The sequence below is a fragment of the Trichosurus vulpecula genome, chromosome 3, assembly GCF_011100635.1.
Source record: "Trichosurus vulpecula isolate mTriVul1 chromosome 3, mTriVul1.pri, whole genome shotgun sequence".
Classification (NCBI taxonomy): Eukaryota; Metazoa; Chordata; class Mammalia; order Diprotodontia; family Phalangeridae; genus Trichosurus; species Trichosurus vulpecula.
Window position 1 is genome coordinate 419,793,798 of NC_050575.1, and position 144,179 is coordinate 419,937,976.

The following is a 144,179-nucleotide window of genomic DNA, read 5'->3' on the forward strand; positions in this document are numbered from 1 at the left end:
CTATAAACAAATATAAGGAAATTTGGGCTGAATCTCAAGAAGCCAGCCCTGTCTAGACAGAGTGCTGAGGCTCCAAATGCAACCAGCACTTTCTCCATCATTTGGATCATTAAGTATTGTGGTCACGACCAACATTTTGAATCAACTGGGAAAAGACATTGTGAAGGGTGGCCTGGATTTGGCAGGGCAGAGGATGAGATGATCTCTATTAGGAAGCATTTTCCATCTCAAATATCTATGAATCCTGAATGTTCTTGGAATCATAGAGAGCTGTGGTTCTCTCTGCGGATTCCACCCTTTCCTGCATTCCTTGGAAAGGATGTGGAAAAAGGGAGAAAAGCAGCCAACCTGTTGCCTGGCTACTTTTCTTACCTACCCTAGGTCTCCTGTGTGGCTCTCCAAATCACAGACCTTCCTGGCTGTAAGGGACAGAAGAGTCCAGTCACTCTATCCTATCCTTTAGCCAGAATCCCTCCTCTATAACACCCACAACATGTGATTGGGTTTTGAAAAAGAAGAAGAGAAATCCATCAGTTTTCAAGGGAGTCTATTGTGCTTAAGTAAAACTCTAAACATAAGGTGTCAGCCAGAGAACCAGTCAGGAGTCAGAAAGACCCAGGTTCAAATTTCACCTCTGACACTTACTGTGCCACCCCTGGCAAGTCAACTACCTTCTCTGGGCCTGTTTCTTTATATGAAAATGAGGGGATTCTATCAGATAAGCAATTTCAAACTCAGATAGAAAGAGCCCCTCTTCTGATGGAGCTTCCATTCCAGGTTGTGGTTATTATATATTGTCTCCCCAATTAGAACATGACAGGACAGGAGCTATGCTTTTGCCCTTCTGTGTAGCCACGGTGTTTAGCTCAGTTCTTGGCACAGGGTAATTGATTAATAAATAATCATAGAGTGTTTCTTGATTGGCTAACTAGTAAGAAAATAAAATGAACTCAACCAGTCCCCCCTCATTTCTTAAGCATTTACTATGTGCCAGCTACTGGGCTAAGCCTGGGAGAATAAGGGGCGGGGGGAACAGACAGACTGACAAACAAACAAACAAAAACCCAATTCAATTCCTGTCCTCAAATGCTCTGCTGCTCAGTCTGGTTTCAGCTCCACAGAGTAAGAGTTCCCTCCCAGGTCAAGCTCATCAGTTCTACTCTCACCCACCAAGCTGCTAACTCCAGCCCTGATTGACAGCACCTCATCTTCCTCTCCCTCTGATTGGAGGACTGAAGGCAGAGCACCAAACTCCTCCCAATTCTTTCCTTTAGAGAAACAGAAACTGGACTTTGGGGCTCATTCTGATTAACTACTGTTGCTCTTCCTGGTTTCAATACCACCCCCACTCCTATCTCCCCTTCCCCTTCTCCCCTCCTCCACCCATTTTCCTGCCTCATTTTGTTTATTTTCTCCTGCATCAGATTTTAATCTCTGAGAGCAGGGACTGGCTTTCATTTTACTAATTGTATCCTCAATGCCTAGCTCATAGTAGGCACCTTAATAAATGTTCATTGGATTTTGCTGGAAATGCCTAAAACACATATTATTTCACAAAAATGCAATAGAGATACAAAGTACCCTGTCAGAAGTAGGGACAAGAACATTTGGCAAAGACGATTTTGAAAGGCAGCCTTGAGAAGGTGGCATTTGAGTCATACTTCTGTCCAAATATAATTTCCAAATCAGAGGCAAAGATCCTCCGGGAAAACTGTAGTCTTACTAGGTGCCCAAGAACATAGGTTAGCCTGCTCCTTTGACAATGACAATTAAAAATAATAGCAGTAATCTAGTACTTATATGTACCTTAAGGTTTGCCAGGTGTGTTCCATGTTATTGTATTTGGTCCTCGTAGTAAGCTTTTGAGGTATGTGCTATTATCCGCCATTTAGCAGACGAGGAAAATTCATTTAAGTGATTTGCCCATGGTTAAACGTTTGGTAAGTGTCTGAGGCAGGATTTGAACTCACATCTTGCAGACTTCAAATCTGACACTAGCCAGCTAGCTGCATTACCCAACCACCTCCTGAATGGACAGCAAAGGTGGTGGCGCGTCATTCATTTGACTCTTACGTGGGCCTAATTCAATCCTTTGCATTTGATGCCTTTCCTAGACAACACAACCTGGGAACGTGGCCTCAATTAATAAAGCCACAGTAGCTTCATTGTGCACTCTTTTTCCTCCTTCTTTCCCTAAGCAATCTCACATTCTACTTGGGACTGACTATTTTGGCCCAATCACAGTAACAGCAACATAGTGCAACGACCAGCTTTGATAGACTTAGCTCCTCTCAGCAATGCAATGATCTAAGACAATTCTAAAAAACCTGTAATGGAAAATGTCATCCACATCCACAGAGAGAACTATGGAGTCTGAATGCAGATGAAAGCATACTATTTTCTCTTATTTTTTTCTTTCATGTGGTTTTTCCCTTTTGTTTTGACTTTAACACTATGACTGATGCGGACTATGTTTAATATGATTGTAAATGTATAGCCTATATCAGATTGTGTGCCATCTTGGGGAGGAGGAAGGGAAGGAGGGGAAAATTTTGGAACTCAAAATCTTATAAAAATGAATGTTGAAAACTAAAAATTAATTAATTAGTTAACTAATAAAACATATATTTTAAAAAAAGAATATCAAACTTGAAATAGGCCTTACAACAAAGAACAGAGTTTGTCGAAGCTGGGGAGAACTGTAGAACCCGGAATGTCAGAGCAGGGAGCGGCTTCTGAACAGAGGAAAGAGAAAGAAAAGAGTAAGAAAGAACACAGAATATCAAATGTCAGAAATGAGAAGATAAAAAATAGAATGTCAAGGCTAGAAGGAATTTAAAATACAGATTCCTAGGTTGTCAGAGCTGGAAGGGATCTTAGAATATAGTTTTATAAATGTCAGACATCACTATTGGTGTCGTTACTGTTGTGGTTTTTATGGTTGCTGTTGTGGGGTTTGTTATTAGTGCTGGTGTTAGTGGTTATTATTTGTGGGGACTGTGGTTACGGTGGAGGTTGTTACTATTGGTGGTTGTTGAGGCTACGGTTGTGTTACAACTTGAAAACCTTAGAAAGCTTTATCTAGTCCAAGAACCTGTGTCAATCAGCCAATAAACATTTATTAAACACCTACTATGTTCCAGGAGCTGTGCTAAGGACTAAGGATACAAAAAGGCAAAAGACAATCCCTGCCTTCCAGGACCTCATAATCTAACAAGAGAGACAGCCATCAAACAAGTATGTGGAAACAAGCTACATGTAGGATAAATAGGAAATGAATAACAGATGGAAGACACCAGAATGAAGAGGGGTTGGGAAAGGTTTCCCATAGAAAGCAGGGTTTTAGTTGGGTCTTGAAGGGAACCAGGGAAGTCAGAAGGTAGAGATGAGGAGGGAGCGTATTCCAGGGATGAGATCCAGGTCCAGTGCTCAAAGAAAGAGCTTGAGATGTGTGATTATAGACTGCAAATAAGTGGTCTGCAAAGATGGGTGTGGGAATGGGGGCTAGGTTAGGAAGGGATTTGGATGTCAAACAGAAGATTTCGTATTTGGTTGGACCTATGATTTAGAAAAATCACTTTGGCCTTTTAAAAAGCTGATGACTCTCAGTCAACTACCAACTATTAAGTGACTACTACGTGACAGGCACTGTGGTGAGTACTGACAATTAAAAACAAAAGTCCCTCCTCTCAAGAAGCTCACGGTCTAATGAGAGAGGCAACACACAAATAACTAAGTACATAGATGTTGTTGTAATGGGACCTTGATGCACACCCAGCCCACCAAAAATGGAGGCAGAAGTTGAGACATGCTGGGGACCAGCTTCTGCAAGAAGACATTCTGCTTTGGCCTACCATATGGTTAGGAGAAGTGGATTTTCACTGGCTGCATAGCCAGAATGTGCTGTAACTTTAAATCCAAATGAGGCACAATCTCTCTCTTTCTGTCCAATTGACTCACATCTTGAGCATCATGCACTAATGCGGTGGAAGAAGGGCCACCTGTGGCCTGGGATCCTCAGATTTGTGAGCTTCCTAGTGCATCTTTAGCTCAGCTATGTCTTGCTCATCATTCACAGCCCAGAGTAGGCCAGGCACAAACTGTTAGGTGTTTACATCTTCTTTTAAAGCACCTAGCACCAGTCTCAGCTCCCCACCCCCTCCACCTCCCTCAGGAAGAAAAAAAAATCCCACAGAATGAGTGACCTTGGGCTTGTCAGTTCTTTTCTTGCATCTTTTACCTAGGGCGATTGGCTAGAATTATTTCCAAAGCCCTAAATCCTACCAGTCTATAATAGTACTTAAAGAATTCCAAACAACCCCTGCCCCAGATTTATTATAATCTGCTCTGAACTTGAAGAAAAGACTTGGAGCATCTCCATTTTATTCAAGTAAATTTATTTATTGAGGTATTGTGAGGGGGTGGGTGTGGCATGGGGCTGGACACAAAGACAAAAATGCCACTACTTATGTACAGATAAGTAAATTAGGAGATTATAAATCCAAGCCAAGAGAATCCCATAAAGGTAATCTAGTTCAACCACTGCTTTTACATATGAGTAAACTGAGGCACAGAGCAATTTGGTAACTTCTTTCCCAAGGTCACCCTGAAGCATCAGGTTGTGAACTCCGATCTTACATCTCTAATCTACAGTGCTTTTTTACTGAACCCCACCTTCAACCTTCCAGCAACAAGGGCTATAGACTTCAGGGACTGGTACAGAGAAGGCAGCACCTGAATGGAGGTTTGAAAGAAGATGGAGGTGGAGGGAGTGCACGGCAGACTTTGGGGAAAGGCTGGTACACAGGCTTGGAGGCAGAAGATAATGAATAAGCTAGAAAACGAGGTGAGCAGTATGATAGGAAGAGGTAGATAGGAGCCAGTCTTCCAAGGTTCCTCTATTGTCTGGTTGTGGACTAGGCCAGGATGGACCTGCTACTCCTTAACCTCTCTCATTCACACCAGGGCCAATATTTGTATTTAGATAAGATTTCTTAGAAGCAACTAACCCTCCTAAAGGAAACTCTCACCTGATTTGTTGTGTCCATTGATAACTGGCCAGAAGTAGGACTTTCTTTCACTCTCCACCACTTTTTCCGGAATTACAAGTAAGCCCAGATGCCTGGGGTATTTGAATTCTTCAAAGAGAACAAGGCATGCGAATCAGTCTGAGGCTGAGTAAACAATGAAGCCGAAAAGCTGTTTTCCTTCAGGCTGCCGGGAGAAGAGGTGTGTCTGTAGGTGTGGTCCTTTTTTTTCCTTCTGTTCAAGTCTGTGTTTCCTTAGGTGTAGGAAATTCCCTGCTTGGGTAAATCCATCCATTGACACAGATTTTCAGCTAGTCTATAAATTACAGTCTTAGACCATTCCCTTTGGCACCAAGAGGTGCCAAGAGAAAGGACTCGCCCAGGGTCATGTAGCTACTGTGTGGCAGTCTGGCCTCCGTCCCAAGACATCCTGATTTGGCCTCTTACACCAATAATTACCCCAATTAGACTGTGAGCTGGGACTGCTTTTGCTTATCTGCACTTAGTTGCTGGCACGTTTTTGTCGTTTTTCCTTTTCTTTTAATCATGTCTCATTCCTTTTGACCCCTTTTGGAGTTTTCTTGGCAAAGATACTGGAGGGGTTTGCCTTTTCTATCTCCAGTTCATTTTACAGATGAGGAAACTTAGGCAAACAGGGTGAAGTGATTTGTCCAGGATCACACAGCTAGGAAGTGTCTGAGGCTGGATTTGAACTCAGGAAGATGAGTCTTCTATCTGCTGTGCCACATATGCTGGCACATAGGAAGTCCTTAAATATTTTTGGACTTGATTCACAGATTTAGAGCTGAGGGAGACCTTAGAAACCATCTAGCTTATTTTGCTGATGAGAAACTTAGGCCAAGAGAATGAAATGGCTTGCCCAGGGTCACCCAGCTAGTCTGAGGCCAGATTCAAACCCAGGTCTACAAACACAGAACTCTTCCTGGCCTGGCCCTCAGCTGGTTCCTTACCCAACTGAATTTCACTGGAAGATTATTATAGGACTAAGAGCCAGAAGAAATCCCAGACACAATCTGGGCATAGAGGAAAGATGACTCAGGGTGTACAGGAGTCTTCACAGTTTGAAGGGTTGTAGTGTGGGAAGGAAATTAAGCTTTTGATGATGGACTTGAGAGGGCAGAAGCAGGGGGAGGTGGGGGAGAGGGGAGAAGGTAGATTTGGGCTTGATGTTGGGGGGGGAATCCCTAAGAACAAGAGCCCCCCCCAAAGTGGAATGGGCTTCCTTGGGGAAGGAGGGCAGCTAGTGGGGTCCCTTGATCACATGGCGAACAGCTAAGCACACTGGGAAAGGGAGCTCAAAGGGTCAAAGATTCTCTCTGAACTCCCATCCCAGGATGCATGGATTTAGGTGTGTGGCAGACTAGATTATCCCTTCCAACCCTGGGATGGCAGTCAACAAGCACTGATTAAGTGCTTAATGTATGCCAGGCATAGTACTAAGCCCTGGTGATGCAAAGAAAGGCAAAAAAGTCCCCTCCCTTCCTCAAGGTCCAATGGGGGAGAAAACTTGCAAGGACCTATGTGTATGCAAGATATAGAAGGGGCAGGTAACCTGGGAGGGATGGCACAAGTGAGAGGATGGTGGAGAAAGGGAAGCCTCTTATGGACAGTGAGGCTGGAGTTGGGGCATGAAGGAAGTCAGGAGGCAGACCCAATGAGGGGGAGCATTGTTGGGAGGGGGCACAGTCAGTCAAAATGCAGTTTGGAGATGGAGTGCCCTATTACAGGAACCGCAAGCAAGGAGTCCATTGTCACTGGATCTTAGAGTATGTGGAGGGGGACAGGCTGGGAAGGTCTTTAAAAGGGAGCCAGTGGAGTTTAGTGAATAGGGGAAGCCCATGATTAGATCCACTTTGGTAGAGGGTGATAGAGTGGAGAGACAAGAGGCTGGGAGGCCAATCAGCAGCCTATTGTAATGAGGTGATGAGAACCCTCCCTAGAGGGGTGGCCCTGTGAGGGAAGAGAAGGTGACACTGAGGTGTTCTAAAGGTAGCAACAACAAGACTTGGCAATAGATTGGATAGGAAGGGGTAAGCAGGTGTGAGGAGCCAAGTTGGACAGCAAGGTTTTGAAATAGATAGCTGGGAGCATGATGGTACCTTGTACAGTAAGAGGGGAAGCTGGGAAGAAGGGAGCATTTGGGGGGAAATATAATAAGTTCTATTTTGAACTTGTTGAATTATGATCTGAAGCCTCATTTTACAGATGGGAACACTAAGGCCCAGAGCGGTGAAATGATTGTATTATGTTCCACACTCGTGGATGTGGTGAATAGAAATAAGGTCAGTTCAGGATCCCACATCGAACTCCCAAACCAATCTGCTTTGTTGGCTTGTTTGCTTTTTCCGTTATGCCAGGAAAATGGGGAACTGGGGGTGGGGGAGCAGGAAGAAGCATTCTCCTTGTCTGAGCTCCTTAAGTCCAGTTGTGAGATCTTAAAGCCCAAATCCTACGTTCAGCCAAGTTATAGAACCCAGAAGGTGTTGCCCTATTCCATTTCATCTGTGTATTCATGTGCCTTCTGTGAGTGAACACACTCCCAGGGTCAGGATGCTGAACAACCCCGAGGATATTTCTTTCTTTTTAAAGAGAGTTCCCTCCAGCAACCTTCATATCCATATCCCCTGTTCATCCCCCTTCTCTGTGAGTCATCCATCTTCTCTTCCCCTATGACAGCCAGTTTCCTGCAATTCACCGACCCCAGGTTGCCTACAGCTAGGGCTATCTCTGGGTGGCTGGTCCTGCAGCCCTTTCACTGGGAAAAGCCCCAGAGCTGAAGCCCAGCGCTCCCAAATGAATTACATTCAGCTTCAAAGGAAAAAAAAACTGTGTACACCTATTGTGTGTGCATGATACTGTTCTCAGGGCTCCAGGATATTACAGAAATGAACAGAACACAGCTTCTAATCTAACAATGACTAAGAAAGGCCCCTGGAGGGGAGCTAATGGTCCTTAATTCCAACTACCTTATTTTACAGAGAAGGAAACTGTTGCCCAGAGAGTGATGTGGTCTCAAGTCTCAAGGTCACATGGGTAGTAAGCCCTAGAACCAAGACCTAGACATAGGTCATGGGATCCCAGAGCCATAGATTTAGAGCTGGAAACAACCTTTGTGGGAGTACAATCCAACTGCCTTGTTCAACCGATGACGTAAAGTGACCTCTCCAAAGCTGAATAGGGATTCAAACCCACATTGTCTATACCCAACCCTCTTCCCATCACACCAATAAGTGATTCAATGGTCTGAGATTGCCCTGATGTCATTTCTTTTCTCTAGGGAAAGAAATCACAAACCTGCTACATCTTAGTGGATAGTAGGCTTTTCTGTAGCCAAAAACTCTAAGAAAGTTTCCTTTGACCAACCTGGTGCGGTACAGAACATCTCTGCATTCATCTGGTGCTTGGGCACCAGAGGTCTTGTCAGCTTGGTTAGACTACCAGGGCTGGAGATCCTTTGGCAGAGCCCTTGAGAGCTGCCCCATACTCCTGTATTTCTCCCATAATGAGGCAGCAGTAGAGAGAGGGTTGGACTGAAGGTCAGGAAGACCAGGGCTCCAATCCCACCTCAGATACATATTAGCTGTTCGACACCAGGCAAAGTACTTAACCTCTCTGGACCCCAGTTGCCTCATCTGTAAGATGTAAGGATTGGACTCAACCTCCAAATTCCCTTTCAGCTCTAAGCACAGCAATCCTTTGAAGGCTTAAGGGGAAGGGGGCATAAAGTTTACAAAGCAATTTCCTTACAAAACTCTGTGAGATCAACAGGGTTCATAAAGCTTCCAGGCTAGTCTGGGGGTGACTTGGAGAAAAAGTGGAAAATGAGAGTTCAGCACCTTGGGGTCTCTAGGTAAAAAGGTAATATCCTCAACCTGGCATTTAAAGCCCTCCCCCAACTAGTGCCCTCCTGTTACTCTAACCTTATTGGCTGTTATAATATATTCTCCCACCTCCATGCCTTTGCATGAGACTAGTACCTCATGCCTCAAACGGACTCCTTAATTGGCCTAGCCTCCCAGAATTCCTAGCATCCTTCAAATCATACCTTGAGTGTTTGCTACTTCGTATTGTTACTTCCTTTCCTCACTGCCCCTTGCCCATTGCAGTTTTTCATGATTTCGTCCTCTTAGAATTACTTTAAATTGAACAAATGAATGGATCAAACATTAATTTGGTGATTTTTATGTGCTGAGCCCAGCATTTCTCTCAAGCGATACAAATATAAAAGGGAGGCAGTCCACCTCCCTCAACTCTTGTGCTTCTTAACCAGCTGGGTGACCTTTGGGGAGTATCTATCTCTTCCTCTGTCCAGGACTCAGTGCCCCCATCCTTAAGCACAGGGGAGGGGAATGACCTTAAAAAGGCCCCTTTCAGCTCTAAATCTTATGCTTACCCAATGGGCCAGGATTCTAGTAACGATGTCTTGTGCAGGAGCTACGTAGTAGGGATGAATTGGAGAATTATGTAACGATGTTATGGAAAGGAGGAAATCAGGAGCTCAGAGAGACAAAGTCAGTGAATCATGGAAGCTCTGAGGTTCAAACTCGATCTCCCAGATGTGCAATCAGGTGTCACTCCGACCATTTCTCTCCAGCCACTAATTGTGTTCTTTCTGCTCTTGTTAAGGGAAGAGGAGCCCGTGGAGATTGGCATGAAGTAACAGATTTGCCTGTTTTTAGAGTCAGTGACAGAGTCAATGAAAAATGTCACTGCCAGACTATTCTGACACCAATGGAGTACATTTCTGTGTGTCTTACAGAGAGAGAGAAAATACTCAACAATAAATCATGTTCTCCCATTGGATCACAGAATACAGATTGTAAAGGTGAACAGGGAAACTGGAGAGAGAAGTGGTGGGAAGGACACTGTAGACCAGGAATCCTCCTGAGTCCCCAGATCACATTGCTAAACTCATCCAGGCTTCTCATTATACAGATGAGGAAACTGAGGCTCAGAGATGTGACACTACTTGCCCAAGTTCTTATCGATGCTAAATGGATTTAAACCCAGTCATCCCAATGCAATTCCAGCCCTCGGTCTGCTTTGAGCCCCAATCGAGTTAGCATTCATTATGCATCTACTAAGTTCACAAACAAAGGCAAAAGATAATCCCTGCTCTCCAGGAGCACACAGTCTAATGAGGAAGACCACATGTAAATAACAGTGGATAAATTGGTAACCAGCAGGGTAAATTGGGGATAATGTCAGAGGGAAGGCACTGAGCTTAAGGAGGACAGGAAAAGGCTTCTTGTAGAAGGGGGGAAGGTGAGTTAGAGAGCCTAACCAAGTTTAAATATTCCTCCAGCAGAGGCGTGACTAGCAAATACACACAGAAAGCAAGTAGCCAGAGAGGTGCCCCCATAGCTAATTTTTAAGCCAAATTCTGTTGAATGGCGGGGAAGTGACCTAGCAAAAGCCCGCAGTCCTCCAGATGAAAGGCCCTAGGGGGAAAGAGATCTGTAGTCCCGTAGAAACTCTGCAATCCAGACACTAGCAAGTTACCACTGGTGAAGCCATTACCTGAGGACACAACAGGTGTCTAAGGAGGAAGAACTAAGGCTTTTGTCTCTAAAGAAGCTACCTTTGATCAACAAATTCAAAGGCTTGATGAGCTGCCTAATTCCACAAAAACACTATCTCTCAATTGAAACAAATACCAAATCCTGAAATTACCCAGTATCACATTAAAAAGTGTCTGGAAATTAAGCTGAGCAATTCTTATTCACACCTTATATGTGCATTTTTTAAAAAGCAGCATTTATTTCTTGGTTGCTTTTATTTTTCTTACTCAACTCCTCAAATTTATATAGACAGAGAGGCAGAGGCAAACAGACTTAGAAGAGGGCATTTTTCAAATGCCCTCTTCTAAGTCTGTCTTCCTCTCTGTGTGTCTGTACCTATCTTTGTCTTTTTCTCTGTCTCTAATTGTGTTTCCCTCTCTGTTTCTTTCTCTAACTGTTTTTCTGTCTGTTTCTCTCTTTGCCTGTCACCTTGTCTCTATCTCACTCTGCCTCTTTCTATCGCTCTGTCTCTCTATCTCTGTGTGTATACATCTCTCTCTCTCTCTCTCTCTCTCTCCCTCCCTCCCTCCCTCTCATTCTCTCATTTTCTCCCCCCTACATAGACTCCAGATGGAAGAAGGTTTCCCTATGGATTTTGGTGCTCTCCAGATGTTTTGGTTTGTGGATTATATTGTGTTAATTGCATCCAGCCTGAGGCTACTCATGACATCCTCCTAAATGACATCTGCGGATAAATATCCATAGAGCTTGACTGATCTCACTATCCTATCCATAAAGTGGGGTAGGGATAACTAAATAGATTAAACATTTGTATCATACATACCCCTTTATGAAGTCAGATGGGCAGCCCATTGATGGAGCCCATTAGAACTTAGTCAAGCTTTGTAGACAGGCAAGGGCTTAAGTAGAAAGATGAGAGAGTGTGATGTATTTAAGAAATTAGGTGGTGCCGTCAATGATTTCTAGCTCTTCTCTGACACAAAACCCCAACATATTAACAGCAACATTTAACATTTTCTCCTGCTGATGGTTTACATACTCAAACCATTTTTGTTGTTCAGTCATTTCAGTCTTGTCTGACTCTTTGTGACCCCATTTGGGGTTTTCTCATCAAAGATAATAGAGTGGTTTGCCATTTCCTTTCCCAGCTCATTTGACAGATGAGGCAACTGAAGCAAACAGGGTTAAGTGAGTTGCCCAGCATCATGTAGCTAGCAAATGTCTGAGGCTGGATTTGAACCCAGGTCTTGAACCTAGCTGCCCTCCCAAACCATAAGACAACAAAATCTCCACAGAATTGAAAGGTTTCCCAATGGGCAGTGGAGCCATGAAAAGTCTGCACCAGTGGCATGAAACTCCAATAGAAGTGGGGGACACTAAGAATGCATAATGAGCCTGTGAACCACGTACTGAATGTTTTTAAACGTAATGTTATCTATGTTACATTGTATTATTATTTATTTTGTTAACTATTTCCCAATTCTATTTTAATCTGATTTGGCTGCCCTTCAGACTGTAACCAGCTGCACTATGGACTGTGTTTGAAACCTCTAGTCTTCAACAAATGACCAAAGACAACCTTCTCACAAGAAGTGAGGTCAGAGCCACCATCTCAGAAATTTGTGACCAGAAGAAGAGGATGGTCATCCATCCATCACTCATGCCAAGAACCACAGGGTTAACACTGGATAGCTCTCGTGCTGCCCTGGTACTCATGAGACACTATAAGATGGAAGGTCTCCAGAGCATTGAATTGAGCCTCTATGAAGGAATCATGCAACAAGAGTGTCCCAGGATGAGAAGGGGTCAGTGGGTTGCTAGCTCTACATTCAGGGAAAACTGAGGCCCTGGAAGAAAACATGGTTTGTGCATGGTCACATGGAAATTATGTGGAAAATCTAGCATAGAAACAAGTCCTCTATCTCTATTCCATATGCCTTTCCCTTTTCCCTTCAGATATACCCTACGACTGGTAGGCTTTGTCATCCGCCCTGCTGATATGCCCTCCAGACTCTCTGGCCCTGCCACATGCCCTGATGTTATCCTGTAAGGATCTCTGAGTCTTGCTTTCAGCCTCCATCAGCTGCAACCTCTTCTGTGCATTGTCATCTCTATTAGAATATAACTCAGAGGATGGCGACTGTCATTTTTGTATTTGTATCTCCTAGACTTCTTCACAAATTGTGTGGCTCACAGTGAGTGCTTGGTAAATAACTTCATGAATCCATTCACTCAGCCCTTTATAAAATGGTCCTTCTCTTGTCTGCCCCTTCTCTGTACACAGGAAAAAGGGAGAGGAGAGGGGAAGAAAGGGGAGGAAGAGAAACTGCCCTGAACAGGACATTGGCTAAGAAGCCAATGAAAAGGGGCTCCCAACCATTCTACCAATGCAGGAGGTCCATCGCCACATATGTCATCCTGTCTCACAGAGGCAGGTCTCTGGCACCTCCTGCAGGGGGCGCCTCCATCTCAGTGACTCGGGTGTGCACCAAATCCTAGGTCCACATAGGAGGAAAGGATTGTACTAGATGGTTTCCAAGGTCTCTTCCAACTTTTGGTCTAAGATCCTTTGAGTAAGAATTAGATAAGAACTCTGACATTATACTCTCTAAACTCTTGACCCCTCTTCAGCAGCCCCAAATGTGGTCATCTAGCTTCCCGGTAGTAGTAACTAAAAATTGATGACGATGATGATGATGATGATGATGATGATGATTGTGTTGATTGATTTGAGGTTTCCTTGGCAAAGACACTAAAATGGTTTACCATTTCCCTCTCCAGCTCATTTTACAAATGAGGAAACTGAGGCTCGCACTTACATAGCCCTTTAAGGATTACAAAATGCTTTTAAAATATGATCTCGTTTGACTCTCACAATAACCCTGGGAAGTAGGTGCTATTACTATCTCCATTTTACAGTTGAGGAAACTGAGGGTGATAGAGGTTAAGTGACTTTCCTAAGGTCACCTAGCTAGTTAGTTTTGGAGGCTGGATTTGGACTCAGATCTTTTTGATTCCCAGTCCAAAGCTTTGTCCCCTATACTTGCCCCCTAGCTACTTCCATTAAACACCCCCAGAGGTGGGGAACTATTGAATATCGATTAATATGGGGTAAAAAATTTCTTTTAGGTCAAAATAATTCTATCCCCAATCAAGAGCTGGTAGCCACAGGAAGGCTATATTGTACATCTCTCTGACCTCTTAGCCCTGGATCATCATCATCACCATCACTCATATAAGAGGCATCACTAGTGGCACAAAGACCCCCATGCACAGCAGCAAGAGATGCAACCTCCAATTGTCATTGTAATTAAAATACTAGGCTCACAGATCTCAAGCTAGAAGGGTTAGGGAATCTCTGAGGTCATATAGCCCAGCTCCCTCTGGTCCTCAGAGGAGAAGAGTGACTCAGCCAAAGTTACCCAGTAAGCAAGTGGTTGAAATTTGAGCACAGGTCTTCTGATCTGAATCCAAGTTTAAAGTTCTTTCAACTATGCCATGCCCCCATTGATAATGTAAAAATCACTTAAGAATGAATTCAAATTTGTCTGAGTATGAGGGAGAATTCAATACTCTGATGACTCATAAATGAATACAGCTTCCTGCTTTAACTAATCAATCTTGCCAAACTAGGTGCTGAATGAGGTTATTTCTACCATTAAAAGTGTGGGTGTGTGTTAAACTTCTGAGGCCATTGAATGACAATGCACTGGGGCATATTCCCCATGACCAGCCCTTGATATGACTCATGGACATCGCACTCAATGGCAGCTCATAGAGTATTTCTATAGAATTATTATTTTTTTTTTGACAAAGAACCATTTTCCTCACAACAACAGTATGATGCAGAATAAAGAGTTTGTGGAGTCGGAGGTTCCAGGTTCAAACCCTATCTTTGCCACTTGTTGCCTGCATGACTCTGGACAAGTTACTTTCCCTCTGAAGAAAGAGGTGCTAGACTAGTTGAGCTCTAAGGTTTTATTTTTGTTTTTTTTCTTGTTGTGTTTTTCCAGTTCTAGATCAGGAGCCCAACAAAGTAGAAGGAGTATTTTATAGAGAGGGAAGCAGTAGGCAAACTTTCAATCTGCCTGACGTACATTGGCCAAGCACTCCTCCTACATGTCCTAGCCACACCTAGCTTCACTATGTCCAGATCTGAACTGCTCACCTTTTCCCCTAGCCCATCCCCCTCAACAATATATCTATTTCTTTTGGGAACCATCTTCCTCCCACTACCCAGGTTCATGATATCTCACATCCTCAACTCTTGCTCTCCTTCAACACCAATCAATACCAATCAGTTGCAAGTTTTCCTGATTCTATGTCTTTAATTTATCCCATACCTGTCCTCTTCTATTTGCTCCCCCAGCCACAACCCAAGTTTAGGTCCTTATTATTTCCTGCCTGAAGTATTGATATATTCTCCTATTTAGCTGGTGGTGCAGTGAAGAGAGTACCAGGCCTGGAGTCTGGAAAACCTAAATTCAAATTTGAACTCAGATATGTACTAGCTGTGTGAACCTAAGCAAGTCATGTAACTTCTATTTACTTCAGTTTCCTTAAGTATAAACTACAGATAATACCAGCACCTAACTTGCAAAGTTGATTTGAGGCTCAAAAAAGATAAGATTTGTGAAGTGCTTAGCACAGGGCTTGGCACACAGTGGGGGCTTAATAAATGCTTTTTTCTTTCTTTTACCACAGCCTTTAGAATAAAAGACAAACTCCTCTGTTTAGTCTTTAGAGAGGGTCCTCCACTTTCTGGCTCCAATCTACCTTCTCAGATTTTTTTTGTAGTTGAAGGAAATACTACATTTCAGTCAGAGGTGAATGAAAATAAGGGTGGAATCTTTCCCATTCACATTTCCAATCCCCCAACATCTATCTATGAACCCCCAAGGGTATTGCAGGTGATGATGTATCCGCTTCAATAGATGCATGCGAATCCGTGTAGTGCATGGAAAGCTTCCCATCTGCCTTTGACCCTCTAGTTCAGTGCTTGGCTTCTAGACAATGCTTAAAGGTTTGTTGATATTTTTTTGATCCTATAAACTCAGCAAGTCAGAGGAGATGATGTTGAAGGTTTCACCCAGCTCTAAATCCAATGATCCCTAGATTTGCCTGAGAAGAAGAGTCCCATGCTGCCAGTATCTTCACAATCCTTGGCTATTAGCAAGGGCATTTTTATAGATTTCAGATTTATGGTAGCAGCATCATAAACCCAGACCAAAGAACTATTGCTCCCATAAAAACTCACCCTAAATCATCCTCCTGGGTAATTCCCATGGCCACAGGTTATAATGATGAATTAGTGCTCTGGGGAGTGAATGGACTTTTCTTTTAACCCTTCCATAGCTGATTTCCAATTTCAGCAGTTGCCTGCTTCCCATTGTTCTGGAGGGAAGGACCCCAAGCAATATTAGGAGCTGCTTAGGACACAACTGTGATTATTATTTTTCATAAACCATCCTAGATCTCCACTGGTGATGGTACTCTCAGCAAATCTTCAGTACAAATAGACCCTGAAATAAATGGAAAAATGATAGTAGGCCAGATTGAATGTGGGGAAAATGGGCAACATTTCCCATTATCCCAAGATTGTCCTTTTACTACTCCTCCCCAAAAATCTTTTCAACCTAGATATTCTTCCTTTAATGTCCATGAGTCACAAAATAAAATCTCAGGAGAATCATAGGATTATCGATTTAGAGTTGGGATAGACCTCAGATGTCATCTAGTAAAACAAACAAACAAAAAACCACCTCATTTTAGATGTCAGAACACTAGGTGAAGAAATTCAGCAAAAGTTACTCAGCTAGTAAATAGCAGGGTTAGTCTTTGGACACTGGTATTGCAGTCTCAAATTCAGCAGGGTCTGCTCCATTTCAGGTGCCCCAAAAGGCAATGAATGGAGAAACCTATAGAAGGGAAGGAGAGTAGCAACATTCCCAACGATGAGGACTATGTCCAGGTTTTTGAGGGGCTTTCATTTGAAAGACAGATGGGACTGTTCAGTTGGTATCAAAAGGTAGAACCAGAAGCATTGGCAGAAAGTTGCAAAGGGCCTATATAAACAGGGATGGAGCTGAGTGAGTGATAGAATGAGAACAAGAGAAAATGGACAGGAAAGAAGGAGTGATAAACTGAAAGTCTAAAAGAAACAGCATTGTGGGCATATCTTCCACAAAGCATCTGATCCAATCCAATCTGAACCAACAAGGATTTATTAACTGTATGCTACAATTAGGACATTGTGCTGGAAATGGGGATACAAAGTCAAAACAATCAACAAACATCAAGTGTTTAGATGGTGCCAGACACTCTGCTGGCAAAAAATAAAGTAATTTTGGAAGAATATGTTGGTTTGGCCATAGATCCATGTTGGTTTGGTGACAGAACCATGATCTCATAGAGCTAACTAATCCCTCCCACTGTACCAAATGAGCCATTCCTTCTCATCTTGTGCCCCTCTTGCCCGTGTCCTCTCACAGAGCCTGCACAAGGATACCCAACATTCTGGAGGCCATCTTTTAATGTTTTGTTATAACATGAATATCTGCAGAGTGCCCAGATTTTTCACTGATTATCCTGCATACATAGGACAGACCTACTTCCTTTTCCTGGATAGTCATCTTTTTTTTACAACATCTTCGGTGCCACCACTGGTGAGAAATTATGTGCAGTTCTTCATCAGGAATATGTTGTCCCCCCAAAAAAGTCCTATTGATGCATTATTGTGGTATGGTCATCATAGAGACTGTGCTAACACAGAGGTGAATTTTACCAGCTGTAAGAATTGTCTTGGTAACACTGTCTGTTAGGTCTGATAGCACCAACCTAGCTATGATCAGACAGGTCCATCAATAAGAAGCTGGCCACTTAGGGAAGAATTCTTTTGTGACCATGGCATCTCATGAAAAAAAAGGAAAAATCATAAATGCCCTTCAGTCCTGAGTGGCTCCTTTCCCCTTCTGCAGTGATGGGCGCAGGCAAAAAGAAGTGAGCTGAAGGCCACAGTTGGTCTCTGTAGGATCCTCATCCAATGACCGTTATTAGGTCACTGAACTCATCCAATGAAAGAAGAGACATTGGCAGAGGAGCCAAATCATGCTAATCTTGACATCATTGGTGTATACAGGAAACAGGAAAAAGAAAGAAAGAAAAGGAATCCACTAAATGAAAGGATGGCTTACAGGGTTACTTGGAGAGTTAAAAAAAAGGAGCTGGTCAAGGCTGAAGTTTGTCATTAAGTCGAGAAGCAAAGATGAAAAGAAGAACAGAACTGGCGAGTTGGAAGGGACCCAAGAGGCCATTTAGTCCAATCCCTAAATGAAAGGAATCCTCCAGATAACACATTTGCCTCTGCCTGAAGATGCCCAAGGAAGGAACATTGGTTTATTCCATCTTGTGACACTGTTGGTCATCAAGTGTTTTTCTTAACCTTGAGCCTAAACTTGTCTCTTTGAAAACCATCAATGTTTCTTGATCCAGTACAGATGGTAATGAGCTAAGCCCAGTGTTCAAAGAAGGAGAGGAGGATATCTTACTTCAAGAAAATCACAATGCACTTTACCAACCACCAAGCTTCCCCTAAGAGAGAGGTCCTTCTTTCCTATACAAGCATTTTGCCACAACACCCCTGCCTATGAAAAATTATGTGTGAGTGTCACATAGAGGGCAATAAGAAGGCACATGGTGGGCATGACCAGGCCACATCATAGAGCCAATGGGAATGCTGAAGAATAGGAGTAAAGATCATCACCAAAGAATTGGATGCCAGAAAGAGAAGGTGAGCTGGTCACATGTGGAGAGCACGATATGACAGAAAGATGGCCACAGTTCTCCACTGTTATGCTATGAAGTCCAGGAGAAGTGAATGTGGCCTCTAGAATGCTGCACAGCCCCTGTAATGAACTTATGGGAGGCCATAGACAAGCATTACACAGCATGGGGAGGAAGGGGCAGGCTACCATCTGCATCTGCTGAGGAAATGGCTAAAGCCATGAGGTTCCAGGTCCATTAGAGTATTTTGAGTAATATGTGGCATTTCATCATGCATCTCTCCATCACCGTATGAATGACTCCCAATTCTTATTATACAGCACATCGCAAGCCAGACAGCATCACCCATGCAAATGTGTACTGAAGTTAAAAGATGGCTTTTTGGTCTGAGGAGTAGGTTGGCTCAATTAAAAGTACTGTAGTTTCCCAAAGTCGATCTAGGCCACTCTCCCCTCCATATTCAATTTTGATCTGAACTCACCATCCATCTGGATGCCTGGGTCTGTCTTGGATATATGTACTGATCCATCATCATCATCGTCATCATAATGATAATGATATAACAATAATAATGATCCTAGAACATACTGCTGTCTTTGCAAACGTCTGGAAGCCTCTGTAAAATTCTCTGAGAGCATTAATTTGATTAATGAAAAAATTAATATTAAGGAAAACCAGCCAAAGATGCGAAGAACATTATAATCATTAATAATAATAACAGGCAGCATTTGGTTTGCGAATGACTTTTCCGGGTCGTATTTTATTTGATCCTCGTCACAACACTGAGATAGATATTTTAACTTTCCCCATTTTATAGATGACTAAAATGAGGCTCACAGGCTAAGAGACTTGCTTGGAACCTCATCGCTGGCATCTGAGGCAAGATTTAAGTGCAGACTTTCTTGACTCCAAGTCCTGAACTTTCGCCCTGTTGCCATAAAGATGCTTATATTCAGAGAAATGGGAGATAAAGAGGATTTTTGGCATATGATGAGCAGAATCTTTTCTCCATCTTCACATTTTATTACAGCACTTTGCCTAGATCTCTCCTTTGCCCTTTTTATGCTTCATCTCACAATGATCATTCATGTACGTGATGTTCTCCATTAGGTAGTAAGTTATATGAAGCCAGGAAATTTGCAGCTTTTCCAAACCTGTAATTCCTGCACTGCAAACTCCCAGTTAATCATAAATTTAAGCATTGTGACATACCGTACTTCTCCATGTATAAGATACACCTTAATTTTGGGGCTCACAATTTGAAAAAAAAATGTATTACATAAAGTTATTGAACTCAAGTTTTAGTCATCATAAAATTCACACAATAATACGATGAAATTCAAGGACCTTCTGCTCATAGCTTTCAGGCATCTTTTGGTCAAGTCTGGTGTGTGTATGCATGCTTAGTCCATTCTGTTTCATGAACCTGAAGCATCAGTTGTGTCCTCCTTTGAAATCAGTAACTTCTTTTTCATCAGCAATTCTTCTTGCCTCACGCTGAACCATCTTTGTGGACACAGGAATTCTAATTGCCCTTTGCTCTTCAACCTATATCTTCAATTCCCTCTCTAAATCAGGCCATTTTGCTGACTTGGCTCTCATGGCCTTCTTCTGCTATGGCATTTTTCAGTAGGGTTTCTTCTTCCTGTAGCCAGTCTTGGATTGTTTTCTCAGGAGGAGGAGCCCCAAACTTACGTTGAGCAGCACAATTTCCATTCACTTTTGCAAACTGGATCACTTTTAGCTTGAATTCAGCACTGTGTGAAAATCTTTTCTGAGCCATTTCTGGGCAGAACGTGGCAAAAAGTGACCTAATATACCTGTAAAAAATACAAAACAATGAGTGCAAAGACAACAAGCGCGAAAAAGTGGGAAATGCTAGTAAAAAAATCTATGAGTGTAAAAACAAGCGTGAAAAAGTGGGAAATACAAGTAAAAAAACTACAACCACTGTATAAGACACACCCAGTTTTTAGACCCCAAATTTTTTGAAAAAGGGTGCGTCTTATGCATGGGGAAAAGGTAGTTACTAAACAGAAGAGACCAAAAGAAACTAGAAACCACCTCAGCCAAGACACACTGAAGTTTCCTGCTAGGCACAGAGATACAAACACATAAGCACAGCCATGGATAACCAGGATTAAAATATAGATGTGTTTGTAAAACCCTAGAGAGGATGCTTAAAGATTGGTGGAAACCAAAAGACCTCATAAAACTTTATGCAGCACTAGATAGAACAAATTGTAGAATTCTTTGCATGAGATCTCATTAAACAAAATGATCTAAAGAACTTGAAAGATGAATTGGAAGGAGAGCAATGATCACATTTTTAATAGGAAATATTGGCCAATATTTCTTCAGCAAACAAGCCACTTTTTAAATTACATCATAATTGAATTGGTCAATCGATTCACCACCTCATCAGTGTGTTCCTTCCAATGTTGTCAAGCTCCCACATTTTGACTCTGATTTTGAAGTTCTGGCAATGAACGCTTATGGGAGGAAGTAGAAATGATGCTCAAAAGAAAGATCTAAGTGATATAGGACTAGAATGAGTGTATACAAAGACCTCCATGCTACTCAGTGACAAAAGATTGAAGACATTGCAAGGTTTATTCTCAATGTATTTAAAGTAAAAGATATGAAGTGATTCAAAAAAAAATCACAGGTGGTGGTACTACCCCAAAAAGACAAGAGAGGGAAACTGATAATTATTAAACTATATTCCTACTTTTAAACCTCTTTGTTTTGTTGTTGTTCAGTTGTCAGACTTTCTGTGACTCCAAGAACCATAATACATCAGGCCCTTCTATCCTCCGCTATGTCCCAAAGTCTGTCTAAGATCACATTCATTGCTTCCATGACGCCATCCGTCCATCTCATTCTCTACCCTCCCTTTCTCCTTCTTCTTTCAGTCTTTCCCAACATCAAGGTCTTTCTCCATGAGTCCCATCTTCTCATTATGTGGCCAAAGTATTTAAGTGTCAGTGTGAAGATGACTCTTCCTGACTCCAGGCCCAGCACTCAATCCCCTGTGCCACCTGGCTGCCCCTTTTCAACCTCCACAAAACCTTTATGGAATGATCTACATACATTTCAAGACCTTCCTTGATGAAATTATAAGACAGAAGTGAGCAGCTTTCCCAATAATGATGATGATAATCTATAGGGATAAGGTATAGCCATTATCACACACAATACAGTGAGCTGCCTTGGTACCAGTATAATCCTGGGAGACCTAAAGGAAGGTAGCTAGCTGGTGCACTCAGTAGAGAGCTCATCATAGAGTCAGGAAGTTCTGACTTCAAGTCCTGCCTCCAACAGGTCACACTTAACCCCTGTGTGCCTCAGTTTCCTCATCTGTTAAGTAAGGAGTTTGGCCTGGTGAAGATTTTTCTTTCCCTAAGTCCCTGATGCCATGACAGCCCACAGCATATTGATAGCCTTCTGGGTGAAGGAATTAGGAAGTACATGGGCAAGGTCCCCTGTGGATAAGAAGGCATGAAAGACTTCTGATCTGAATCACTAGAAGGCCCACCCACATCAGTAGGGTCATAGATTCATTGACAAGTTGTGAGACTTCATTGTTCTCAGGGAGGGCCTTGGCAGACCGGGAAGGTACTTGCACACTTCAATCAATTGATCTGTGATTTCATCAGCATGGCTTTTCCTTCCAACACTGCAAATTAGAACTTCATACTGTGTGCCCCTTGTCTACACCCATAACCCATAGAGGGTCAGCCTGATGTCCTGGCATCTTCTTCCAGCCCTCTTGACATACCCCTTGTTCTCACCACATGTTTGGCCTACTTTCTTTTTCAGTCATTCATCTGTCTGATGACATCCATTATGTCCCTTTTTCATGCAATTCTTTGCTAGTCATGAGTTATAGCCTGCTCACACCCACCACGTGCCTCTCCATTGCCCTTTGGGTGACCCTCTTCAGAGACTGTGGTATTCCATGACTCACAGCCACACAGCTTAGCCAGAAGAGGATATTAATGAATGCTTATTGACTTCAATTGAATTACCTTCATTACTACCTCCAGCAGGAAAACAGCAAAAACAGAGAACAGACCAGAAGGGGCAAATCTGCCTACATGAGTTTCATTCACTGATGAGTCCATGAAGATCAGGTCAGATATGCTCTCTGGTACAGCATTGCCCAGCGGAGCTCCATATCATAATCCTGGAACCTAATGGACCACGTCCCTGCTTCATTACCCAACATTCAATGGGAAGAAGGCTCTTTCACAGCTCTAAATTTAATGATCCTGTGCTCCTTGGTCCTATAGTGATGAAACAACATGACAAACAAAAAGCCCAACAGCAGACTGGGCAGCGGGAGTTATGTCCTGACTTTAACTTTCTCTTTGAAGCAATGCTATGGCTAGCATGTCATGCAAGATGAGTACTTGTCAATTGAATGATTGATAGGAAAGGTAGACAATGGACAGACCATCTACCATACAGGCTGGATCCCACTGGACCACAAGCAGCTAGCTTTAAGCCTCCCAAACTTAATGAGATGAGTCAGTTGTCCAACCATTTGAACAGACAGAAAAGGAAAATCAAGTGTTCGTCATTTCTGAAGTATGCTCGATCTGGGACGGATCCAATGTAAGGGATGGATGGTGAGTAAGAATTCATATATCCAAGGACAGTGCTTCAAGGTTTAGAGCCCACCTTCATCTCCCTTCTGTCATGTGATCCTTATAGCAATCCCACGGGGCTTCTTATCTCCATTTTTCAGATCAAAAAACAAAGCAGTCAGTTGACTGTCATTTAAGCACATGTTGTGTAGAAGCATTCCACACCCAGAGGAAGGGACTGAGGTTCAGAGGGTGTTAACTTGCCTAAAGTCATAGAAGGACTAAATATCACAGCCAAATCTTCTGACTCCAGATACAAGACTTGCTCCGCCACATTAGATGCTACCATGTGATAACTATGATAAAGATACTAAAAAACGGGCAGCATTCTATCACCCTCCAAACAAACCAGCCAGAGTCTCAATTTTATAGATGAGGAAACTGAGCCTTCAAGAAGTGAAGTGCGAAAGGGCAATGGGTGTGGAGTCAGAGGGTACAGGTTCGAATTCTACCTGTGTCACCTACTTGCCCTTAGGCAAATCACTTGATCTTTAGGAACCTCCATTTATTTCCTTGTAAATGAGGGAACTCATCTCTATTGTCTTTGAAACCCGGTAGAATGATGGATCTGATCTGAACTCAGGAAGTCCCCCATCTGTATCTGATAGATCCTTCAGTCAGTTAATAAAGGCTAGTTAACTGACTTCAGAAATCAGCTCACAGTGCCTCCAAGAAGCTTTGGGCAACTGTTCAGATGCAAATTGAGCCTTCCTTCATAGACAGACAGACAGATATATAGATATATATAGAGAGTGATACACATATAGACACATATATGTATGTGTATAAACATATATACACATACATGTATATGTGTGTGTGGAGAGAGTGCTATACCTTGGAACTGCTATTTAATCATACTTTTCTTAGAAACGTCATGAATTCATTAGTTTTTAATGCTTGTATAGTTTTCAGCAAAGCCAAGCACCCACCACTACCAAAGTGAAGGGAAAGGGGGATCTGGTGAAATTCCTGAAGGTAGGAAGCTAGGTTCCCACTTATTTACATTCCATTGTACAGCACAGGGAGTGACACAGGACAATGGAAAGCCCACTTATTGGGAATCACAGAGTTGGAATGAACTTTTTCTAATCCAGCCTATAGATGGGAGAGTCATTCTCCCATCTGCAGTAGACTGGATGAGGGCTCATCTGGTTTTTGCTTGAAGACTTCCAACAAGGCAGCCCATCCCCCTCTGGAGAGACTCTAATCACTATGAAGTTTCACTGTTATGGTTCTGGTTGTTCTGTTTTGCCCTTTACGTCACACTGAAAAGGTCCTCTTTGTCTTGTCTGCCCATCGCCCCTAGTTCTGCTGAGCAGATGAGATCTACTCTCTTTTTCACATGACAGCCCTTAAAATACCAGAAGGCAACAGTCTGGTGCTTCTTGAGTCTCCTCCTCCCCCTGCCAAACATCTCCAGCCCCTTCATTGGATCTCTTTAAGGCAGGCTCCTAAGATCTTTACCCACCCTGGCTGCTCCTCTGAATGCTCTCCAGATTTATAATGTCCTTCTTAAACCAAGGCACATAAAGTGTAACACTCCAGAAGGTGTCTGAGAAGGGCAGAAGACATTGGGGCATCACCCCTTCCCCGTTCCTGGAAATGGGTCCACTTGGCAGAAGGCCAAGATGACATTAGCTTTCTTGGCTGCTGAAGCATCCTACAGATTCTCATTGATTCTGCAATAGCATAGATGGGGATCACAGGATGGCACAGGTGAATGGGACCTCAAAGGTCATCCAGACCAACTCACATCTGAAAAAGTATCCCTATTCCAACTGCCTCCCTCCACCCCCCATCATTTAGAAGGAAGGCATACATTTTAAGGTCAATAGGAGATTGTTGGACATAGATTATAAATATGTAGCTGGCAGAACCTTTTACTTGGATCCTTCCTTCCCAACACAATGCCAATGAGGTTCTCTGGTCCAACCAGATCATCTGATACATAAAGAAGTATAATGAGTAAGTTGGACTACATGAACTCCAAGCCCCTTTTAGCCTTTCAGTTATAATTCCATGATCCTAAGTGAGTTATCTAGGGTCACACAGGCAATTAGTGATAGAAGCAGGGTTTGCATTAATGGCCACTACTTTCCAAATCCAATTCTCTTTCTCAGTACCACACATTCTCTAGGTTAAAGAAAGATCTCCTAGACCAGGGTTCTTAACTTTTTATTTTTTTCATTTTTTGGGGGTGTGTGTGTGTGTGTGTGTGTGTGTGTGTGTGTGTGTGTAGCCTCGACCCTTTTGGCAGTGTGCTAAAACCTATAGACTCTTTGGAATCATATTTTTAATTGCGTAAAACAGAATACATAGAATCATAAAGAGAACCAATTTTATTGAAGAACAGGCAGTGACATATTAAAACACATATTCAAACATACACACAAATTCAGAGCCCCTGACCCAGACTGTGCCAAATGTCAGTGGATGATTTTTAATTGATGTCACAGGTCATAGAATAGAAAAAGGGATGGGAAAACTGAGAGCCACAGGGTAAGATTCCATAGTTTATTAATGGTAATGTCAGGCCACATACTCCCAGAATCCTCTTCACTGCAGGTCAGTGTTGGAAAGCACCCCAGGGGCCATCTCTTCTAGTCCAACCAATTCAAAGTTGGACAGAAATGCCCTCTGTGATGCCCCCTAACCCAGGGCTTGAACTCTTTATTCCAACACAGCTTTCTACTTATAACTGAATCAGTTCTAGGAAACTGGTATCATTGGGAGATACGGTTATGCTGATTATCTCTGGAAAGGGCACCATCCTGAAGTCTGATTGCGACCTCCTTCAGTGCCTTCCCATGAAAGACGTAATATAGCCTCTTTATAAGAAGCCTGAGTCTTCCCAGCTGACTCAATGCTGCCCTCCCCACAACTAGCATCATTTACAAGACCCTATCATAAATCACTTCGCCTCCTCAGGCTCAATGATCACATTCCACAGCTATATACACCGCTGCCTGAGTGGCCTCACCCATGTGTAGACAGGCATGATCACAGACTCTCCTCTTCACTAAGCCTAATCTTAAATCCCACGTGAGTTCTGTTCAAAGTTGGGAGGCCGGCGCCAGACTGCAGTATGTCTTCTCATCACCTGATTAGAGCTTTGTCACTGGCAAAGACGGATGAAAACCTCCTGAGACAGCCTAGCACATGTTTAGTTTTCAGGTGTAGATCAACTCCAGAAACTCTCTGATAGAGTGGAAGATGCTTGAGAGCAAGGACCATTTCCTATTTGCCTTTGAATTCACAGTGCCTGGCACAAAGTAGGCACTTAATAAATGTTTATTGACCTGAATTGACTGAGAGTAGACCTAAGAACCACGACATTAGACGTGAGATTTCCAGACTAGGTTAGAGCCTGTTCTCATAAGGAGGCCCAGTTAAGAGAGGCAACATGATTTGATATGGAGGAAATAAAGCTGAATTTGAAGTAAGATGACCCAGGTTCAAATCTCCGTTCTACTAACTTACTACCTATGTGAGGTTGGGAAAGATTCATAACTACTCTGACCATCAGTTTCCTCATCTGTCAAGAAAACAGAGGGCTGGACCAGATTGCCTCTAAGGCTATCTTCAGCATGAGATCTACAGTTCCGTGGTACTAAGCCCTGCCTCTGTCCTGCCACCCATGGACGCACACAGAGAACTGAAGAATAGCTTTAGGGTCTCCTCTGCTGGGAACAAGAAGAAGCTGTGTCTCTGAAGCACCCACCCAGATCTACACACATGCACAGAGTCGCATACCAGGACGTGTCAGCACCGCGCCGTGCACAGACTCTCAGACACTGGTGGTGGGGAGAGACTTCGGGAGGCTAGTTATCACATAGCACGATAAGGGGTGGACGATGCATGGGAAAACTCATTCATGCTCATGGGTGGGCCTGGTCACCAGAGGGACTGACAAAGCCACCAAGAGAAACAAACCAACAAACAAAGCAAAACGGCATCAGGGTTCATTGTATTGCCACTGTTGACCTCCAGAGGAGCCATTGGGAAGTTAGAGAGAGAGTCTCAGACACAGAAGGACCCGGGTTCAAGTTTTGCCTCTGATATACCACAAGTTTTATGACTCTCAGTGCTCTGGGCAAATATCTCAGGCTATGAGCTGCAGAGAAGATCCCAGTGTGCACAAGAAGAGCAAGGTTCCTCACCTCTCCTGGAAAAGAGAGTTCTCTATGACCAATGTAATCACAGGCCCAGCCTCTAACCCTTTCTACGAAGCCAACCTCAATGGGGGAACATTGCAAGGGAAGAGTGCACACTTGTCGCCTACGACTGAGAGGAGGTAGGAAGCCCAAGGAGCTAGCGTACTAGTAGACAGGTGTTAGACCAGCATGGCAGGGCGCTGAGCTTGGCCTGATAGGAGTGGGAGGAAAAGAACAGATTGGATTTGGAGCTAGGCACCATCTTAGAGGGCTCTTGCCCAATGTCCTCATTTAGAGATGAGGAAACCAGGAAGTCTGAGTTCAGTTGCCTGCTGGGAGTGGGATGAGGCAACAGTGGAGCTTATGGACTCTGTTAATATCCTGGGTGCATATGTATTTATTTGTGGGCTCCTGTGGGTCCTGAGGCAAGAAGGGCCTTGCCAGAGGCTTAATAAGGACTAATAATCATAACTCGAACCCAGGCTTCTGCGCTCCCTCCATGGCATTCTCCAAGGCTCCCACCAGTCCTGATATTCCTCAACCCTCCAGTGAACAAAGATGTTTATGATGAAGAAAAGTGAAAAAGCAGAAGGCACTAATGACCTCCCCCAATCCCTCTCACCAGCCACAGAACAGCTGGCCAGAGTTTCCAGGCACAAAGGTCTGAGTGATGTGAAAGAGGATATAAAAGGCCTTGAGAATATTGGACTAAGAGGGACAAAGAACAACAGATGTAGTGTGCCCAGCTCAAAACGGAGACTCCTGAGGTCTGGATGACGACCACACAAGAAATCAAAGCAACCGTCAGCAGGGAGAGAAGTATGGCCAAGACTGTGAACCAACCCAGAGCACTAAGGCACCAAGGGAATCATCAATTGTTGGAGCTGAGAGATGCCTAGAACAGAGAATTTCAGACATGGGAGAGAGCTTAGAACCTAGAACACAGAACAACAGATTCAGGAGGGAGCTTAGAACCTAGGTCAGACAATGTCAGACCTGGGGGGGTAGTGCTTAGGAGCTAGAATACAGAATGTCAGACCTGGGAGAGAGCTTAGAACCTAGAATATAGAACAACAGACCCAGGAGGGAGCTTAGAACCTAGGTCAGAGAATGTCTGACCTGGGGGGGGTGCTTAGGAGCTAGAATACAGAATGTCAGACCTGGGAGGGAGCTTAGAACCTAGAACACAGAACATCAGACCTGGAGAGGCCTTAAAACCAAGAACTGGGATATGGGAGGCAGCTTAGACCTCACTTCAAAGATGAGTGAAATGGCCCTGGAAAGAAAGCTACCTAGGCCTGATCTGAGGCAGAGATGGAACTAAAAACAAGATCTCCCAGGACCTGGCTCAGCGCTCTTCCCATGACAGCATTAGCTTTCAATGTGAGACAAAGAAAATCATCTCCCGTTTTGGATACTGCATCCTTCCAGATGTGGGAGAAAATTATATGGAGCCAGTTGTCTGGCTGATATTTCTCAGGACACCTGTGAAAGGGTGCGATAACAAGGGTCCTGCCAGTGCAGTCCTTGGAATAACGTAATATAAGATATGATACTATGTATGACATGAAGTAACATAATATGTGTGATATGATATGATGTATGATATGATATAACATAATATAATACAGTATAATACAATAAAATACAATATATTAATATAATATAATATAATATAATATAATATAATATAATATAATATAATATAATATAATATAATATAATATAATATAATATAATATAATATAATATAATATAATATAATATAATATAATATAATATAATATAATATAATACAATATAATATAATACAACATGATTTGATATGGGATATATGATGTTATTGCATAGCATAACATACACTTGTAGCTCGCATTCCCACGCTGCAGCAGGGTTTATAAGTCACACCGTATTGCATGCATAAGGACATTTAATCCCAAGAACCTGTGAGCTCAGTGCTATCACTATGATTCCCATTTCGTAGAAGAGAACACTGAGACCAAGAGCTTCTAAGTGACTTACGCTGACTCGTACAGAGTCGGTATCTGAACCAAGGAGCCAGGAAGCCTGGCACCGCTTCCTCTCTGCAGGTACAAAGGGAGCTTTCAGAACTCTCTGAGCCCTGCAGAGCAGCACGCACTGGTTTGGAAGGTGGAGAGGGCACATTTATCCTGACCCAGAAGGCCATCAGAACACAAGGGTAGCTGTCCTAAGAGACCACAGATTTGGGATCTCGGGAGGTGACTGTGTGCTCAAGGTCCCATCTGCTTCTCCAGTTCTTAAGTGATGAAGCAGATCCTCCCTCTGTTGATGCAGATTGGGGCCTGTCTAGGTCTTCTCATCATGGGCAGCTTTCATCCACAGACCCTCACTGATGTTCCACAGAAGACCCTCCTACCATGTCTGGGCCTTTCTCTAGGACTTTTTTTTTTAACACTTCAGAGAGGCCAGTGCAGGCCTTGGTCAATTCATCATTATGTCTCCTTCTTGCCATATGGCCGTGATAACTCCTTTAAAGATCAATCAATCAACAAGTGTTTATTGTGTTTATTATGTTTCAGGCAAGATGCTGAGTGATGGGTAGTTAAATACAAAGGATTAAACCTTACCTCCTCTCAAAGAGTTTCATTCTACCTGAGAAGCTATTATGTACATAAAAAGACGTAGCCAGGCCAGGCCACCTTCCACCATGGTGTTTCAACAATCTGGCTAGCAGGATGCTGCTGTGAGGGTGTAAAGCCAACAACAACCAGCTCATAGAACGTTGCAAGCCCAGGTCTGTTTCATCTGCTTTATTAAGGAAAGCGACGCTAAGGGGTTAACAATCTTACTTTAATCCAGCATAAAAATATCATTTACTTAGTTCGGGAGAAAAAGCCAGCACCCTGAATTACGGACCAAACACAATTTGTATTCATCAATATCTGGGTGTACAGCCGGGGAGCTCATCAGAATGGCTGGCCCAGAGTCACATGTCACTCCTGCTGTGGCTCAGAGCTCCCAGCCAGAACACTAACCTCTGAGCTTATATATCCTGTTCAGGGCCTGACCTCACCCAGGCTGGGTGTGGAGAAGTTCCCCACCCTCAATATCACATCAGATACAAATCAATGACTCCCAATTGTCTCCGTGCTGAGAAATACAAAAACATCCCACTTTACCTGCCCCATTCAAACAAAGGCCAGAATCATTAAAGGTCAACAGCAAAAAGTCCCATCTTAATTACTATTACAGGTGGGCCCAAGGGAACCTAAGGGTGATGGCCTTCGGACCTGGGAAGAGAGAAGAAGGCCATGGGCAGAAGGTGGGGTTTGAGCCAGCCTGGATAGCAGTCAGAGATCCTAGGAGGTAGCAGCAAGGCGGGGAGCGGGGTGATGGGGCATTGTTGGTGAGGAGCAACTGGTCGCCTAGTATATCTGCATTATGGAGTGTATGTATAGGTATGTGTGTGTATGTGTATATATGTGTGTATGTGTGTGAGTGTGTATGGGGGAGGTAATGTGTAAGAAAGGTAGGGAAAGGTTGAGGCTGCGTAAAGACGAAATGCCAAACATGAGAGTTTATATTTGGTCCCTGAGGTCATGGGGAGGGATGGAGGGCAAGGGCAGAGAATGAGCATTAATTAAATGTTTGCTCCATGTTAGGCACTGTGCTTGACAACAGTACTGGGGGAGGGGGTGCTAGTATGTTCCCCTTTTTGCATATGAGGAAACTGAGGCAGGCATGGGGGAGTGACTTAACCAATTCACACAGTTAGTAAGGATCTGAGGCTGGATTTGAACTCAGGGTTATCTATTGTTTTGTTGATAGCTTTTAAGGATGCACCATGGTGAAGGGAACTGAGTTAGCCTTGGAGTCAGGTGGTGCTAAGTTCATGCAAAGAGCTACATGACTGGACAAGATATTTAACTTCTCCTTGCCCCCAGAAAACTCTCCAAAATCGCAAATTCTAGAAAATATCCTGATCTACACTGGTAGAAGGAGCTTCCATACTGGGAATACCCACACACAGGTGAAATCTCAGGGCTTCCCATTTCTCCAACGCAGGTCATCATTCAAGGTCCACTCTAGGACCCCAGTGACCATCAGGAGCCTCTCTCTGTGGGCTTTGGGGTCACAGAGACTTCTGATTCCTCACAGATCATCCCCTAGCTGTCCTGAGCCTATTATCTCATCTGATCAGTGGTGACTATACAGGAGGGTTCTCACAAGATCTAAATGTGATTGTATGCACACACATACACGCACACACACACATATGTATATCTTTTAAATACACATATATTTATGTGTACATAGTTACCAATGTATGTATATATACACATATACATAAATATGCACATACACATACATACACAGATGTGCATAATTTTCTGAATTACTCCCTATCACCTCTAGGATAAAACTCAAACTGTTCTGGCCTTGAGGTCCTTAGGTCCTGAAGGCTCATTAACCATCCAGCTGAATGGCCTGCTGCCTGTTCTCCATAGACACAGGCTGATCCCCAAGTCGAGATGCCTTTTCTTCCCTCCTCTGTCTCTTGTCATTCCTGACTTCCTTCAAACTCAGTTCGTGCCACTGTCCTGCTGTCTGGAGTTACCCTGCCCTTAAAATGAGTTCATATTTTTTTATATTTAATTGTCTGCTCATTTGAGCAAGTCAACACACACACCCCTTTCTCCTAAAGTATAAGCTCCTTCAGAGCATGGGTTACTCCACTATTGTCTTTGTAACCCCTGGTGCCTAGCATGTTGTCCTGCACATAGCAGCTACTTTATAAATGTTTCAGGAGAAGGAAGGAAGGAAAGAAGGAAGGAAAGAAGGAAAGAAAGAAGGAAGGAAGGAAGGAAGGAAGGAAAGAAGGAAGGAAGGAAGGAAGGAAGGAAGGAAGGAAGAAGGAAGGAAGGAAGGAAGAAGGAAGGAAGGAAAGAAAGAAGGAAGGAAGGGAGAGAGATAGGGAGGGAGGGAAGGAAGGGAGGGAAGGAAGGAATGAAAGAGGGAGGGAGGGAGGGAGGGAAGGAAGGGAGGGAGGGAAGGAATGAAAGAGGGAGGCAAGGAGAGAGGAAAGGAAAGAAGGAAGGAAGGAAGGAAGGAAGGCAGGAAGGAAGGAAGGAAAGGAGGAAAGATGGAAAAAGGGAAGGAGGGAAGGAGAGAGGGAGGGAGGAAAAAAAAAGAATGGAGGAAAGAAGGGCCAGAGGAAAAAAGGAAGGAAGAAAAAAGGAAGGAACAGAGGAAACAAGGAAGGAGAGAAGGAAGGAGAGAAGGGAGGACGAGGAAGAAAGGGAATAATTGCTCAGCTGGAAAGCATCTTAGGGGTCTTTTAGTTCAACACCGCTCCTTTACCGATGGGGACAGTGTAGCCCAGAGAAATCCAGGGACTTTCCTCTTATGGTTGGTTGCAGAGCTCTTTAGTTTCTGAACGATGACAGCTGGAGTATAATGCTGTCATGGACTGGGTGGGATTGTCCAATCTTAAGAGATCAGGCTAGCTAACAAGTTTCTTCTTTGGAGGCAAAAGCAGTGAAGGTGCTCCTGGGCCCCTGCCCTGAGCGGTCTCTGCTGGGAGTTGAATCCCAGGCTTCCTGTCTCCACTAAGCCTCTCCTCCCATGAGGCAACACACGGGCAGCGGTTCTTCTGGGGCCTCCCACATTTCTCCAGAAGGCTTTTGCTGGAGAATCTGAAAGCTGGGCAATTCCCAGACACCTTCATCCAGCTGCATTAATCCCCAGGGTCAAATGAGACATGAAAGTCCTCCTTTGAGGTCAGGCCTCCTGAAGTATAAAGTATGGTCAGCTCTAGGAAGGCTTTTCCAAAACCAAGGAGATGCAGTTTGGGGCCCCAGAAGGAAAACTGGCCAGGAGATGTCCCCCAGTTGCTTCCCTCATCCCTCATAAATCACCTGGGCTTAAAACAAGGAGGGAAAGAGGATTCTTGTTGCACACCAGGGTGACCCTGCCTCCCACTTATTCCAGTAATGTAGCATCAATAAGTACAGGTTTTTGAAATTTGGATGGAGAACCAATGACCCTCAAAGTGATCCGAGCTGCCAGGGAGGAGGGGAGTCTGGCTGCATATCTCAGGCCTGAGCTCAGGCTCTCAGAGCAGAGTCCCGGTAGGGGGAAATTGTGCCTTGAACCTGACAGCTTTGTACTGTTTCTGTTCTCCCTGTGGCTTATAGGATCACAGGAGCACACAGAGCTAGAAGGAGCTTGAGAGGCCAGCCAGCTCAGACCAAGCCTTCTCATTTTTCTTGGCCTAGCAGAGATAGAATGACTAGGCCAAGATCACACAGAAGGTCCTTGGCAGAGCTGTGATTTGATGTAGATAACAGCATTCTTTTGTACCATATCACGCTGCCTTCCCAATCAAAGGACAAAGGCCTTGGATAATTTCTGGCAGAGAATCCTTCAGAATATATCCCTTTAACTCACACCCAGTACTGCCTGTTTCCTGGTCAATAAACATATTATCTTCTTTATTACTCTAATGCAAGGAGTCAGGCTCTCCATCTCTGCCCATGTAGATCACAGACCACCAGGCAGCTGCCAAGGCTGCTAACAAGACCTTGGGCTGCATTAAGCAAGGTTTCACATCAAGCACAAAAACGTGATGGTCCCGTTGACTCTGTCCTGACTGAGGGTTGTGTTCTTTTGTGGACCCTCTGGTCTGGGTGGGCATGGGTGAGCTGAAGGGTATCTGGAGGTGGGCAAGCAGGATGAGCAAAGTTCTGATTCACAGGGTAGGGTGTGAGGATTGGCTGGAGGTGTCACAGGAGAAGGCAGGGGCCTTCTCCTCTGAAATGATGAGCCATCCACTTGGTGTACATCTCCTAGGTCTCAAGCTCTTTATCGTGTCCTCCTCTGCCCCAGGCCAAAGGTTATTTTCTCCCTTCCTTTGTATCTCTGGCACTTAGCAAAGTATCAGGAACACAGTAAGCACTTAATAAATGCTTATTGATAGACTGACAGACTGATGAGACTCCAAGGGGCTGTGGTAAGTAATCAAGGCTGCCATGTGGAGGGACTGGACTTGTTCTGTTTGATTCCTAGAGTAAAACCAGGTATAGTGTAGCACAGGAAAGGTGCAAGGAGGCCAAACTGAGGTTCTGTCAGGGAAGGAAAACACACACACATACATTTACACTCACACTCACACACATATGCACAAAGAAGCATGTACACACACATATGTTCACACTCACTCACACATGCACATGCTCATACAGGCACACATGCACACATTCATACATACACAGATGTATGTGCACACACATTCACACTCACACACATGCACATGCACACACTCATATATGCACACACAATGCACACAGATGCATGCACACACACATACACACACACACACACACCCCTCACAGTAAGACTTGTCCCACTCTGTCCCTGTCACAAGAACCATTCCAATGAGCTTCCTCCTGGGTTCCTCTTCACCCGCTGAACACATCCTCCATGTCCCCACCTCCTTGACTTTGTTTTTCTCTGTACCTGCATTCAGGTATTCCCCCTTAATCTGTTGAATTCCTCCCTGTCCTTTAAAGCTCCTCCCAAATGTCACCTCTGCCAAGCAGCCTCCCTTGATTTCTCCAGGCCCTAACAGTCTCCCCACTCTGATTTCCTTGAGCTCTCCATCAGCACCTCCGTAACACATGAAGTGGAACATGACCTAACATGGGTCTTCTCCTCCAAATTAGCCTGAGCGCCAATGTGACTTTGGCTTTTTCCGGCCGCCTAGCATTCCAAACAAACCAGGCACTTAATGGTTAAAGTGAATTGCATTGCATGGTCCACAGTTCCCTGTTACACAGCTAAGTATAAAACTCCTTTGAGGTTTGCAAAAACCTTTCCTCAAAAGTAGGCGGTGCAAAGAAGTGTCCCCATTTTACAGCTGGAGAAACCAAGGCCCAAATAAATGTTGTTACTTGCCAAGTCCACAAGTTAATGAGAGAGAGACAGAGAGATAGAGACAGAGAAACAGAGACAGAGACAAAGAGAAACAGAGAGGGACACAGAGACAGAGACAGATAGAAACAGAGAGAAACACAGAGACAGAGGGACACAGAGACAGAGAGAGAGACATACAGAGAGAGAGAGGAGACAGAGAGAGACAGAGACAGAGACAGAGAGAGAGACAGCCAGCCAGACAAACAGAGACAAAGAGAGAGACAAAGACAGAGACAGAGAAAGAGAAACTGAGACAGACAGAGAGACAGAGACAGAGAGAGACAGAGACAGAGACAGACAGACATAGACAGAGGCAAAGACAGAGACAGAGAGACAGACAGAGACAGAGAGACAGAGAGAGAGACAGAGAGAGAGAGACAGAGAGAGAGAGGGGGGGAGAGAGAGAGAGAGAGAGAGAGAGAGAGAGAGAGAGAGAGAGAGAGAGAGAGAGAGAGAGAGAGAAAGCGAGAGAGAGAGAGAGAAACTCTAGGACATGAATCCACAAGTTATAGAGTCTCTTTTTCCTCCGCCCTTGCTGCAAATGATGCTCCATAAGTGTGTGTGTTGACAGCCTCATGGAAAGTTTGAAAGACACTGGCTCTGGCAAAGCCAATGACCTCCTTGGCTATGATGAAAAAAATCCCTCTACTTGTCTATGTCGAGGCTTCTGGCAAGACTACAAATTCCTTTCAGGAAAAACCCCTAAGTACAAACTGTGATGATTATGTAAGGAAACAAGTTCTAGGAGAGTCAGTGGAGTTACTCCATAGACACCTAATAGTGGGCAAGGGGAGAGAGTCCAAGTGTGAAGTGACCCAATAGCTAATCAGATTATGGGCAGGAAGCTTTCACACTCAGACAATAAGAGAGTCATAAGTCCAAGGAGACAGAAGAGGCAGTGTTACAGATAACACATTATCAACATCTATTTGCCAAGCCCTGAGAGTCCCTAGCCATTTATCACCTTCATCTGCTCAGTTCTTTCTGAACCTTAGTGTTGCCATCTAAAAATGAGAATTACAGTCATAGTTTCACCATCTTATCTGGTCCTGTGAAAATCAAAAGCAGCATTTTCAGTATCACAGATTTGGTCCGGAATATGACCTCTGGGGTTATATAGTTCAAGCTTCTCAAATTTTAGAGAAGAGGAAGCCGAGTCCTGGAATTGCTCCAGCGTCGGTGGTGGTAGGTGCCAAAGTGGGGGTTAGATACAAGTCCTCTGCCCTTAAATTCAGCAGTCTTTCTACTCTGCATTTCTATGTAGATACCAGCCTGGCAAAATGACAAGAGGTGGGCCAAGGATTCAGTGGATTGCACTTGGGCAATCGTGGAGTCTTTTCAAGGATGGCATGCTGTTGCCTGACATAAGAATCAAGTCCTATTTATCAAGAATGCTCTGAGGCTAAGGTTGTATGACTCTGAATCTTATAACGCCACCATCTCAGAAAGTTCAGCATTCTGGGTGACTCACATGGTGGGCTTAATTAAGTAGGTTTCAACAATTGCCACTAATGACTTTGTACAGAAAGGGTAAATGGCTATTCCAGTGGACCTGTGATGTCACAGTGAGAGTTTCCTTCAATGATATAGATAGCAACTCATCCGTGCCCTCCTATCTTCTAAAACTTCTATCTTGCCCTCAGTTTGCCATAGGGGTTGACCGAGTGTGTTCTCCATGCCCCCTGCCTCAGTTTCTCCTGACATTGAGGATGCTAGTCTAGCACTCAGGCTAGCTGCCTACCATCCTGACCTTTACCACACAAGACCAGCCTGTCTTCCGAATTTATCCGATTTCTCTGCTGGCATCTCATTTTATTCTCTGAAGTTGCTTCTCTCTTCTATGTTGCAGCTGGCTCACACATTCACCAGTTGCTTTGAGACGGACCTCTAAGTGATACCCAATTTAGATTCTTTGGAAACTGTCATCTTCTGTGACTTATAGCCATACTACAATTCTGGTAGAATATCACTATTAAAAAAATAGGTCCGATTTAGGTACAGATGTGGATTCATAAAAGGAACTTCAGCTTCACAATTTCCCATAGCACTCTGGACAGTTCTTTCTAGTTCCAGATACATAGACACACACAGACACACACAGACACACAGACACACACACAGACACACACACACACACACACACACACACACAATGTATGTAAATATTAATGGAGGGCCACTATAGTTGGTACATCTAAGTTATGTTGCAACCTGGGTAACATATATTCCTAATCTACCTAGAATTTCTCCCTCTGAGTAGTCAGGCCAAGCTGTTGAAGAGTGGTAACAGTTTTTAGGGATTCTGTGATGTTCCAGGGCCTGATGCAACCGGTAATGAGATCCACATCTGGAGCTTTGAATGTGGCTTCACCATTGGTAGAGCCATTTATGGCTTGAACTCTCCACTGGATCTCCTATATAGTGGTGGTGAACACTATTGGTGAGCCTACATCTCCCTGATTTGATGCCTAGCCTTAGGTTAATGGTCAGAGAGATGGTGAACTAGGTTCTCATAGTGGTTACGTACAGGAAACCATAAATTTTTGTGATACATGAATGGGAAGCATCTTGTCACAAGAGTCATTATGGTGGCATTTTGTTCCATGGAATCAGACACATATTTTTTTTTTAAATCAACAAACAAGTACAGTGGGGTTTGCATCTTCTACATCATTCTGTTAACTGTATGATGATAAAACATGACATCTACCATGGAATATAACTGGTTATCTCATTCAAGAAATTTATGATTAGAAAAAGAAGTGGGTTCATTATGTAGCCAGACCAAGGTTTAGATGGCCCATAGAGCTATGGGTCTTAGAAAGACTGAGAGGGTGGTTGAAGGAATTGAGTAGATCTTCATTGGAAGATTAATGAAAAAAACATGGACAGAGATCACCCAGGACATATAAGTTGGGTTAGGTGGTGATTTGTCCCCACAAAAAGAACATATACCTCTTCTAGCTACGATTCCAACAGTCCATTGCAATATCAACACAAGCTATTAGAAGCAGCATTTCTATCGGAAGCCTTTCTGAGCAGGTTGGCCGATGCTAGTGCCAACTCTAAGCCTTTAGTGGAAGAACTATTTTAGCTTGAGAAAAGGCCCAGTTTAATGTAGGGGATCTGAAGTTAGAAGAGGTGTGTCCTCATTCTGCTCGTCGCTCATTGGGTAGGTTACTCAGCTGCTTGGGGTCTCAGTCCACTCCTCTGCAAAACGTGAGGTATGATTGGATGGGCCACCAGTACTTAGCTGTGTCATTTCAGGCATATCCGTCACCTCTGTGAGCCTTAGCTCCTCACTTTTATGATAGGAGGATAATACCCGGACCTCTACCTCAAAGGCCTATAGTAAGGAAACCATTGTACCAACTGTCCAAAACTGCAATGATATGGACTGCTCATAACTGACTCGTTGTGCTTTTCCATACACACCAGAATGATTTGATTTCCCTCAATACAGCATCAAAGGAACTGGGGATGTTCCACCAAGGGAAGAAATGGCTGGAGGAATGACAGCCATTACGAAGGGTTATCACACAGAAGAAAGAAGTGTCTTGGACATGAACACACTGCTGTTTCTGCTGGACCAAGCTCATTTGTTCTGCTTGGCCTCGGAGGGCATAATTTAAAGGAATGAGCAGAAGCTGCCAAGGGGTAGATGTAGGCTTGACGTCAGACCCCGAAGCAGCAAGGCTACTTCAGGAGGTGGGGAGATACCCCTCACTGGACCCCTTCAGGTCAAAACTGGATGGTCATTTGTTGAGAGAGAGGGGTTTGCTTGTTCAAATCAGCTTCTGAGCTTCCCTCTATCTCTGGATGCCCATGAACCTGTCATTTCGACAAGTGTTTATTAAATGCCTGCTAGGACACTGTGTTAGGAGGCACCGGGGACACAGAAACAAGCCTCTAAAAGCTGCCAAAACTATAACATACCAGGGTAGGTACGTGAGCACGTGAGAATGGCAGGAAGAGAACGGAGCCGTTCAGCCTAGTCCATGGCTTTTAGTTAAATATGCACAATTTTATTTATTGAAGAGATTAGGACAAAAACATGAAATCGAAATCTGTGACAAAGCACCAGAGGGTGGAGAGCCCCGCCATGCACATCACCGATCTTTCTTCCTACAAGGGACTTTAAAAAAATAAGGCAGGGAGGGGAAGGGGGAGGGAGAAACCAGACAGACAAACAAACAGGGGGGAAAAAAAAAGGTCCTTCTTGACACAGCACCATCTTCAGAGTGTAAAAAATAAAATAAAATAAAATAAAATAAAATGAAATAAAATAAAACATTCCTCCTTTAGAGAGTCTCAGTGACCAAAATGAAACCGAGGGCAGGTTGGCGGCAGCTCTGTCTCCTGGGAACGGTTGTCTTGCGAGTGTGACCGTGTTATATCCTGCCGGGCAGGTTGGGAGCATCCAAGCATCTGCATGTACATGCCACATACTCTAACAAAACACAAATTCAAGTAACATTTACATCCTAGAGAGTCCACGTGTTACCTACCCAGAAAATGTGACCATTTCACAAAGCACACACACAAGCAATCAAGTCCCAACAATGAGGTACATACTAGAAACACAAAGACGGAGGCCAAGGGAGTTCCTTATCATACAGCAAGAGAAAAGCGGGGATCTGCCAGGCTAAATCAAAGAAAGCTAGCTACCGAGGAAAGCCAAAGAAACAGTCATTTCAGGGACAAATACCCAAACAGGGGAAGGAAAAAAATAAAAAGAAGGATCATTGTCAGCTACAGCATGTAACATGTCATCCCGGTGAACCCGTAATTGACATACTGGCATTCATCTATCACAACGGTGACTTTTTCCTTAATAAATAGAATGATTCCGGACCATACGATACAAAATGAAGGTGCATCTTTCCTCTCTGTTGAGTGTGAAGATGGCGGGCTGCTGTTCTAAATCAGAAGCCACAAGCTAGTTAACTCCCCATTCCAGTGGGGCAGAAGACCAGCTCAGTCAGGGCTGGGATCCTCTCTGAACTGACCCTGGATTTTACCCTGGGGCCAACCACTTGTAATGCTGTTGTATCAAAACCCAACGCTGGGAATCACAGAAGAGTCCAATGTGAGAGCCAGGAGGGAACCTGGAACCTAGGATGGCAGAGTTGGAAGGGATTTGAGCAATCACCCTCTCGTTTTACGGAGGAAGAAACTGAGGCCGAGAAAGGACCAGACCAAAGTCACACGGTGACTTACCAGTGCCCTGTTCTCTCTGGCCCATTTGCTAGTAACAAGCATGGCAAACAGGGAAGCCTGTGTTCCCAACTTATTCCATGAACAACAAGATGACTTCGCATTTCTCTAGCCTTGTTTCTCAACATCCCTCTCTTTTTCTATTAAAAAAACATTAATTAGCTCTTGTAGCAGTAACTCTGCTGGAATTTCAGAGTCCTAATGGCTTCCTGTGACAACCCACTCAACACAAAACAGAAGGGTTTGCTGAAGGAGAGACCCTTCCCCAGGAGAAGCACGAAGCACTCTATGTCAACTCCCGACGAGAATATTAACTAGTTGACTTAGAAGAAACAGCTCAGATGTGAATTGAACTCTTCCTGGGTTAGATTTTAGCACCCACTTTACACACGCCAGACCATTTTGTACCAGCTTTCATTTTGTGTTGGAGTGAGTCCTGTTTAGTTATCAGACAGGTTGGTTTGTTTTCTTGAAAAGTAAAAATCGTCGGCCAATTGTCCCTTCCCTGAATAAATGACAAGGAGTTAAATACTAACAGTGCGATGCCAAGATGTGTGTCTGAGGCAAAAAAGGAAAAAAGAAAGTTTTTATCCCACTGAGATCTGCAAATCAAAACAGAAATTGGAGTGGTCGAGAGCTGCCCCCGGAATTGAGAGTTGACATGTGCCGTCTCCTTGGAGCCAAGGTACGTCGAGGGGAGTCACGCCCTCTCCCTATTGCCTTTTCTCCCATCAATCTATCCTGATAGCAGAGTTCTGCCCTGGCCCACCCCAGCCCAGCCTTGGTTATCCCCCCATGCTACATGTGGTGGGGTAGGGCAGCTCTCATAGGGCGGATCTTCTTTCCTTGCACCCAGCAGCTCATGAGTGTGTCCCTCTTTTGCTACCAAGCTAGGCCGATATGAGGGGGTGGTAGAACTCAGTCAAGAAGGGATCCTTCATGTGACTCGCGTACCTTCTAAACACTGAGTCTTTAAGTATGCTCAATTAAAAAAAGGGTCCAAGTCTTCTTCCATGTTCACATCCGGCACCAGCTGGTCAGATACTTCCTTAGCACCATATCCTGAATTTGAGACGTTAAAATCTGTTGAAAACCAAGGATGGTCCAGAATTTCCTGTGAGGTCAGCCGCTCAGAGGGCTCCCGCCGCAGGATGCTACGAATAAGGCATTTAGCCTTGGGGGACAGAGTCTCTGGAATGTTGAACTGGCCACGCCGGATCTTGCTGAAGAGAGAGCTGGGCTCAATGTCATGAAAAGGGTAGCGTCCAACCAGCATGGTGTAGAGCATGACGCCCAGGCTCCAAACGTCCGCGGCTTTGCCAGAGTAGCTGCCGTTTGTGTTCAAGATCTCCGGGCTCACATAGGCTGGGCAGCCGTGCTTATCGGACAAGGAATCGTCGCCGCCTCGCAAAATGTATGCATCTTCCAGGCTCTCAAGCTTCACTCTGGTCCTGCAGAGAGAGGGGAAAGAAAAGAGGTGGAGATGTGAGTACAACGTCCTGAAGAAAGTAACAGGATGAAGAGGATGGGAAAAAAAGAAATCACAAGCATGAGCTACAGCTAGAAACATGTCATCCCCAGTGGACCCATAATTGATGGACTGGAACCATGACCTCTTCTTTAATACATAGAGTGGTTCTGGATAACAGAGTACAAGCCAAAGAGTTCACTCATCATTCTAGAACATCTGAGCATGGGGGGACCTGAGAGCAGGAAATGTTGTAGCATGGAGGAAGGCAGAGCTGGGGTGACCGTAAAACCTAGGACGGAGAAAGTCAGAAAGGAAGGGCATTTGGAACATAAAATATCAGAAGAAAATGTCCCTAGAAAATTTCAGACAAGTACCATGAGAGCTAAAAAATACCCTTAGAATAAAGAATGACCATAAAAAGAGAACCTTAGAACATATGATGTCTGAACTGGAATGAATCTAGAACAGAATGCCAGAGCTGGAAGGAGCTTTAGAACACAGGATACAAAACGTTAGAGATGGGAGGGACTTTAGAAAATGAGACAAGAGAATGCCAGAAAGGAAGGACCCTTTGAGCATAGAGGAGAGGAACTAAAAGGAGTCTTAGAACAGTCACTGCCCTCAAGGAACTGACAATCTAAGAGGTCACCCTAACTTTGGAAGGAAGAGTTTTAGGGGAAGGTTATGGAAGCAGACTTCGGGGATGTCCGAAAGGAGACACAACTAGCAATTATGATACAAAGCCCAGGGAGGAAACCCTGGTTGCCAACCCAAGCTTGATAAGTCAGTAAGCCTTTAAGTGCATATAAAACACATGCTTAAATATACTAGAGAGTGTAGGTGTGTATGTATGCATATATATATACATGCACATACATATATGTTATATACACACACATATAACATATACATAAAATAATATATATGTATACATTTCTATACATTCATTAATACACATGTATGCATACATCTTGCTTCCCTAATATATAGGCTTAAATATAGACTCTGTGTGCATACATATATCTATATATCCACATATGAAATTGTATGTGCATAAACATATCTGTATACATGTCTGCACACTCATACATACACATATACATGCACACATGCTGCCTTTCTAAGTGAAGGTAAATTAATTGAAAGTAAGGAGTATTTTTTCTTTGTGTCCCTGGCACCCAGTCCAATGTCTTGTACACAGCTGGTATTTAATACATGTGTGTTACTGGATTGATCTTAAAATGATCAACAGATTATTTGTAAATTTCCATTTAAACATAAAATGACTACCCAACCCCCATTCCTCATTGGCATCGAGAACTGGAAGGAGCATGGATTGGGGTGGGGAGATCTGGCTCCCAGGGCTGCCTCGGGACTGACGAGGCTCCAGGACTGGGGATAAGCCTGCTCAGTTCTCAGGTCTCAGTTTCCTCCCCTGAAAAAGAAGAAAGTCAACTGGATGACTCTTTAGGCTTTTAGGATTTACTGTGTGCAAACACACACACACATGCGTGTGTGTGTGTATGTACGTGCATGTGCATGTGTATTACATATAAAATTCTCTAATAGCTATCTGTCTTTCAGTCTATCAAATCTACCTACTAGGCCCAGAGAAGCTGTAGACCACTCCGAATAGCCATATCCCACCCCACCCCCGGCTAAATACGCCATAAAGATAGGTCTGAGCTGGATGTGTTACGCCAGAATGGGACAATCAAATCCAAATCCTTCCTAGTCTGTCCGTGGCTGCGCCGTTCTCTAGGGCATAAGGCATGCCCTCCCTCTCAAGTCACCCACCCTAGACTGGAGAATAGGAACTGCAGCTAACATTTACCCAGGCACCATGTTACACAATTGCTGTCTCCTTTGAGCCTCACCACAAGCTATTATAATCCCCATTTTGCAGATATGAAAACTGAGGCAAACAGAGGTTAAGAGATTTGCCAGGGTCGCACAACTAGTGGTATCTGAATCCAGACTTGAACTCAGGGATTTCTGACTCTGGGGTCTGGGGCCACTTACTGTCTCCATTTTTTTAGATGGAGAAATTGTGGCCCAGGGACAATGACTAGGATTTGTGGCCAGAAGAAAATGTGCTAGAATCCTGCCTCAGAAGCTTTCTAGGACCAAAGTCAACTAGTCAAACTGTCTCTTTTTATGGTTGAGGAAACTGAGGCCTGTACAGGGAAAGTGACTTAAACAAGGTCACATAAGCCCTGAGGGGCAAGCCAGGATTTGAATCCAGGTCCTCTGACTCCACACTTTCCACCGCTCCACACAATCTGGGTCAGGCACAGTGGGAGAGGAAGTGTCTCTGAGTCTCCTTTGTAAATGGGGACAGTATTTGTATTAGTGACCTCACCCGGTAGTTGTGAGGAGGAATGAGAAAGCACAGGGACCCAGAAAGAAAGACTGCATTCCAATGTTATTAGCTTAATACATGCTCATTGGCTGATTAACTGACTGAGGATGCAGCCTGGAGGCTGCTTACGGCAGACCTGCTGAAGGACCAGGGGCTATTTTGCCCTAGGAAGGACATAGTGGTCGCTGGCCTCAAGGCCTCCACATGCGGCCGGCCGTGTGGAAGAGAGAGTGGCCATGGCATGCTTGGACACAGAAGGCAGAACCCAGAGGAATGGGAGGAGAATGCCAGGAGCCCAGTTGGTCAGGAGAAACTTAGCAGGAAGTTGAGCTGTCCTGACCTAGAAGGGGCCTCCCCAGGAGGACCAGTATCTCCCACACTGGAGGATCTCTGGTGGAGGCCAGGCTCCTGTGGGGAATCCTTTAGGGAGGGCTGGTAGGGAGATTTCTTCCTTCTCTTACATCCTGAGATTCTGCCCATCTGTGTTTGGACGATCTAAGCCCCTCCCAGCTCTAAATGGATAATCCTGTCCCTTGTGCCTATTAATACATGGAAATAGCCAACTTGTGACTATTGGAAACTCTCCCTGAAATTGGTCACTCTCCCCTCCCCCCTTGCCTCCTTCTAAGCCCCCCAGGCACTGGGTCCTCCACCAGCTTCCCCTTTAAGACAAGGGAGCAAAGGGATCCTGGGGGCATCAGGATGCCCAGACCACCACAGCCAGGGATCCAGGGGCCTGGCTCATGTGAGTGCCCCCCAGGGCAGCCGCTGCTGGGCAGGAGGCCCATCTCCCATCTTGGGCCTGCTATTGCTCAAGATGAGAAGAAAAAGCCGGAACGAGGGAGAGGGAGAGGACTGAGGATGGAGGGAGGAGGGGGGAAGGCTTGCTTCTCACACTCGGAGGTCACTGATTCTGCCCCTTCTCTGCTTAGCAAACATCCTGTTCTTGTTTACATCAATCCATTAGGAATAGAACCAATGAGAAAGTTCAACCGTGTAGAAGAAAGGCCTCTACCTAGGTCCTGGGACCCATGTGGGAGGCCTGACTCGCCATTTAATTTGGGTCAGGCCTCTGCCCTCTGGGGGCCTCAAGCTGCCAACCCTCTAAGATGGAGGGGGGAGGGGGAGGGGCACTGGGCTGGATACTCCCAGCTCTGATGGTCCATGTTCTAAGGCCCCTTCCTGCTTTGACAGTCTATGTTCTATGTTCTTTGGTCTATCCTAGTTCTACCATTTCATGTTCTAGGTCCTAAGGTTCTGCGGTCCTAAGCTCCCTTGTAGCTCTAACATTTTACTTTCTATATTCTACGATTTTGCCTTCTAAGGTCTTACCACCTGGGCAGTCTATGTTCTGGGTCCCCTCCATGATGACGTTCTATGCTCTGTTTGAAGAGTCTGTGTTCTGGTGATGTTCTCTGTTCCCTGGTCAACTTTACATTCTGTGTTCAATGGTCCCTACCAGGCACAAGTAACATGCTCTGATCCAGGGTTCCCTTCAAGCTGTCACTAGTGTAAGATTCTGACCATAGCCGGACTGTCCAACTCTAACAGCACAGGATCATGCAAGTGTTGAGTCTGGGGAGCAGCCAGAAATGCTGTGCCCTCACCACCCAAGTCAAAGACAACCCTTCCCCCAGCCCCCAGCCTCCCTTGGGATGGGGCTAGCCCAGGGACCTGGTGATGCCACAAGGCCCCTGTTCCCAGCTTAATGCCAGCCCCTGGCCACTCTTTCAAGTTACAACATGGGAACAAGAAGGAGGCCAGAGGAGAAAATCCATGTGGCTGGTCATAAAAAAAAAATGCTTCCATTTTTCTAATGTGTGGAAGGGGACACACACACATACTCACACTCTCACATATACGCACTCATACACACCACTCATGTACCACATATAAACTCACATCACACACACACCACACACTCACACACACAAACGCTCACACATGCCACTCATATACCATATACATGCTCATATCACACACACACCACACACTCATATCACACACCACATACTCTCACACACATCACACTCATTCATACACATAACACACAGCACACACATGCACCACCCCCCACCCCTGACTCATAGCTCTGGAAGGGGGAGGAGGGGGCTTGGGTTCTGCCGGTGAATGTCTTCCCATGGCTGGTGAATGGAACCACAGAGGCTCAGTCAGAGGGTGGTGGAGGCCCTCCGACGGAAATGCGTGGCCGTCTCCATGGAAACAGACAGGGAAACCCAGGAAAAACAAAGCCACTCTGAGGGCTTATCAATATGCCATTCACTGACGCAGAGCATCCAAGCTGAACGGGGATCTCACAGGGACCCCAAAAACCCAGGGCTTCTTCGCAGGCCCCTCCTCCATTCCTGCACCCAAGTGGGGGTGGGGGGGGCTCCAAAGGTTCATCCTCTTCCCCCACCCCCTCCAAGAGATGCTCAGGGAGGGAGCAGGAACAACGCACCAAGCTCTAATGGCACAGCCCAGGAGCTGGCTCCGGCTGCCTTTCAGGCCTGGCATTCTGTGCCCTGAGGTCCCTCCAGGCCCTGCCTTCCTAGGTCTGACATCATTCCTAGGTCTCCTCTGGCTCAGACACCCTCTTTCCAATGTCCTCAGGTTCTGCTCAGGTCTGGTGGGCAAAGGTTTCTTCTTTAGATCAGGAAGGGGCCTTAGAAGTTGTGAAATTCAACCCCATCCCTTAACAGGAAGAATCCAGAGTTAAGTGGATTGCTCAAGGTTATACAGACCATGTTATCAACAGCACACAGTTATTATTAACAGTGCAGCTGGGATGTAAACCCAGATCCTCTCCTCATCTCCTTCCCTTCCTCCCTCCCTCCCTCCCTTTCTTCTACCCTTCCTTCCTTCCTCCCTCACTTCCTTCCTTCCTCCCATCCTTCCTTCCTCCCATCTTTCCTTCCTCCCATCCTTCCTTCCTCCCATCCTTCTTTCCTTCCTTCCTCCCTTCCTTCCTTCTTTCCTCCCATCCTTCCTTCCTCCCATCTTTCCTTCCTCCCATCCTTCCTTCCTCCCATCCTCCCATCCTTCCTCTCTTCCTTCCTTCCTTCCTAACTAAGTATAAGCAATCAAAAGAAATCCCCACCCTGGCCATGTCTCATTCCACATATTAAGGAAAGCATCTTCCCAACAGAGGGCTGGCCTTGGAGTCCAAAGACCTGGGTTCAAACCCTACCTGTGACACTTAACTAGATCAATGTGTTCACCTGTAAAACAGGGATAAAAGCCCCTCAAGCACCCAGCTTGCAGGGCTGGTGGGAGGCTCCATTAAGTCAGTGTTTAGTGTACAACATGCTGTGCCAATACTGAGTGCTATGAAAGCTTAAGGTTTTATTAGCATTTCTACCCCCAAGATATCAATGAGGGTTAGAACAGGAAGAGAAACTTTTTGGAGGAGATAGGACTAGGCTGGGCCATGAAGGATGGTAACAACTGAAGGAAGCCAGGAGGGCACTCTGAGGATGTGGGGAATGGTGGGGTGCACAGCATGAGCAAAAGCATGGAGAGTGGAGAATTCATTCATCAACAAACATATCTTAGGCATTTACAACAACAAGCACCATAATTGTCAGCATGGAAGCTTCCTGTGGGCAGGGGTTGATTTTGTCTTTCTTTTGTTTAGCAAACTGCCTACCCAGCTAGCAGAGGTTAAGAAATGCCTGCTGGCTGATAACAATACATGTATATTACTGTAAGTAAGGTGAATTTTAGTGTAAGTAAGGTAGATTTTAGTGTGTGTACAGTGGATTTTTGTTATTATTTCTTAGAGTTCAGTTTCCCAGGATCCGTGGCCATAACAATCTCTGTTTCTCAGGTATTAGACATGAGTTCCCAGGCTCATGGTTCAAAACATCTCCACCATGCTTGTGTAGTATTATATAAGGATAAATAATATAAACATGTGTGCTGAGACTGTAAACATCCACTACGACTGCACAGTGAGATACAGGGATGAGGCGATGTAAACTTGTGAGGCTGTTGCTGGCAATATGCCTTCTTTGTCTGATGCCCTATAAAACAGGTGGTAAGTGGTCAGTGAGCTGGGGAACCTTTATGGTTGAATGAACAAGCTGGGATGCTGTGCTCCTTGATTGGCCCCCATTAAGGATCAGGAGTGGGGAACCTGTGTTTGCCTCAACCGGCCCCCATTGAGGCTTGAGGGGATTTAGGGGAACCCTTCAGGGTTGAACGCACAAGTTGTGCCTGTCTTGATTGTCCCCACTGCGACATAGGGGTAGTTGCCTCCCCCCCCCCCCCCCGCCCCTGCTTCTCGCCAGCCTCTGCGAGAAGGGTGATTAGGGAATACTGTAGGAGTTTGAAGTGCTTCCATTATCGGAAATACTGTTAGAGAAAACTAGACTAGAATAAAGCTTATTACTAACCCCTTTGAAGCTGTCTTTCCTGTCTGACCAAATCAACAGCAAACTGGTTAGAGGCTGGAGTCCAAACCTCCAGTGCCTCCTGTGTATTATCTGTCTCATAGTTATATGTGTGTGTACGTATATGCATATATATGTGTGTGTGTAAGATAGACAGAGAGCTTTAAGGTTTGTAAAGCACTTTCCACATACCATCTCATTTGCTGAATGAGGCCCTGGGCTCACTGCCAAGAGAGATCCTGGCATACCCAAGAAATGCTGTCCTTCATGGCCATACAATCTCATGAATCTCTACATTGGTGTGGCCAAGACTTTCAATGGTTCTTCCCAGATCTCTCCTCAAGGGGACCAATGCCCACACCAGAACCATCTGGGCAGACTTTGGCTCATTCTAGGTTACATATGGAGACACAAAGTGCCCCATAATGCATAGTGGACTGCGAGAGGGAGTAGGTTTTTGGGGACTAGTTTTAGGGAAGTTAGGAATAGCCTTTAAGTTCAGGGCCTACAAGACTCCAGGTCACCAAATCACTGCTCCTTCTCAATACCGGGGACACAGGCCAGGAGGACCTAAAAGTGCAACATATTTATTCAGCCCTTCCCAGCTTTCAAAGCATTCCCTTCACAAGAGGGAGGGAATAAAGGCAAATGTCATTGATCACTCCCAATTCATAGATGAGAAAACTGAGGCATGAAGCAGCCAGGATCATGCAATTATGAAATGGCAAAGTCAGAATTCTAACCCAATGCCTTCTGGCTCCAAATCCACTGTTCTTTCGAACTTCACCACCCGCCTAGGTATGCAATGGGCCAACGCAGGGAGGGGCTTGTTGGTGAACTCCAGTCCTATGGAGGTCATTTAGTTCAGCAAAAAGGCTGGAGAAGCAAGAGGACAAGTGCAGGTGGGTCGGAAGATCCACTCAACAGGTCCTCAGAAGCACCTGCCCAAATTACTTTGCATTTTGTGAATTTTCACCCAGACCCATAATTCTTTCTTTCCTTCCTTCCTTCCTTCCTTCCTTCCTTCCTTCCTTCCTTCCTTCCTTCCTTCCTTCCTTCCTTCCTTCCTTCCTTCCTTCTTCCCTCCCTCCCTTCCTTCCTTCCTTCAGAGAGAAAGGAAACTTTCAGAGTTGTCGGGGACCACGAGAGGTTATGTGATATGCCCAGGGTCACAAAGCAAGAGGCAAGACTCAAACTCAGGTTCATCTTTTGACTTATTTTACATTAACTTTGTTGTGGATATCGCTACCCACCCCCCCCCCCCATGGAAGATCCATGAGGGCAGGGGCCATTTCTTGTTTTGTCTCTCTAACCCCAGCTTGGGCCAGAGAGGCAGGAGTCATGGGTTCAAATTCCACCTTTGTCACTTACTCCCTACGTGATCTTGGACAGGTCATCCATTTCCTCATCTGTAAAATGGAGACTTTGGAAAAGAAGTCCCCTGAAGGGTCCTTCACCTCTAAATCTGCTCTTTGGAACTACTCATCAAACCAGGAAAGTCTAAGCCTATAAAGGAGAAAGGGAAGGAAGCATGCATTTACACAGCACCCACTACATGCTAAGGGCTTTACAGTTACCAGTATCACCTCCCATCAGGTGCAGGGGAGGTGCTGCTCTGCATTGGTTGAGGGAATTTCTTCATTGGAAGATTGTTATCAGTGAAATCTCAGGCCCAGTCCAAGAAATAGTAATCCCCCATGCCTGGCACACAGTAGGTACTTAATAAATGCCTACCAAATGGTTTCAAGTCCCAGCTCTACCAAAGACTAGCTGTGTGTCCTTGGGAAAGTGGCTTCCTCTCTCTGGGCTCCCACCTCCGCCTCCCCTGCCAGCCTGTGTTCTTCAGATTGTTTACAGCACTCTTTAAGACAGAGCCCGGAACAAGATTCCCCCTCTTTAATTGTGATTACAAAAGCCTTTCACTAATGAAATTACACCCTGCCACCAACACTGCCAACATGCAGGAGCACGTGTCACTTTTCCATAAATCATTAAAACCCAGAAGGTGTAAAGGATTGGTTAATCCTTCCCTCCCTCCCTTCGCTGGGTCTTGTGACTGAAAATAGCTCTCTTCCGGGAGAATCAGCACAGGTGATTCATAATTTCATTCAAAATTAGCCAAAGCCCCATAGGCTTCCTTTGCCCTGAAGAAACCAGAGTGGGTGAGTCCCCAGATCTGAGAATTGCTGCCATGTGGTGGAAAAAGCTCAGGATGCAGGAGGCAGGAGACCTAAATTCCTTTTATTCCTGGCTTCCCGTAATCCTGAGAAAGTTACTGCCTTGCCCCAGGCCTCAATTTTCTCATCTATAAAATGGATGTGATAATCCTAAAGCATTTATCTCTCAAGAAAATATAGCCTGGGAGGATCTTGGAACTGGTAGCCAGGGGAACTGGGTTCAAACCTTGATGACTACACCTGTGTGACCTTGGAAAAATCAGTTCACCTCCCTGGGGGCCTCAATTGCCTTATGTATGAAATGAGAGGGCTGGACAGATGACTTCAATGCTACTTTCCAGCTTTAAAGCTCGGATCCTAATAGATTAAAAGTGCCATGAGATCATTAAAAGAAGGAACGCTAATTTAGAGGCACCTTAGAGGCTGTGGATCCCCGACTGTCCTCATTTCGCCAATAAGGAGACAGAGGACCAGGGAGGCGAAACTATCTGACAAATCTCCCCCAGGTAGCTGTAACAGAGCCACTGTCCCCCGACTCCAAGTCCAGCAGGGAATGACGAACAAGCATTTATCAGTCAGTTATTACCTGCCAAGCTCTGTTCTCAGCATGGGGGAACAAGGAAGCCAAGACAAGCCTTGTCTTCAAGGAGCTTGCACTCTCTTGGATGGCTTGCCAACTCTGGAGAACACGCTGTAAGCAAAGACCCTGTGGGTAACGCCCACAAAGGCAAGGCATGAGAGGTGAGTAATGCACATGGAAAGGAGACTGGAGGGACACAGTCACTGATTTAACTGGGAGAGGGCTTTGTCACCAAAGCCAAGGGAGGAGAGAGAAGCCACTATAAGGGAGAGGCCAAGAGCATTGAATGCCAAAGAAACATCTAAAAGGCTGGACCATGAAGGTTGGTTTAGGTAGGGGGCAGGTATGAAATAACGGATAAGGCAAGCTTGGAACGGATATGGGAGGGCAAGAGTGAGAAGGCTCACCTCCTTCTTAGCATCTGACACAGAGGAGGAGGGAGGGAAGGGTCAGTGCCAAGGGGCTGTAAGATAGAACAGAGTAGGGAAGAGGGGTGAGGTCGAGGCCTTGGTTTTCTCAGCAGCACAGGAGGAGACACAGGCCTCTGTGAGGAGAATTTTGAAGGAACGGGGCGTGCTGGCCTGGAGAAGACACAGGGTGACATGTTAGCAATCTTCAATTATTTTAAGGGTCATCACATGGCAGAAGGATTCAATTTCTTCTGCTAAGCCCCAATGGACAAAACTAGGAGAATGGGTACAAGCTGCAGAGATAACAATTTAGACTGATGTCCAGAAAAAACCTTTTCTGGAATTCCAAGCCACCCCAAACAAGGAGCTGTCCCAAGAGGTGGTGGGCTCCCCCTCACTCGAGGGGTCCAAGCAGAGGAGACAGAACTCCTTCTGGGGGTAGAAGGATCCTCTTTATATTTTATAGTGGAGATGCCTTTGGTTTGGGTTAGCTGGCTAATAGCCTCTATCTCCACAATTCTGTGATTCTGGGATGGCTGGGGGTCCGGCTGAGGATGCTGTTGGTAGCTGGCAGAGATTTGGCACAGCTGCTGGAAACTGGGTGACAGACAGCCAATCAGGACAGAATTAAAGGCCTGCCCTTCCTAGGTGAGGGCCCAGCTGAATCTGGATAACGGGAGTGGGTTGGAGACCCAACCATCATAGAGTAAAGGCTCAAGCAGAACTACCATTTGGACAGGATGAGAGCCAGACTCAAGTGTGAAGAAATGTCATTGAAATTCTGGCTATTTCACCTCGGCCTGGGCAGAGCAGTAATCCCTTGCTCTCTCTCAGAAGGGCCAAGGTCTATTACAAGAATGACAAGGATTCCATTATTTGATAAAATCAGTCTGAAGAGAAAAATAAAGTGTCTGTTCTCTCCCTCTCCATCATGCATGTGATCCCAGGAAGGCTCTATTTACAGGGCTAGGGGCAGAAGGTGACCTCAGACCATCAGGGTTCTTGTAATACAGGTAGAGAGTAAGCATCCCCAAGCTGGAATGGACCTCAGGAATATGATTACTACCTCTACTTTACGGATGGGGAAAAAGAGTCAAAGACATTAAATAGTTAAGACTTGGCCTAGGGTCAGAACTAGGCAGCCTTCCAACAGTGCTCAGTCCAAGGCAGAATATAGATGAACTAGCCTGGCCTGAATTTCAAAGTCTCTTCCAACTCATCATAAAACAATAATAGTAACAAACTTTCAGATTGCAATCTAAGGATTTCAAAGCGCTTTACAGATCTGTACATTTTTGATTCATGGGCTGGTTTCCTTCCCCACTCCCTGTAAGCTGAGGGAAGGAAAATCTCAGTCAGAGTGAAAACAGACCTCAGAAGCCACCTGGGCCACACCGTTGTCTGGACGTGAATCCCCTGGATGCCATTCCTGACACAGAGCCCTAGAGGCACGAGAAGTACCTGAAACCAGGAACACCAAGGCTTCTAACTGAACATCTGGCATGCACCTATGCATCAGGGCTCGGGAGGGAGTAGGGCAAGGCAGACCCTTCAGCATAAGCCCGAGTGCTGCTGGACTGTTCTGTCCCGCCCCGGGGCTGCTCTGGGAGAGGGAGCCCTCTCCAAATACAGATCAGCACTTTCTCCACCTCTTCTGCGCTTCAAGAATGCCTCGGGCACAAAAAGGGTACCCTGCATCGCACAACTGCTACATGTCGGAGGCAGTATTCGAACTCAGGTCTTCCTGCCCACTCTACTCCACCTCTCCCCATCAAAAACCTACTGCAGGAGCGATTCTTCTCCCAAGACCTCTGGGGCACCTGAGCTTCTCAGGAAGTGACTGGGTTTTTCCCTTTTTCTCAGCCACTTGGGAAAGGCCTTCCAATTTGCTCTTGGCTTCTTTAAGAGAAATCATTGCTGCCTCTTCCTTTGACTCCTTCTAACTCTAGTGTCCTGAGATTTTAAAATCATTCCATCTTGGAATAATGATGGAGTTCTCTACTGGTTAAAAAAAATGTGATATGGGGGCAGCTAGGTGGCACCGTGAATAGAGTATGGCCCTGGAGTCAGGAGCACCTGAGTTCAAATCTGGCCTTAGACACTTGACACTTACTAGTTGTGTGACCTTGAGCAAGTCACTTAACCCTGATTACCTTGCCTCCCCCCTCAAAAAAAAAAAAAAAGAACAAATAATGTGACATTGCTTATAGGGCAATGGGAAGCTCACTAGATATGGAATCAGGGCCAAGGCTCAAATCCTGACTTCGATAAACACCCATATTGCCTTGGCCAGCTCACTCAAACCTTTCTAGGCATCAGAGCCTCCTCTACACAGTGAAAGGACCAGACTAGGTGACCTCTGAGGCTCCTTCCAGACCTACCCCTCAGGAACCTATGAGCTGAAAAATGACCGGGTAGGTCTGGATGAGCTCGAGGGTTCCTTCCAGCACTAGACTGGTGATGGCTTAGAGGTGGCCAATCCCAGAAAGGGCCTGTCTGCTTGCTTTATAAACGGGGAAATCTGCTCCAAGATGCAGAGGGTCACCTTTGCTCAAGGTCACCATCCCATGCCAAATACATCGGGTGGCCACACTGGAAACCAAGGACATAATTTCCAGTCAGGCTCAGGCCTTAACACTCTCTTACTTAATGCAGTCCCTTTATGAACTCACACAATGGGCAAGCCTCTGAGGAGATCGAGGTCCATTGTTATAGAGCCTTGAGGCTCTCAGCAAGCCTGTGTGAGGCAGTTCATGCCAGGATGATTAACCCCATCCTGTGGAGAAAGAACCAGAGTGGTTGAGAGACTTCTTCACTATCACTCAGCTTGGAAGGTGCCGAGCCATGCTGGTCAGGGGCTGGGGGGCCAGTGGGATGTGGCAGAGGACAGTGGGCTTGGAGTCAGGAAGCCCTGAACTCGTTCCCTATGTCACCTTAATAAGTAAGCAGGGAGAAAAAAAGAGTTTGGGGTGGGGTTGGGAGGGGTATTTTTGAGTAAGCCTTGTTGTTTAGACTAATTAAGAAGACTTGGGGTAGGCGACGGTGGGGGGGGGGGCGGTGTCAATGTTTTTAAACATCTGAAGAAACCTCATGGAAAAGGAGAGATTATACCAGGTCTGTTTGGCCCCATGAGAAGAGCAAAAAGTAAGGTGCCCATTCTCTGCTATGTGGTAGCTGTGTGACTGTGAGACCTTAACTCTGCTGATCCTCAGGTCCCTCCTGTAAACAATCATTAGTGATCATAATAACAGCTAGCATTTAGATAGTGTTCACTATATGCCAGGAGCTCACAACCACCTGAGAGGTAGTGATTTTATTATCACCATTTCATAGTTCAGGAAACTTAAGTGACTTGCCCAGAATCATAACAGCAAGTATCTGAGGCCGAATTTGAACTCAGGTCTTCCTGACTCCAGGCCTGGCTTTCTACCCACTGTTCTATCTTTCTGTCTCTAGCCTACCTGTAAAATAAGGTTAATAAAGCTTTGGGGCCTACCTCAGAGGGGTGTCATGTAGATAAAATGAGGGAACACACGGAAAGTGTGTTGTAAACTTTCAGTGCCTTTAAACACACTGCTGATGACTAGCCACGTAATGCTGAGGTCTCTGGTGATGTGGAAAGAACTTGGGCTTGGGAGTCACAGGGCCTAGATTCGAGAGTGACTCAGCGACTTTGGATGTCACCTTCCATGGTCCATAGAAAGAGCCCTGGTTCTGGGGTTTGAAAGCCTGAGATCAAATGACCCCTCCAGGTTTACAAGCTTGGTGACTTGGTTCAATGAGATGGTATAAAAGTCCATTCAAGTGTGATATCTGTGATCCTAACAGTCTCTCCTTGACCTCACTTTCCTCACCTGTAATACGAGGATGATAAGAGGGACTGTTCCTTTCTTCTCCTCTCTGGGTCCCCAGTACCTAGCCCAATGTCTGACAAACAGCAGATAGTTAAGCATTCGTGGACTGCCTCCTGCCTGCCTGATGCTCTCTGCCTCTCTCACTATGGTGTGCTGAGGACCAAGTGACGTCTTTGTAGCCTGTAGCATGTTTCCCACACATAAGGGATCATTAAAGGCTCCTACCCAGGGGCTTGATCTCTGGCAAGCTTTATCTTCTGCCTTACTGTGGCCTTAGGACACAGCCTCATTTCTCCTGTTGTTTGCCTTCCAGCTGACTCACTTTGGAGAGTTAAAGGACTAGGGACAATCTGTGTCGATGACTGACTTCCCCACACAGATTCCAAAGGGAGCGGTCAAGAACTTCTAAACAAGGAGGAGGAAGCCCTCCCCTGACAAAAGCTTCATAGACTCATCCTGTTCCTCAGAGACCAAAGAAAGACACCAGGCTATCTGAAGGATCAGGGAGTCAAGTGCTCATCAGTGACAGTCCAGTGAGGGAGCCCTGAGATCACTGTTTCACAGAATCTCTGGGTCAAAAAAAAAAAAAAAAACAAACTCAAATGGTCTTACTATGTGAAACTGGAATCCTGCCCACAACAGCCCTGCCAAGTGCTCACCCAGATTCTGCTTGGATACCTGCAGTGATGAGGGACTCACTACCTTTAGAAACACTCCATTCCATCATTGGGCAGCTATAGATTGTTAATATTAATGATAGTTCACATTCACATTCATATAGTGATTTGATATCCAAGGCATTTTGCAAAGTCATCTTATTTGTTTCTCCCAACAACCCTGGAAGATATATTATCATCTCCATTTTAAAGTGAGCAAATTGAGCAGTTAAGTGACTTGCCCTGTGTCAGGGGCAGGATTTAAATGCACATCCTCCTGACTCTAAACCCAACATTCTTTCCCTTATGTAGAGCTGATCACCTTTCCAAGGTGCTTTATGGTTTACAAAGTACTCTTCTTTCAATGATGCCGAGAAAAAGATAGTGGGAGTTCTATCAGCTCCATCTAACAGATGAGGAAACCAAGGCCCAGTGAGGGGAAGTGATTTGGCTAAGGTCATGCTACTGGGGAATGGTCTAAATGGGACAAGAATTCATGGGGGTCTCCTGTCTCCTAGACTTATACTGTTATCCTTCCTTTTGTCACCATGTTGCTTCTAGGAAATTCTTTCTTAAATAAATCAAACAATTAATTAGCAAGCATTTCTTAAGCACCTGGTTTTTAGTAGGCACTGTTTTAGTAGCACTGTATTAAGCACCAAGGATACAATGACAAATATGAAACAGTCCCAGCCCTCAAGGAGCTTAGGGAAAGAGACAATATGTACACATGTAAATCTATACAAAGTAAATAAAATGTATCTCTTCTACCCTGGGGTGGGGGGAGAGAGGGCAGGATACTAGCAACTGGGAGGGATGAGGGAAGGTCTTGTGGAAAAGATGGTGATTGAGATGACCTTTGAAGAAAACTAATAATTTAGCTGGAAACCTGTTTGGCTGTAACCCTGCAGATACAAGCAATATCTGGGTGAGGGACCTTCCTCCAGAGAGAACAGCAGGATAAATTTATACCAAGCACTCCTACCAGGAGAACCTATTGCAGAGAGATTTTGCAAGGAATTAGGGATGCTTATTTAGCCTAGAGAACAGAAAAAAAAGCTGGGGGGGGGGGGTAGGGTGGGATGCAGGGGAAGCAAGATCATTGTCTTTCAGAAACATTAGAACTATCACAAAAGAAGGATCTGCCCGGTTCTGCTTGGTTCCACAGAGCAGAGCTAAGAATCATAAACAGAAGTACCAAAGAGGCAGATATTAAATCCTTAATAATTTGAGCTATCTAACCATTAAATGGGCTGCCTGGGTAGGTAGGGGGTTCCCCATCTCTCAAGGGGTTCAAGTATAAGTTGAATAACTCCCTAACAGGAATGCTGGAGAGGGGATTCCTGTTTGGGGTATGAGGTTGGGAAGCTCTTCCCCAAAGTGAGCTTCTGGGATTCTGGGAGCTAAGGGAAGAATCTGCAGACAAGGTAACCTCACTCCTTCTTGTCCCCCCATGTCTCAGGGCATACCTGTTAGAAGGTAAACTCACTGAGAGTAGAGATTGTATCAGTGTCTGGCACAAGTTGAGTGCCTAATAGATGCTTGTTGACTGACTGATTGACCCATGTGGCACCTCTTGTGTAACAATAGCCAAGGCCAGGATTTCATGGGGCATGAAGGACCTTCCGATCAATGATCTGATGAAGTACAGAACAAGCAACAATTTTCCTTTCCAGACTCAGAAACATCAGAACTTAAGAGGATACTGGTGCTTGTGCACAGTCCAGACCGCTCACTTTACACCCACTTCAGCTCTGATGATAAGAGTAGCCAAATGTAGAGAAGCATTTGATTCATGCAACACTATGAGCTGAGGTGCTACAAGTATTATTGGTCTGATCTGATGATGAGGAAACTGAAGCAAATAGAATTAAGAAGTGCCACAGCCAGGATTTGAACTCCTCTTTGACGCCAAGCCTAGCACCCCTCCTCTTCCACTCTGCTTGCTCACTCCTCCCAAGCCTTCTCACAGGTCTTCCTGACTCTGCTCTCTCCCTGTTCCTTTCTGTCTTTCACAGGACTACCAGACATATCTTCCTTACGTACCCCTTGCTCAAATCCCTTCCTTCAGGGCCTCTTCGCTGCCCCCCAAGTAAAGACCTAGCCCCTTAATATGGGTCTCAAGGCCCCACAGGCTAAGCAGCAGACCTTCTTATCTCAACCTTATTTCTATTTTCCACCACCTGCACAACACTTTAGCAAAAATGACCCCCTAGCACCTCCTATATATACCTATCATCCCCTGCCTTGTGCCCCCTTGGAATCTCCCTTCCCCCATCTCTGGCTGTTGAGCTCCTGGAAAATCACCCTGCCCAACTCCAACACGGCCTCCTCCTTGACACAGCCTCAGCGACAACCTCTTTATTGTGACCTTCCACCTCAGGGGGTGATGCCAAGATGGCAAGATGCTCCCTGCCCTCTTGGAGATAATATTCTAACAGAATCACTCACAGAATCAGTACAGTCATGGTAAATGACAGCATTTATTCAAGGCTGACTGTGTGCCAGGAATTTGAAGGAGAGTTCAAAGTCACTATGTCCTTCCTGACTAGACTAGAATCTCCTAGGAGCAGGAGTTTAGGATTGGAAGGAGCCTGCCTCAGTGGCCCTCCAGTCCTAACCCCACCCCCACCTTTGTCGGATGAGAAAGCTGAGGTCCTGCATCCCAGAGGTTTGGATCTCTCTGATACATTTATCAGTGCTTGTTATCGAAGTTCCGTCTATATCTGCCCCAGTCCCCACACGCAATTGTGCATGGCGTCTGAAAGGTGAAGATAATGGGAGAGGGGGATAAAGAACCAAAGTGTAAGTATTTCTTTTTAAGAAGAAGAAGAGGAAGAAAACAGCCTCCAAACTAGAGGCTAGTGAACTTGACTTAGATCCCTGGCAACATCCTGATCTGTATTGCGCAAGGGATGATCAGCGGGAGAGCTAGAAAAAGAACCAACATGGCGTCATCCCCAAGAGTTCACAGCAGACTGACCTCTTGCTTCCTCTTTCTGAGGAGGCTGCTGGAACAATCATTCAGGAGATTGGGAATCATTGTCCTCAGACCAAGATCGAAGTTGTCTGAAAGTGGAATGAGCTGCCTCAGGAGGGAGGGAGGGGCAAAGTCCTGATGACAGCTTATCTGGGCTACCTATGTGACCTCTAGCAATAAACTTGACCTCCTTCATCTGGAAAATAAAGGGATGACCTTCTTCCTGCAGAAGATGGATGAGCTTATTGGGGGAGAGAAGAATGTGGGAAGAGCATGTGGGCATGAACCCTGCCTGTGTGGCACACTACCTCTGGGATGCAGGGCCTCAGCTTTCTCATCCGACAAAGGTGAGGGTGGGGTTAGGACTGGAGGGCCACTGAGGCAGGCTCCTTCCAATCCTAAACTCCTGCTCCTAGGAGATTCTAGTCTAGTCAGGAAGGACATAGTGACTTTGAACTCTCCTTCAAATTCCTGGCACACAGTCAGCCTTGAATAAATGCTGTCATTTACCATGACTGTACTGATTCCGTGAGTGATTCTGTTAGAATATTATCTCCAAGAGGGCAGGGAACATCTTGCCATCTTGGCATCACCCCCTGCAGAGATCTGTCACTTGAATTGAACTGACCTGGATTTTACAGATGAGGAAAGGAAAGTCCAGCGAGGCTGTGACCTGTCTAAGACACCCAGCGAGCTACTGACAGAAGCTGGGCTGGAGTGGTAACTTGCATTCCTCATATACTGCAATAGTATATGATCACCCCTGGAATTTTAGTGCTTGGCACACACTAGGTGCTTAATAGATGCTTATTCACAGATCCTTCAGCATAGTAGGTGCTTAAAAATGTTTTTTTCTATTGTTGAATTCCTAAAATTCATTAAGACAACAAAGTGCTTTCCTGGTTTAGAATACAGATGTTATCATTCACATTTTACCGATCAGAAAACTGATCCTCCCAAGAGGAGATGTGACAGCTGTACTGTCAGTATCAGGATTTGAAGCCAGGTCCTCACTCAGGGCAGTGGGCTGACTGTCAAAGTACTAGTGAGGCTTGTAGCTGGCCAACTTCTTCTAGGGACCAGCAGAAGGTAATAGGCAGATGCTAAAAAGTAGCATGAAGTTGGCCCAGCAGCAAGATCGAGGGGTTCTCCTGTGTGGGCTTTCCCAACATTGATGCTGAGGCACCAACCACCCATGCCCAGGCAGCTCTTGTCCAGGCCTGCCCACAGTGAATGAGAGCTGGTAACTACCAAGACACCTGCTTTCCAATACAACCCACAGTCCCTCCAAAAAGCCAGAAGGAATACTCCCTGAGAAAGAATATTGGAAGCATATTATGGAAGATCGGGGCTCAGGCTCAGACAGAGACCCTTCCGAGATAGGCAGGGCCTTTCACTGGCCCATCTTCCCCAATGTCTTGAGTTTCCCACATTAACCTGGAGAGGAAATGCAAAGGCAGCATTAGTCACTGCAGGGACTATATATAGTGGGAAGTATTAGGGTCACTAGGAACAGATGTCATTTGCAGATTCTCCCTAGGCAGGTATTAGGCAAAACAACAGTGAGGGAAAGTCCTCTGAATGGAAATCGTCCGATGTTTGGATCAGAGACACAAGTTCAAGTGATTTAAGATTGGAGGCAGCTGGGACCATGAAACCCAGAACATCACGGCTGAGAGAACCTGAGAACTCAGAATGTCAGAGCTGGAAGAGATGAGAAGGATTTATCAAGCATTTACTTTGTGACAAGCACAGGGACACAAGAAAAAGTAAAGCATAATCCCCGCATAGAAGGAGTTTTCAAACCAATGAAAGTGACGAAGCACAACACAGAATGGCAGATGGGACCACTGATTGGCAGAGCTGGAACAGACCTTAGAACAGAGACGCTGACCTTAGAATGCAGACTATGAGAGCTAGAACAGGCTTTAGAACATAGATGATGAGAACTGGAACTGACCTTAGAACATAGAATATGAAAGCTAGAACACACCTTAGTATGTGGACGATGAGAGCTAGAACAGACCTTAGAACATAGATGATGAGAGACCTTAGGACATAGAATATGAGAGCTAGAACAGACCTTAGAGCATAGAATATGAGAACTAGAACAGACATTAGAACAGAGATGATCAGAGCTTGAACAGATCTTAGAACATAGATGAGAACTGGAACAAAACTTAGAACATAGAATATAAGAGCTAGAACAGACATTAGAACAGAGATGGCAGAAAGGACCCAATGTCATAGAATATCGGGGCTAGGAGCTAGGAGGGACCTCTCATTTTTCAGAACAGGAAATTAAGGCAGAGAAGGCAAATGATTTGCCAAAGGTCTCATAGATAAAACAGTTGGGATTTGAACCCATGTCCTCTGACTCCAATGCCAGGATTCCACTGATGTCTTTGAGCTTCCTGAAAAGGAGCTGGAGTGTCCCTCCTAAATATGATCCCCAGTGAAGACTTGGAGCCGACTCAGAAAAGCAAGACCAAGGTGGCGACGGGACTCAATACCACTCCATGGGAGGAATGGGTGAAGGAGCTGGGCATGTTTAATGTGGATTGAAGAAGACGACAGAGATCATAGAATGTAGGACCATCGATTTAGAGAAAAAAGGGATCTTCAAATCCACCCTCCACGTCTTACAAACCAGGAAACTGAAGCCCAAGGAGGTCAAGGGACTTGCCTAAAGTCACATACAGCAAGGGACAGAATGAGAATCTGAACCCACATCTCCTGACTCCAAACCCAGCCCTGCTTCCACTCTATGACTACTTCCCTTTATAAGGGCCATGGTCATTGTCTTTAAGAAGTTAAAGGGGTTCCTTAAAGGAGGGAGATTAGAACCTCCCTAGGGATCAGCCTTGCCCTGTTGGGTGAGAGAAGAGAGAACCAGGAGCAATAGGAAATATGCAAATTTGACGAAAAAACACAAAGACAGTTTCTACAGTAAATGGGCTGCTTTGGTGGGCTCCCCTCCTTGGAGGGCTCCAGTCTGGCTGACCACTTGCAGGTTCGTTGTTGGGTGGGGGGGAGGTTCAGGTTAGAACAGATGGACTCTGAGGTCCCGACCTGTGACCCAGTGACTTTACAGGGAGACAGATGGGAGCAACATAAGAGGAAAACAAAAATACAACCTTCTTAGCAATGAAGAGTTTTCCTACAAAATAGTGGGTAGCTGTCAAAGGAAGGAGGGGCTTCTCAGTTACTAGAGGTATTCCAGGAGAGAGTGGACGGTTGTTTGTTTCTTTCTTTTTTTAGGGAATAAAAATTTTGATAAATTTTGTAAAGCCCTCTCAGCATGTGAGCCCTGGAGTTTCTCTTCAGTACAGATCTCTTTGGGATGACTTGTTCAATCAACTTTGTGGCCTACTTTCTTTAATATGGTCTTTGTCTCCTGTCTGGGAGTCTTCAGACTATTATATTTTATGGAATTTATTAAGTTTAGGCAATATCTTGAAAACTTTCCAATTTGATATTTGTTGGCAAGTTCCTAAATAACAAAGACACCACACTTCTTTTTGGCCTCTGGAAAGTTATTTTTGACCAATGGTATGAGAGTCTGACACATGGATAGAGGGTCCTGGCCTGGACACTGGACAGAGAGGCCTGACATGATCATGGCCTGACACACCAATAGAGGGTCCTGGCCTGGACACTGGATAGAGAGACCCGACATGAGAATGGCCTGACACACAAGACAGAATCTTGACAAGATCATGGCCTGACACATGGACAGAAGATCCTGGACCGGACTTTGGATAGAGGCCTGACGTGATTATGCCCTGACACATGATCTGACCTATGGACAGAGGGTCCAATTGGCCTGGACACTGTATCAAGCCCCTTCCAATCTGATGATGTTAAGCAGCTGATAACTAACTGAATTATTCATCTAAAACCCCTTTGTTAAGCACCATAATGGCTGCTAGGCACTCCTGCTCAGAGAACGTGTTTCACTTGTCCTTTCTCATCTCTTATCCTAGAACACACTAGAGGGAAGCAGGAATCAGGGCATCCTTTGCACTGGGCTAATGGGACGGCTGGCACCCAGGAAGGTGACACTTTCCATTACACTCATCTCAGCAAACACTTATCAAGCACCTGCCACAGTCAGAGTATTCTAGCAGGCTCCTGGAGAAATAATGAATAACATTTATGTGGCACCTACTATGTGCCAGGCACTATGTGAAGCACTCCATAATTACCATCTCATTCGGGCCTCATGACCATTCTGGAAGGTAGGTGCTCATAGGTAAAACAGTTGGGATTTGAACCCAGATGAGAAAACTGAGAAAAATAAGGTTAGGCGACTTGCTCAGAGTCACACAGCTATTAAGTGTCTGAGTCTAGATTTGAACTCAGGTCTTTCTGATTCCAGCCCTGACACTCTATCCACTGTGCCACTGGCTGCCTCAGAAGGAAATAAAGATCAGGATGCCAGCACTGCATAAAGAAGAAACACTAGAACAGAAGCCAGGCGAGACCCCAGTTCAAATCCTACCTCCAGTAAAAAGTAGCTGGGCAAGGCACTTGTCTTTTCTAAGGCTTGATGATAATAAAACCCGTCCTGCGTGACCCATTCCCCATCCTGACGTGAGGCTGAAACAAGGCAATGCCCGCAAAGGGCTCCAGACTTGGAAGCACTTCGTCCGTGTCAGGCAGTATTTACCCCAGAGCCCACGGGCACAGAATCACAGAAGCAGCGTCCGGCCATGGAGTCTCCCCTCTATCACAAGCGGTCATCCAGCCTCGGCTCTCCCAAGTAGCTGCTGGCGCTGCCGGGGAACGCTCCTTGTCAGGTGGTTTCCTCCTCCCCAATCCCTCCCCTCATAACAAGCCTAAATCAGCCTCCTGACTTCTGGGTCTGCCCTTGGGGACCAAGCTGAGCAAGCCTAGTGCCTCCTGAGGCAATGAGGCGGTCCAGTAGGTGGAGCACTGACCTTGAAGGGTGGAAGGTCTGAGTTCAAATCAAGTTCCTAGCTAAATGACCCTGGGCAAGTCACTTTTGTCTGCCTCAGTTTCCTCATCTGAAAAATAGGTATAATATCAGCATCTCCCTCCCAGGGTCACGGTGAGGATTGTTAGATATTTTGTAAAGTGCCTACTACAATGCCTGGCACATAGTAGGTGCTCATGTTCCTTTCCCTTCTCCCCTCCCTATGATATCCATTCAGATATTTCAAGAAAACAGTCATGTTTTCCCCTGAGCCTTTTCTTCTCCGAGCTCCGTTTCCAGTCTGGCCCACGAGGAAACAGGCAGCCTCCTTCCTCTGGAAGCCGCCTCTGACTCCTCGTCCCTTCCGGAGCCTCCAGTGCAGAAGCACGCCAGCATGCCAGGCTCACTCCTCTCCGGGTTCCCCTCCTGACTACCTCCACATCTCCACGCGTGGCCCCCTTGCCTTCTCGTATTCTGTTTACGCGTTGGCTTCCCCACTAAAAGTCAGCTCTCGGAGGGCGGGGACTAGATTTCCTTTGGCTTGTATTTTTATCTCCAGTTCGCAGCCCAGATCCTGGCCCAGAATAAATGCTCAAAAAATTATAGCTCCATCTAGATCTGTGCCCGTCCATCCATTAAGCCATCCCTCCACCTGGCCGTCCATCTAGCTGGTTGTCATCTATCTCTCGAACATGTCTATCTGTCTGTCTCTCTGTCTGTCTGTCCCTCTATCACTGCTTATCTGTCATCTGTATCAATAATAATAATAACTAACATTTATAAACACTCTGCAATTATCATCTCATTCACCTTGCAACAACCCTGGAAAATACGTACTACTATTATCTTCATTTTATACTTGAGGAAACTGAGGCAAACAGAGGTTAAGTGATTTGCCCAGAGTCAGACAGCTAGTAAGTGTGTGAGGCTGAATTTGAACTCAGGTCTTTCTGACTCCAGGCCTGGCACTGTATCAACTGCACCACCTAGCTGCTCTCTCTCTCTCTGTCTCTCTCTGTCTCTCTATCTCTGTTTGTCTCTGTCTCTTTCTCTGTCTCTCTGTATCTCTGTCTCTCTATCTCTGTCTGTCTGTCTGTCTCTGTCTCTGTTTGTCTCTCTGTATCTCTGTCTCTCTATTTCTCTCTCTCTCTCTCCGTCTCTCTCTGTCTCTCTCTCTGTCTCTCTCTCTCTCTCTTTTTCTCTCTCTCTCCCTCCCTGTCTCTGTGTCCATGTCTCTGTCTATCTTTCTCCCTCCCACCCTGTCATCCCCCCACTCTCTGTCCCTATGTCTCTGTCTAATTAATAGTAGGGTCAGTTTCCGTGCCCAGACTGCCGACTCCAAGGTCTTTCCTCCTTCCATCAGAACACACTGGTCCTGTACTTGGCTGTCAGAAGGAGGCTGGCCAGATGTCTGACCCACATCAGCCAATGCTATGACACACGAAACTGTAATTGGGAGTCCTGCTGGGGTCCAGGGACACACCACGAGGGAAAGATAGAAAGCATTCCTCAGCTAAGTGAACTCTTCTGAAGTCACTGCCAACTGCCAACTGAAGGCTCCCTCTCAGTGCCCAAGTTTAGTGTGTGTGTCGGGGAGCAAGGACAAACAAAAAACTCTGAGGATCCATTTGGCTGATCCCCAGATTGTGGTCCTGCCCCCACCCAGCTGAGGAGCACAAGAGCGCCTGTCCCCTCAGCCAAACTCCCAACGGCAGGAGGCTACTTCATGACCCAGACATAAAAGAGAGCTACTTGAGGGGAGCAGGTGGGTTACCTCTTCAGGGATCTGCAATGGGGTGCATGAAAAGAGGGTGGCTGCTAATTCAATACATGAGCCTGGGTTCCCTCTAAGCCATGTCCTTTTCTGCGATCTCTAAGATCCCTCTCTGACATTCCATGTTCCAGGATTCTGCCTGGCTCTGCTCATTCTGGACTCCAAGGGTCCCTCCCAGATCTGACATTCCATGTTCCAGGTTTCTGCCCATCTCTGCTCATTCTGGACTCCAAGGGTCCCTCCTAGCTCTGACATTCCTTGTTCCAGGTTTCTGCTCACCTCTGCTCACTCTAGACTCCAAGGGTCCCCCAAGCTTTGACATTCTATGCTCTCAGGTCTGCCCCTCTCCCTCCCCCCAGCCCTGCACCGTGGTATATGCTATGGCCAGAGGGTGCTCTCAGATGGAACGCTCCACTCCAGGATTCTGGAACAATGAGCAGTGCCATGGGGAATGTGTGCCTCTTTCTGGAGGATGGATGAATCAGGAGAAGCTGCCACCCCAGGGACACTCTAGCACAGGATTCCCCATAGGGCTGGGCAGGGTGTTGGGGGTGGGTGGAAGAGGAGGAGTGTGAGAGAAGCATGCAAACTGCCTGCATAAGTGAGTGTGTTTCTCTTTGTCACCACTTCCTGTGTTTACATTGTCTTCCCTGTTAGGACCTAAGCCAGCTACTCCCCATCCAACAGATCTCCTCTGTCTCAATTCCTGGCACCCAGTGAAAAGCTAGGCCCCAACTCAGGCAGTGCTGTGGAAAGGGCACAGGAAGGAGATGCACAAAGATCCCAGCTTCCATCCTGGCTTGCACACTAGCAGTAATGTGGCAAAGGCCTTTAACCTTTGTAGGTCCCAGGTTCTTCACCTGGAGAAGATGGAGGGTGGACTGGGTCAGATCACCTCGAAGGTCCTTTCTAGGTCTAATTCAGGGACCCCAGGACCTCTCTGAAGGGTTTGTTTTCTCCTCTATTAAGTGAGAGGGTGCAGAGATATTGTACAGTGCCCTTTTGAGTGAGGTTCAATCTTATCTCAGGTCCTTTGCAGACCTTTTAAGGCCAGTACACCTCAGCTAGAAGTCACTCCATCTGATTGAACAATGCAATCACAAACCCTAGAAATATCCCTCGGCTCCACCACCAGACCACATCTCTGCCGGTAGCTCAGGAAGTCAAGGGGGTTTCCAAACCAGGTGTTCCAAATAACAATCAAGTCACAGGCATAGACAGTAAGTAACTACTCATATTTTCATAAGGTTCCCCCAGTATCTTCCTCGTAACAACTGTTTGAGGCAGGCAGAAAAAGCCCTTCCCACTCCCCATGGCCCCACTACTGAATCACTCCATCCATCCATTCATCTAAGATTTCTAGGCACCAGCCTGGCTGTAGGAACCAAGAAGGTAGAGCATGAAACCCACTCTTTGCTTTTCCCCAATAAAATGGAACTGCTTTGCCATCTGCTGGTGCTGAGCCCCCAGATAATCTCACCATCCTTACCTCTATAGTCCCCAAACCCCCCAATGGTCCACAGTTTAAAATCTTGCTTCATTCCCATTTTGGAGACTAAGGGAGAGGCTTAGAAACACCTCCTGGAGTTCCGAAGGCACAGGTGAGTTCATCTGAATGGCCATGGCCCCACCCTACTCTAACATCTCTCTGATCTCCTTCCACAGCCATATCTCCTAATGCAGGCAGGCAGGTACATCCATAACATTTCCAGGCACCCAGAACCCACATCAATGCTTCTTTGCCATGACTTATGGGGGATCTGAAGGAGGGACATACTTAGGGGAAGAGACAACATCTACAGTGGTATGTGATTTGTCACAGGTAATGGACCTAGGACCAAAACCCGGGTCTGTTTGTGTATGGAGAAGTAGAAAGGACATAAGACCTTAGAACACAGAACATAGAATTTCAGACCCCTCATTGACAGAGGAGGCCAGAGAGGGGATTCAATCTGCTCAAGGTCTTGTACGTACTATGCATGGCACATAGTAAGGACTTAGCAAATATTGATTGCTTTTTCTGGAGCTAAATTCTAGGATTAAAATCCCCAGTACCAAGAGTTAGAACATGTAGGATCTTGAGCAAATTACATCCCATCTTTAGGACGTAGGTTCCCTCTCTCCAAAATGAGGGTATTAGATTAAATCAAGAACTCCAAATTTGGAGTTGTAATATTAATTAAGGTGGGACTTTTTTTTAACTGTTTTCTCTTTCAGAATGCCAAGGTAATCAAGTGCCATTGATTAAGTCTTGCTAGGTACTAAGCCCCATGCCCACACCCTTTTGCTGATTAGGTGTGAAGACCTTGGGCCCTAAGAGGGGTATGCAAACTCAGAGTTTGGCATGTTGCTTTGGGGCTCACTCATTGGAAGAATGTTGGTGTGGAGACTCTGGGCAGCCACTGTTAAGAGTCCCCTTGCTGTGGAAAAACCCAGATGTTGGTGCTTCTCTGGTAACTATGGATAGACCAGATTGTGTTATTTGATCTGTATATACAATGTGTGTGATTTGTAATTTCTGTTTGTATTTGACCTGAAGTTTAGGGGTCTGATCTTTTTCCCCCCGAACTAAGTGAATGATATGTGTATATCTAATTAAAGTGAGATTGTTAACTCCTTAAAGTTACTTTCCCTAGAAAAGCAGATCAAAGAACCTGTCCTGGCAGCTCTGATTGCTGGTCTTGTTGGGTCTTACACCTCAGCAGTAGTAGCGAGCCACATTGTTGTTACAGGAGTCCACAAACTTGAGGGTTTTCTTTTAATGATTTGATAGCTATTTCAATATAATTGATTTCCTTTCTCAAACTCTGTATTTTATTGTGTTCATTTAAAATCATTATGCTAAGAAGAGATCTGGGGTCTAGAACACCAACAAAGTGATGAACCCTTGGATTACATCATTTCTAAGGTCCATGTTCCTTCCTACTCTGAACCACATGATATCCCCTGTTAATTCTATGATTTTTCAACCACTTAATATTTTTTCTTTAAATTTAATTGGGAGAAGAAACAGGGATGAAGTGTGAACCCTGGTGAGCTCTAGGTCAGCCACATTCCATTTTACTTGAGAACTGAAGTCTCAGAGACCATCTAGTGAATCCACCCTCCTTGTTTTAAAGATAAGGAAAGTGAGGTACAGAGAAGAGAAAGCATTGCCAAATATCACATAGATATTTAGAACTGAAGACAACCTAGATGTGCTGACTAAAAAGAGAGAACATAAAGATTTGCATCGAAGGGAGGCAGCCTGCCAGTAGCAAAGTCCTAAGATTTAGCCTCAGGGAGCCTGGTTTCAAATCCACACTCTGCTACTCATTGGCTGTGTGTGCAACCCTGGAGCAAGCCCTTTCTCAGTCTCAGTGTGTTCCCCTCCTTTTGAAGGTTCACCAGTAGGTGTTTACCCACTTGGAACTTCCCTATACCCATGGAATTACATGTCTGGCCCCTATACCTACTCTTATTATTATTATCCAAGGACAATAAGTTGCAGCTTTCTCACCTTTTAGGCTTTTGCTGAAATCCTTGCAGAATTTACACTGATTGTTTCTCAGAACTTTTTAATCATGCTTACCCTGTCTGTCTTCATGAAAGCAGAGATTTAGAATCAGGAAGGACCATAAGAAGTCATCGAACTGAACCCCCTTCTTTTAGCAGGTAAAGGTCTGAGGCAAGATTCAAATCCAGGTCTACCTGACACCAAGCCCAGCCCTCTCTCCACTATATTACCTAGCTCCCTCTCAGGGAATACACATTGCCATCATCAAACTTCTCATATGTCCCCGTGACACCTTCACTAGAAAAGCAACTTTACCACCAGGCCATGATGGTGAGGAATGAGTGAGCAGGGAGCGCCTTACCTTTCCTCATCCTTGAAGATGAACTTTCGAAGCTTGAGGTCCCGAAGGACCAGTCCCCCATCGTGACAGTGAGCTACAGCAGAAGCAATCTGATAGAAGAGTTTGGCTGCTTCCTCCTCCTTTAGCTTCTTGCAGGTTCGCACAAAGGAATGCATGTCCCCATAGCTCCGTTCAAAGAAAACATAGGCCTTGGTCTCCCCAAGAAGGATTTCGGTGATTTGGTTGATGTTGTTGTGGGCAGGTAGGCAGAAGCAGGGAGCCAGAGACTCCTGATAGCAGCTGACATCAAACACCTGAGGAGAGTCAGAAGCAAGAGAGCAGAGGGTCAGGGCCTGGCTGAACTGGCCAGCTCTGTATTAATGCAACCAAACGAAGAATGTCAGAGCAGGGAGGGACCTCACAACACAGAATATCAGACCTGAGTGGGCCCTGAAAACAGAACAGAAATTGACAGGGCTAGACAGATCCCTAGAGAATGTGCCCTAGAACATCTAAGCTGGGATGGAAAACTTTAGAACATAGAAAATCTGAGCTGGGAAAGACCTTAGAACAGAGAACGGGGTTGGGGAGGGGGGCGCCTTACAACACAGAATGTCAAAGGTGAGGCGAGATTGAGAACATAAAACTGAGAATGTATGAGTTGAGAGGAAACTTTGGACAGAGAATGTCATAGCTGGCAGGACTCTGAACACAGAACATCAGAGCTGGGAAGGACCTTAGACAGAGAACAAAAAAAAATGTTCTAACTAGGACCAAGCTTGGGAAACAAAGACTAAAACCAAACAGAGAATGTTGGCATTGGATGGCACATCATAGATATGTAGGATGTTGGCATTGGATGGTGCATCACAGATATGCAGGATGTTGGCATCGGATGGTGCATCACAGATATGTAGGATGTTGGCACTGGTTGGTTCATCACAGATGTATAGTCTGACCCTCTCATTTTATGAAGGATGAAACCGATGCCCAGGGAAGAAGAGAAATAACTGGGCCAAGTTCATCTTCAGTTAAGCATGAGGGCCAGGACCACAACATCTTGTATCTCTTAGATCCGATTACATTTTCTAGACAATTCATTCCCTTAAAACACATAGTGACTCCCTCCTGCAACACCCTGAGCTAGATATGGAGGGGCTAGTAAGCTGAGTAAGGTCCAAAGGGGTTTCAGTCTAGCAGGAGAGGAAGACCTATGCACAAATAACTAGAATTCACAGAAGAATACGTCTGAGACATACAAAGGGCTATAAGAGTTCTGAGGCACGAGAAATCAATGCTGTGTATTTTTAGGGAGTGGGGGATGGTAAAAGGCTTCATGAGGACTATCATTGTAGCTGTATCTTGAAAAATGGGTAGGATCTCAACAGGTAGAGGGACAGGAGAGGAGGGAATTCCAGGCCCAACTGCCTTAATGAAACCACAGCAGAGTGACTTCCTGTCTCTTCTTCTTACTGGTTGGTAAATCACAGGCTTCTGTGAGCTGATCAAACTCCCCCAAAGCACCAGGAATCGGAGCCCTGTCTAAGAGGGACCCAGGCTGTAAAATGTGGTAGAAACCTAATCTATTGTCTGCAAGTCCTTGAATTCACCATGTGACTGAAAAATATGGCCAGGAATGAAGGTTAGCGATGTCATTCATGGGAGAGCTTGTGAAGGAGAAAGAGGCAGACACAAAGTGTGGGCGGAACCATTACTTAGAAAGCAGCCTGGCTCCTTCTCTAAACAATGCACTTCATATTATCAATTAACATCCATTCAGGACTTGGGGAGTCTATTAGCTACCAAGTACAGCCCTCAGCTCTGAGTTCCTGCTTAATACTAAATATAATTCCCAGGGCATTTTAAGATTATTTCCTAAGATTGTAGATAATAAACCCACAGATTGAGAACTAGAAGGGATCTGGGAGGCTTCCAGTCCAAAACCCTCATTTTTGATATGGAAAAACTAAGGAAATGAGAGGTTAAATGACTTGTTTAAGGTCATACAGGATGTAAGGGTCTTAGCCAGGATTTCATCCCAGGTTATAAGAGCATAGATTTAGAGCTGGAAGTGAATACTGAGTCCAACCAATCTACTCATTTTTCAGACGAGAAAACTGAGGTTCACTGAAGGAAGTCACACAGGCAATAAATGGAGAAACCATGGTCGGATCCAAGGTCGAACCAAGGCTCTGAGACCACTTGAGGTCACTGGGCTGGTGTACAGGGGTAAGTCTGGGGCACATCCTCACTGTGGGTGAAGGAGCTCTAAAAAATTTATCTCTCGAAAGCCACCCAGCCACCACAGCTGCCACCGAGAATTTAAGAATGAATAGCACATCGACATCTGTCCCACGACCACAAATCAAACGGGGAGACCTTCAAATGTTGACCTCGGAGCTCTGCCCTCAGAGGCCAGGGCGATTAAGGTTAGCAAATGCCTGAGTCAACTGTAGCACCCAGCAAGGGGCAGCAGAAACTGGGGAATGCCTCCCAGATTTCTCTGAGAGGACTCCCAGGTCTGCTGTAGCAGACAGAACCAGCCAGCAACAGGGGGCGTGTCAAAGAAGAGTAAATGCCGGGCTGGCATTTTTCTGTTTGACATAACTAATTGCATTTGATAATAATTAACTATCTATGTCTTAGAGGCAGGTTGCCTTTTTAATTTTTTTTTTAAATCAAAGTCATTTTCAGAGATGATTTTCTAGAAATATTCAGCTAATGTGGGACCTTGGAACATGAAATAAGGTAGCAGAAAATGCACTAAATTTGAGCACCAGAAGACCCGGGTTCAAATCCAAACATCTGCCACTCTCATTAGTCACATGACCTAGGGCCAGTTGCCACCCTATCTCCAGGCTTCATTTTCCTGCTCTAGAGCTCAGATGAAGGGGTTTGGGTGGGGGGGATGAGAAGACTTTAGGATCATAGATTTAGAGTCAAAATGACCTCAGAGGTCAACAAATTCATTCACCCTTATTTTACAGATGATGAACCTGAGGCCCGTAGAGGTAGGTGATATGCCTCTGTGACCCAAGTAAGAAACAGATGTAGGATTCAAACCCAGGCCCTTTGACTCTGGATGCAAGGTCCTCTCCATTGTACTGCCCACCCAATGCCAGAGCTGGAAGAGGCCTTAGAACACAGGCATTTGGGCTTTCCAGGATCTGAACAACCGCGTCACGAAGCAGCCAAGGACAATGGAAAAGCTGGCTGTCCATAGCTAGGTTCCAATCCCGGCTCGGCCACTTAAGGGGTGAAAAATGGGGAAGCTGCTCGTAGGATTTTATCCTTGAATCCTCTGGACCTAGCGAGATCCCTCACACTGACAGAGGGTCAGGAAGACCTGGGTATGACTCCCCCTTCCTTCTCAGATCTTCCTTAGTTTGGCTTTTCAGGGCCTCAACTGCTGGGATGACAATAAATCGGGATGATAATAATAGCCTCAATCTCACAGGATTCAAAGAGATGATTAATATGTGAAGTCGTCTGTAAAGCTAGGACATTAAGCGTCAGCTGTTGTTATGAGAGTAAATGCTCAATCAGTGTTTGTGGAATAGGATGAGGTCAAAAAGTAAGTGGAGGATAGAGGGAGAGTGACCTTGGCAGGCAGCCCTCAGCCCCAACTCCCAGCTGTTCCTTCCACTGTCCTTTGCCGTTTCCTTTCATCTGACAAGGCCAAGGCAGCCTATTGTTTTTCCTCCTCAGGGCAGGAATCCTTCCTGGCAGGAGATAGATTTCCTAAAATCAAAGATGGAAGCATCGGCTAGTCCAGCAGGAAAGGGAGGGGGATGAGGGAAAGGTCGTGGTCCAAGATGGCAGACAATTTCAAAAAACAGAGCAGCTCCTTCCGTCTCATAAAACGAGAAAGAGCCAAATTTTTATTAGAGGAAATAACTCCATTTATGAGTTCGCATTGCCAATCAATCCCCCTCTATCCCCTAAAGAGGAAACCTAGCCCAGAATTTGGTAGTCTGGTTTCTTCATTTGGGGACTTTAATTGTAAATGGTCACCAGTGACATCTCTCTAAATGCTAGAGTCCAGAGAGATCAGACAGGCCACTCAACCCACTCATTTTCTAGAGGCAGAACCTGAGATCCAGGGCAGGGAAGTCAAAGGGTCATAGATTCAGACCAGGGACGGCCATATAAAGTCATTTTAAGTCCCTTTCCTGTACGTGAGGTATTCCACGCCCTGCTGCTAACAGAATTTTTTTTAAACCCCTGCCTCTTGGAATCCCTGGCTTAATTCAAGCCTCAGCTGAGCTGCCACCTCCTACGGGAAGGTGAACCTTATCATACCACTTGCCAAGGCCCTCCCACCAGAAATTACTTTCTGTATTTTTCATCAGGTTCATATTTAATTTTCAGAGTGCTTCTCCTTAACATAAGGTAAGGTCCCTGTGGACAGGTTTGTTTCTTTTCTTCGCATCACCCCAAAATGCCTAGGATATAGCAAAGGGGGTGCTGTCCTTGTTACTCCACAGCACAAACCAGGCCTTCTATCCCCGGGTTCCAAATCTAGGCCTCACTTCATGAATGGTGAATTATCTGACACCTAATCACTTCTTCCCAGAGAGATACTGTAACATAAGAGACAGAAGCTGGGCCTTAGAGTCAGAAAGTCTGGGGTTCAAGAACTGTTCCTGAAACATCCTATTGGAGATCTGGATCAGGGAAAGGCACTTCCACAATGAGAGTCCCTCCCAGTGCTGAAAGAGTTGTTTCATATCAAAAATAAAAGGGCAAAAAAAAAAAAACCTCCTAACAAGTAAAGATGCTAATTATTCTTCCAGCACCTTAACTATATCTAGTGTTTTGAATGAAGATAATTCTCTGGTAAATGACAGATCAGATGAATCCCTTAAAAGAAATCTGCATTTTGGTCTCAAAATAACTCTTTCTTTGACAGTGGTCTCTTATAGAGGCCTTGAAGGATCAAAGATTTGCAGCTGGAAGAGACCTAAGATACTATCTAGCATAACTCCTTGTCTTATAAATGGAGAAACTGAGGCCCAGAGAGGTAAAGTGATTTAATAAATGTCACACAGGCAGCAAGTTATGAAGACCAGTTCCTAACCCAGGCCCTCTGATCCCAAATCCAGGCAACTAAGTGGATAAGAGTCAGGAAGATCTGAATTAAAATTTGACTTCAGACTTTAATTACCTGTGTGACCTTGGGCAAGTCACTCAACCTGTTTGCCTCAGTTTCCTCAAATGTAAAATGGGGGTAGAAATAGCACCTACTTCCCAAGATTGTTGTGAGGAGCAAATGAGATAATATTTGTAAAGTGCTTGGTACACAGCAGGCACTTAATAAGTGCTTATTTCTTTCCTTCCTTCCTCTTTCCAGTGCTGCCTCTTAAATAGGATCGTTAATTTACCTGGCCCCTGCAGCTACCACCATTATTATCACTGCTACACCTATCCTTTGTGACTATCAGCTGACTTGTATTGAGGAGCTTTTGTTCTCTAGTCAAGTCCAGTAGCAGGTAGAAAGAATCCCACGCTGAAGGAGTCCAGGCTCCCTGGGCTGATTTTTTCCAGCCAGTTCATGGTTTTCTCTTGGCATTCTTCTCAAAGCCAGGGCCGGAGCAGCCGTGGATCTGCTTTTAGCTTGCGCTCGCCTAAGCATCATTGTCTGGAAGCAGGTAGGGGAAGGTGAAAATGTGCCAGCCGGCTTTGGCTAAACAGTAACACCAATCCTGTCCTCACGGGGGCGTGGAGGAGCCCTTTAATTGGTGAGGGGTTGATAGAGGCTGAGCAAATACAATTCACAGACTAAGTGTATTGTTAGGACCCAGACCAATGGCAAGGCACAGGTTTACAGTCAGCGGTGAATGACTGAATTCAAAGGATGAGCAGAAGGACTGCTGGCTTGGGCCTAGCTGCCAGCTTGTGCCAGGACTTAGTCCAGTTCCTTCAGACAAGGAGCTACCTTCCGGGCTCCGGTCTCAGCTTCGTCCTTTGTAAAAAAGTGGGGGGGGGGGGGGCAGGAGAGGGGGAAGATAATCATGAAGGCTCCTTCCAGCTTGGAGCCAGCAACGTGGTCAGCTCTGGTTTGAAACAAAGGACTCTCACACAGAACTTTCCCTGGGAGGCGTGCACTCAGGAAAGCCATCCTGATTCTGTTGAAAATATGAACAAGGCCCTTTGGAAATGGAGCAAAAGGAGGGAGGGTAGTGACTGGATGGTCCGTAGAAACTTCAGCTTCCTGGGACCTGACCATCTCTAAGGCTACCAGTACTGTTCATTGGGCCAGGACTGCTGGACCCTGCCTCTTGGGATCAACACTTAGGGGAGTTAACCAAGCTCTTGTCATGGTCCCAACATCCTCTAAGCCCTAGAAAGGCCTCCAAGGAAAGATGTGACCTCCAAGATTCCTTCCTGCTCTGAATCAGTGGCCCTAAGGGGGAAGGGGGATGGGTCAAGGCTCAGCTCACTCAGAAGACAGATAGGAAGAAATTCACCATCTTTTCCCTGAGGTTACAGCCTCAAAGATGGTGGGAGGAGGCCTCTGAATCCAAACTCTGCAATAAAACCTGCCTAAACATTCCAGATCCAGCTGGGGGGAAGGAGGGGCCAACAATCCACACATTCTGATGAATCAAAAACCCTTCCAGAAAGCAGGAGTGATATGTCCAGGGACCTGGGAGTCAAAAGACCTGACTTCCAACAGGTTCTACCTCTTCCCAGGCCTGTGCTTTTAGTCAAGTTACTGCTTCCCCTTGCACCTCAGTTTCCCCATCTGTAAAAAAAATAGGGAAAATGATGTGCTGACAGTCTTGGTACCTTCAGGAGTCATTCTGAGAAAAAGCTCTTTTGTAATCGGCCAGAGGCTGCCTTAAGCACTGTATCTGGAGGGGGGATGTGCCCTCAGCTTTCCAGTGTTCAATGCCTAGCCCTCATTCCAGTTCCAAACCGAGCACTTATAAAAAATCCAAGGCTGGACCATGGTGAAATGCTGATGCTGGCCAACTGCCGGGCAGCAGGTTAATCCAGGCTGAGCCTATTTCTGCAGATTTTGTATTTTCCAGGACTACTGGGGACACACACACACACACACACACACACACACACACACACACACACACACACACACCAGTCCTCATTCAGGGTCAAATCCGAAAAGCGGATGCCTTCCTCCTCCCCCTCTACCAAGCTCAAAGCCAGACCTGTTCATTCTTTCGCCAGCTGTGCCCATGCCGTGGCTCTCCACTAACTTCCCTTTAAACCTTAAAGGGAGCCTGGTCGAATTGGCACAACTGGTGAAGGCAGGGGAGGGAACAGAAGGAGGGGGGCTGACATGGGAAAGAAAGGGAGGGCGGGAGGCCTGTGTGCAGGTGGCGGCAGCAGCCCCAGCCTCTTCCTAAACGGAGGTGTGCCTGGGGCTTTTTACCCTTCCCCATTGTGCAAAGGGGCCAGAGAGGGAAGGAGGGCCCCGGACAACCCAACAGCCAGATTTCCAGGTTCCTTTGCAAAGCCTGCTTCCGAACAAAGCTCTCCCACCGGTACTGCTGCAGGAGACTGGGAGGAAAGGACCAAGCCATACCCTTGAGCAAACACCTTCTCGAGCTCTGTGCCACAGTTTCCCTATCTGTAAAATGAGCAGTATTGGCTCAGAGAGTTAGCTAAGGCCCCTTCCAGCTCTGACATTGTGTGATTCTAGAAGCATTGTCTTAAAATGAGTGGGGGATTCCCTCCTCTACGGGGGGTGGGGGAAGGGATGCGGGGTTTGGAGACGCTGGAGAGGGGGTGGAAGGTTGACTTCCAGGATCTGTCCTGCTGCAGACGTCCTCTCGCACTTTTTCAATAAAAGCCTGCCTGAGTCTGGACATATGGTCCCCCTCTCTTCCTTACGCAGCGCTCCCTCCTTCTCAGAGCGACTCTGCCTGGAACGCCCCCGGTATAGAGTCTGCCCTATTGTCTGAAGTGGCCAGGAAAGTTCTTAGCTAGTCCTACGTTAAAATAATAATAACAATAATAAAATTAAAATAGGCACCAAGGGATTTCCTCCTAGCCCAAGAGTTTGGCTGTATGAGTGTGCGGGTCTCCCTCCCTTAAAAGCACGGAATTGGCACGGGGGAAGAGGGCGTTTTGGGGGCCAAGGGGTGAGTTTTACCTTACACACGAGCTCTTCTCCACTGTGCAGATGCACAGCCCGAAAAACGTGGTCTCCCTCCAGAGGTTCTAGCAATAAATATTTCCCGATGCAGGAAACGCAATGCGACAAGTTGGGAGCCTCCGGCGGGCTCGGGGAGCCGAGGTTAGGGCTGAAGCTCTGGCTGGGCTCGGTGGACCTCAGGGACGACAGCTCTTCAAAATCCTGGGTTTTGGTCCGCGGTCTCCCATAGCGTGAGATTGTGATCGGGGTGGATCTTTGTATGTTCATGAGGGTGGCGATCACACGCAAACAACAAAACCCGGTGGGGACGGGTTACAATCGCTGGCGAGTCCGGCTGCAGGCGCCTTTGTGTTAGAGATTAAAAAGGGGTGGGGGGGAAGTGAGGGTAGAGAAGAGAAGAGAGGGAAGGGGAGGGGGCTGCGTGCAGGAAGAGTTAGGAAATCCGAGGGGCAAAGAAAGAGCCGGGTAGCTTGGACACCTCTGCCGCTGGGAAAGCGGGTCCGGGGAGCACTTTCTCCGCAGGCGGGCGGGTCGGCGAGCGGCCCCTTTTGTTCCCAGCACGGAACAACGCCGCCGCCGCTGCCGCCGCCGCCGCCGCTGCGGGCGATGGACTGAAACCGCCGTTCAAACGCTGATTTTTTTTTTTTTTAATGTTTCTGAACGTGCGCGGCGAGGGAAACAAAGTAGCCGGCTTCAGAACGCAGCGAACTGCAACGTTCGACTGTCTCTGGGGAGCCTGAGGGAGGATTCCGAGGCGAGGAAAGAAAGTCCGAGCTGCAGCAGTGGCCGGAGGGAGGCAGGGTCCGAGGCCGTGCGGTCAGCGGGCCCAGGGTCCAGGCTGCCAGAGGACCGTATTAAAAAAAAAGGAAGGAAGGAAGAAAAGTCAAAGCCCAAACAGCGTGGAAAGAAACAAGAAAGCTGCAGCCTGCGAGGCTCCGCAACTCCGAGCACAGCATACAGGATCCGTGGGTCCCCCTCCTCCTTTTTTTTTTTGGTGGGGGGCGTGGGGAGGCGAGGAGAGAAGTTGTCTACGTTTTGACTGTAGATGGCGTCTTCACCTTTTCCCAGCGAGAGAAGGCTCCCCTCAAACGCTCCACTAACTAGCGAGGGAGCATTGAACTTGTGGCGGTCGGACAGACGGACAGACAGACCGGCGGGTGGGTGGACAGACGGACCGACTGGCGCGCGGGCGCACAGCACAGCCAACAAAAGCGGCTTCTGAAGTGGCGACTGGACGCGAGCCTGGCGGCCCAGCCCACTTCGTGGGGCGCTCAGCCCGGGGCGTCCTCGGCCGGAGAAGGAGAGCCTGGATTCAGAGGAGGCTCATGCCTCTCCACCTCTGGCCCCTGCAGCTGTCGCCTCTAGTGCTGTCCTCAACTCCCTGGAGCGAGTCTGGAAGAGGCAGGGGCTCTCCCCGTGCTTCCGTGCCGGCGCGAGCCTCCCAGAGGCCCCTCCGGGGCTCTTAGCCCAGTGGCCGCACACACCCCTAGCGTGGGGTGGAAGGGACCGGACAGAGGGCTGTCCAACTCCAAGCCCCCGCTTCTCAGCTCAGGCCCAGATGGCTCGTCCTCCCGAGCAGGTCTCGCACCGCTCTGGATCTCTAGCTCTCTGTCTCTTCTCTGCCTGTCCAGAAGCAAGGGTTGCTTTGCCTGTCTGCCGCGATGCGAGTCCTGGGCTCTTTCCTTGTGTCCCCTCTCCAGAGCCCAAGGCGGAAATTCTCCGGGGTGGGGGGGAGGGCAATGGTAGGAGGGGGTCTTGACAGTTTGAAAAAAAACAGGCGAGAGGCCCCTCTGGGACTCTGCTGGGGGGCGAGTATGAGGCGCCTCGGTGCGGAGGGAAGCGAAGGGGCACCCAGAGTGCCCGGGGCCGAGCCCTAGCTCAAGAAGCCTGCATCGCCGCCACGGTCGGTATTAATAGCTCCTTACGTGGCCGGGAATCTCTTGTCTGACTATGTCAGTGTGTGTGTTTGTGTGTATTTGTGTGTGTGTGTGTGTGTGTGTGTGTGTGTGTGTGTGTGTGTGTGTGTGTGTGTGTGAGAGAGAGGGAGAGAGAGAGAGAGGGAGAGACACTGTGTGAGGGAGGCTGTGCGCGCGCCGGTGTGAGCCCCGCTGTACGCGCGCACCCGGCAGTCTGGCTCGGCCTCCCCCCGGGGGCTCCCCAGTCAATGTCACCAGCACGGCCCTCCCCCCCGCCCCAGCGGCTCCGCGGGGCTTCCCAGGCTTAGGGGGCTGGCCCTGGCCCCGCCCCGCCCCCAGACGCTCGCTGTTCATTGAGCCGCCGGCCCGTCAATCAGTGCCGAGGAGAGGGGATGCCACTCCGCTCTCGCTCTCGGGTCGCCGCCGCCTGCTTGGGCTCTGGCTGGGGGACCCGGACCCGCGGCGTAGGGTCAGCCCATGGAGGTATCCTTCCGCGGCCGGCTTTGTGCGGGGCAGAAAAGGGGCAGCTGGGGATGCACTGAGGCACACGTGCCCAGCCCCGCGGTCTAGCAGGCGGGCGGCGCTGCCCGGACTTCTGCCACTGCAGCCGAGGCTGGCCACGGGGCCTGGCCCGTAGCAGCCTGCTGACCCCCTTTCCCTCCACCCCTTTCTTTCCTTCCCGCCTTTCCTTTACTCCCTTTAATTACCCCTTAGGGGTCTTCCCACCTGCCCTGAACCTACCCAGCAGGCATGCATTCTTAGCACATTTGCTCCCTTCCTACTGGTCTCTTGCCCCCACCCCCGCAGCTGCCCAGATGTGGCAGTGACTGGCCCGGTGAGGGGTGGGGATAGGGACTGGTTGTATTTGTTCCTAAGGAGGGAGAAGAGAGTCAAGGACTGTGATCCTAGCTCATTGAGTATTGGCACGCCCCCCCCCCCCCCCCCAGGCGCTGCGTGGTTGCAAAGACCTAGGGCCTTCTCCATTTCTTTGTCATTTTCTTCCCCTTCAAAGAAGAAATCAGATTTTCTAGGCAGCTTGGATGGAGAAAACTTACAGCCCAGTCTTTTCCTTCTTAATTTAGGAAGTTCTGCTCTGGAGCTCATTTGAAGAAGCGGTTTTAAACCTTGGAGGCGAAAAAAGTAAGCAGAACTTTTGTATTTACACATAAGCTCTGGAATGGGTGCAGCCCCTGCCCCTTACTCCAGAGACTACGTGCCCTGAACATTGTGGCTGTTGCAGAATTAAAGTCATGAATGGGCAGGTGGCATTCTGTTTCTGCTTCGCTCCAGCCAGATGTTAGGCAAGGGAAACCTAGCCACTCGTGCATGCAGGCTATTTTAAGTGGCCACTAGGTATGCTGAAATGCAACCTGGAAGAGTGGACAGAGTCAGAAAGACTAGGAATATTGCAGATAGGGCTTTACAGATTGGATCCTCAGAATAACCCTAGGAGGTAGATGTTATTATCATCCTTTTTTTTTTTTAACAGATGGGGAAAATGAGACAGGTTAATTGTCTTCCCCAGGGTCACATCTAGTCTTTAAGACTCCAAGTCCAGCATTTGTTCTATTGTGCTGTCTCCTGCTGCTTTGTGGCCAGAATTCTTTGGCCAAGGTCACCCAAAGAAAAGCATCTTTACTGGGATTCATCCACATCTTCTGATTCCAATCACAGGCTTTTTTTTTTTTTCCAAAAGGAGATCTAGTCATGACTAAATTACTTATATTTCTGTTGGCCTTGTATTTTTCACAAAGTATTACCATTCCCATCTTAGAGATGGTGAAGCAGAGACTCAGTGAGCCTGTCAAAGTATCTTTCTCACAAGGCTGAACAGTTCATAGGATCATAGATCTGGAGCTGGAGAGGCCTTGGAGTTCATCTCTGATCCTTCATGACCCACCAAAGGGATGTGGCTTGCCAAAGAGCACCCTGTTAGCCATAGAGGCAAAATTCAAACCCAGCTCATCAGACTCCAAAGCCCTTACTCATCATGCCAGATGATGGCTGCTCCCTAGGTAAGTGTCTGAGCTGGGACCTGACAAGAATAAATCTCCACAGTCCCTAACTTTCTTTCCTTCCTCTCTCCCTCCCTTCCCTTCCCTTCTGTTCTCTTCCCCTTCCCTCTTTCCTTTTTTTCTTTCCTTCCTCTTTTCTTTCCTTTCTTCCTCCCTTCCTCCCTCCGTTCCTTCCTTCCTTCCTTCCTTCCTTCCTTCCTTCCTTCCTTCCTTCATTCCTTCCTTCCTTCCTTCCTTCCTTCTTTCCTTCCTTCATTCTATCTTTCCTTCATCACTCTCTCCTTAATTTCTTCCCTAAGGTCCTTTTGGAATCAGAGAAGCAAAAGGATTTGAGGCTGGTAAGCTCTCTCTGCCCACACTGGCTCGCTGTCCCCCAAAAGGAAGTGGCTCTGTCTTATCTGAAAGGATGAAGGAGCCCCCTTTTATGGCCAGAGGTGGCACCCAAAGCCCAAAATTTCCTGTAAAGTGCTGGGACCCCTCCAGCCCAGAGTCATCTATGCTGGCCTAAGAGGCTATCACAAACTGCCAAGGATCCTGGAGATCTGTAGGGACTGGGCTTAGAACAGTGTTTCAGATCCAGACAAACAGTTCCTAGCCAGGTGACCCATTCAAAGGTGAGCTCCTTGAGGGAAGGGACCTTGTTTTTGCCTTTTGATTATTATCACTAGCATTTAGCAGAGGGGCCTCTCCACAAATGTTTGTCGAATGCTTGACAGACCACAGAAGTCACCTTAACTTCTGGGACCTTATGCAGACTAGGGCAAATATTACCTATATGACCAACCCCAGGGGGCTATCATGGGGAGGAGGCTTTGAAGGTTAGAGAAAAGTGGCATTATTATCCATTAGAAAGCTACCAACATCAGATGATTTTCTCCTGCAAGAGTACCCTTGTTCCCCTCCACTAAATAAAAAACAGAGACAGATGAGATATGGAGAAACAGGCCAAGTGAGGTCCCTTCCAGCTTCATCTAAATCCATGATCCCATAATTGAATCTGACACATACATGAAAGGGATCCCCACTATATCATACCTGAGAGATTTTAAAAGGGGGAACCCATCTCCTTCCACTTGGGGGCAGCTCTCATTAAGAAGTTTTTCCTCATATCAAACTTAACTGGGTTCTTCACACTTTCCCCGCTTTGCTCCTGTCTCTGCCCCCTGGGGCTAAGCAGAAAGAGGCTGAGCCCTGCCCCACTTGACAGTCCTGGTACTTCAGCACAGCTATGCTCCCTCCCTGCCTCCCCTACTAGGGCCAGTTTTCTCTTCTCCAGGATCTGAATGCCCAGTGGGTATGTGAATGTTCAGAAGAAGTGCCATGTAACGGAGAACAAGAAAGACAAGGAATCAGTATTAACTTGGGAAAGCCTATAAGACCTAATGCCATGAGAACCATTTACCCAGTGACCACAATGTAAAGTAAAACATCCCTAAGAAGCAGTCGAATTCATATTAATATAATAACAAATCTTGATTCCAGAAGACTGGTGATGAAACCCATTTCACTCTCTAGAGGTTGTGGGATCCAGGTGTGCAATCTTGTATATACTGCCAAGGTTGATGTGGAGTTTTATTCTGCTTTGCTGTCTCTCTAATTTAGGATGGTGTTAAGAGGTATTGGGGTAATCAGAAAGTAGCAATTGTGCGAAACAAAGCATTGATAAAATATTTTTAAAATAAATTTATTTTAATGAGCAAAAATCAACTTTCTTTCCTCTCTGCCCACCCCACTCACATTGTAAAGAAAAGAAAAAACAACACCCTCATAACAAGTAGGCATAGTCAGGCAAAACAATTCTCTTCATTGACCATGTCCAAAATTATATATTTCAATCTGCACCTAGAGTCTCTAACCTCTCTCTTAGGAAGTCTTCAGCAATTATGATAAGTCATTGCTTGGCTGGGAGTTCTTAAGGCCTTCAGAGTTATAAAATTTTGTGGTATTTAAAGAAGAAACAAACGACACAATACAGACAATAACCAGAGGTCCTGGAAAGACCACTGGAGGAAAACCTACAACCTGTTCTGAATGCAAGACACTGGGGTTCTTGTCCTTACTTACCTGTGACTTTGAGTGGACCTTGAGTAAGGATCCTTCCCTTTTTCATCCTGTTTCCTCATTTATAAAACAGAAATAAGGATATTTGCAATTAGCTAGTCCTGAATTTATCCGAAGGCCAAGCTGGAGTGCAGCCATACCGTTGCCCAAGCTGTACAGGGATATCAGACAGGCCCCTGTTGAATATCCAGAGGCCTCTCATGTGTTTCAGATGTGTTTCAACACTCAGCATCATCTGTGATCTCCTCCACACAGATACTCCCACCAACATTCACTCCACCATGCCTGCACATCCAGGTACCTGTTGTGCGTATCTTCTTATGGCTCCTCCCTAGGGCCTCTGGGTACATATCCACAAAGCATGTGGGCTGCCCATTATCCCTTCCTTTCTTTAGAGAATCTCCTTCACTCTTCCCCAAAGTCATGGATCTTTCAGACTCTGATGACTCTTTGTCCTTCATACCATGTCCGGCTACTTTTCTCACTGGATTGGCAGCATGGAGCAGCTTGCTTACCTCCATACACATCTCCATTTCCTTTTGGCACTGAAGACCCCCAGGCACTGATGTATTTCAATGTCCTGTCATGATCTCAGGGGCCCAGGGCATACAAAATCCTCCAAATAGCCTTGGTTTGGGAGCAGTCAAATAGAGTGAAGCACATGGAAAGTATAAAATGTAAATGCAAATTTTTTTTATGAATTCCCATGCCCATTTTCACCATTGTCCATCCCCTCCCTCCCCTGAACTAAACACTGGTTTATTAAAAGATTAAGGTCACAAAGTGCAAGAGAAACCAAGCCAAGGGCCCTGACAGAGAGCCAGAAATGCATCAACCCTTTTACTATGGGGAGCAAGCCCTGCGTTTAGAGGCTTTGGGAGGGAAGGGATGGGGAGGGACATTGATTTGGCTACTTCTACCTCTGGAGACCTGAGGCTTCTCCTGTAGCCCAGGAGGCCACTGGACAGGAGGATCTCTTCAGGCCTTTCCAGCTCAGAGCCTTTAAGCCTAGTCCTAGGAGGGACCTTCAAATGCTGGGGGTCCTTGGGGGTGGCCATGAGCACAAGTTCTGGATGATCACTGATCACCCAACAGCATGTGGAGAGCCTTAAAGCAACGCCTGGGAAATAGATATACATATATAGAGATAGACACACACTTGTATACATACACGTGCATACATGTATATATATTTAAAACCTTGGAAATATACGCTTTGTTCACAATGATATATGTACATATATACATGTGTACATGTATATATATACAGATATGTATTATTAAATAAGAGGTCTGCAAGTAGAGAGTATCTGTTCACATGAGAATGTTATAAGGTATTCCTGATCAGGTAGAGAAGGAAGGTAGGAAGGAAGGAAGGAAGAGATGGAGGGAAGGAAGGAGGGAGGGAGGAAGGAAGGAGGGAGGGAAAGAAGGAAGGAAGGAAGGAGAGAAGGAGAAAGGGAAGAAGGAAGGAAGGACTTTTAAAGCACCTAATTATTATCAGGCGCTATGCTTATTTTCCCATCTGATCCTCATAACAACTCTGGGAGGTCAGTGTTTTTATTATCCACATTTTACAGATGAGGGAACATACAAACAGTGGTCAGGTGACTTGCCCAAGGGTCATAGAGCTAGTGAGACACAGCTAGGTGTTTCCAGCCAGATTTGAACTCGTCTTCCTGATTTCAAGCCTGTACTCTATGCATTGCACCATCTAGTGATTTGCAGATGACTGCCAAAGTATCATCCAGCTTTTAGGATTTTATAGAATTTCACAAGATCTTGAAACTGGGACATCTCTAATTACCTCATTTCACAGGTGAACCAACCAACCAAACCCATGAGAGAGGAGAAACAGCTTGTTTGAGGTCACCCAGCTATTAAAGAGTAGAATCAGCATCGTATTCAGGTCCGTACTAATTGACTCAAAATCCACACAAATCTATACTATATGGTTCTAAAGAAAGATTTTGCTCTTTGTATCCCATATGAAACTAACTCTCACAATCATATCCCACCATTCACAAGGGCAACCCACCTCTATCTCCAGTCTGTGGATAGCAGTTCAGCCCTACTTCAGCCTGTTAGTGAATCTGGGTTCTCATCTATGTGGCATTCCCCACTTCCACTGGTGCCCCTCCAACATCCTAATCTAGTGTTTTATACTGACTTGGAGGTGACATTGTTCTTTTTTGAAAAATATAATTAAATACACATATATATGTGTATACATACATATATATATATGTATGTATTCAATTATCGAGCATTTATTCTTTTCTCCCTCCCCTCCCCAATGAGTTGGAAGGGGGAACAAAATTCTTGTAGCAAATGCCAAGAGTACCTAGTCAAGTGTCCCACAGTGACCCTGGTTGACACTGAGTTCTTAAAGGTTCTGCCAGAATAATTTTAGCTCTGGAAGCTCCCACCTCACCCCTTACCCCCAGGCTGAAAGTCTTTGGGTACAATGGATGGTGTGCAAGAATGTGGGCCAAGTATGGAGACCCCAAGTCAAGCATGCCACTGGCCTTTTGCATCCCACATTTTATGGCAGAACATAGGGATAGATACAATCTTGGTTCTGAACGCCAACTAGCAGAGCATGGAATGACTCCTACCTCTCAGGTTGTTCACTAGATGACGAACACTTTGACCGTAACAACCACCAAAAACTGAAGAGAGCCTCACTCCAGGGTGGCTGTTGACATTTGAAGTCATGGTGTCAGAGTGATTGGAAGAAAGGGCAAAGGGTTCTAAGAATCCATTCTCTCAAAAGCCAGATGGAATGAGAAGCGGAAGTCTTTAAGCAGAGGTTGGATTGGCTTGTGGTAGGGATTCCTTTTGGGTTGTGGGTTGACTGGGCAAGGTCAAAGAATTAATATGTATTTATTAAACTCCTGCTATGTAGCACACTGCGCTAAATGCTAGGGATACAAATACCAGCAATGGGCTCAAATCTATCCAGGGAAATGATAATAGTGTTTGTAGAGCACCTACTATGTGCCAGACACTGTGATAAACGCTTTACAAATCTTATCTCATTTGATCCCCATAACAACCATGTGAAGTAGGTGCTTTTATTATCCCCATTTTATGGCTGAAGAGACTGATACACAAAAAGGTTAAGTGACTAGCCCAAGGTCACTAGTAAGGTCTTTCTGACTCCAGGCCCACTGTTCCACCTAGATGCCCTGGTATATACAAATATAAAGGAATTCAGGTGGCAAAAGTATTGGCAGCTGGAGAGATACAGAAAGGCCTCTGGTAATAGGTGGTGGTACTTGGGCTGAGCTTGGAAGGGAGATAGGGATTCTAAGAGGAAGAGGTGAGGAGGATGTTCATTTCAGAGACTGAAGATAATGCAAAAAGACAGAGATGGGAGATTGATCAGTGTCTGTAAGGAAAAGCAAGAAGACAGTGGATCATGGAGCCCATGACATGGATTTAAACCTAATTAGGCGAAAAAGGAACCTTCAAGACAGATAGTGAAGGGCTGTAAATGTCACCCAAAGAATTTGCTTTTGCTTCTAGAGGCGCAAGGGATCCACTGGAATTAACTGAAGGAGTGATGAGGTCAAATCAATACTATAGGATTCTTGCTTGATGGCTGGTAAGGTCAATTCTGATACCTCAATGCAGTGATTCTGAAATTCTGTGATTTGAACCATATCCATATTAACCTTAGTATCCCCTCTCTCTCCCACCACCTTGTATTTATTTCTACTTAATCTTTTCATATTCATTACATAGATATGAATATATGGATATATATGTGTGTGTACATATACATGTGCAGATAAGTATACACAAGCATATATATAATACGTGCGTATATGTGAGTGCATATATCTATACCTATGTCTACATTTTTATCTATGTCTATATCAATATCAATGTCTATATGTCTATATATCTATGTCTGTCTATATCAATATCTATGTCTATAACAATATCTGTCTATATCTATATCAGTATTTATGTCCATAACTATATCATTATGTTTATATAATACCTATATCTTGTCTATGTCTATATCAACATCTATATCTATTTCTATATCATATCTATGTCTATATCTATGTCTGTTTATATCTATATAGATACCCATGTCTATATCTATGTCTGTTTATATCAGTATCTATGTCTATATGTCTGTATATGTTTGTCTATATCAATCCCTATATCTATAACAGTATCTATGTCTACATCAATATCAATATCTATGTCTATATCAATATTTATGTCTATATCTATATTTATATCATATATATATATTGTCTATTTCTATATCAACATCTATGTCTATTTCTATATCATGATCTATGTTTATGTCTATACAGATGTCCATGTGTATATCTGTCTATGTTTATGTCAATATCTATGTCTATATCTGTCTATATTTACAACAATATCTATGTCTATACCTATATCAATATCCACATCTATTGCATCTATATCTTGTCTGTTTATGTCAACATCTATGTCTATATCAATATCTATATCAATATCTATATCCATGTCTATATCTTGTCTATGTTTTTATCAAAATCTTTATCTATTTCTATATCAGTATGTATGTCCCTATCACTATCTGTTTATATAAATATCCATGTCTATATCTAAGTCTATGTTTATGTCAATATTGATCTCCATATGTCCATATATCTATATTTGTCTATATCAGTATCGAGTACTATAACAATATGTATGTCCACATCAAGGTCACTATCTATGTCTATATCAATGTCTATGTCTATATCTATATTAATATCCATATCTATGTCTATATCTGTATCTGTCTGTATCATTATCTATGTTTATATCATATCTTGTGTATATCTATATCAACATCAATATCTATTTCTATATCTATATCACTGTTTATATCATATCTATATCTTTTCGGTGATTATGTCAATATATATGTCTGTATCAAAATCTATATTTATGCTTATGTCAATATCTATGTCCTTATCTCCTCATAAGAATGTTAAGCGCCATATGAATATGGATTGTTTCATGCTTTCTTTGTACAGGGAACTTCATCGTCTTTCCCAGCATATAATAGTTACATAATCATGTTTATGGATTGCTTGGACTATACTCACCTGGGTACCTGTTGTATCTACACTTCTTACCACCCCAAAAAATGTAAGCTCACTGAGGGCAAGGCCTATCTTGCTCTTAAACCTAGCACAACACAAGAGTCTGGCACACGGTAGGTGCCTGATGTTTTTGGAATTTAATTGAATCAACTATTTAGTGAAGACTGGAAGCAATAGCAAGCATCTTGTGGTATAGAGAAAAGAGAACTGGATTTAAAATTAGAAAGCCCTGAGTTTGAATCTTGCCTCAGACCCTTGCTTCCTACCTCTGGGCACATCTTATCACCTTTGGCTGGTTTCCTCATATGGATATGGGCACAGTAGTTGCACCCATCTCACTGGGCTGTTGTGAGGATTGCAAATCCAGAGCCAGAAGGCATCACTGTACGGATGAAGGAACTGTAGTCTGGAGAGAAGTGACTTGCTCACTGTTCGAGCCATGATTTAGGCTTGGGTTTTCTTGGCTCCAGGTCCTTCAAGTGACCCCCCCCCACACACACACACACTCTGGATAGAATGAGATAATCTACGGAGAAGTGCTTTGCAGATCGGAAGCTGATTTCTCAATGAGTCATCGCCCCTATCATCAGCTGCTTTGGAGCATGCTGGAGGACACACGAAAGATTGCCATGAAGATAAAGGCAGCTCATGTATCCCAAGCTGGCACAGAAGAAGTGCAGACTTTCTCCACCATACTTAACAGGGACCCCAAGCCAAGGTACCCTGGGCTTTGGTTCTTAGACCCTTCAATAAATGTCAGGAGTGTGGGGGGAGATATATGGGAAAATAGGGGAAAAGATTAGGAAACAGAAGAGGCCACAAGAGCTTATAGACAACCCAGAACCCTCAAGTCTGAGTATCATGAATACTTCCTTCAAGGAAAGTCAGAAGGCTCTATGCCTAGTGATAGCACACACACACACACACACACACACACACACACACACACACACACGCATGCGCGCACGCGCACGCACACACACACACACGAAACTGATGGTGCCTCACTAAATAAATGGTTGGTTATTGATGTGAGAGCCATTTGTAAATCAGTTGTCTTCGCAGAAGCAGACCATCCACCCCTTATAGCTAAAAAATAAATAGTCCAGATGTGGTCTGATCCAGGTGGAGTACCTGATTGTCAGCCCCTGGTCTGGGACACTCAACCTCTCCTAATTCAGTCTGAGGTTACACGGATACTTTGGCTGCCTTCCTGAAGCCCTCTCCTGTCTGCTTGGCTGTATATGAAAATGTCCTGGACAAAGTTGTTTCTTTGACAAGTTATGGACTGACCATTAGTGTTCCCCACATATGGCTCCCTGAACCAGAGACTATTCCCTGAAAGACTTAACCTTTTCAGTTCTAGAATCCAACCTTGAGACCACGATGTCCTTATTGGTTGGTACCTGCTATGGCCAATACATCTAGCAGACCCATTCATCAAGCATGGTGGATTGATTCACCACTGGCATCGACACCCAAGCTACAGCCTTATACTTGGTCTTGAAAAGAGACAGCAGAACTATATAGGGAGTCAATGAAATGAAGATAAAGACATTTAGGGAGGAGCTGCACAGAGACTTAAACCTTGTCTCCTGGGAGGGAAGCCTTCACATCTGTGAAATTCACCCAGGGTACCATAACATATGATCATAGAATTGAGAGATAGTGGCAGTCAGTACTTTTATTAAGCACCTACTAAGTACCAGGATCTGTAAAAGTTAAAGGCCATCCTCCACTCTCAAGGAGTTCACGGTTTAATTGGGGAGCCAACATGCAAGCAACCATGTGATAGGAGTTTCTGGACCAAGTCAGGAAATGCACGAGTGGAAACCAGTAGCAGAGAAATTTGGACATCTCTGAACCAAGACTCCTGGGTCCAACAAAGAAGCTCTAGGACCTAAAGGGGAGGAACAACAAGAGACAAAGCCTAGATATGGAGGAGCAGTCCTGAACCTTGCCCTTCACTCATAATGTGATTTAGATGGACTGTGAAGGTCTGAGAAGAGAGGTCATCATTCTCTTTTCCCCAAGTGCTTCCCACTAATAGAAAAAAACCCCATCAACCTCAGGATAGCCCTCTAAATCTGTATAGATCCCTAGGGGAGGTATATCTCATCAGAGATTGAGTTATTTGAATCTTGAGCAATTCCAAGGAGAAATATCATGCCTTTTTATGGATTTAGGAATGAGTCATTTTACATTTTTTGTCAGGGTAAATAAAGTATTTCTATATTCGATGGTTTATTAGCCTGGCCATTTGAATAGGAACAAAGGGTCATTTTACCTTTTCTATGGAGACTTAGACATGAGCCCAATTCTGCTTTGCCTAGAAGAAATCCTGGGGAGGGGAGAGGCAAGAAGGGACTCCCCTCTTACCCTAAAATTAAAACAAACCCTTGTAAAACCAACCTTTGGTTCCAAGGCACAGGTTATACATATATATGTATATATAAACACATATACACACACATACATATGTGTGTATGTATATATGTATGTATGTATATGTGTGTGTATATATGTGTGTGTGTGCACATGCATGTGTGTGTATATAATATCCCCTTTGATTTTCACCATTTCTTGAAGAAGTTTAACTGTTGGAAAGGATTCTCCACAAGGAGAAAGGGAAAGAGTCCAGGGATGACCTCAGCTTGAGTGACTAATACTGTCACTATTAAGTCATTTGGTCGGTGGAGGGGATTATTGGGGGGGGCTTAGAGGGGACAAGGAGGCCCATAGTTTTGCAGAAGAAAAAACGAGGCGCAGAGAGGTGACACAATTTAGGCCGTTTCACAAGGGAGTTAGTGGCAACGCTTTTTTAATATTTCTTTTTATTTTATTTTAATTTCTGTAAATTTTAAATTTTACTTTAAACTTAAATACAAGACTCGGGCCTGGCTCTCTATCCGCTACATCACCTAGCTACACTTCTTGGCCTGTAGGATATGTTTAATAATTTGTTTTCATTCATTCATTAATTTATTCATTGATTCTTCCTGCACATTCTAGTATACTAGAATAATAGAAAATAACAAAATAATAGAAAAACTGAATAATATGTGTAGCCAATCAGGGTGATGAGTATGGATGTAGCCTCCAGGAAGATTGTATATAGTAGGACACATTTAGGGCAAAGGATGTTTTGGTCAGCTTATTAGACCCGTTGAAAACCATAAACTCCCACATAGATTTAGAGCTTAGAAATCATGTGGGCATTTCTTTTACAGAAGAGGAAACTGAGTCCTGGGGGCAGGGAGCAGAAAGAGTGATTGATCAGGGTCAGGCAGGTAGTGATGATGGTTCTGGGAGTTAAGCTCTGGCCCAAGGCAATTGTGGCTGCACCGTATTGCTTCGCCAAGGGATGCGAGAAGGGTTGTGACAACTCATCTGTGGTGTGCTTAAGAAAGAGAAGAGAATGGCCTTCAGAGGTCACCACTGCCTAATGCCAAGAGGACAAGGAATCAGGAGACCTGAGTTCCAGCCCACTCTCCATCACTTTCTGGCTGTGTGACCTTGACCAAGTCAATTCATCTTTCCTTAGTACCTTGTTCCCTGAAGGCAAAGCATTAGACCAGTGATCTCTGAGCTTCCATCTAGCTGCAAGGTCTTATTATAGATGATCTGTGATTTATATAGCACTTTAAAGTTTGAACTAGGGGCAGCTCGCTAGCACAGTGGAGAGAGCACTGACCCTGGAGATGGGTGCACCTGAGTTCAAATCCACTGTCAAACATTTACTAACTGTGTGACCCTAGGCTACTCACTTTACCCAGTTTGCCTCAGTTTCCTCATCTTTAAAATGAGCTGAAGAAGGAAATGTCAAACCACTCCAGTATCTTTGCCAAGAAAACCCCAAATGGGGTGACAGAAATGACTCAACGACAATTATGATTTGAAAATCATTTTATTTTTAGCAGCTATTAGTGTAATCGAGTTTTAGTCCCCAGGTGCGGGGAATGGTGACCCAAGCCTCAGGTCCTTCTTACTGTTATTTTCTGAGGTCTGTCCCATGGCCCAAACTTGGGCTTTCTTCTCTACTCCTGACCATGGCTAGGGCCCCCAGCCACACTGTCCCGCAAATGATCTTGCTCCCTGTGGTCCCTCCAGTGGCTGAGAACTATAGCTATTCTCTCTGCCCTAGAAGTGAAACCAGGGATGCTGCTCTCCTGCAGGTGCCCATAGCCAGCAGGGTCCCTGCCCCTCCCTGCTGCACTCACCAGGTGTGTGCTGGCTCCTCCTCCCTGCAGCCACAGCCTGGGACATGTCTGCTCAGCCTCTCTGGACAGTGGAAAGTCCTTCAGTCTTCTCCTCCTCAGCCGTTAGAACCCCACACTGTCCAGGAGGTGAAAATTTCTAAGGCTGAATCTGCCTCCCAACCCAGCTCCCACTATGGCTGGTTGTTTGTTGATTCAGCAAAATAGGCCTGGAGGTGTTTGCACTTCACTCTGGCTGAAACTCTGCCCCTGGGAGTCTGGTCTTTCCTGGGGTCTTCTCAAGTTGTCTTAGGAAAACTACTGCGTTACCCCATGTTTATTTCTGCAGCTCTGAGGCGATGTTCTGTCTTTTTTTGTGTGGAGGAAATTTGGAGAACCAAAAGTTTTCTGACCTCCTGTGCCATCTTCCCAGAATCCTCCAGCAACACTCTTTACTCCCCAGGACAGCCCATCAAATACTCGCGCGTGGCTACCACATCCCCTTTTAATGATTTCTTCTCCAGGTTGGGCATCCCCAGCGATTTTATCTGATCTGTACGTGCCTTGGTTCAAACCCTGCCTCCGGCACTTGTGGGCTCTGTGATCACATTCACAGAGATCAGTTGACGGATCTGCTGAGTAAATGACCGTCTCTCAGTTTTAGGGCAGGAGGACTGAGTCACTAGGTAAGACAGCAAGCCTCAATTTCCTCTTCTACATAATGGGCACAATGATTCTGTTGTTTCTAACTTGCAGCATCCCTTTGAGGCTCCAAAGTAATGGGTCATCTTGGTGGCTGGGTCCCTGAGGGCAAGGACTGTGCCTCCCTCCAGCCCTAGCACAATGTTCTCATTCGCTCACCCCACATCCCAAGCCCTGTCATGTCTAGCATCTCTTGCACCCATCTCCTCAACACCCATGAAGCCACTACCCTGGTGCAGGGCCTCCTCGCCTCTCCCCTGGGCTATTGCAATCACCTCCTGACTGTTCTCTGCTCCTTGGCTCTGCCAGCTCCAATCCGTCCTCAGCTCCCAGAGTGATTCAGTCTGGTAGTGACCTCCCCCACCAACCCCTACTCAGGGACAGTGGCTCCCTATTATCTCCAGGATCAAATCTGATCCCCTTTGTTTAACCTTAGAAGGTCATCTTAACTGCTCTTCCTCATCTTTCCTGTTCTGTAACACTTCATCGTCCTCCCTGATCCAGAGGCAGGATCCTGCTTGCTGCTGCTTGAACAGGATGCGACATAGTATCTCCTGGCTTTGCACTCACTGTCCTTCATACCTGGAATTGTCTGCCCCCTCCCATTTGTCCCTCACTATCCCTGATTTCCTTTAAGATTCCTCTGAATTCCCACTTTCTGTAATAGGACTTTCTCCCCACCCCAGGGTTTTCAGCTTACTTTCCATCTACAATGTTATATCTTGCATGAACCGTGTTATTTGCTTGGCATCTCTCCCATTTAGAATGTTATCCTCTTGAGGCCAAGGACCAGTTTTCCTTTCTCTTTGTATCCCCATTCTTAGCACAGCACTTGGTACCACAGGCTTCATAAATGCTTTGTTGACTGACCTGCTGGATTTGTATTCAGTGGGCCCCCAACCAGGATTATTGGAGTGAAAAGAAGAGGCCTGTTTTATTCAAACATTTCCTTCTGCTCTGTGGCCACCTCTTTAATGAATCTCTGACTTCTGACAATGCCATTTCCCAACCGCAAGGCTTCTATTGTGCTTGCAGAAGCTGGATAATTCAATTTGCCTTCTGTCTCCACAACAAACTCTTGGTTTTGCAATGATGGTCCCCTGCCACCTTGACCAAAAGGTTTAAAGTCATAAATGGGGCAAAGGAGATGTAGACTATTCCTAAATCCAGCAATCAGCAGCCAGAAGCCTTGGTTCAAGGACAAGTGTTCTCTAGTGTCATCACAGAGGATGAGCTATGTCTGAAAATTAATTTTAAAGCTTTTCCTCTGGCATGAGGCTGGCCCCTGGCCCCCACTCTCATCAGCACTATCTTGGACACTGTTTTGATTCTTATGTCCGCCTAAAACATTGCTTTTTGTCCCTGGACCTCTCTCAGTCCCAAGGCCCTTCTGCCCAACTTTTGATCTTGGCATATTCTGACCACAGCTGATATTTTCATGCATACCGCACCCAACTATCGTAGACTACCAGAATTTCAGAATTGGAAGGGTTGTTGGAAGCCGTCTGATCTAATTCATACCTGAGAAAAGAATGCTTTCTTTTAGGTGTCCGACAAATGATCATCCAGCTTCTTCTCGAAGGCCTGTGACAGGGAATTTATTAAATTCTATGGTAGCCATTCCATTGTTGGGCAGCTTTGATTACTAGGAAGTTTTCCTTGCAATCAAGCTTACGTTTGCCTCTGGTCAATTTCCTAGAGTGCTGGGCCTGGGAGTCAGGAAGACCTGAGTTCAAATCCAACCTCAGATGTTTACTAGATGTATGACCCTAGGCAAGTCACTTAACCTGGTTTGCCTCAGTTTCCTCAATTGTAAAATGAGAATAATAAAAGCATCTACCTCCCAGGGTTGTTGCGAGGATCAAATAAGATAATAATTGTATGGTTATAAAACATATTATAATATAAAATAAATTATTATTATCAATAGTAGTAATGATGATAATAATTATTATTATACCTACTTTTAACCCCTGAGGATAAGCAGAAAAGCTCTTCCCCTGATATCCCTTTCAAACTCGAAGGTAGCCATTGGGTCGATCAACGAACAGGCATTCATTAAGCATTTAGTATGTGCCCGGCCCTGTGCTAAGTCCCTCTCAAGCCTGTGCTTCCCTAGGCATCATCACCGTCGTCCTGGCCCAGCACTGCCATCACCACGGTCTCCTCCGTGCCTCTCCGGACACTCCCCAGCTTCTCAGGGTCCCTCCTAGACTGTGGTGCGCAGAACAGAGTGGGGTCTACCACATGACATCTCGTCAGGTTGAATAAGAAGAGTAGGACAATTAAACAAGTTAGTACATCCACAGTCTTGGTGCCGGTTTTTGGAATGTAAAACGGACATTGACAGAATTGGAAAACATCCTAACAAAATCCCAAACAATATTAAAGGAATGCCATAAGAGAGATAGAGGAAGATTGGCCTTTCCTCATCAGACAAGAGGAAGAGGACCGATGATGTTCTCAGAGGACGTGACACATAAATTAAAGTCCTAGATAAATCTTTTTGGAACAAACAAATAGCCTTTCCCTGAACAGGGGTGGACAGGAGGTCCACACCACTGGATTTATCAAACATAACTTCATCTTTATGGGGCTCTCTTTCCTCTTCTTTAAAGGCAGGTTCTTTCCAACTCTCCAAGTTCTCTATGGCTATGTGGACAAAGAAGCATCAGACAAATGGATTTATAAGAACTATTCAGCACGAAGCCATTGCTAACAGAAAACGCCTATAAGGAGGCCAGGATCACGATCAATGTAGATTCTGCTCACAAATAATAGAAATTATACAACACAAGTTGCAAAAACATCAGTGCCTACTGAATACTTACCAAGACAACACGGTGGCTGGTGTTTTATTTAGAAACTTACAACCTTTTATAAACTAACAGATGAAAAATTCCATATTACAAATATAGGACTCAAAATATCCTTAAGAATTCCATAAATAAACTTTTACTAAAGCCAGATCATTATCACAGACAAAACTGTTGTTTACAATCTCCCAGACATGGCATGGATCTTTTAAAATTTCAGATCGACAATTATAATAGTTGTGGCCACATCAAATACTCAAAACTGTCTGAGCCACACAGAATTTAAAAAAAAAAACACTTTTAAAGTATAAAGACTTAGCAAAAGAAATTAAAACCGTATGAGATGAAATAGGATACATATCCTCTTAGCTGTCCTGTCTGCAACTGGAGTTGTCTTGAATATGTATTAATGAGTCCACAGAAGATAAGCTTAAGGCTCAAAATTTTAAATAAATTCTCCAAAACAGTATTTTTGTGCACATGTCAATGCAGTCATTTTCAGAACATTAAGTTCAAAAGAATAATAGCAAGATAGAGACTTGTCCCAGCTCTGCTTCTATTTCAACTTCACTGGAAAAAAAAAAAAAGATGCATATCTCACCTATAACTTACAGTTTCTGAAGATTGTCAAGGGCACTGAAAGGTCAAGTGACTTTCCCATGGTTATTCTGTCAGGGAATATGAAAAGCAGGACCTAAACCCAGATTGTCATGACCCTAAGATCTGTTCTCTCTCAATAGGTATGCTATATCGCTTCTAGCTTTGCATTTAGTAGGTGATTAATAAATTGTTGTTGAGTTTAATTAAATTTCGATGTGTCTGACTCATGGGATGATGGAAAAATTCTGAAGTAGCTTCTGGATTCTCACCCCAGCTCTGCCACTAATGGCTGAGTGACCTTGGGCAGGGCTCAGCCTCCAAGCCAGGGTCCTGGCGCAGAGTCTGGGACTCTCTGGCCTGACTTGCTCTGACTCTCAGAAAGCACAGCCTTTGTTCTCCAGGCTTTGGAACTCTCCCAGGTTTCTTGACAACCCCAGGTAAAGGCCGGGCCCTGCTTATGAATAAAACACTTGAACGGTTTTCCCCCTGCTGAGTTCCTCCCAGGGACGATTGCTCAATATGGTACAGCTGCTCATGAGAAATAAAAACAGACATTCTGTATCCGACTTACAATACAATATTGAATTTCCCTAATGAGATTGAGCTGCTCTCTTGGACTGAGTCAATTTCAACAGGCTGCCTGAGGTTTCGATCTTAATTTCCAGTGGGTGTAACAGGAAGTAGGAGTGTAAAAAACATATATCTGTATCTATCTCTATGTATATTACTAATGTGATTGCTATTTAAAAAAATATTTGGCCAAGATGGTTAAGATATGATTCAGTTCTTGTTCACCAAACTGCTAAATATTACTCAATGCGGGTAGTCACCATATGGCATCACAGAGCTGACATGGCGCTTTGGTGCAAAATATGTCATTGGAGGAAGATGTTTCCTTCTTGAATGTCCTGTGGAGGGGCACGGCCAGACTACCACTGCATGCGACTCGTGCTAGTCAGGTCCTGTGCAAAGAAAAGGGTGCATCGACAGGCCGTGGGAACCTGGCTCGTCCTTGAATGCACTGTCTGATGCTAACGGGAAATCTCAGCAGCGATGGTCGAGTGGGCAGGGCTGAGTATCCGGACACAGATTTCATCTCTAAAGGAAATGAGCGTGGGGAACCGAAGCTCCAGCTGGGAAAGTCTCCATGACTGGAGCCCATGACTAAGAGGAATTCAATTACCTTAGAATTAAAGGAAGCACAGTTTGGGTGACTCAGTTCATTCATCTCCTTGGCTTGGGGTATTGTGCTCAAGCAGATGGAATCCCCATTTTTGACTGAGGAGGAGAATGCTGAGGTGAGGAATGGGACTCAAGAGGAGACAGGTCCTAAGCAGCTGAAAAGAGAGCTGGCCCAGAGCAAAGGATCCCCCCAGAATCCACCCTAGGAAGCACAGTATATTTCTCTAGTGGCTTAGTCATTGCCACTGCCATCCTCATCGTCATCATCATTCACCGCCATCGTCATCATCATGGAACCTCAGAGGTGGGAGGGACCTCAAAGGCCATCCAACCCAAGCTGTACCTTAGCAGGCCCTCTCTACATAGCACCCTCTGCAAGTGGTCATCTGACCTCTACTTCACAAGCTTTACTTTGAATGACATTGAACTGAAAGAGCGTACACCCGAGAGAGGTCTTTAGGGAAAGGCAGAGGTTCATCTTCTAGCAAGGTAATAGAAGGGGTTGGTTCAGGCAAGCAGCACCAAGACCTTCCTGGCTTCGTCCCCCTCTGACCTTCGATGATGCCTGATGGCCAGCCATTCCACATGCTCCCCTTCCCACACTCCACATTGCGTCTGACCTCTTCCCTATTCCTCATACATAACTTTCTGTCTTTACTTGGCTGTTCCCAATGCCTGGAATGCCCTTCTTGTTCACCTGCACCTCTAGAATTCTTAGCTTCTTTCAAACTCAACTCAAGCAGCTCCACCTACACGATGCCTTTTCTGTCCTCCCAGCTGCTAGCCCAACCCCCCATTCCTCCCCAGGCTGCACTCCACACCTCCTCTCATGTTTTTATCCTGAAGCCTCAATCCAGACCTAGAATTCACACCGTCGAAGGAACCTCTGCCTCTGCAGTCTCTCCTTCTGATTACCTGGTTTCTCCCAGAACCTTCATCTAAAGAGAAACCCAGGCCAGCCATGCCTCTCATTCCTCTCCAGGGCCTCCTAGAGTTTACTATATCCTTATGCGGGGGACTTTTGTATCCCCCTAAACCCCTTCCCACTCCCCACAGTTTTTTTTTAATGTAGTATCTTTTCCCATTACAATATATGTCAGGGACTGCCTTTCTATTTGTCTTTTGTTCCCAGCATTTAACACAGTGCCTGGCACACAATAAGCGCTCAATAAGTGTGAATGGATTGACTGTCCCTAAAATTGCTTTGTATTTGGAACAAATACACACATACACAGGCACCCAAGTCACATCAACAAACATATATTAGGCACCTATACACAGAATACACATGCTGTTTCAGATAGAATGGAAGTTCCTCAAGGGTCCAGAATGTTTCTTTTCTGCCTTTGAATTCAAAGGGGTTTGAATGATGCATGAGATATAGTAGATATTTAATAAATGTTTGTAGATTGACCAAGATGTTGGTCATCCACCAATACTGAATGAATTCTTGTTGCCAGTAGGTCATTGTGCTAAGCACTGTAGCATCAGCTTAAATCTCAGCATTTCTGTTTTCAGATGAGAAATTCAGCCTCTTATAATTTCTGGGCCGAAGGTCCTCTCCTCCATGGAGTTTTCCCTGATCCTCCCCCTCCTCAACCAGTATCGAATGTTCCTTTCTCACAGGTCCAATCTGTAATGTAATTATCATATGGTAATATGCATTATAGTAAGCTGGTTATATATTTTATCCCTCATCAAGATTATGAGTTTCATGAGGCTGGAATTGTTTAAAGTTTGGATATCCTCTTCCCATAAAAAAGGATCCTGGTGCTCTGAAGATAGCAGGAGCAGCGTGATTCAGTAGAAAAATGTCAAGATCTACACTTAGAGGACCTAGGTTTGAATCCTGGCACTGCTCCCCACTGCCTGTTGGCCAATCACTTAGGCTCTCTGGTCCTCAATTTCTTCTTATGTAAAATGGGCCTGCTGGACTAGGTGACCCTGGAAGCATCTTCTAGCTCTTACTATATGAACCTTAAATGCTATTTGTTGAATTGGATTAAACATTCCAACTTTTGCCATTAAGGTTACCTTTGTTGAGGCTGGTCTGTATCATCTCTAAGTTTCTTTTCAGATGGAAATCCTATGAGCTCATCCTTAAGAGTCAGCCATGCTTAGTAGTATTACAAGATCTTATTCTTAGAGGGCAGCTAGGTGACACCACAGTGGATAGAGCGCCAGGCCTGGAGTCAGGAAGACATGAGTTCAAATCCAGCCTTGGACACTTACTATCTATGTGATCCTGGGCAAGTCAGGTCACCCTGTTTGCCTCGGTTTCTTCATCTGTCATATGAGCTTGAGAAGGAAATAGCAAACTGCTCCAGTATCTCTGCCAAGAAAATCCCGTGGAGAGTTGGATAAAACAAAATTCTTACTATTACCTCCTCCTTGTCCCACATGCCCCAAGGATCAATTAATCAATGAACATTTCTTAAGCACCTACTCATTGTTCTAGCACTGGGGAATACAAAAATGAAACTGAAAGCATCTGCTTCTAATGAACTTACCTTCCCAGGTAATATCAGGCAAAATCCTGTTGATTATATCAACAATATATCAATAAATCAACAACATATGGCGATATATCTTGCACATGGCCTTTCTCCATTCTCCAAACTACTTTTTAGTCCTAGCATTTATTCCATCCCACCTGGAGTATAGAACCAACCACCTCACCTAGTCTCCCTGACCTCCACTCCTATCCCCACCCCCTCCTTCACAAACAGCTGGAATCACCTTCTTAATGCATATACTCGACCACTCCAGAGTCCACAGAATATTGTTGGAACTTCTTAGCTGACATTTGAGGCCTTGAACAATCCAACTCAAATGGACTTTGCCAGCCTCAAACCCCCTCCTTGTAGTCCCATTAGTCAAACTGGATGGCTCACCATCCTTGGACTGTGCCCTTTAATATATGACTTTCCCAGCTTTGTTCAGGCCATCTTCTACACTGGAATGCCTCCTCTCCATCTCGGCCCATTGATATTCAAAGCCCCATCACTGATTTCAGTTCCCTGCCCTCAAGCAGTGATGGTCTATACCTCAGCACTGAATAGGAATAATTCACACGTGTATACATTCTCTCATTTGAGCCCCACAATGACCCCATGACAGATGAGCTGCTGTCATCACCCTGTAGTGCTCTCTCCTAATGCCCACTCCCACTGGCAAGTTAAGACCCACCCAGACAGGCACTTAACCAAAGTATCAGGCTCTAAGAGGGTAAGATCCCTGAAGGCAGAAGCAGAGTCTTCTGCATCCTGACCTCCCCTAAAGTAGCTGATCCAAGGCCCTGTCCTATGGGAACACTCAAATAACTGTCCAATATGGAAAACAGTTAGTCTGCATAACTTCTGTGCTGCCTGACATGAGGCATGATTGAGGAATTACTTCGTGAATGCATTGACATAATGAGTTCAGGCCATCAGTGAGGAGTTGGGCAGGATGTCAGCTGTCTTCCTTCCTGTCCAATTAAAATCAAAAAATAAAAGTGGACACTCTGATCTCACCACCAACCATGCAGGATAGGATGGCTTATGGGTATCCACGGGAAGGGGATAAAGTGGGCACACAGCTGCACTCCCACGCCTCCCCCCAGGTTTGGGTGGGGCTGGACAGCCAGGCTTAGAGAGGATCAATTTTTTTTCCGTAGAACTAAAATCCATCTGCAAACTGGGAGAAGCTCTTTCTCCCCGGTTCGTTCAGGAAGCCTCAAAACACCCTCTTGGACATGAATCTCTGCACTGGTGTGAGCTCTCATCTGCAGCTTCCAACATTGTCCTCCCCTAGGCCCTGCCCGACTCAGGATTGCCTTTCACATTTGCTTTTAAGAGGCTGATGGGGCAGAGTGGAAAATGAAAAATCCCTAGGCCGTGTCAGAGGATCGAGGCTCCTGTCTTGGGGCTGTCACTTATTAGTCACTGCCCTGGCCCTTAGGTTTTCCATCAGCAAAATGGGAATGCAATTCAATTTAACAAGCAGTTATTAAGTGCTTCCTAGGTGCCAAGCACTGTGTTTGGTAGGCCCAGGAGTTAGGAGAGCAAACATGGAATCCTCCCTGTCCTGAAGGAGCTCACATACTGGGGGCAGGGAGTGGGACATGTACATAGGGAAGTAAATTCAGGGCGTCCCCAAAATCTTAGTGCAATTTGACTTTTGGGATGCCCTATATATACACAAAGTAAATATATTGCTTTGGGTGGGGAGAACTTTACAACTAGGGGAATCAGGAAAGGCCTGCCATAGGAGGAGGACATGAGTGAGCCTTGAAGGGACTGAGGTCTGCCAAGACCCCTTATCTCACAGGCTTGTTTGGAGAAAAGTACTTTGGGAGCTATAAAGCTCTCTCTAAATGTGAGTGGCAGACATTACTGCTGATTAATGGAGCCTGAGCTTCAAAATACACGGACGTAGAAGGCCATCTACAAAGGAAGCGTCCTGTCTCTGGTCTAACATGGCCCCATGGGAGGCCACCATGGTACATTGGAGACAACATTGGCTCTGAGTCAGAGGACCTGGCTCCAAATCCCGCAAGTGGAATTTATGACCTGTGTGTCCCGGGGCAAGCCAGTCAGTCTCTCAAGAAACATTTATTAATCTCTTACTGTATGCCAGGCACTTCACCAAGCACTAGAGATAGAAAGAAAAGTGAAAACCAGTTTCTTCTCCCAAGGAGCTCAGTTTAATAGGAAGTCAAATTACTTCCTGGAGCCTCAGTTTGCCTCATCGGTAAAAGGAAGGGGGTGGCTGTATGAGATCTCTTCCAGCACTATGGTGATGATCGTGTGTTAGTGGAGAGAGCCCTGGACCCAGAGTCAGCAGAAACTGGGTTCATGTTGCGCCTTCCCCACTTACTAAAGGAGTAACCCTGGGAAAGTCACTTAACCTCCGTGTCCTCAACTCCCTCTTGTAAAATCGGGTAATAATAGGATCTATTTGATAGGGTTTCTGTAGGGATTAAATGAGATAATGTACACATGGCGCTATTGAAGCATCAGCTTGTTTTATTCTAGTTATCCCTCTAGAGACTCAAAAGACAAATAACGGAGCCACTAAACCACTGCCCAGGTCACTGGTCCAGAAGATGGCACACTTACAATTCAGTGAAAAGGAGGGTCCGATGCCAGGCCACTTACCCTCAGTCAATGGCATTCCTAGATAAGAAAAGCTCACATTTATATGCCACCTACTATGCGCCAGGCACTGGGTTAAGAACTTTATGAAATCTCATTCGACCCTCACAACAACCCTGAGAGGGCGGTGCTATGATTCACCCCATTTTACAGATCAGGAAACTGAGGCAGATTGAGGTTAAGTGTCTGGCCCAAGGTCACACAGGTAGTGAGTATCACAGGCCATCACTTTAGAATTGGGAGCGACCTCCGAGGCTCAACCCTCCCATTTTACAGAGGGAAGAATTGAGGCCTGAGGAGGTGAAGTTGATTTGCATCAGAGGCAAGATTTAGGCCTAGGTCCATTAACTCTAGAGTCCACTCTTTCCAAATACGCATAATATGTGCAATGTAGTGTGCGTGTGCATGCGTGCGTGCGTGCGTGCGTGTGTGTGTGTGTGTGTGTGTGTAAAAGGCTTGTGAAGAAGTAACCAGAGATAAGGAAAACACTTCCAGTCTTCTTGTAGCTGGTGATGGAGTCACTAAAGCAGAGCAGTGACCCTATGGGGTCAGGTGCAGCTTTGGCCAGAGGAGGAGCCAGAGGGATTGAAGTGGAAATGTGGGGTCATCTCACAAGGCTGAGCAAAGGGGAGGGGAGGGGCTGTCAGTATGATGAGGGGGCTGAGCTTTAGCCCACCTGGCCATGGAGGGCAAGGTCAGCCTCCTTCTCCTTAATCTGGGGAATATGGGTCCGAGGCAGACAGCGCTGTGTAGCCAGTGATCTGTCCACTGGACAGGCCTCTCCTGTGATCCAGGCCAAGTTTCTGCAGCACGCTCTCTGTATACATTGTAGAGATGATGTTTTGTGAAAATATGTTTAATATGAATGTATATATATAGTCTATACCAGATTGCGCACTGTCGTGGGGAGGATAGGGAAGGGGGGAAATTGAGAAGTCAAAAGCTTGTGGAACTGAATGTTGTAAACCAAAAATCAATTAATTAATTAAAAAAAAGAAATGATGTTTGATTGAGCCTATGGAAGCAGGAGGTTTCCTTTACCCACAGTTGTCTGGGATTTTCTTCACTCAATCAGCATGCATTTATTAGGCATCTACTATGGGCCAAGCACAATGCTATGTGTTGAGAATACACAGACAAAAAAAAAAAAAGAAAACAAAACTAAGCAGTCGCTGCCCCAAGAAACTTACATTCTAATGGGAGAGATAGCTTGTGTACATATATACAGGGGAGTCCCAAAAGCCTAGGTTCAATTTTAAGCTTTAATAGCTGCCTGAAGACTTCTGGGACACTCTGTAGCTACGTAAGATGCACAAATCAAATCCACCTTAGAGGGGAAGGCACTAGTATCAACCAGGGGGGAGGCAAGAAAGTCCTTCTGTGGATGTCTGCAAGGAAGCCAGGGATTCCAGGAGGCCACTGTGTGGGAGGAAGGCATTCTAGGCAAGGGGGCTGAGGAGTGCAAAAGCAAGGCAGTGGGAGAAGCAGTGCTATGTGTGTAGCATAGAACACAGGCCAGGCTGGACGGCCCCTAGAGAGTGTGGAGGAAAGTAATGTTTAAGTAGACAGGAGAGAGAGGGAGGGACCAAGTGGTGAAGAGCTTTCAGTGACAGAAGGCTGATATTTGATCCTGGGTCAGTAGGGAGGTGCTGGCCTTTATTTAGTCGAGGAGTGATGTAGGCAGAACTAAGCATTAGGAAAACCACTTTGGCAGTAGGGTGGAAGATAGATTGGAGTGGGGAGAGACTGAAGGCAGGGAGACCAGTTAGGAGGCCCTTGCAACGGTCCAGAAAACAGGGCTTGTCCTAGGGTGGGGGCAGGATCGGAGGAAAGAAGTGCCTGGATAGAAGAAGAGATGTGGAGAGGGAAACATTCCATGAATAAGATTCAGGGACAGACTGGGGTTGGAGGGAGTCCTTTCTTGTTTCTCCCTTTGTGTGAATAGCTCTGTCTCCCTGGACTCTGTGCTGTTCCATATGAGCACAGGAATGATTGTCCTGCCTTCTTGTGACCCCCAAAGAACAAGGTCTCTGCTGGAAGATCTGTTTGCAGGCATCCATGCTCCTATGGGGCAGGCAAATCAGAAGGAAACTCGCCAAACCCCACCCTTAACCACAGCAGCAAGCTCAGCTTCCTTGGGGGTGGGAAATGCAAACAGGTCATACGTAAAAACAGTGAAACTTTGGGGTATTAAGTTGAGTGAGACAAACAGCTAGCTCCCTGCCCTTCCCTACCCTTTGGTTCATTATTCTCTTACATTCCCCACCTGCTAGGATCTTCCCATCCGTCTTAGCCCTTGGAGCTTAGTGCCAGGACAACCAGCTACCATCGTGTTTGGACACTGCAGGTTCTGCTTGCTCTTTGTGCTCAATCTGGACCCCTCCTTTTGAGCTCCATGCAGTTCTTGACCCCCACCCCCTCTGCCCCTTTGGATTTGCCTAAGCACTGACACATGATGGTCTTGACTTGTAGGCAGGAAATACTTTTGCTGGAGTGCCCAGGGGTAGAAGGAAGGTAAAAATGGGCTGGACTGGCAGAGGCAGATTAGAGACAGGAGATGGTGATGAAATATGGCCTCAGATGCCACTAACTGAGCATGCCATCTGACAACCTGTTCTGACTCTATGGATGATTCTCAGGCTGCCTAAGACCCATTTAGGAATTGCCAGGCAAGAGGAACCAGGAGAGAAGAGATCCTCCCCTTTGCATTCCCTGCCCCCTCTTCCCCATCTGCCCTACAGCTACTCAGTCTCCAGCCCAGACCCCATTTGGATCAGCCAGGTAGGAAGAACTTTGTATTCTTCCTTTCATCAGGGTCACCCAGATGGGGCCTTAGATGGGGAAAAGCAACATGGCTGCTTGTGAGCTGGTGGTCTTCAAATAAAAGTCAGTTAGTAAACATTTATTAGGCGCATACTATGTGTCAAGGACTATGCTAAGCACCAAAGATATGAGGGAAAATAAGATAGATCCTACTCTCAAGCATCTCACAGTCTACTGGAAGAGACAACATGCAAACAGCTGTGTGCAGACCAACTATATACAGGGTGAATTGTTGATAATCAATAAAAGTCTTCCAGTAGGATGGGAAAGCCCCTGGCCTGCTACCTATGCCCTCTAGACCCCTGGGCACTGCCAATTGACATGTTGGTATGGCTTTGGCCCTCATATCGTTAGCATCTCTTGGCCTTTACATTTGCCCCAAAGCTATACATCTCTGATCAGAGTGTAAGCTCCTTGAAAGCAAATCCTCTTTCTGTGTGTCTCTCTGTCTCTGTCTCTTTCTGCCTCTCTGTCTTTCTCTCTGTCTGTCTGCCTGTCTCGCCACCCCCCCCCCCATTTGTATGCCTTGAACCTAGCGCTGCTCTGGGCACATAGTAAGTGTTTAAAAGTGCTTACTAATTCATTCATTCCCTCCATCTTCACTCTGAAGATTACATTCCTAAGGAGGAACTCAGTTCCTTCACACTCTGTATACAAGAGAAACTTAAAAGTAGATGAAGTAAATAGAAATGTGATCCTCCGGGTTCTCATCTTAGCTGTCATCTGACAAGCCAGGAGGCCTCATTGGTCAGTCACAACCACATTATTCAAGCCTGGTGAAGCAGGCAGTTTTTATTTCATCACCAGTTATTTGCATCGTTCCTAGAACACGAGGTCTTGAAATACAATGCTCTATGTCTATGCCTTGGCTTCCCTACTAGACCGTAAGCATCTCTCTCCACCTCAGCTATTCCCAGAATTGGTGGAAATGCTCAATGGGAACTGAGTGTGGGGATGTATAGAACAAAATTAAACAATCCTGGCCCACAAGAAGCTCTTGCTCTAGTTGGGGAAGACAAGACATAAAATAAAGTTCATCTGTGGGGAGGCTGGAAGGCATTGGAAGTCCTAAGGGAGCCTGGATAACAAGGCCCAGGGGTCCTTGGATTATATCAAGAGGCTGGAGATCAGGAAGGTCTAGGCATAGAGAGAGACTTCGGAAGAATAGAGTTGGTGATTTCTATCTCTTCTAAGCCCTGTGAGCTGTCAGACAGCCTGCATGGGTTTTGAGTGGCTGAAATAGGGGAGGGAGGGAAGGAGGGAGGAAATGAAGGGTGGGGAGGAGGGTATCCTCAGTGGTAGCAGATTCTGGGTAGCCCAGAGCTAGGTCAGGAAAGGTAACTGGAAGCTACACTCTAGAGAATTTTAAATGTCTTTTTAAGTGTTTAAATGTCTTTTATAGTATTATTGAAAGTTTTTAATCTAGAATATAATTTCTATACCATCACCAATCCATCAACACATCCCAGACACTGTGATTTGTAGTCATAAACAGTAGAAGAACAAATAGAGGGCACTGTCCTTTGCTAAAAAATGCAATAGAGGTTTGCTGCTCCTCACATACCACACTATCCCTCCCAGGCACCATTTTCATAGACATAAGATGGATATTGGAATTTGCCTTCACTACCTTTTGGGGACTGTTTGGTCATCTAATGATTAGTGGCTTTGAAAATGCTTTGAAATGGTACGTTAAAGCTCGCCTCAGGGATAGGCAGGGACCATCAGGTCCAATACTTGCATGAATATTCATGATGAAAAATTGTCACAGTCGTCATCATCATCACGTAAGGTGAGGAAGTTGGGCTAATTTGTTTCATTTGGACTCAATCAGATCATTTTGGAAGAGGTGGGAGAGACTTCAATTTATTCTAATCCAAGCCCTTGTCCAGGGTAAGAATCCCAAAATCACATCATAGAATATCAGAGCCAGGAGAAAACTTGGTACAGAAAAGGCCAGAGTTGAGCGAGGCCTTAGAACATAGAACAGGGAATGTCAGAACTGGGAGAGACCTTAGAACAGACAATGTCAGAGCTGGGAGGGGCCTTAGAACATAAAAAGAGAGAATGTTAGAGCTGAGTGGGACTTCAGTCACTACTGAACCAGAATAAGCAGGACAATGCTTCTAGAGATGTGCTGAAGGCTCCAAAGGTGCAGAACTCTGACCCAAGACCCTTCTGACTCCAGACTGGAACCCTTTCCCCACTACTGAATACCCCTCAAATGGGGCTAAGTAGGCCACTGACACCAGAATCCAGACCAATGTGCCTGACCTAGTGTTTACTGCCTCGATTCATTTCTCTCTTCATTCTGGTCGTTTTTGTTTTCAAATGCACCAGCTCTACATTCTTAATGACCAAATCCTAAATAAAGATAGGAGTGACTAATGCAAAGCCACCACAGGAAAACCTCCTCGGTTTTTTATCATATATGATTCATATTGAAGAGGAAATGGTATGCAACTTGTTTGATGCTCCCTGCCTGGTTCCATCATTAACAGGGGGAAACACTGAATTCCCTGAGGTCTGTTCACCAGAGGACACTCTCTGTATTCCCAGAGACTCTTTGTGGCCATTTGTCTCATAACACTCCCATTTATAACAATGCCTCCGACATGGATGTTATATTATTCTAGACCCCAGGTAACCTCATAGCAGCATGCATCATTGGGAGCTGTCATTTGTGGTATGCTAATAGATGATATTTCCCACTTACTGGTTCCCATTTCGTTAGCAGCAATGGAGCCAGACATTTTGCCCTTTGGTTTGTGACCACATGAGGGCCTCTTGCCATAATCAAGCCATGCTTGCTGCCTAATAGAAAAGTCTCCTGTTTGAATGTGAGCTGGAGTTTCTAATCCTGATTCCCATGATGACTTCCCATTCTGAAAAATGTGAGACAGGCTCCTAAGGAGCTCCCCTCGTGGTTATTTGAAGACATGGCTGTGTTCTCAGGAAAAGGGCAGTGAAGGGTAGGAGGAGAAGATATGATTTGCAGTTATGGAATGATAGATTTTCAGCAGAAGGGATCTAGCTTGAAGTCTGAATCACATGGGAGGAAAATGGGTCCAGAGAGCCTTCCCCAAGATCACAAAGGCAGGAAGCTGAATCTGTGTTGGATCTCCTCCTGAGTCAGAATCATGGAATCATGGAATCAGTCTCAGTGGCCAACCCATTCCCTACTAGAATGCACCCAAGAAGTGGTCATTCAACCGTTCTGCTTGATACCTCCAAGGAAGGGAATCCTGCCACCACTCAAGACAGCACATTGTCCTTGGGGAGAGCTTTGGCAATTGAAATACCAACGCTAAATTTTCCCCTTTTCTGATTTCCACCCATTGCTTCTGTTTCTACCCTAGAGGACAAAGGAGAACAAACCTAACTTCTTTTACACATGACAGCCCTTCAAATACTTGAAGACAGCCAACTTTACCTCCATGAGTCCTCTCTTCTCCCAGCTAAGTGATCTTGGCTCCATCAGCCAATCTTAGAGGACATGGCTTCTAGACTTTCTGCTCTATGTTCCCCAAACTTTTTCAAAGAAGCCATGCCTCCCTATCATGTACTCCACTCCACCCTGGACATCTCCACTTAAATACTGGTTCTTGTCACTTATTTGAGGTTTGAAATTAGACAACTACTTTCTCCTGTACTGAAAGAATGGAAGATGTCAAGTCAACAAGAATATATTAAGCCCCTACTATGTGCCACAGGGCAGCAAGGTGGCACAGTAGCTAGAGTGCTATGCCTGGAGTCAGGAGGACCTAAATTCAAATCCAACATCAGACACTACCTGTATGACCCTGGACAAGTCACTTAACTCCATTTGCCTCGGTTTCCTCATCTGTAAAATGAGCTGGAGAAGGAAATGGCAAACTACTCCAGGATCTCTGCCAAGAACACTCCAGATAGTGTCATAAGAGTTAGACACAACTGAAATGACTGAACAACAACAAATCTATGTGCTAGGCACTGTAGTTAGTGCTGAATGTCCTGAGATTCCTGATGCACTGTCAATGATATCTGAAAGACTATGGAGGACTGGAGAAGCACCATAGGACTGTAGAAAGGAAGATGAGCCAAATTTTCCAAAAATGTGAAAGAATAGACCTATTGAATTACTTTGATTCCTGGGCAAAACCAAAGGCAGAATTACTAAAGAAACATTTAACCTATATCTCAAAAAGGAAATGATGAACCTAGGAAATGAGCATTTCTTCAGAAAGCGCAGGCTATGCCAGACTAACCTCACTTCCTTTTTGGATAGGGTTATTAAACTGGTAGCTCAAAAGAATATTGTTTACATACTTCACCTAGATTCTAGCAAAACATGGTGTAATTGTTCCCTGCCTTGGCCAGATCTCATCTGAAAGGTTGTGTTCAGTCCTGGGTATTATAGCTTAAGAAGGATACTGACAAGTTGGAGAGCATTCAGAGGAGAGTGACCAGGATGGTCTGTGACTCTGTCATATTGGGACTGGTTGAAAAAGCTTGGCTTGGAGGAAAGAAGATTGGAAACACAGACACAAACACACATCAGTCTTCATATTTTTGAAGGGCTTGACAAATAGACAAGGAATCCGACTTACTCTATTTGGCCCTAGGTGGCATTCCCTAGAGCAATGGAAAGACATAGCAAAGAAGTGACCTTAGGATAGAGAGAAATCTTGTATATGTTAGAGCTGACCAAAAATAGAATCGTCTAACTTGAAAGATGTCAGGATGTCTTCCGGCAGAGGTGGGATTAGCACTTTTGGGTACATTATAGTGGAAAGGCCAGATTTGTTAGCCACCGATTTCTCTTCTAATCTTCAGATTGTACACCATGTCCACTATGGATGGTGGGGGCAGGGCAGGGTGTGGGTATCAATTTGTGAAATTGTCTCATGATATTCTTATGAGAAAAAATAGAAAGATGTTTGCTAGACAATTAAATTCTGAGCTAGTTGAATAATTAGGCTCCAGTAATGGTTTCATGTCAATTTGGCCAAAGGTCCCGAGGGAAGCATCCAAGGTTCTGCATTTGGCCTCATATTTTTAACAATTTTTCTCAATGATTTGTATTAAAGTCTCAGAAAACATACTTATTCAATTTGAACTTAACACAAAGCTGAGAGGGAGAGTTAAAGCAGAAGATGCAAACATTAGGTTAAATTTAATAAGATGAAAGTCAATAAGAAGCAATGATTGAACAATCGATCAGCAAACATTTTTTGAACACCTACTATGTCTCAGGTGCTGTGCTAGACATTGAAGATACATTTCAGAAGTGATATCATCCTTGCCTTGAAACTTACATCATAAGCTGAGTGTAAAATTGCATACTTGTGTTCAAGAAATCAATGCCACAAGTATAAGATGGGGGAGGTCTGGAGAGATACCAGTTTGGTTGAAAGCCCAAGATATATTAGCGGATTACAAACTCACTATGTTCCCATAGCATATTATGACAGCTAAAAATCTTATGGGCTTCATTCAGAAAGATATACCTTCCAAAAATAAGGAAGCAAGGGTTTCTCCATAGTCTGCTCTAATCAGGCTACAGCTAGAGTATTGTGTTCAGATGTGGGCTCCACCATCGAGTTTATATATTCAGCTATTGTTGGTCTTGGTTGCCAATCTCTCTGTTTGGCAGGTAGATTATGTGTTTGCTAGATTAGGTAGTTCCTGTGCTTTTTGGGCTTCCTCGTTGTGATGGCTGCTATATCTCCATTGAACTTTTATTCAATGTGGTGACAGTCTACGTCAATGACATTTTCCATTGCACATACAAATGAAAGCAAGTAGTCAAACAGGCAGAAAAAGGCAGTGGGAAGGGTTGTGGAGAAGTCCAGGGAATGAGCAGTGCCTTGAATGGAAGAAACATGGCCAGGACACCTCCTGAAAAGGGGGTCCAGAGCAGGGACTCTCCAACCAGAAGAGAGGACTTCAGAGAGGGGGCATCTCCTCTTTGAGGGTGTGCAGAGTGCTGGGGAGAAGGAAAGAATTCCAGAGAATGAAGAATGAAGCCAAGAGTGCAGGGGCATGGCTAGGGTGCCTGGGCTAGTCCAAACAGGGGGCGAGGTGTCTGGAGGTAGAAATCAGAGAGGCCATGGGACTATGCAGAGGCCCAGAAGGGGCTGGCCCAGTGGGGAGCAGCGGGGATTTATTAGTGTTTTAGAAGACATATATAATTTGTCAGACATGACCGTGGATATGCAGATAAAATCCCCGAACTGGAAAAAGGCAAGTTTAATAATCAGTTTCTGTTTCAAAAGAGTTTAAAAGTTCAAGAGTCATGCTGAGAATATAGAACTAGGCGGAAATGAGGCACAACATTGCAACTTAGTTGATTTTTACTGTCAGCCAACATTAAGTCTATTTGATATTTTTAAGCATGGCACGATGGCTTATAGGCTTTAAGCACTCAGGGGAAAGAAGAGATAAGGGTGGGTTTTGGGGAGAGAGTTCCACAGCTTGAGGATTATCAATAAACATGAATTTAGCTGCTGTCATTCTAGATGTGAGATCTTTGCCCAATGAGCAGTGATTAGGCTATGGGACAGAGAAATAAATTCATGTTAATCTTAATATTTTCACTACAAAAACAACAAAAATAACCCCCCCAAAGTCTCCCAAAACAAGAACATTAGAAGAATTCACAGCTATTTGGAAGAATTGCTTACAGTTTCTCTTTAGAGAAGCAAAGAAATACCTGGCATAATTGGTTTTACTTTGATTCCAAAGGCAACAGGAATGCCATTTCATGAAGCACATGGTTATTTAGTAACTCAGAGCTCATGATAATTACTTGGGAATAAAAGGACCAACCTAGAATTTATCTCATTGCATGAACTGTTTCTTTGCAAGATGATGAACTTGTGAAAAAAGGCTATGAAGTATTGATAAGACTTTACAAATTAAGTCAATATACATAATACTCTAATACTTGGTTACTCTAATAGATAGTGGAAACAAATGAAGAAAAAAAATCATAGAATGGAAGATATTGTTTGTAAATATGAAATAAGAAGGTGAAAAGACTTGTAGCATATACAGAAGCTTCACACCTAAACCTCTCACACACTTTCTTTGAGAGAAAAAAAATGCTGAACTTGGCAATCACAAAATAGCATTATAAGAAATGAAATTGGTTACAGTTTGACAAATAGTAAATAATTTATTTTTAGTCCAGGAGTCATCTTTGATTCAACCATGTACAGTGAGACCACTGACCCGTGACTTATTAGAGCAAAGTCAAGAATTATTACAACTCATAGGAATGAAGGGGGAAAAAGAAACAGCATGAAATTGAAACAACTATGACACAACTTTAAAGAAATTATTAATGCTGAAAAATAGAAAATGGATTGAAGAAAAGACAATGACACTACTGGCAAAAAACTATGCAGAATTGTAAAGGTCATAAACTAATTGTTATAATAAGGAGCCTAAAATCACCTTAGTTAGCAAATATGTATTTATCCATCAGAGATACATGACAACCAAGTGTAAAGTTGGTTTAGTATGCAAGCTCTTTAATAAAGTCTTATAGAGAAGTGTGGTCCAGAGGATAAGCAGAGTGACCCCATAAAACTGAGTGAAAACTTGGAAGGGAAAACAAGTTGAAAGATAGCTTAGGATTTGCTTCAGTTATGGAAAGACATCCCAAGGTGATTTAAGGATGTAGTGGAAGGATAATCAAACAACAAGTTAACAAGCACTGGTTGAGCATGCTTCCATTGTCCTTGATGGTATGCTAGAAGCTGAACACAGAAAGGTGAAGAGGGTGAGCAGGGGAGGAATAGGAAAATAGAGGACAGGGAATAAAGGAAAAGCCAAAATAGCCCTTGAGAATCTTGAACACTTCTGGAGAAAACAACATGTGAGAAGGTAATTACCAAATATAGAAAAAGTAAATAGAAGGCAGATTCAGTGGGGAAAACAGGTGACCCTTCATGAAGGATGCTGGGGGTCCTAGAAGTAGAGATGAGGAAGGAGTGCATTCTAGGCATGAGGAAAAGCCTATGTAGACATGGGAATGGGAGATAGGCTGTCATATGTGAGAGACAGCAAATAAGTCAGTATGACGGAAGCAGAAGTGTCATGTAATGCACAGTCTGGAAAGGAAATGGGAGCCTGACTGTGAAAAGAGCTTGAAGGGCCCATCATTTATTTATTTATTTTTATCCCAGAAGCAAAAGAGAAGACAACAGAAAGAAGATGGTAAAGCTAGAGAAAGATTTTATAAGAAGCTTTCTCCTCTACCAAGGACAGCAGAGCCATAACATTTGGATTCAAACATCAGAGCTTATTGAAGGGGCGAAATTACACCAAAGTAAAAAGCATGGGAAAAGCAGCTGTACTGAGTCAAAAGTACACCAGGGAGGCTCATGAAGAAAGTGGTATAGTTTTGAAGAAGCTGAAGGATCCATTCTGAAAACATCTGAAGGAGGAGAAGATATCAAACTGTGGAGAAAATATTATTTGAACTTATTAATAATGATAGCTATCATGACAGAGTCAGAGTTAGAATTAGGGGTGGAGTCGGAGTTGGAGATAATGTAGTACATCATCAAGGCTGGGGAAACCCTTTGCACATGTTATCTCATTGGATCCTTACAAAAACCTGGCGAGGTAGGTGATGTTATTATCCTCATTTGACATTCAAGGAAACTCACACAGGCAGAGGATAAATAACTTGCCCAGGGTCAGACAACTGATAAGCGTCTAAGGCAGAGTTTGAACACAGGACTTCCTAACTCCAAGTCTGACTTACTATGCACTGAGTCACCTGGCTGCATTATCAACCAAAGTTAATTGATTTTACATCTAAAACTCCCAAATCTCTCTGCCGTCTTTCCCATCTAGACCGTTTAAGAGGATAATCTACAAAAGCATGAATGGCATACTTCATGATTAACTTAGATCAATGAGTTCCCGAGAGTGCCCAGGAAATACATCTGAAATCCTACCAGTAACTGGGGTTGGTATTAGAATCCCTTGAGCTGGAATATATGATGATAGAGGAAGCATATTCTGACAGAGGCCAAAAAAAATCATCTCCTGAGCATGGCAGCAGCTTCTGGGATTGTGATCCAGCATGACAGAAAGAAATGTTAGCTATGTACTCTAGGAAGTTACCAATGTCCAAAGCCAAGCAGAGAGCTACATGCTTTGTGAAATCTTCATGAGGTTCTGCCACTGTCTCCTCTTACTTATGAGACCTCTGATGGCTCTGATGAATGACCTGGACACCATAAGTATGAGCCATAGGCTTACTAATTTTTCAAGTGTTGAATAAGAAGTACATTATGGAATATATGTGTATGCTTTTTATAACCCATTGGGAAAGGCAACTCCAAGCATGCAGAAAGGATTGGGCTCTCACCAGCCAGTTCTTTAACCACATAAGCATTTTTAAAGAATAAATGAAAAACAAAATTTGAATATCATGCACCAAACCACTATGCAGAAAAATTGGCTAGAGGCATTGGAAACAGATGTCAACATTCAGTCTAGTAAATCCACAGAACACAAATAGGATAAAAATCCCAGATTTAAATTGCCTGGAAACGTTGTTGTCAAATTTCAGGGTTGCAACAACAAAGAATACATTTTATAAGAAACAGGAAAAAGGAACTTCAAAGTCCCAGCAGACTCTGTTAGAGTAGCACAGGATCATTCTACGCTTAATAAAAATCAAAGAAAAAGGAAGATGAGGTTTCCACTAATAATAATAATTATATATATATATGTACACACATATGTATACATGGGTGTATATGTGTGTCTATACATGTGTATATATCTTGAGAACATGAACCTAATAGTTTAATGTTCAGTAAAAAGTAAACTAAACAAGTCATTAAACAGAGGAACGGATCAAGACACTGAAAGTTTGAAATCAGAGTGTGGCTTCATATCTTGCATGTCCTACTCATTACCTGTGCAGTCCTGGACAGCCACTTCACATCACCATTTCCCAGTTTCCTCATTTATAGAATGATAGAGTTGGATTGCAGATCCTCCAAGATGCCTTACAGAGTGAAGTCTTTGATCCTATCTATGATACCCTGAATGGCCACCACATCTAGACAATGGCTTAGACCCAGAATGGGAATATGAGGAAAACAGACTGATTGGCCCCTAGGAAACTGCAAAGTTCTTTTTAATTATCATGAGTTTCTCTCTGAAACATATATACATCTTTTAATATGTATGCAATGTCATTGTTTGTTTATAAGTCATGGAACACTGCAGTCTATGAAGAACAGAAATTGAGAATCGCCCAAAGGGCAATGGAAAATTGTATGGGTGAGATGAAACACATTACAATCAAGAGATTATGAAGGAAAAGAAGAATAAAAGATGTTTTTCAAGAAATGTAGGGGTGGAAAAAAGATGGTTGATTTTGCAGCAGGAGGAAGAATAACAGAGAGAAATGTTAGGTGTCATTGCAATGTCAAGGAAAACTAAGGAAGACAACCACACACAATGGGTGGACCTTGAGAAGATTAGGGTAAGAGTTACCCAGGATGGGCTGGTATGACTATATTTCTATCTGCGTCAACTATGGGAATACCCACATTGATGAGATCATGTGTCCATTGGAGTATATGAGTATTGAGTGATAACATAAATTATTAAAGTAATTCATTAAATGCATGTAGTTCTCTACATTTTACCTAGCATATGTAGATGCTTGCCAAATGTCTCTGCAAGGCAGATGATGATTTATTAATCTTGAATCCTCATCTTCTTGGGGTTCTATTTATGTATGCTTTTTATGTTTATGAAAATTGAACCCTTTATTACTATAATTCATATTGTGCACTGAATGTTGTGTTTTCTTTTTCTCTGGGGAAAGTCATATAAAATGTTTTTTTTTTTCTCTCTGAGCTTTATGTTCTTTTTAATGAAAATAACACACTAATTATAATATACCTTAAGGCTCAAATTCCTTCTTCAGGATGCTCGAGGGGACAGCATTGCTGGGAAGAAGATTGAGAGGACTGTGTGGGATGTACAGAAATGAACAGGTGCTATAATGGAAAGAGGGAAGATTAGATGTAGGAGGTGAAAGGGAGGTGAACAAATCTGGGCATCTGAGTCAGGTTCATGCCACCATGAGCAGCCAGACTCTGGCCAAAGAGCTGAATTGCTACAATCAGATACATACTCCTTCACTAAAGCTGCCCCCCCCCCAGCTCTGCATCCACCTTCTAAGAACTGTGGAGGTGACCCTGGGTTCTCAAAGAGGGGATAAGCATAAGACAAAGACTGCCAAGGCCTGCCTTGTGGACAAAGCCCAGAAAAAGGTGGTGAGCCAGTCTTACAAAGACTAGAGTTGGATGGAGATGCTCAGTGCCAAACCATTGGCTACCATTGTATACACACACACACACACACACACACACACACACTCTTATATGTATATATAGACATGTCTCTCTCTCTTTCTCTCTCTCTCTCTCCCCCTCGTTGTACAAAGTTGTTTATATATGTTCATGCATCTATGCATATGCATATATGTTTATGTATATATATGCATACATCTACAACCACACACAAAATTAATTGGAGATAATCTCAGAGGGAAGACATTATTATTAAGTGGGACAGGGTAGGGCTTCTTGTTGAAGATAAGATTTGGGATTTTAGTTGGGACCTGAAGGAAGCTAAGAAAGCCAGGATACACAGATAAAGAGAAAGAGCATTCCAGGAGTGGTAGACAGCCGGTGAAAAGGTCTAGGGTTGAGACATTGAATGTCTTTTGCAAGGAGCACCAAGGAGGAGTTGGTTTCTTAATCAGAGAATATTGAGGAGAATAAGTGTCAGACAATTGGAAAGATAGGAAAGGATTAGGTTATGAAAGACCTTAAAAGCCAAACAGAATTTCATATTTGTTCCTGAGAGCCACTGCAGTTTATTTAATAAAGTCTGATGTGGTCAGACTTTCACTTTAGGCAGGTAATTTTGATAGCTGTATGGAGGATGGACTGAGTATGAACAATAGACCCCCTACCATGTAAATCTCAGCTGGAATAGAATCAGCACCAGGTGCTTTGCCACACAAAAGGAGCCTAATGACATTCAAAACCTCTTCTTCAGGTGGAACTTCAGCTGGGGAGGGATTGACTTCATCAGGACTGGAGTGGGGAGAGACTAAAAGTAGGGATACTAACCATTAATTTGTCATGGTAGCCCAGGTGTGAGGTGATGAGGACCTGAACTGGGGTCGTATTGGTGTCAGAGGACAAAAGGGAGCATATGTAAAAGACATTACAAAGTTAAAATTGATGGGTCTTGGCAATAGCTTGGATATGGGGGAGGGTGAGAGAGAGTGAGGAGTTGAGGATGACAACTAGGTTGTGAGCTTGGGCAATTGGCAGGATGGAAGCATCCTTAATAGTAATAGGGAACTTAAGGATTGGGGAAAGTTTTGGGTGGGGGAAGAAAATGAATTTCAATTCCGTTATGTTGAGTTTAACTTAAGCGCCTACAACTGGAATATTCTGCTTGAGATGTCTGAAAGGCAGTTGGAGATGTGAGACTGGAGGTCAGGAGAGAAGTTAGGGATGGCTAAACACATGTGAGAATCATCTGCATAGAGATGATAATTGAGGTCAAGGAAGCAGATGGGATCATTAAATGAAATATCATGAAGGGAGAAGAGAAGAGGGCCCAAAACACAGCTTTGGGGAAGACTCACCATTGGTGGACATGACTTGGATGAAGATCCTGCAAAGAAACTGAGGAGAGGTCAAGATAGGCAGAAGGAGAGGGGGAGGGGGGTGTCAGGAAAATCAAGAGAAAAGGGAGTCTCAAAGAGGAGAGAGTGTTGGACAGTGTTCAAGGATACAGAGAGGTCAAGAAGAAGGAGGGCTGAGAAAAGGTATTTAAGAGATCATTGGTATCTTTGGTGGAATGATGAGGTTGGAAGTCAGGCTATAGAGAGCTGAGTGTTTAGAAGAAAAGAAATGGAGATACCAATTGAAAATAGCCTTCTCAAGGAATTTATTCATGAAGGGGAAGAGATACACAGGAAGACAAACAGCAGGGAACAATGGTTCAAGTGGGGATGGGGCAGACATGAGTGTGTTTGTAAGTAATGGGGAAGCAGTCAGTAGATGTGGGAGACTGAAAATAAATGAGAATGTTATGATGATAAAGAGAGAAATCTGTTAAGGAAGATGGGCTAGAATTGAATCATTTATGTATACAGAGGGGTTTGCCTTAGCTAAAAGAAAGGCCATTTCATTATGTAGAAAAGGAGTGAAGGAGAAGGCATCTGAGTTATGTGAGATGAGGAGGAGGGAAGAAGAAAGTCTTAGCAAATGACCTCATTTTTTTTCAGTGAAATATAAAGCATGGTCCTTAACCGAAAGGGGGAGGTGAGGGAGATCCATGAGGGTTTAAGGAGAGATGAAGAGGTTGGTAAAATTGCTGTGGTAGGTAGGGAAGTGAATTAATTAGGGAGGGGAAAAAGGATTGCCTTGCTCTGGAGAGGGCCCAGTTGAGGTCATGGAACATACATTTGTTGTGGATTCAGTCAACATGGTTTTGTGATTTTTTTCCTGCTTATTTAGCCCATGTGAATAGAGATAAGATTGAGGCATGGCAGGGCAAGAATGGCTAGGATAAGGAAGCAAGGAACTCAAGAGATAAGGACAATGTAGAGTTGCAATATGTCACCTAGGGACCAAAATGGGGGAAAGAGAAGGGTATAGCTAGTGTGGAGGTGACAGCCTGAGAAAGAAAGGTGGGGTGGAGAGACTCTAGGTCATGGTCAGGATGAAGAACTGGGTATGCACTGAAAAGTGGAGGGAAGGATTGGGATGACAAAAGATTGTGATGAGATAAAATAATGTCAGAGTTCATGAACATGGAGATGGACCACCAATTATCAAATCCTTCTACTAAAATGAGGAATGATTTTAATCTGTGCTTGTGGGGGAGTCATTCAGTCAATCAATAACCATTTGTTAAGCACTTACTATTCATATTACTATACATATTACTGTGCCATACACTGGGGATATGAGGAAAGGCAGAAGCATGGTCCCTACCCTCACATTCTAGTAGGAGAGACCTTATGCAAACACTAGGTATGTACAAGGTCTAAATTGGGTAACTGAAGGTCATCTCCTTAGCCAGGAGGCTGAGGGAGGGAGCAAGGGAGGAAGGGAGTGCCCACCCAGAGGAGATCCCATGTCTTTGAAGTAAGAAGAGCAAAACCTCACATTTCCATGGGCAGTTCCCAAAGTACTCTCCATTACATTAGGGCCTTTGATTTTCACAAAAGCAGTCTGGGAGGGTGAACTCAGTAGAGGGGAGAATGTGCCGAGCATACAAGCATCTGGGAACCACCCCAGTTCAAGCCTAAATCATCCCTCATCTAGACCACTATAACAGCCTCCCGATGGGTGTCCTTTCTCCCAACATGCTGCCCCACCACCCATCATTTACACAGCTGACTAAAGAATCCTCCCAGGGCACAGATCCGAGCTCATCATGAGCCTGTTTAAAAGCTTTCAGTGATTTCCCATCATCCCTAGGATCAAACACAGACTCTTTAGGCGTTCTACAGTCTGACTCCCACTGATCTTCCTAGTTTTACTTCTTATTCTTGACTTTCATAGATTACATTTGAACCAGACTGTGCTACCAGGTGCCCCCAGCAAGCAACATTCCATCTCCATCTCACAAGCTAGGCTCCACCCATGCCTGTTCTGACCCACCCTGCTGAATTTGTCCCTGAATTCATACCAGCATAAAGTTCAGATTAATTCAGCAAGCATTTATTAACATCTCACTAAGGGCCAAGCACCATGTACGCTAAGTGCTAGGCATACAAAGAAAGATGAAACTAGCCACTGCCTTTAATTAATCCCACATACTAAAGGAAAGAGAATTAATAATTTCAATGGAAATCCCCACTAATATAAGAGGTGCCTACTATGTATCAGACATCGTAGTAGATTCAAAGGAAAGAAGGAAACAGTCCCTGCCCTCAAGGACTTCCATTTTCTTGGTGGCTTGGCCATGAACACATAACTTGGGAGCTTGGTGACTGTTTGCAGCTCTTAGGCTTTGACAATTACAGTCACGATCCATGCCAGCTTAGCAGAGATCTCAGCTGCTGGATGTCCACTGTACTCAGCAGTGGTTTGGGCCTCCTCACCTACAATCTGCGAGCTTCTTCCTGTGTCCTCCCCCTTACTTTCCTTTCCCTTACTTGTTTACCAGGCCTCGACCCTCAGGTAAACGTTCTTATCTCTTCTGTAAAGCTCAGCTAGCTCTCCTCCCTTCCTCTGCTCCTCGTGGCCAGGCCCCATAGATGCCCACAGATCCAAGGTCAATGTCAATCTTCCAAGAAGGAAGCTATGGTCACCCCAGTGGGACAGTGAACCCAGAGCATACACACGCATGTACACACACACACACGCCCCAGTGCATATGTGCATACATGTGCACCCTGCACACACACCCCCACCAGCACTTTGGGCATCCATGAAGTCCAAATTTCACATTTACTATAGACTCTAAACTGGAAGGAAGCTTCTATTTCACCTAATCTGACCTCCCTGGTATACATAAGAGAAAAGTAAGGGGAAGACAAAGGAAGTGATTGGTCTCCAGGGTCAATATTCAATTCTAGCAAATTCACCAAGTACTTTTTGAGTGCCCAAGTCATGCTATTGTCCAGGAGTACAAAAACTAAAAGGAAGCTGTCCCTGCCCTCAAAGAGCTTACCTTTTACTGTGGGGATACAACATGTACACTGATAAGTATGTGGAAAAATTAAATTAAATTTAAAATGATAATGATGACGATGGGGGAGGGTAGACATGACGGAATGGGAAGTGCCCCAATTCCTTTACAGTGAAGCACTGGAGATTCTCTGGGGAAAGGATGAGGTGTGACAGCATTTCAGGCATGGAACCCAGTCTGTGCAAAGTCACATAAGTTGGATATGGAATCCACAGCGTGGCAAATGGCAAATATTGCAATGTGGTTGGAACACTAAGAAAGAGAAAGGGGAAAATGGAAAGAAAGGCTAGAGTCAGTCATCCTATGGAGGACTTAGAGGAGCTTCTTCATGTTGAGGGAGAACCCTACACCCCTATTCTATCTGACACTGTATTTTATCCAATTGTAAGTGAACTGGGATCTAGTTTATTTTTCTGTCAGATTGGCTGATGACCTGGGACAAGAATTAAATGGGCAAAGGAAGTGAGCAGGGGCATTCCATTTGTGAAAATACATGGGCTTTTATCAATCATGAATCATGATTGCACCTGATTCCCAAAGCAATGGAGATGGGCAACCTGGTGACACTGGGGTATGGTGTATCACCAGCAGGGAGCACCCAGCACATGATGTAAGGAAATGAATGGCCTTAAGAAGAGGAAGCACAGACTGGCCATGGGACAAGATGAGTGGTCCCAGTGATGCTCTGGTGTCTAGGAAGTATTGAAAATGAGCAGATGGGGGAGCCCCTCATGTGTCAGACATGTGCTCCATAGAGCCCAGATGGAAAGATGAGGGCGGGAGCCACACAGAACAAGGAAGCATGGATGGGCTTTAATTGCCACACACGGAAGCAATTAGGATTCCTGGGTGCTCCTTGAGGACCATCTTGCAGCCAGCCTCCCCTTTGAAGCTCACCTTTCCCCTTCAGCACATCCAGATGGCTTCACCATAAGCCATACAAATGAGTTTGGAACTGGAAGCCAGAGACTTGAGAGCTTCCTGAGAGGGATGGGCAGGAAGGGAATTAGGAGGAAATAGCTTTTCTCTTCACTTTCAGGAAGAGGCTTTTCTTTTGATGTTTTGGCTATATGCACAGGTGGTAGCCCCATTACATGTTCCTCTGCAAGGCTAGAGGCCCATCTGTCAGAGGCACCGTTCTGTCCTCCAACACTCATAGCTGACTGGACTCCTGATCCACTGGTCCAATGGAGACCCATTCTGCTTTTACAGAGGCATGTGAAAGAACTATTGAGTCTTAGGGATTGCCTTAGGGAATCTTGGGTTCATCCAGTCCATCCCTCTCTCTGTTTTTCTTTCTCTTTCTTCCTTCCTTTCTTTTTTCCCTTTCTCTCTTTCTCTTTTTCTTTCTTTCTGAAAATCATTTCTATGTTGTACAGACCTAGCACTGTCCCAGTCTTTTAGCACTTAATAGTTCTTTCAAGTAGCTTATTTTGTAAGAAACAGTAATTAGGGAGAGCAGCTAAGATGTAGGAGTAGCAAAAAGTACAGCCAAGACTTCCCCCACACTCCTCTGCAAAAGTCTAGAAAATGAACCTGAGCACTGACCAGGAAATCCCAAGGGGAAAAATACAGTGAGTCATTTTCCAGGTTACCATTGGGAGACAGAGAGGTCTTCATTCCTCAGGACTGGGGCTAGCCAGGAGTAGCTCTTTGGAGGTTTCCATTGTGAAGACTGAGTGAGGACCCATCTGGGGCTGTTGCTGGGGCAAGATTATTTGCCCATTTCTAGCAAAGAGAAGACTGACCTTGGACGGGGAGCAGGAAAAGGTTCCAATTGGCAGTTTTGTCACTCTCTGCTTGCCTCTGGGTCACAGATCTGGAATGGCCTAAGGATGGAACTTGGAACTTGGAATGGAGGCCTAGGGCAAAGAATGGTCTTGGGCCCTAGGCTGAGAATCCTGAAGGAAGAGTTAACATTGAAACAATCAACAGCTTTGTGGCTCTTATCCTAGGAATAAAGTGGGGTCTCAGAGCCAGGGTCCATCCCAGGCTGGAGCCTGCAGAAGAAGAAGCAGACCAAAGAGAAACCTAAAGTTTTGTCACTGGGAAGCTACTGAGCTTTCCAGCTGATGGTTGGTAGCTGGATTCAGCAGTAGTCTTCTGGAGCTCCAATCATGGGGCTTGACTATGGTTGTGTTGCTTAGGCTCAAATGCAAGTTAGAAACTTACAGGCCTCAGACGAAGAAGGGAGTATTCAGGCTTTTCCCTGAACAAGATGACTTTGAGATCACTGAAAGCTTGCAGGACCCCAAATTCAAATCTGGCCTCAGACACTTACTAGCTGTGTGACCCTGGGCAAGTCACTTAATCTTGTTTACCTCAGTTTCCTCATCTGTAAAATGAGCCAAAGGAGGAAATGGCAAACTACTCCAGTATCTTTGCCAAGAAAACTCCAAATGGGGTCATGAAGAGTCAAACACAGCTAAAAATGACTGCAACAAGAAAAAGAATAGAAAGATGGGCTGAAGCCAGATTGTGAAGCATTTTAAGTGCCAAAGAAATAGGAGGCAACATAGCCTCATTTGATGGACAGAGTGCTGGGTTTGGTTCAAATCTAGCCTTTGATTAGCATACATGTAACCTCAGGCATGTCTTATAACCTCTCTGGGCCTCAATTTCCTCTTCTGTAAAAGGAAGAAGTTGGGTTACTGAAGATGGCTCTGAAGTTTCTCTGAGCCTTAAGCCTATGATAATATGAGTTCCATGTAAAAGGTCTTTGTCTATTCCCCATTAGGAAGAATGCCCAAGAACTTCATTTGACTTAAGGCAACAGAAGAAAGTTCTCAGTGCTTTGGCATTTTGCCCAAACCAGTTCTGGAAATGTTCTCTGCACCCCCCTTCTCCCAAATTCCACCTTTGATTGTCGACTTCTTATTTAAAAGCATAGGGAAAAGAGTGTTAGCCCCAGAGCCAGAAAATCTAAGTTTGAATGCTACTTCCCAAAGGGTGTGACCTCTGGCAAGTCACTTTGGCCCTTCTGGGTCTATACAAAATGGGCACAGTGATATCTGTAGTACCTTACATGCTTATCACTAGAGTCAACTCATGGTGTATGAGCACCATTTTCTAATTATAAAGTGCTATTTGGTGAACAGTAGTTATTACTCATCATCTTTCCACTCCAGCTCAATCAATCAACTTACAGGCATTTAATAAGCCATGCTAGGTGAAAACATGAAGCAGCCCCTGCCTTCAAGGTGCTTACACTCTTCGAAGTCTTCCTTCCTCTTTCCAGCTGGGGCTAATTTTACCCTGATCTCATTTCGGTTTGAATCCTTCTTATCATGACCGTGACTCACAGTAGAACCACCTTTTTCTGTCTGGAGTCTTCTCTCATACCCAGTGGGATGTGACCTCTCTCATCGCTCAAAAGTCTGAAGATCTGAGGTTTCTCATTTGGGGTCAGCACTTAGCATAGTTCCTGACGCCTGGTAGATTTCTAATAAATATTTGTTGACTTGACTTGACTTTTGTGCACTTAGAATACTCCACTTTCAACTGTACCAATTTTCATAGACATTTTTTCTCTCCAGACAGACTGTAGAGCCCATGTAACTATGGTCCACATGGTGACCAGCTTTCTCCCTCTTATAGCATTCAGCACAGTCTCTTTTATGTAATAGGTGGTTACTTGAGATGGTGGCAAAAAGAATGGGACCTGGAATTAGGAGATCTGGGTTCAAGTTCTGTTTTCCAACACATGACAGTTCTGAGACCCTGGACAATTTTCCTCTATTTCTAGACCTCAGCTTCCTGAAAGGGAGGCAATACCATTTCCATTGCCTATTTCTTAGGATTCTTCTGAGGGAAGCTCTTTATAATAGAAGATAGAAGCTGGTAGGATGAAGAATAGAGGTAAATACTTAACACACCTGTTGAATAAATGAATGAATGAGATATTTTCAATGAATGGATAGGCTTTTGAATGAATGAATTTGTCAATGAATATATTTTTGGATGACTGAAAAGAATAAAAAAGGAAGGAGGGAAGGAAAGAAAGAAAGAGAGGAAGGAAGGAAAGAAGGAAGGAAAGAGAGAGAAAGAAAGAGAGAACAGAAGGAAGAGATTTAAGATCAAGTCAATGATACTATGAAACGTTGGAGGGCATTAGTGAAAGATGGTGATGATTACATTAGCTCAAAGTCTTCTGTCATTGGTCAAGGGTCACAAGCACCAAACTAGAATACATATAACTTTCTTCTCCCGTTCAGCTACATATTATCCATGTGACCTTGGCCAAATCACCTCTCTCTTGTTTAGACTCAGTTTCCTCACCTGTAAAATGGGGGATAAAGTAGCTAGCATCTACCTCCCAGGTGAAGATCAAAGGAGATATTTGGGAAGCACTTACCACAATACCTGGCACATAGTAGATGCTTAATAAAGGCTTGTTTCCTTCCTTCCTCCCTCCAATTCTCTAGGCTCCAGTTCATGTAGCTGTAATATAGGAACCCCGATACCTGATTTATATGAGGGCAAAAGGCAGGGTGCGATACTGCTGTGGTGTGGTATTCCCAACTTTGCCTAGCTGGAGGTCCAGGGAGAGGAGGAGAAGGAAGAGGAGGAAGAGGAGGAAGGGGGTGGGGAGGAAGGTGGAAGAGGAGGAGGAAGAAGAATTGGAGGTGAAGGAGAGGAGGAAGAGGAGGGAAAAGTAAATAGAGATGGGGCTCTCATGATTAAAGGTATAAGGGCAAGAGCAAGAAGGGGAAAAATGTAAGACAGCCATAACAGTTAGATGAAGGTTTGCCTGTGTCCTCAGACAGGTGTGAAAATGGGGCTGAGTGACTATTTCCTGCTCTAATCTAGGGGATGGATAGTCATGGCTTCACTCCCCAAATGTCATTTCAATGATTCAGTTTAGTCTAGTCTTCGGAAAAAGCAGGACCCTGGGAGTCAGGAGGCTTGGGAGACAGACAATCTTTCCTCAGGAGCTAACTGGCTTTGTTCAGGGCAATTCAATAAAATTATTAAGCACGTATTATGTTCTCAGAATCATGTTAGGTGCTGTGAATACAAAGAGAAACACACATGCACGCACATACACACAGACAAACACACACACAAGTATTCCCCCCAAGGTGCTCTGATTTTTGTTGGTTGTGGGGAGTGGAGTTGGGGGGAATTCCTTGAGACCTGGATAAGACTTTTTTTCCACATAAACTTTCAGAGTTGGACTAAATCATGTCTAAGGTCCCTCCCTAGGCTGGCATTCTATGCCCTGCTTTCTAACAGCTTTTTGGTCTTGCTATTCTAAGTTCTTTGTTCAAGACCCCCCTGCCAAGTTCTGACCTTTTGGGCTCTAATGGCCCTCCCAGCTCTAACACACCATGTCTTGTGTTCTACTCTCCCTCCCAGCTCTGCAACTCCAGGGTTAAAAGGCCACCCAAGCTCTTCCATCCCCTTTTAAAGTTATTTTTTGAGTCCTTATCTCTTTGGCTTTGAATCTAATTCAATATGTTTCTACCAAGTGCTTCTACTGTCCCTAACCCTGTCCCATACATTGTGAAAGCTACAACAAAGGTTGGTCTTGGCACTGTTGAGTTGGAGACAACTTCTTGCTTATTGAGCACACTTTACAGGTGAGGAAACTGAGGAAAGGCCCTGAGAAGGGAAGAGACTTGGCTGAGATTACAACTCTAGGAAATGGCAGTGGTAGCCCCCAACTTTCCTCCTTGTTTCAACAACCCAGCTAGCAACTTCTGTGGGAGTGTAAGATCCACCAACAACCAGCACCCAGAAAGCTGCCAACACACTGCAAAAGCACAGGTTCTTTTGATCTGCTTTAGTAAGGAAAGCAATGTTAAGGGGCTGACAAACTTACTTTAATTCAGCATACAAATATCATTCACTTAGTTCAGGGGAAAAGACCAGCACCCTGAACTTCAGAGCAAAATACAAACAAAGTACAAATATCGACAAACAGATCTGATACAATTCATAGTTACCAACATCTAAGTTCAGCCTGGGAGCTCATAACGAGGGCTGGTCCAGAGTCACACATGCGACCACGGCTGTGGGTAAGAGCATCAGAGAAGAGAAAGTCAACCCCTGGTTTTATATCTTTTTCAGGGTCAGGGGTGAGTCACACATGCGACTCACCCACATGACCTAGAATCGTCACAAAGAGGAGACTTAAACCCACGTGGTCTAAGAGCCTCTGATGTCCCAAACCTATCACTCAAACTCATGTGTAAACTAGGCCCTCCCTTAGTTAGCCCCACCTGGGGTGCTGCCTTGGTCACCAAGTCACACCCACATAGATTCAGCACCTAGTTGGGGTTTGGGGCTAGGGCTTAGCACCTAGTAAGACTCAAAGACAATTAATCATTTTAAAACAGTAAGAAAGTCCCAACTCAATTGATATTACACTCCTCTAGGGTTCTTTCTATTCCCATCGTCTCTCTCTCTTTCCTTTCTCCCATATTCCCCCTCTACTCAAATTCCCAAGCTGTCTTTCTGTCTCTCTTGCTCTCTCCATAAACACACACACAAACACACAATATAGCACTCAATTTCCATCAGGGAAAATAGCTAAATGATCATACGTGATGGGTCTTAATTTGCTATTTTTGATAATTACAATCATGTCTTCCCTTAGAAAAGAAAAACAAAACACTCCACCACCTCATTGCCCCTCCCTTCTTGAATCCCCCAGTCATCTGGGCACTTAGAATGCAGGGGAGTGAGATGATGATGTGTTTCCCAGATTCACTGTACAAAAATCAAATATTAAAATGTAGGATTGCCACAGCCAGCTTCTGGTCTACAAATACACACTCAGCTAAAAGTGCATCAGGAAAACAAATGCACTTTGAGGGAAAGCTGAATTATTCAACAGACTTTCCCCTTGAACCTGAGCACTTAGGGAAATCAATAAGAATTGGGATCTTCCTGTCCAAGGCTGGGGACCTAGGGAGATTCCATGGGCTTTCTATCACTCCTGGACAGGTGATGTCAATTCCTGCAAACAGGAGAAGAAGTTCCCATGAAGGGGATGGGGAAGGCTTCTTGGAGAGGGTGATCTTTGAGTGGTTGCCTAAGAAATGGTCAAAATTTTAATGATGGAGATGCAGAGAATACTTTAAATGCCATGAAGATCTGGATCCTGGTGGCTGTTTTATGCTGACACTCAGGTCATTCTCTTTTCTTTCTCAATAATTTCAATTTCTGGTTCAGTCTCTTCTTCCCCTCCCACCCAATTCTTAGAACATAGGAGATAGAGCCTAGGGTAGAGGTATCAAAACTCCAGGGTACTACCAGGGAACAAGATGAAAATGTAATTGGAATATATTTAAAATTAGCAAATAAAATGTAATAGAACACAGATAATGTTAATATGTGGTGTTCTTTATGTGTCATTTAGTAGTCCCTCTTGACTTTGACACCACAGCGCTAGGGGACTTCAACATACCTATCAGTGTTCCCTCAAATACTCTAACTTCCTGCTTTCCTAATCTAGTCTACTTTGATCATATACTCTTTCACTCTATGTCAAGTACATGCAGGGATGATAACACCTTTGATCTGGTCATCCCCATTAACTGTTCCCCTTCCATGTTCAAGAATTCTGAAATCTCTCTATCTTACTGCAAATATTTTTCCACCTCTTCAGATGCCTTATTTTGCACAAAGCAGTTCTTTATTCTTGCTGTGACCTCCTATCTCTCCATCTCTCATCATTTTCCTAGACCCTGCCTGGCTACACTCTACTCCCTTTCCAGTGTTGACTTCTTAGTTCAACTCAGTGTTATCCTCTACTGTGAGCTCCCTTGTTCCCTTGACCTGTGTCCGCTCATAGTGCATCAAATGCCACCCCTGGATTGCCCCCACCATCTACCTCCTCTGCCCCTACTCATGCTGCTGCTAGAGGAAGTCGTGAGACAGTGCTGAGTGGTTTCACTAGAAATGTCTTTTCTAATATTAACTGTGCCCTGACTCAGCAAAGCAATGCTCTTATTCCATTTTAATGGATTCTCCATCTCACTCATTGCAACAATTATATAAGATATTCTCTTTGCTCCTCAAGGCTCCCCCACCAGCCTCTCCCTTTATCTCTCAGCTGAGGACATCGCCCCATGCTTCAGTGAAAAAAGTCGAGGTCATTCACAGTGAATTCCCTCTTCAACCCTCCTTTCATTTCATATTCCTCTCAAATACTATCTTTTCCTTCTAGCCTCTCATGAACAGGTGGCCCCGCTTGTTGCCAAGGTCAGCAAATCTACATGTTTCCCTCCAACCCTAATCCTTCTGGATTTTCCATTTGATTGCCTCCACTATCAATCCTCTTTTCTCTCTAATCTCCTCCCCTATCTACTTGTCCTTTCTCTGTTGGCTACAGAATGCCCTCATCCTTAGAAACATGTCCTAGATACTGTCTTCTCCAGTAACTGGCACACCTGTCTCTCCTCCCCTTCTTAGCTAGACTTCTTGGAAAAGCTGTGTACATTCAGTGCCTCCCCTTTCTCTCTACTTCTTTTCAACCACAAAAAAAGTGTTACTATCAATATTTTGGCAAATGTGGGGCCTTTTTTTATCAACAACCTCCTTGAGCTTCATGAATGACTCCTTGGTACTTGGGCTGTATGCTAGGGAGTGAAATCTCTGGAGCAAAGAGTCTGAATGCTTTATTCTCTTTATCTGCATAATTCCAAATTGGTATCCAGAAAGTTGTCCTAATTCACATCCCTACCAACAATTCATTAATATTTTTACCTTTCCATAGCCCTTCTGCTGTTGACCATTCTCACTTTTTGTTATCTTTGCCAATGGCAATAGCTGTCTAATTGATCTCCCTGGGGCAAGGCTGTCCCCACTCCAATCTATTCTCTACTCAGCTTGGAAGATGATTTTCCTAAACAATAGGTCTGACCACCAGGCCACCCCTATCCAATAAACTCCCATGGCTCTCTGTTGCATCCAAGTTCAAACATAGAGTCCTCTATTTGGCATTTAAAGATCTTCACAACCTAGCCTTATTAAACATATCCCCTCCTTGTATTCTATCGTCCAGCCATCCTGTAGTACCCAATGCTTTTCACACAGGCCTCTCCATCTCCCATTTCCCTGGCCTAGCTCAGATTCTCCTTAATGCCTAGATATAGTTTCCGCTGACCAGCACTTCTTAACCCACATTTCCTTTAAGACTCAGATCAAGGCCACCTTCTTTAGGAGGTTTTCCCAGTATCCTGCACCCCTAATAAAGTAGTGGTCTCTTCCAATCTAATGTTATCTTGTACTTCCTTTGTATGTATCCCTGATTGATTGATGGAGGAGACATGACCAGCTGGGAACTCATCTGAAAAAAGATCTGGAAGCTTTTGTGGTCTGTGAGATCAAGACAAATTGTTGGTGATATGGCAGCCAAAAATCGACTCTGATGTAGGCTATTGTAGAGAGACAAAGATTCTAGAAATAAGGAAGAGAAGAGGCCCCCTGCTCTCCATCCTGGGTAGGTCACAAATAAAGTGTCATGTTCAGATCTGACCACTATATTTAGGAAGGATATTGTTGAGCCCAAGAGAATCAAAAAAGGCAATCAGGATGGCAAGGGAAGGGCTCTACTATGGAGGAGGGGTTCATCTTGCTCTGAGTGGCCCCAGAAGGCAGAACTTATATCAATAAGGGGAAATGCAACAAACAAACAAAACAAAACAACAGATTTCATCTTTTTTAATTTTATCTTTTTTTAATAATCAAGATTTGTTATTTTTAGTAAATCATCATAGTTTACAATGCTCAGTTCCACATAATTTTGAGTTCCAGATTTTCTTCCCCCCCTCCCACTCTCCCTCCCCAAGATGGCATGGAATCCAATATATCTTCTACATATAACTTCGCATTGAACTTATTTACACAATAGTCAAGTTGTAAAGAAGAATTATGACCAATGGAATGAATCAGGAGAAAGAAGAAACAAAACCAAAAAAAAAAAAACAAAAATAAACAAAAGGGAAAAAAAAACAAAGGGGAAAAAAGAGCAAACAGGGTGCCTCAGTCTGCATCCATACTCCATAGTTCTTTCTCTGGATGTAGATAGCGCTCTCCATCATAAGTCCTTTGGAGTTGTCTTTGCACCTTGTATTGCTGAGAAGAGCGAGTCTATCAGGGTTAGTCATCACAGAATCCACATATCTGTGCTTGTATATAACATTCTCCTGGTTCTGCTCCGCTCACTCAGCATTATATTGTGTAGGTTTTTCCATGTTATTATGAAGTCTGTATCATCCCCATTTCTTGTCGCACAATAGTATTCCATTACCTTCATATACCAAAACTTGTTCAGCCATTCCCCAGTTGATGGGCTTCCCCTTGATATCCAACTCTTTGCTACTACAAAAAGAGCCATTATAAATATTTTTGTACATATGGGTCCTTTTCTCACTCATGTGATCTCTTTGGGATACAACCCTAGAAGTGGTATTGCTGGGTCAAAGGGTATGAACATTTTTATGGCCCTTTGGGCATAGTTCCAAATTGCTCTGCAGTTCACAACTCCACCAGTAATGTAACAATCTTCCAATTTTCCCACATCCTCTCCAGCATTTATCATTTTCCTCTTTTGTCATTTTAGCCAATCTGACAGGAGAGATGTGATACCTAAGAGTTGTTTTGATTTGCATTTCTCTAATCAATAGTGATTTCAAGCATTTTTTCATATGCCTATAGATATCTTTAATTTCTTCCTCTGAAAACTGTCTGTTCATATCCTTTGACCATTTCTCAATTGGGGAATGACTTGTATTCCTATAAATTTGACTCAGTTCCCTGTATATTTTAAAGATGAGGCCTTTATCAGAGACACTGGTTGTAAAGATTTTCTCCCAGTTTTCTGCTGCCTTCCTAATCTTTGTTGCATTGGCTTTTTTTATACAGAAACATTTCAATTTAAGGTAATCAAAATTATCCATTTTACATTTTGTAATGCTTTCTATCTCTTGTTGCATCATGAATTCTTTGCTTTTTCCTAAATCTGGTAGATAAACTATTCCTTGCTTTCCCAAATTGCTTAAAGTATCAGCCTTTATTCCTAAATCATGAACCCATTTTGACTTTTTTTGGTATATGTTGTAAGATATTGTTCTATGTCCAGTTTCTGCCCCACCATTTTCCAATTTGCCCAGCAGTTTTTGTGAAATAGTGAATTATTAGCCCAGAAGCTGGCCTCTTTGGGTTTACCGAAGAGTAGATTGCTATACTCGTTGACTACTGCTTCTTGTGTTCCTATCCTATTCCATTGATCCACAGATCTGTTTCTTACCCAGGTAGTTTTGATGACTGCTGCTTTATACTACAGTTTAATATCTGGTATGGCTAGGCCACCTTCCCTAGCATTTCTTTTCATTAATACCCTAGATGTTCTAGATTTCTTGTTCTTCCAGATGAATTTTGTTATTATTTATCCAGCTCTGTAAAAATTTGGTAGTTCGATTGGTATGGCACTGAATAAATAAATTAATTTAGTTAAAATTGTCATTTTTATTATATTAGCATGGCCTAACCATGAGCAACTGATATTTTTCCATTTATTTAGATCTGACTTTATTCGTGTGAAAAGTGTTTCATAGTTATGTTCATATAGGCCCCGGGTTTGTCTTGGCAGACAGACTCCCAAATATTTTATAATGTCTACAGTAACTTTGAATGGAATTTCCCTTTCTAACTCTTCCTGTTGGGCTTTGTTAGTAATGTATAGAATGCCGAGGATTTATGTGGGTTTATTTTATATCCTGCAGCTTTGCTAAAGTTGTTTATTATTTCGAGTAGTTTTTTACTTGATTTTCTAAGTAAATCATCATATCATCTGCAAAAAGTGATAATTTAGTTTCTTCTTTGCCTATTCTAATTCCTTCAATTTCTTTTGCTTCTCTTATTGCTACAGCTAACATTTCTAGTACCAAATTGAATAATAGGGGTGATAATGGACACCCTTCTTTCACCCCTGATCTTATTGGGAATGCATCTAGCTTATCTCCATTACAAATAATGCTTGTTGATGGTTTTAGGTAGATGCTATTTATAATTTTAAGGAAAGCTCCATTCATTCCGATGCTTTCTAGTGTTTTTAATAGGAATTGGTGTTGTGTTTTATCAAAGGCTTTTTCTGCATCTGTTGAGGTGATCATATGGTTTCTGCTAGTTTTGTTGTTCATATGATCAATTATGCTGATAGTTTTCCTAATATTGAACCAGCCTTGCATTCCTGGAATAAATCCTACCTAGTCATAGTGTATCATTTTTGTGATAAGTTGCTGCAATCTTTTTGCTAATATTTCATTTAAAATTTTTGCATCAGCATTCTTTAGGGAAATTGATCTATAATTTTCTTTCTCTGTTTTGACTCTTCCTGGTTTGGATATTAGTACCATAATTGTGTCATAAAAAAATTTGTTAGGACTCCTTCTTCACCTATTTTCCCAAATAGTCTATAAAGTATAGGAATTAATTGTTCTTTAAACATTTGATAAAATTCACATGTAAAACCTTCTGGCCCTGGAGATTTTTTCTTAGGTAGTTCACTGATGGCTTGCTCAATTTCTTTTTCTGAGATGGGGTTATTTAGGAATTTTATTTCCTCTTCTTTTAACCTGGGTAATTTATATTTTTGTAGATATTCATCCATATCCCTAAGGTGTCAAATTTATGGGCATACAATTGGGCAAAATAATTCCTAATTATTGTTTAAATTTTGTCTTCATTGGAGGCAAATTCACTGTTTTCATGTTTGATACTGGTAATTTGATTTTCTTCTTTCTTTCTTTTAAGCAAATTGACCAAAGGTTTATTAGTTTTATTGGATTTTTCATAAAACCAGCTCTTTGTTTTATTTATTAATTCGATAGTTTTCTTGGTTTCAATTTTATTACTCTCTCCTTTGATTTTCAGCATTTCTAATTTGGTATTCAATTGGTGATTTTCAATTTGTTCTTTTTCTAGCTTTTTCAGTTGCATGCCCAATTCATTAATCTCCTTTTGCTCTATTTTATTCATACAAGGATTTAGAGATATAAAACTTCCCCTGATAGCTGTTTTTGCTGTATCCCATAAGTTTTGGTATGTTGTCTCATTATTGTCATTCTCTTGAATGAAGTTATTAATTGTTTCTATGATTTGTTCTTTGGCCCACTCATTCTTTAGAATTAGATTATTTAGTTTCCAATTAATTTTAGCTTATTTTTTCTGGTTCTTTATTTCAAGTAATTTTCGTTGCGTCATGATCTGAAAAGGATGCTTTAACTACGTCTGCCTTTCTGCACTGGATTGTGAGGTTTTTATGCCCTAGCTCCAGAGGTCTGTCATATCTGTCTTTTCTAAAATTCTGTTCACCTCCTTAACTTCTTTCTTGTTTATTTTTAGGTTAGATTTATCAAGTTCAGAGAGGGGGAGGTTGAGGTCTCCCATTTTTATGGTTTTGCTGTCTATTTCGTCCTGTAAGTCCTTTAACCTCTCCTCTAAGAATCTGCATGTCATGCCACTTGAGGCATATATGTTAAACAATGATATTGCTTCATTGTTTATGGTGCCTTTTAGCACCTTCTTTATATCTTAATTAGATCTATCTTTGTTTTTGCTTTGTATGAGATTAGGCATGCTATGCCTGCTTTTTTTTTCACTTTAGCTGGAGCACCTTTTAGCACCTTTTAGCACCTTCTTTATATCTTAATTAGATCTATCTTTGTTTTTGCTTTGTATGAGATTAGGCATGCTATGCCTGCTTTTTTTTTCACTTTAGCTGGAGCACAATATATTCTGCTCCAGACTTTTACCTTTACCTTGTGTGTATTCGCCTGTTTCAAATGTGTTTCTTGTAAACAGCATATCATAGGATTATGGTTTTTAATCCATTCTCCTGTTTCTGTTTTATGGGAGAATTCATCCTATTCACATCCACAGTTATTATTACTATCTGTGCCTTTTTCTCCATCCTATTTCCCCCCCCCCATTTATGCTTTTATTTCTCCCTTTCCCCTTCCACTCCTCAACAAAGTTTTGCTTTTGACCACCGCCTTCCTCAGTTTACCCTCCCTCTTGATTCCCCTCCCTTATCTTCCTGTTTTCCACTTGCTACTTCTTCTCTCCCTTCTGACCACCCCCCTCTCTTTTTTCCCCCTTTCCCCTCCTACTGCCTGTAGGAGAAGTTAGATTTCTATACTTATCAGGGCATGCTATTCCCTTCTTGAGCCAAATCCGATGAGAGTGAAGCTCAGATACTGCTCTTCTCCCTCCCTTCTTTCCCTCTGTTTTTGTTTCCCTATGTTTTTGTGCCTCTTCATGTGATGTAATTTAACCTTTTCTACTACCTCCTTACCTCCTCTCCCAGAACCATCCCTTTGTATCTCTATAATTATATTTTTATCATTATATCGGTTATTTTATACTGACATCCACAGTCTATGAATATCCCTTCCAGTTGTCATAATAAGTATACTATTCTCAAGATTGACATACATATATATATACATATATATATATATATAAAGCATATATGAAATAAAATTATCCTGTAAAAGGATGTAATTAATTAGCCTTATTGATGAACTAGGGTTTTTTTCCCATTTACCTTTTTAGGTCTCTCTTGAGTTGGAAATCAAATTTTCCATTCCTTTTCATCAGGAAGTTCTGGAATTGCCTTATTTCATTGAATGTCCATCTCCTTGCCTGGAAAATTATGCTCAATTTTGCTGGTCAGTTGATCCTTGGTTGTAGTTCAAGCTCCTTTGCCTTTCAGAATATCATATTCCAATTTCTCCTGTCATTTAAGGTAGAAGCTGAAAGATCTTGCGTGATCCTGACTATATTTCCATGATATTTGAATTGTTTCTTTCTAGCTACTTGAAATATTTTCTCCTTGACCTGGTAGTTCTAGAATTTGGCTATAATATTTCTTGGAGTTTTCAATTTGGGATATTTTTCCAGTGGTGATCGATGGATTCTTACAATGACAGTTTTACCCTCTGGTTCTAGGACCTCCAGGCAATTTTCTTTAAGTATTTCTTAGAAGATACTGTCCAGGCTCTTTTTTTCATCATAGCTTTCAGGTAAGCTAATAATTCTTAGATTGTCTCTCCTGGATCTATTTTCCAGGTTGGTTGTTTTTCCAATCAGATATTTCACGTTTTCTTCTATTTTTTTCATTTTTTAGATTTTGTTTGACTGATTCTTCATGTCTCATAGGGTCATTAGCTTCTACTTGCCCAATTCTAATTTTTAATGTTTTGTTTTCTTCCTTTGTCTTCTCTATCTCCTTTTCCATTTGGTTGATTTTACTTTTCAACGAGACATCTTCTCTGTTTATATTCTGATTTTCCTTAACCAATTCCCTGATTTTACCTCTTAAAGATTTGTTTTCCTCAATGAATTTTTTTTCCATTTTTTCCATTTTTTTCTTTTACCTCCCTAGTTTGGTTTTTAAAGTCCTCCTTGAGTTCCTCCAGGAACACTTTTTAGTCTGGAGACCAGTTCACTTTCCCTTTTGAGGTTTCAGATGTGGGTGTAGTGTCCATGCTGTCCTCTTCTGAATTGGTATTTTGGTCTTGCCTGTCTCCATAATATGAGCCAAACATCTTTGAAAGGTTCTTACAATTCTTTTTCGTGTTTTTTTTTTCCCTCCTGTTTTCTGAAGTGGATTTCTGTTTCTGAGGCTCAGGGGGCTCTTGTCCCAAGTTTCTTGTGTTGGGATCTGGCTTTATGTGCTATGGTCTCTGGTTTCGTGAGGTGTGGGGGAGGGGTGGTCTGCCTGCTGGGAGTCTCCTCATCCCCAGGACTGCTCTACAGCAGGGGTGGTCTCAGCTCATGTCTGTGTTGGTGTCTGACACTTCCCTTGGCTGTGCAAAGCCAAGTCTGGGATCCTGGCATTGACATTAGTTAGCTCCACCCCCTGGCGCTCAGTTACTCTCATTGTTCTGCTAAGGTGAGGACTGCTGGGACACCTCTCTTCCTGCACTAGTCTCCTTCCATCACCACAAGAAGGGCCTTCTCCCCCACTTCTCTCACTACTGAAGCCCCCCTTCTGGTTCCTCTGTTTCTCCTGAGGTTTTATTCTCTGGGTTTATTCAAGGGAGGGATATGAGTTGTTTTTCCTGCACATCCTGGCTACCAGGAGTCCAAGAAGGTGAGTTTTAAACCTTTAGACTGTGGGTTGGAGGCCTCCGGGCTAGCTGCTCCTGTGGCTGCAGGCTCGGCATTGGAATAGACTCCTGTCCTGGGCTGGGAGGCCTGGGGCTCAATTGCAGACGTAGCTGGTACTTCCACCCTGGGCCTGTTCCTGCTCTGGCGTTTGGCTCACCCAGCACTCTCCCAGTCTGGCGTGTTCCAGTTTTCATCTTGATGTGAGGAAGAACTTCCTAATAAGTAAAACTGTCCACTAGTGTAATGGGCAACTTGAGGGGGGGGGGGTTATTTCTTCAGGCAGAACAGGGAGGCTGGATCACCACCTGTCCCATGGATCAGACTGGGGATGACACACTCACAGTCTGGGCCAATTGGCCTCCTTGCTATTCCTGAAAGGGTCCCCCATGTCTCCTGTCTCTTTGCTTCTGTACAAACTGCCCCCAGTCCTGAATCAGCCTCTGTCCCCACTGCTTTCTTAGAATCTCTGGTTTTCTTCAAAGCTCAGCCTGAACCACTTCTGCAGGAGGCCCTTCTTGCTCACCTCATTGCTAATGTTTTTTTGCCTCCAAATATCTCATACTTATTGATTTGTACACACACACACACTCGCACAGAACAGCCAACATTTATATCTCACTTTAAGATTTGAAAAGGAATGTTTGGGGGAAGGGGGGGAGAGGAGAAGAAGACATGCTGTGTTACAGAGAAGTGTTGACCTGTGTTGGTACAGGGAGGTCTACTCACCTTATGCACTTAAAACAGTGTTTTGAATCCCTGTATATGTGTATGTACATATTCAGACAGACATATATGTATGTGTGCCCATGCACATGTGTGCATATACTTAGTATATCCATTCTTTAGATACATATATGCAGATGATACCCACATATAGATTCACACACCCATATATATATGTATATATATGTATATCCATTGATAGAATGGAAGCTTCCTGAGGGTAAGGGTTGTTTCAGTGATTTCCCTGTATCCCCTGGGGCTGGCTCAGTGCTTGGCACATGATAGACAACCATTTCCTGCTAGCTGAGTCATCCGTTTCAGGTTGGTTCTGTGGCCCTAACAGAAATCTTCTGGGGGTGATGCCCTAGATCTGAAACTTCCCCAGGTGTTCAGTATTTGTATGAGGCTGGGAGGAAAAGATGAGTTCGTGCAATAGAGGAGGGAAAATTAAACCCAAGCTCTCATCACTGAGTCCCAGAATGCCTAGAGGTGCTGGGTGCATCTCCCACTAGTCATCCCCAAATGATGATGGGTTCCAAGGGCAGCCTAATTTGTTGTTTAGTTGTGTCTGACTCCTCATGACCCTATAGACTTGTCCATGGGGTTTTCTTTGCAAAGATACTGGAGTGGTTTGGCATTTCCTTCTCTAGTGCATCCCTATTTTACAGATGAGTAACTGAAGCAAACAGAGGTTAAATGACTTGGCCAGGGTCACATAACTAGTAAATGTCTGAGGCCAGATTTGAGCTCAGGCCCAGCACTCTAGCCACTGAGCCACCTAGCTGCCTAATTAACTAGAATTTTAAAATATGCCTTTATAAAGATCATCTTTAAATGGGTCCTGGGGTATGCTCTAGTCCACCTCCCAGCTTCTTACCACTAGACTTAGCTCCTCATAAAACCATTTCTATTTTGCATAGACCTAGCATTGTCCCAGTCTTTCAGCACTTAGTAATTCTTTCAAGTAGGTCATTGTCTCAGAAGCCAGCTCTCAGCTAGTGCCCTCTCAAATGGTCTTTCATTTCTCAACTGAAACACATGAGAGTACAGCGGAAAGAGGACTGAATTTGAACCAGAGCATCTGGGTTTGCATATAGGTCTGCCATGTACAACGTATGACCTTGGGCAGGTCACTTCATGGTAGATAACATTCATATAGATCTTTAAGCTTTGCCGGGCACTCTCCATATGTCAGTCACCCCATCTGAGCCTCACAATATTCATGTGAAGTCAATGCTATCATTACTCTCATTTTCCCTGGGGGGCGGCGGAGGGGACTGAGGATAAGGGAGGTTAAGTGACTTACCCAGAGTCACACAGCTAGGAAGTGTCAAAGGGAGAATTTGAACCCAGATCTTCCTGATTCTGTCCTCTAAATACTGAGCCACCTTAATGCCTATAGGCTTCCATTTATTTCCACTCTCCCACGTAATTCTCACTTATAATTAAAGTATACTAAAGTTCAAGTTAGGAATTTGCTTTACATTTGTAGGGGATTATGTTAGAGCTGAGCAATTGTGTATTTGTGTGTGTGTGTGTGTGTGTGTGTGTGTGTGTGTGTGTGAAATGTTGTTTCTAGACAAAGGATCAAATATGAATAAGACTTGAGCATATTTACCCCCACCCAAGTACCAGATAAATTTCCAGGGAGGATATGATGTATGTGCAGTCTGAGAAAGCCTCCATGGCTCCCTGCCTGGAAGTCTTTCCTCAGTAACCTCATAGGATGAGAAGGCATGGAAGGACTGGAAGCTGCCCTCTGTTACCTGTGCCCACACTGGCGAAATCTCAGGTCATTTAAAGTGTTTCTGTAAGGAGGAATAGAGAACTGTTCACCTAGTATAGTCCTTATATAAAGCAGTATCAACCAAGCACATTTATGAAGCACCTACTGTATTCCCAGATATTGTGCTGGTCACTGGGAGCACAAAAACAAAAATGAAACAATCCCCGGTCTTAGGGTGTTATCATCCTTCTAACTGATATATTATCACCCAGTGATAATGTGAACAAGGGTTAGTCAATGGTTCTAAAAAAATCAAGAGACCCAAGGAAAGGTTCCCGGAAAATTGGGTGGATGCCCTTCGGAGGATTTACGGCAGGGCTAAGATCAGAGCTGCCCAGGTTGGGCTGGCACAGATGAGTTGTGATTTGGATTGTGGGAGGAAATAGTTCCATTAAGCAGTCATGGATCCATGAAAGTGATGAAATGTGACTGGGGGGCCGCTAAGTTAAAAGATGGGGAGAATAAGCGGGCGATGAAGTCAAAGGTAACAAGGAGGAGTGCGTCTTCTCAGGAAGGTGGAGAGGTCAGCAAAAGTGAGACATGACACCCTTAACAGAGTATGAGAGTCAAACTTTCTACACCATTCCAGACCCAAAGCTGATTTTAGTGGGTTATATGGTCATAGCTTTAGCTGTAGAAAAGACAAGGACATGAATGCCAACCCTTCATTTTTCAAAGGAGGAAACCAAGGCACAGAGGGCTTAAGTGACTTGACCAGGGTCATACAATTAGTGTCTGAGATGGGCTTCAAACCTAGCTCTTCCTGACTCTGAGGCACATGTGCTATCTGTTACACGATACTGCTTCTCAAGACAAGAGACATATCCTCTACATTCTTATCAAGGACAGTGATTGGATTCTGGTTGCCCTCAGCTACTGAGGGGTTTCTTAATGTTTTCATTTTTAATCTATGGACTCATTGAACATCAGAGCAAGAAGGGGCCTTAGGCACTTTATTTAGCTCAACTGCTTTTTTTTAACAGATGGAACAATTGAGGCCCTGGGTGGGGAAGCTACTTGCCTAAGGTCACCCAACTAGCAGGTATAGGTCAAACCTAGATGTTTTCAATCCAGGTCCGATGGGCTTCCCATTACATTAGACTAAGTCTCTGTTTTGTTAACCTAACATTAAGTGAAACAAAAATTCAGATCCCCTTTGTGAACATTTTCTCTGCGAGTGTGCTGAAGTAGGCCATCGGATGCTTGCCAAGCTGATCCCTTGAAGGGAAAAAAGAACTTAATTTCCATCTCCTAGGCAGGCTTTAATGGCCCCTCCCTGTACAGCATCCAATGGGAACAGCAGAAACCCACATCTCTGGCCCGTTGCATTGACATGCTTCCCGTCACAGAGCCTGCCATTCAGTAGTTAATGCATAATTTCATAATGTAAACTGTCAGACTTTCCTTTACGTGATCACAGTGGGCACCACACAGCTACGCCTGAGGCACCTGGGAGGTAGATGGCTTGGGGCCATGTTTAATGTATAGTAAATTATTCAGCCAGGGAGCACTCTTCCCTCTATTTACCGTAAGTCACAACTAAGTGTGTGAAAGGTATGCAGCCAATGGGAAATTGGCTTCAGAGGATGGACCAACCTCAGAGAGACCCCAGGAGTAACTCAGCTCATGCTGAATGGGAGCCAGAGAATGAAAAGAGAAGACAGTGCTTTCAAATACTCCTGTTTTGGCACCATCAACTGCTGTTAGTACAATTGTAAATGGGTCCAAACATTCTGAGGAGCAGCCTGGAATCAATTGAGCAAAGACACTTAAGAGCTTGCCCCCTTTACCCAGTGATCTGACTTCTGCCCATCTACTTGAAGAAAATCAAAGACAGAAAGAAAGGTTCTGAATATCACAAAATATTCGTAGCAGCATCGTGTTTGGTAGTGATGAGCTGGGAACAAAGTGGGTGCCCATTGATGGGAGAATCACTAATGGCTGAACATAAATGTAATGGAATAATATTATTGCACTGTACGAAGTGATGCATATGAGGAATTCAGATGGATGCGAGACTGGAGCCCAGTGCAGTAATCAGGACCAGGAAAGTAATGGTGATAACAATGTGAATGGAAGGAGCAAGGAAACAAATCTCAATGCTCTTGGCCCTAGAAAGGCAATGAGGAAATGCTCTTCTCTCCTGTCCTTGGAGAGATAGGGAATTGTAGATGCAGAATGCTGCCTGCTCTGACACGCATCATTTTTATGCTGGTTAATTTTGCTTCTCTCTTTCTTTCTTTTCTTCACCCCGCCCCCACATGATAACGCTTATCAGTTGGGGGATGAGGATGGTACCTAGAAATTACAAATGTCAAAACCAAAGGCAACAGTCACCTTTAGTTCTATGTTTATATCTGTGTCTATATCTACTTCTATATTTATACCTCTACCTACATCAAAATCATCTATTTATATACCAATATCTGAGGTTTTTCACCTACTTTATCCCATAGAATCCTTCTGAGGGAGCCAGAATCATGTTTTCAAATAAAATATAGAATTACAAAGGAAATCAATTATATTTCAATATAATTATCATTTATTTTAAAGTTCATGGTTCCCTTGTAATCTGTCTTTGGTTCACAGATCAGAGAACGCTTAAACCGCAAATCTGTTATCTGTGACTATGAGTGGGGACTAAACATGGGATTTCATTGGTATAGAGAACTTCTGAGTGAGGAAACGCCCTCTACCAATGTAGATTGGCACCTCTTCTTTTAAAAAAAAGTCAATTACATCTAAAAACACTTTTTAATGTGTATTTTAAAAAGTTAGGTTCCAAATTATCTACTTTCCTCCATTTCCTCCTCTCATCCTTGAGAAGGAAAGGAATTTGATGTAGATTATATATGTGCAGTCATGCAAAACATATTTTCATATTAGCCATATTATAAAAGAAAACAGACCAAAAAAAAAAAACAAAGGGAAGAAAAGGAAGTAAAAAATGCTTTGATCTGCATTCACACTCCAATTCTTTCTCTGGAAGTGGATAACATTTTTCATCATAAGTCCTTCAGAACTCTCTTGGATTATAATATTGCTGAGAGTAGCTAAGTCATTCACAGCTGATCTTCGTATGATATTGCTGTTACAGTGTACAATGTTCTCCTGGTTCGGCTCCCTTCATTTTGCATTAGTTCATATAAGCCTTCCCAGGTTTTTATGGGACCACCCTGTTTGTCATTTGTTATAGAATAAATGCCATAACTTGTTCAGCCATTCCCCAGTTGATGGGCATCCCCTCAATGTCCAATTCTTTGCCATCAAAAAAGAGTTGCTATAAATATTTTTGTACATAGATGTCCTTTTCCTTTTTCTTTGCTTATTTTTGAGATGT

At 44.4% G+C, this 144,179-nt stretch overlaps 1 protein-coding gene and 1 long non-coding RNA gene across 2 annotated transcripts; one reads left to right on the forward strand and one right to left on the reverse strand.

Moving 5' to 3' along the window:
• Positions 1-39,120: 39,120 nt before the first annotated feature.
• On the reverse strand, positions 39,121-79,992 carry TRIB2 (tribbles pseudokinase 2). The gene is made up of 3 exons (XM_036753086.1): positions 77,890-79,992; positions 69,789-70,081; positions 39,121-41,785 (listed from the first exon to the last, which is right to left on the reverse strand). Exons 1-3 carry the CDS (start codon positions 78,157-78,159, stop codon positions 41,317-41,319), a joined length of 1,032 nt encoding a protein of 343 aa, XP_036608981.1. The 5' UTR covers positions 78,160-79,992; the 3' UTR covers positions 39,121-41,316.
• A 214-nt stretch (positions 79,993-80,206) lies between these two features.
• On the forward strand, positions 80,207-83,392 carry LOC118841110. Its single transcript, XR_005009839.1, has 4 exons — positions 80,207-80,291; positions 80,891-80,948; positions 82,123-82,161; positions 83,100-83,392. It is a non-coding gene; the product is annotated as an uncharacterized LOC118841110 (long non-coding RNA).
• Positions 83,393-144,179: the final 60,787 nt, after the last annotated feature.

Excerpts from the sequence above, each read along its gene's own strand:
- TRIB2 (XM_036753086.1), bottom strand. The coding sequence starts at position 78,159 with ATGAACATACAAAGATCCACCCCGATCACAATCTCACGCTATGGGAGA. Across the intron at positions 70,082-77,889 it reads GAGAAGAGCTCGTGTGTAAG|GTGTTTGATGTCAGCTGCTA; the intron begins GTAAAACTCACC and ends GACTCTCCTCAG. Across the intron at positions 41,786-69,788 it reads ATCTTCAAGGATGAGGAAAG|GACCAGAGTGAAGCTTGAGA; the intron begins GTAAGGCGCTCC and ends CTCTCTCTGCAG.